General features: G+C 54.8%; 4 protein-coding genes and 1 long non-coding RNA gene across 14 annotated transcripts; 3 read left to right on the top strand and 2 right to left on the bottom strand.

The window, feature by feature from the left end:
• Positions 1-16,701: 16,701 nt before the first annotated feature.
• LOC126040561 (uncharacterized) lies at positions 16,702-40,972 on the top strand. Of its 3 annotated transcripts, none has more exons than XR_007506668.1 (4): positions 16,702-16,857; positions 31,817-31,914; positions 32,327-32,696; positions 34,578-40,972. It is a non-coding gene; the product is annotated as an uncharacterized LOC126040561 (long non-coding RNA). The 3 variants fall into 3 exon arrangements; XR_007506667.1 differs by adding an exon at positions 26,388-26,436 and having other exon boundaries at positions 32,327-40,972; XR_007506666.1 differs by having other exon boundaries at positions 32,327-40,972.
• A 37,308-nt stretch (positions 40,973-78,280) lies between these two features.
• On the bottom strand, positions 78,281-83,100 carry RHBG (Rh family B glycoprotein). Its single transcript, XM_049805149.1, has 10 exons — positions 82,920-83,100; positions 81,288-81,474; positions 80,722-80,872; positions 80,444-80,591; positions 79,961-80,127; positions 79,620-79,757; positions 79,307-79,440; positions 78,980-79,101; positions 78,558-78,631; positions 78,281-78,346 (listed from the first exon to the last, which is right to left on the bottom strand). Exons 1-10 carry the CDS (start codon positions 83,098-83,100, stop codon positions 78,281-78,283), a joined length of 1,368 nt encoding a protein of 455 aa, XP_049661106.1.
• Positions 83,101-85,266: 2,166 nt separating this feature from the next.
• HAPLN2 (hyaluronan and proteoglycan link protein 2) lies at positions 85,267-87,734 on the top strand. 4 transcript variants are annotated; one of them, XM_049805151.1, is made up of 6 exons: positions 85,268-85,606; positions 85,826-85,939; positions 86,216-86,566; positions 86,794-86,910; positions 87,017-87,202; positions 87,340-87,734. In XM_049805151.1, exons 1-6 carry the CDS (start codon positions 85,552-85,554, stop codon positions 87,621-87,623), a joined length of 1,107 nt encoding a protein of 368 aa, XP_049661108.1. In that variant the 5' UTR covers positions 85,268-85,551; the 3' UTR covers positions 87,624-87,734. The 4 variants fall into 4 exon arrangements, with proteins under 4 accessions (XP_049661110.1, XP_049661111.1, XP_049661108.1 ...); XM_049805152.1 differs by having other exon boundaries at positions 85,268-85,613; XM_049805153.1 differs by lacking the exon at positions 85,826-85,939 and having other exon boundaries at positions 85,267-85,606.
• Positions 87,735-88,684: 950 nt separating this feature from the next.
• Positions 88,685-105,466, bottom strand: BCAN (brevican). 5 transcript variants are annotated; one of them, XM_049805114.1, is made up of 15 exons: positions 105,236-105,466; positions 99,888-99,980; positions 99,368-99,760; positions 98,967-99,141; positions 98,746-98,873; positions 97,391-97,684; positions 95,383-95,808; positions 94,565-94,753; positions 93,941-94,393; positions 91,681-91,788; positions 91,322-91,480; positions 90,233-90,315; positions 89,714-89,858; positions 89,303-89,485; positions 88,685-89,210 (listed from the first exon to the last, which is right to left on the bottom strand). In XM_049805114.1, exons 2-15 carry the CDS (start codon positions 99,970-99,972, stop codon positions 89,185-89,187), a joined length of 2,847 nt encoding a protein of 948 aa, XP_049661071.1. In that variant the 5' UTR covers positions 99,973-99,980; positions 105,236-105,466; the 3' UTR covers positions 88,685-89,184. The 5 variants fall into 5 exon arrangements, with proteins under 5 accessions (XP_049661071.1, XP_049661069.1, XP_049661070.1 ...); XM_049805112.1 differs by having other exon boundaries at positions 93,941-94,753; XM_049805113.1 differs by having other exon boundaries at positions 93,941-94,753; positions 95,551-95,808.
• A 4,336-nt stretch (positions 105,467-109,802) lies between these two features.
• On the top strand, positions 109,803-117,416 carry NES (nestin). The gene is made up of 4 exons (XM_049805087.1): positions 109,803-110,697; positions 111,701-111,825; positions 112,417-112,490; positions 113,104-117,416. Exons 1-4 carry the CDS (start codon positions 109,885-109,887, stop codon positions 116,931-116,933), a joined length of 4,842 nt encoding a protein of 1,613 aa, XP_049661044.1. The 5' UTR covers positions 109,803-109,884; the 3' UTR covers positions 116,934-117,416.
• Positions 117,417-119,444: the final 2,028 nt, after the last annotated feature.

Below are 119,444 nucleotides of genomic sequence, written 5' to 3'. Positions count from 1 at the left end.
TCCCTGCAGACTGCGTGTCCTTGGGCTGCTCGCTTGCTTGGCTGGGGATGGACACCCCCAAGACACCCCATGCTATGGCTCCATGGACCCTTGCAGCCTCCTCGTGGGTCAGGCGCCACATTTCCTACCCAAACCCTTTCCCAGTAGGTGTCAGAGCGTCTCCTGATCCCAATGCCTCCTGAGACCCGCATGGGCTTGAAATTCAAACAGGACCTGGAGATGGGAATTCTGTTGAGCTTCCGGCAAGGATACCAAGATAAGTGTGACCGCCTGAAGGCTGCCTTTGGTTTGGGGGGGTTCCCATTGCACTCCCCCCCCCCCCCCCCCGGCTCTCTGCTGGGTATCTTTGGGGTCAGGATATCCTCAGGGATATTGTGGGGCAGGGGGGGCAGCACTGTCTGGTTCCTCTGGGTTGGAACTGGTGGGAGCTGGTGGGAGCAGTGGGTCAGGGTGTGGGGCAGAGCCTGTACCCTGCTGCATCCCTCCACCCCCTGCAGCGGGACTCTGGTTTTTAGGGACTAGCCCGGGGCAGGATTTGGCCCCTTCAGGGCATCCCCCCCCACACACCTCAGCCGCTGATTTCAATTAAACCAGACCAAGAGCCACCTCCCAGCAAAAAATCAAGTTTTCACCCCAAAACTAATGGGGGGGAATCCCTTTTCCACCCCCACCTCCGTCTGCAGCCTCCCCCGGAGGGCGCCGACACCCCCTCCCCTCCCCCCCCCCCCGGCAGAGCCGACGCTTATTTCTTTTAATGCTCAAAATGCAAATTTATTAATTTTTTTCCCAATTAAATGCCCATTTCGGGAAGGGGGGTGACTGGCCCGCACGGTCGCGTTTCGCCCCAACGGCCGCGAGGTGGCGGCAGAGCGCAGCGCGCCGCGGCGCTGATTGACAGCTGTCACTCACCGCGGCTGTTCATGCGCCCAGGGCAGCTGGAAATGAGGGGTTTGAGTGGGTGCGTGGCTGTGGGGCAGCCCGGGGCTGCCAGCGTGGGGTGGTTTTGGGCCCCAGCGTGGTTATTTCCTTGTTACACCATCCCATGCACTGTGCGGCTGGGGAGCTCCTGAATTTGGTGTGAATTCCTTGAAAAGAAATAAAAATACAGGAACACACCTTTGCTGACCTAGCCAGTGTTAGCAGCAAGGTCTATGGGCAGCCTGCAAGACTGACAACCCATGCAGGTGAGGCAACGACCTGGACCATCGCCCTTTGGGCTTGCAAAGCCAGATTTGGAGTTGCCAAGGGGTGCCCAGCGCTCCCAGAGATGAGTTTGGCCATCCCAGGAAGATGGGTTGAAGAGTGGATTCAAAGCTCTCCACCTCTGAGAGGCTTCTCCTTGAAGGGCAGGAGCGTCTGGCTGCTGCTTTGCTACCAAGGCAGTTGGTCAGGGCTGAATGCAGGCAGCTGGCCCCAAAATATCCAACAAACCATTTTCGTTGGAAAATGCCATTTCATCAAATTCGCTTTTTTTACGGGACCAGGCTGTGTGCTGCGAGAGCCAGTCCCTGCCGCACAAAGCTCTCGCTCTTCCCAAGCTGATGGGAACTGGGGATGTAAATATCGAGGATTTATCAAAAGGCACTTCACGAATAGAGCAATAACTGTATTTTTATCGCAGCTCCCTTTTGTGCTGGAGGTGCTTTCTGCACAGGCATGTGCTGGAAAGCATCTCTGCCCTCTGTCAATGAGGCAGCCCAAGGAAGAGAGAGGAAAGAAAGAGAAAATCCTTTGCCCTGAATCATTCAGCTGGCAGCCAGGGAAGGCCGTGGAGTTTTTCTCTCCTGTATTTCTAAGTTTGAGTAAAGGAGGAAGCTGGAAGCTGAAGTTTGGTTCGTCCTTGTGTACTGGGTGACGCTTGGTTAAAGCATCGTCCAGCTCCAGGTCTCAGTTTCCCCACATTAAGATAATCACCCCCTGCAGCCAGAAAATATTCTTTCTACAGTTGAAGAATAGTAAAAGAATAAACCACAAGTTTACCTGTTATTTCTTGATTTTTGAGGTATGGTCTTAGTGCAGGAGAAGGAACCGGAGGTCAGCAGTGTGAGGTAACAGAGGGCATTTAAATCCCTAGTTTGGCTGTATTTGATGTTAGAAGGATGCCTGGGACAGCACCTTTCCAGCAAGCCCGTGCAAAGTTTGTATCCATGAAATTACGTGCCTTTGAACTCATGCATCCGGCACACACACACCCCAAAGACTGTCCACAAGCTCCTTGCTGTTCCTGACTGTTTATTTTACAGACCACCCTTCTCAAACTTTGAAGTAGATTTAAACAACAGCAACAGAATTATATGCCCAGTATAAATCTTTAATCAGAACATGTTTTCCCCCCCTCAGAGCCTGCACTGCTGTGTACAATCAGAACGCAAATCAAAAGAAAGCGGAGTAAATTATTCATTGGGAATCTATTTCTGCTTTCCCTACATGGGAGACTTGGAGGCAGAGTTCGGGGGTGAGCGGCTGTCTCGGGGCTATTAATATTCACTCCAATAAGTTGAGCTGCGGCCACAGTGCCTAGGGATGGGTAAATTGCCGGTAACTTCGGCTTTTGCTTTGTGCTTTACTCAAACTTAGACGTATGGGAGAGAAAAACTCCTGGTTCTCCTCTCCCAGCAGTGTGTCTGGTGGGGGGGGGGAGGGGAGTGGGGGCAAGGGGCTGGGGTGACCCACGGGTGTAAGCTCCACCAGCTCCAGCCCCTCTACGCACGACAGCAGCGCTGGATGCTGGCACATCTCCCACCTAGCCCATGGGAAGATCCTTGTGTGGCTACAGCTCCATCTGCACCAGAAAGCATCTGCGCAGATTTTCACCCGATGGGAATTGGTCCCCTGAGCCAACCCGGCGTGTCTCACCAGCTATTTCCATACCTCCCTCTCCCGAGCGCATTGCACCCACCTACACACGCTATTTATAAAATAGCACTTCTAATATACAACTGACACAAAGCCACACCTGCCTGTGAAGCATCGCATTGTGGGGCCCGGCTCATGTTTTGCAACTAACGCGACACAGAGGCATTGGAAGGATCTAAACATTTAGGCAGAGTTGCCAAAGCTGTTCAGAGAATAGTGCAGATTATGCTTTTGGAGGGGGGGAGTGTTGTTGTTAATATTATTATTATTGTTGTTGTTGTTGTTGTCGTCGTCATTGTCATCATCAGCATTATTATCCAAGGAATGCTTGGGCCTGTATATTGATAAATATCTGACACAGCGCATTGTTCTCAGTCGTTAGTGGAAGCAAACCCCTTTTTCTCGATTGGGTTTCATTGGGTTTTTTTATTATTTTATTTCAGAGTTACACTCCACAGCACAAACTGTAAAAATACATTTTAAAATGGCAAAAAACAGACAGGTCGAGACCTTTCTGTTAACAATCCTCCACCCCATCCTTGAAATCTAAAGTAGTGAAGGATTTTGCAGAAAATAATGGATCATTTTCCCATTTACCCATGATTCAAGGATTAATAACTAATCCCATCAAAGGACATCTGCTTAGATTGTTCCTTGTCAGTGAAAGTAAATAGAGCCTTTTAGTCTTTAGACCTAAACTCCTCTGAGGTTATTATGCTGAGGGAACCTCCTACAAGCGGTTGCTTTCTCTTTCGCTCCTGCTGTGACTAACCCTGGAGGGAGAAAGCAAACTTTGCTAGTCCCTGGACATAAAGGTTATTTGCTAGAATGGAGGAGACTTTTATGAGAGGCCGGGTAAGCTGAGACCCTCACCCTCCCCTAAGGCTTGGCTCTCGCAGGGGGCTGCAGCCTGCCGAGCCCTTTGAGTTGCATTGTCCTGCCTCGACAGAAGATTTCCCCCTTTCAGGTCGGGGATGCTGTCCTCCGGAAAGCTTCTCCCTTATTTACATGGTGCTTTGGATCCGCTCGTTTGGGGTTAAATGGGAAAATGAGAAATTCTTTGGGTTTGGGTCTAAAATCTTCGGGGGTTGGCAGAAAAAGTCTCAGTGGGAGGTGGGTGCGTGGAGGAATGGATGGGGCTGGGGGCTCCATCGGCACACGTGTCCGGCGGAGGTACGGCACACCGCTGCGGCACTGGGGGAAGTGGGTAGGGGGATGCTAGAGGTCTTGAGGGCGAAAGACCTGGGAAATAATGAACTTCTTTTTAAATAATGGGCTGTCATACTATGACTTGAGTTTTCAGCCGTAGGGCTCCCAATGCATCACAAAAAGCTGCTTTTTTTGGGAGATGGAGACTTTCTGAAAGGCCAGGAGGGGCTAAACCAAAACGTGAGCAAATTGCCCGAAATAAGAGGAGCCCTGCCTCTTCCTCTGCCCAGGAGCTACTCTCTGTAAATATTAATGAATGGCCCTTCCCAAGGCAGAAAGAACCCCGAAGGAGATATCCCATGGGGTCACCTGCGGAGAGCCTGGCAGAGGTCGCAGCAGAGCCAAGCTCTTCTTTTCTCTCCCTGTACTGGGGTGGAAATAACCACCAGGTGCCCATGCCAGGCAGTTGGAGGGATGCATGTTGTAAGCATTTCAGAACATCTAAAATTAGACTTTTTTTTTTCTTCCCCCTAGCAGAACACAGCTGAGTGTCTCATCCACGAACACCAGCTGTGGATTTTTTTGCTCTCGCTTTGGAAAAAGCTTCCTCAGAGATACAGACAAAAAAGAAACGCTGCTCCACCCTCTCCCTGACGCACACAAAATACAAGAGTAATTACAAACTGGGGCCTTGGGCCCCAAACCCAGACCCTGCTCTGGGCTATTGAGGGAAATCTTTCAAAATCCGAATGGAAACCAGCCCCATCGGCCTTTTGCCATGTGGAGAAGCCGGTCCTGCTGTGCTCACCCTCCCAGCCCTCCGGACCTGCAGACCCGACGCCTCTGTAATCTAGACTCGGCTTCAAGCTCCGGCTAAGGGAACAATTGCAGGCAAAGCCAGTGGGAGTTCAAAAGGAGCAATACTGAATTAAACGATAGCAATTTCCCTTATTTTCTGCCGCTTAAAGGTGCACGCTGGGAATGTTTAAATATCCTTGTTATCCCCTTCAATACTTAGAGAACATTTTTTTAACGAGCAGGGCTGTAATCAGGCCGCGTTCGTGCCAGGCATCTCTTACTAACAAACGCCATTCTCCAAAAGAGCTGTCCAGATCAAAGCCCTTTGAAGCAGAAGAAAAGGCACCTGCTGGACTGAGTGCTTCGGGCAGCTGTGCAAGCCGGGGTAGGTGCCGGGGGGACACTTTACCCAATTTTACTGAGACAAAACAGAGCTCCACTCCGGTATGGGAAGAGAGAATTTTTGTGTTTGGTTTGGGGCTGGGGTTGGGGTTTTTTTTTGGTTTTTTTTTGCTACTGGTTTGGGGATGAGCTGAAACTGAGGATAACATCGCATCTCAGGCCCAGATGAGCTGATATAAATGAATTTGCTTGTTTTCAGGCTCTGGCCCCCTTCCGCTCAGAAACTCCCAGGTTACGTGGCCGCCTTGGAAGGCATCGAGCTGCGATTTGGTCTTTTGGGTGCTCTATTAAAATCTCCACCTGAGGGAGGAAATACTTGCTGGGGAAAGGCAGGAGGAAGGCATGAGTTTTTCCAACCCAGGAGCTGGCTCAGGGGAGAAGGGTTTGTCTCTCTGCGACTGCACGTGCCCAGTGGGTTTCTTGGTTGAGGATGGAGCAAAGGGTTCGGGCAGGCAGCGGCTGCCTGTACACGGCTGGCACAGCCCTGCGGGCCTGGGGACGGCTCTGGAGCTTCTCTGCTGCTGTCCTTCGGCGCGCAACCGCTTGCTTCAAAATGCATCTTTTGTTGCAAATTTCTTTGTCTGGGGAGTTGGGGGGATGCTGAAGTGGTGGCACTACGCGGCCCAGGCAGCAGCAAAAATGCCCAGCGAGCAGAGTCACTGCAGAAAAGTGCAGTACACGAGGTTGGTGCTTTTTAGCACAGAGACAAAGACATTTAGTTGGAAATCACCCAGCTCCAGACCTCTCTCCTTCCCCCAAATCTACGAGCCACTAACCTGCTCAGGCACCCGTACCACGAATTTTGATGTGACTGGGGCCGCCAGGAGAATTTCAAATAAAAACCTGTATCTGAACATCACCCAGTATCAGCAATACACACTTTTAGGGGCAGCAGTAATTGCGTGGCCATGGTTTATAGAAAATAAGCACATGCAGTTTGTCTAGATAGAGTCACACATGTTTGTGCACATCTCAGTGCAAATACTTAAAAAGCCAAAAATCATTTTGAACCATATGTGGCATTTCTTACAGAGCTCAAACATCTCCTGAATGGAGCCTCTCTGAGCTGGCAGGCAAAAAAACTGAGGGAATTTCCCTTAAAACCCCAGCAGGGAAGGGACAGGCTGTTCCATGCTGGGGCCCTGCGAGGCTCTCCGCACCCTGCAGAGCCGTCACTGCCTCGGAACTGCTTGCTGGTGTCCAGCACCCACTACTGAGTAAAGAGATCACCAAATTTCCCCCCCCCCAAGCAAGGCAAAGGCTGTGGGCAGCGCATTTTTACGGAGGGTGTTTCGCCCTTCCACACGCGCAGGGGCACGGAGAGCATCTCCCTGCAGGTGTCCTGCACGGACGGTGCCGGGAACTCCTTGCGTGGACGGAACCGGTGTGTGCACGTAGGCAGCTGTATGTAAATCAAACCCTGCACACACTCTGCATGCACATTGCACACTCGCAGCCCGTGTGCCCCGCACGCATGGTACGCGCAGTCGGCATGCAAGCATGCTTGCTGCACGCTTGCAAGGAATACATGCATGGGGCGCACACATATAGGGCACGTATGGATAGGGTATATGAACACCCCAAGGGTTTCTGGGCAGTTTGGGGGGGGCTGCTGGTGGTGAATTAGCCCCCTGCTTTTGCAGCAGGCGTCCCTCCTCTTTGTAGCTCCCCGATGTGCGTGGCCTCTCCCGGGTCTGACCTGGGCAGGGGGCTGAGGGTAGGGAAGGGGCTTGGGGTGCTGGGGTGGGGGGGCAGAACCTGGACCCCGCAGGGCTGCAATATCTTGCAAAGACTCATCGAAATAAAATCCGGCGGGGGCTGCGCACCGGCCGTTGGAGAGGGGGGCATACACCTCACACCCCCCCCCCCCCCCGCATGGCGTGTGCCTTGCTGCAAGCAAGCACAGCGACGGGCGCGTTTCTGGGCAGAATTAGGGATTGGGGGTTGGGGGGGTGTTTTGCATTATCTCAACAAGTCTTTTTTAATGGGTGCGGGGCTGTGCGGCTCCGTGCGGGGGTAGGGGGGGGAGCAGGGGGGGAGCACCGCCGCCTGCGGCTCTTCCGCGACCCCCGCGGGGCTGGTGGTGGCACCGGGGGGGTCCTCGCGGGTCCCCTGCCCGCCTGCCTCCCCCACCCCCGGACAGCGAAAATCCCGGTTTTCCAAGGTGAAGAATCCTCCTGGATCATCTGAGACTAACCGCCCCCCCCACCCCACCCCCGACCCCGCGCTGCCGCAGCCCGGCATTTGTCTTCCATCATAAACTTGCTTAAAAAATAAGTTTAAAACGCCTGTTTTCCTTAAAGAACGCCCCTTTCACTGCCCGTACGGCAAATGAGTGACGCTGTAAAAAATAAATGTGAGCTGGGCTGGGTACAAAACTCCTGGGCTGTAGGCAAAGGCTGCGTGCCTTCGGATGGAGGAGCCAGCATTTCCTCAGGGCTTTCAGAGGTAATTCCGAAAAACCTGGGATGAATTTATCTGTCTCTTCCCTCCAACCCCTCCTCTTTAAAGTTCAATGTAAGGGAAAATAAAGCAGAGCTTTGCGACCCGAAAAATGAAGGTGTGGAGCCGGAGCGGCACCCGAGCCTCTTCTGAAGGCAAAAGTCACCACTTTCTTTAATTGCTACTTTGGGGTAAGGAGGGGGGGATAATAATAAATCCATTTTTTTAGCATAATCTGGTGGGCGATGATCGCGGGTGATGCCAGAGCCTCTGGGGTCTGGAGTGAGGATTTTTGCAGGGAAAACGCTTCATCTCGTTGGTCGTCGGTAATTGCGAATTTGCCAAGAGAGGGGGAACCGAAAGGGATTTTTTAATTTATTTTTTTTCCCCCTTTCCGAACAGTGTTCTCTGCATTTCGAAACTCACAGGATATTTGTAGAAACTAGCGGCTTAATTCTCCAAATATAAACAATAACCAAATCAAATTATAAAATGCGATGGAACGGAGATGCCCAGGATAAGGGAAGGTCCCTCAGCCTGTCGTCGTGCAGGTTGTTTTCCATTTGTGGCCATTCACAGTATAGAAATGAATGAAAAAATAAATAATAATAATAAATCCTGGTAGCTCAGGAATTCGTGAGGGATGGGGCAGAGGAATGCAGAGAGCAACGACCCGGACGGGGCTGGGAAAAGCGGTTCAGTTGCCGAGGAGCTGCAAAACCGCTGAAAAGGGCTTTTCCCAATTAAGAAAAAAGAAAAAAGAAAAAAAAAGAAGAAAAAAAAAAAGGGGGGGGAAAGAAAGAAGGACAGAAACCCCTGCAATACCTCTTTCCTCACGTCTGTTGCGCTTGCCTGTGGCTGGCACGGGTGAGGAGCAGGAATAACCCGGGCTCCGGTGCACCGAGCCCTTGGGATGGTTTTGCTCACTTTGGGTATTTTTATATATATTTTTATTATTTAAACCAACCCCCCAAACGTGCTTAGCGGAAGGAATCGATTCTTGATTGCATTTCATTCTCGTTGTTTTGGGGTTTGGGTAGCTGGCGAAATAGAGTAAATGTTATTCATTGGGGAGGAAAAAAAAATTTAAAAAATCCAAAGTAGGGAAGAAAATTAGAGTCCAACTTGAAATGGACATTATTTTTCTTTAATAAGCCGCGATTAGAGTTTGTGGAAAGAGGAAAACAAAGTCATTTCCCAAGTAGAAGGGGGAAAGCACAGAGCCGGGTATAACTTGAGAAAATGCCACGGGGGGGACACGCTGCCAATGTCCCCCCGCTTTTCTCCGACGGCTACCGTGGGGGGAATCCGCTCCCCGCGTTGTTCCTGCAGTGACACCCCCAGCTTTGATCAGCGTTCAGTAAATGCCAGGGCGACTTTGCTCCTAAACTGTGCTTATTAAACAAAAAAACCCAAACCAAAATCCACCCCCCCCCCCCCGACGATGCTTATAAAATCTCAGGTAACTCTTTACTGCAACAAGGGAAGCCTAGAGCGAGCGTGTGTGCCGGAAAATCACCGGTTTATGATGGGTTTGTTCGGTTTTTTGTTGGGGTTTTTTTGTATTATTTCTTTCAAATAAAATGTAAGAAGTCAGTAGTTACCTCTAAAATACTCTTTGCAGCGGGTGTGCACAGCCGGTCCCAGGAGCGGTCCGACCCCCCCCCCCCCCGGCGTTTCCCCTAATTAACAGGTTTTGGGGGGGCTCCTCGGAGGAGCCCGGCTGGGCCGTGCTGTTCACCGGGAGTTTATTTCAAAGGGAGGACATTTTTATTTTTAATTAAGGAACAAATTCGGAGCGGCCACGCGGGACCCGGCCACGCGTGTCTGCGCACCCCGAGCTCTTTGTGCACCCTTTCAACCCCCTCCTCCCCCCCCCCCCCAAATAACCTTTTTTCCCCCTCCCGCCTCACCCCAATTCCCAACCCCAAACCCTGCTGCGGGTTTTCTCGCTCGCCGCCTCTCAGCCCTCCGTTGGCTGCGGGAGAGAGGTTGCCATATTTGCATATATGGTAATGAGCTCCTAATTGCCAGGCTTACTGCGCTTCGCTGATCGATTTCGAGCAATACATAGGTTAAGGAAGCTTGGAAATATCGCGGCTCCCCTCCCCCCCTCCCCCCCCCCTCCGGACCCCCCCCCCCCCCCCTTGCGATGGAGCTGGCCCCGCATTTGCATGGCAACTTTTTAAAAATATACCACGTATACTTTACGTATAGGCTACGTGGAGGCTCCTCGGCCGCTCCTATATATCCTTACGTCGGGCCCGGCCCCCCTCTCCTCCGGCCGCCGCCGCCGCCGAGACCCGCGGATTGCAGAGGTGGGGGCGAACCGGGCTGGGGCTGGGGGCAGGCGGGGGACGGCAGGGCAGGGCAGGGCAGGCAGGGAGGGGAGGGCAGGGCAGGCAGGGCAGGGCAGGCAGGGAGGGGAGGGCAGGGCAGGGCAGGCAGGCGTGCGAGGCGAGCAGGGGAGTGCAGGCAGGGTAAGAGGGCAGGTAGGCAGGGAGGGCAGCGCCGGTAGGTGAGACGGGGCAGGTGGGGATGCAAGGCGATGGAGGGAGGGCAGGGCGGGCGGAGGAGCGGGGCAGGCGGGCAGGGAAAGGGGTGCCGGCAGGTGAGGAGGGTGGCGGGGGGGAGCGCAGGGAGGGAGGGCAGGGCAGGCAGGGCAGGCGGGACCCTCTGGCCTTACGGGCGCACCCCCCCTCCGACAGCCGCCCCGAGGTGGGCCGAAGAAGTCGGGGATAACCCCGGGGGGGAAGAGGGGCGGCCGGGCCGGGCCGGGCCCCCCCGCAAACCGTCGCTGCCCCCGCTCCATCCCCGTCCCCACGGCGGCCGGGCCGGGGCGCGGAGCCCCCGCGGAGCCCCCGTGTACCGCGCTGGGCCGGCCCCGCGGCCGGACAAACAATGTGCGACTTGGCGGAACAAAAGCCGCTCGGCTTGGGTTGCTGAACACGTCTGAGGCCAGACGAGCCGCGCGATTTATTGGACTCGGTGAGAAAATCATAATAAAATAAATAAATAATAAATAAAAAAAAGGGGGGAGGGGGGGGGGGAGCCGGCGGCGGGGGAGGGGGTTGGGGGGCTCCGTCTCTCAAAGCGTCTTTATTAGGGGCTGGGGGTGGCAGCGCTGTGGGGCTGGGTTGGGCTGGGGGGGATGTCCCGGGAGCGGGGGGGCCGGCTCCTGTGCCGGTGCGGGTCCCGTCCCGTCCCGTGTCCCCCCCCCGGGCCGGCTGCGGGCTCGGCGTTTCCCCCAAAGCCCCGGGGGCGGGTGGTAGCCTCCCCGCCCCCCGCCCGCCGGCATCCCTGCAGCTAAGAAAGTTTGGGGACAACCCCCGGACTTCCCTCCCCGCTTCCCGGCCACCCCGGGCCGGGACCGTCATAGAAATGGCCCGGCCTCCCCACTCCCCCCCCCCCCCCCGGGCAGCAGCCAGCTTGCCGCGATCTCGGGGAGTGGAGGGTGCACTGCCCCCCCCCGGGACCGAGTTTTGGGGCGCAGAGGCCTCCCCCGCACGCCCCGCCGCTCCGGGCAGGGGATGGGAACAGTGGGTGGAAAGCCTGGCAGGATACGGCCATTCCCGGTCCTTGCCCCCCCACCCCACGCGCGTCCGTGGGCTCACGGTTACCCCCCCCCCCCGCCAAACCAAACTCCCACCCGTGGGCAGGGAGCAGGTAGCACCGCTGCCCACGGGGACTGTGGGTTCTGCTCGAGGGAATGCTCGTCTTGCGGGGGGGGGGGGGGGGGCAGCTTCCCCAAATCCCCCCTCCTGGAAGCGGCTTCCCCGCGGGAGGGGCGGGGTGGGGGGTTCTGCAAGGGGCCGGGGAGCAGCGTGGAGCGGTGTTGCGTGGGGACACGCACATGGGTGACCGTGGAAGTGGAGGGTGGAGGGGCCGCCCCCTCCCCCCCCAGATCGCGGCCGCTCCACGCTGGGAGGAGAATTATTCTTTTTTTTTGGGGGGGGGTGGGGGGGGAGGTGATGTATGGCAGAGGGGGGGGATTCCCGGATCCGCACCTCGTTATCGAATAAGCAAATCCCGACGGATGGGGTTCAAAATAAATTAAAGCCGCGTTACAATAAACCCAGCGCGGAGGTTACGCGGCTGAGCGCGGCCGGGTGTGGAGTGGAGGGGCAAAGAGGGGGCTTCTCCCCCCTCCTCGCAAATTTCTCATTGCATTTCTTTAATTTCTCCCTCCCCCCGCCCCCAACCAGGACCTCCGCTCAATCCCCCCCCGCCCGGGGATTTCTGCCTTCGGGCGGCCCCGCACCAGGCCGGGAAGGTCACCGAAAAGAAGTGGGGTGTTTTGTTGTGTGGTTTTTTTCTTTAAAAAATTAGTATTTTTTTTTTTTTTAGTAGCTATTCGGGGCCAGATGTGAGCCTTGGAGCTGCAGCTGGCCGTGCCCCGGCCCAGACCCACCTCCCGGGTTGCAGCGGGCCCGGGCACCCGGTGCTGCCACCGGTGGAAAACCCCGCACGGCTTTTTATTTTTTCTTCCTTTTTTTTTTTTTGTTTGTTTTGTTTTTGTTTTTCTGCCTTTAAATTGTCATTTTAATTTTCCCGATTTCTCTTAAAAATACGCATCCCTGTCCTCTGTCCTTAATTCTCCCCATCGGCGCGGGGAAAGGGGAGGAGATTGCACTCAAACGGTGCACGGGAAAAAATAAAATCCTGTATTGGGGTTTATTTTCGGTTTGTGCGTGGATTCTCGTCTCTGCAGAAAAGCACTTGGTACCCGTCGGGTCAGGTCCTGCCCAGCTCAGCTCCGTTTTTAGCCCCGGGCAACCCCCCCTCAAAAAAAAAAAAAAATTAAAAATTAAGTTTTTCTTTATGTAATGGTGTACGTGCAAATTTTAGGGCTGGAAATCTTGAAATCTGCCGTGAATCGGGGGATCCCGCGATCGCGGCAACGGTTCCTCGTATTTATTGGCTTTTTTTGTCTGGCTTCGGTTTGCGTAAAGCGACTTTCTAGAAAAGCAGCAAAGCATGGAGCAGGTTTTTATTCGCTAATGAAACTCAAAACACACCCGAGCATTTGCTGCAAATCGCTCGTGTCCTTCCCTAAATCCTCCCGGATCTGGACGTGTCTAACGCGATGTTAATATATATATATATATATATATATATATATATATATATATAAAATGCACCGTCACTGGGATAATCCCAGGGAGAATATAAGTTTGAAAGCTGAATCCGTGTCTTTGCAGCGTGTCTCGGGATAAATAGCGATATTCGTCGTGTTTCCTCTTTTGGCGGGTTAAAAAAATAACTATAATTTCTGGAGGACCCTAAAATATAAGTTTAGATTTTTATTTTTTTTTACGTGAATTTAATAAAAAGGAGAATGAAAAGAAGGGAAGGCGTGCGGGTCTTACCCCCCCCCCCCCCCAAATCTCCTCTCAGTGAGGGTGGGGAATGGTTCAAGCCGGGCCCGCCGGGACAGCCGCGGGTGGGGGCTGCGTGGGCACCCACCCCCGCGCTGCCTGCTCTTTAACCGTGTCCCCCCACCGTGTCCCCGTGTTCCCCCCCCTCCCCAATTTTTCTCTTCCAGGACAGCCCCGCGGCTCCGGTCGCTGCTTCACTCCCCCCCGCCCCCCCCGCCCCCGCCCACGGGGGAACCCAGGTGGGTCATGGGGAAACGCGGAGGGTGAAATCATGGGGCGGGGGGGGGAATGACGGGTGGGGGGCGACAGCCCCGGGGAGCGACCGACTCCGGGAAGGGGTGGGAAAGGGTCGTTCGCCTAAAAGAGCTGCAGCAGCTTGGAGGTTGCAAATTGGGGGAGGGGGCTGTAGGTGGGGGGTGTCCCTGGGTGCCCCCCGGGGAGCCCCCGATGGGTGCTGCACCATCCCCTCTCCTGCGAGCAGCCAGCAGGATGTTCCTGAAATCTGCGGGTTTTCCCCCCAACCAGGGCTGGAATTGAACGTGGGGGGCTGGAAAAAAGAAAAAGTGCAGTCCCCCCCTTCCCGTCCCCCCCCAACCCCTTCGTGCAGATGGGGCCTCACAGAAAAGCCAGGTAGGAGGCCACGGGGTGGGGGGGCTGCCAGTGAGAAGCGAGAGTCCTGGGGGGCAAAGCCCAATCCTTGGGGGGCAGCGGAGCCAGGACAGTTGCCATTGCCCATAATGCTGAGCTTCTGGGGACCCCCCCGGGCAGGTTTGGGGACCCTCAGGGCTGAGGTAGTCCCTGTTGTCTGGGTGCCCCCCCAGGACCCTCCCTGCTCACCCCGTCAGTGTTGTGTCCCTAACGTCACCTGTCCCCGTTTTCCCCGACTCCCAGCCAGGGCTGTAAGTACTGGGCCTGACAGGAGCCAGACCAGTGGGATCCCATTTTTGCAGTGGGAGCGACTGGGAGATGGGCCCTCCATGGGAAGGACGTGCCACTGGCTGTGCTGGTGGTGGCAGTGGGAGAATCTGGCTCCAGGAAGGAGGCAAAACTCATGAATAACCTCCCGCCCCAAACCCACAGCCCCAGAGCTGTCTGGTTTTACACTAGGAAAAAAAATTGCCAAGGCAAAGAGGAATTTTAAGAGAAAAGGAAAAAAAAAACCCAAACCCGCCCCAAACCCGTTCTTGTTTGAGGAAAAATCATGATATTTGTTCTGATGCTATCGGTATTATAACAGGGAAAATAAAAGAGGAATTAATAGAGAGCTTGTGGGGTTAAAACTACAGAAATAAAATAGCATTTGATTTCCATCCGGGGTCTGCACGGTGCGGCCAGGCCCCAGCATCGGCACGGAGTGCTGGCTGGACACCGGCAGCGATGGGCTGCAGGCGGGGGCTTCCCCTTTGGTGCAAGAGGGGAGCCGGGAGGGGCTGAGCCCCCTGGGAGGCCAGAGAGGTGGAGGAGGGTGGTGACGGTGATGGTGGTCGCGGGTGGTGGTGGAGGTACTTGGTGATGGCGATGGGTGATGGCCGGTGGCGCTGAGGGTGGTGGTGATGGTGGTGGTGGCGATGGGGGTGGTGCTGAGGATGATGGTGGTGCTGAGGGTGGTGGTGGTGCTGAGGATGATGGTGATGATCAGGGTGGTGGTGATGAGGGTGGTGATGGTGGTGGCGATGAGGACGGTGGTGACGATGAGGCTGATGGTGGTGATGAGGATGATGGTGGTACTGAGGGTGCTGGTGCTGAGGGTGCTGGTGGTGGTGATGGGGATGAGGATGATGGTGGTGCTGAAGGCGGTGGTGACGGTGCTGAGGGTGATGGCGGTGGTACCGAGGGCGGTGGTCGTAATGACGGTGCCGGTGGTGGTGCTGGTGCAGACGGGGGTGATGGGTGGCGGTGGTGGTGGGGGGGGTGATGATGGGGAGGACTATGGGGGTGACGGGGATGGGGGTGATGGGCGGCGGCGACGCGCGTGTGCGCGCCTCTCCCGGCCCCTCCCCCGCCCATTGATGAACCGATAGGCGCTGCAGAGGGGTGGGAGTCAGGGCAGGTGACGTCAGGCGGAGCCGAGCCAATGAGAGCCGGCGCCGAGGGCCGGGAGTGTGAAAGCATGAATGAAAAGTGCCGCGCGCCGCTCCCCCCGGCGCAGAGGCTGCGGGCAGCGGCAGGCAGCGGCGGGCAGCAGGTAGGAGCCGTGCCGTGCCGTGCCGTGCCGTGCCGTGCCGTGCCGTGCCGTGCCGTGCCGTGCCGTGCCGTGCCGTGCCGTGCCACCGGGCGGGCCCCGGCTCCGCGCTGCCTGCGCGGTGCTCCGCGGGAGACAGGCGGTGTGTGTGGGAGGAAGGTTCGGAGGTAGCGGGGCTCTGAGGCTCCCCCGGAGGAAGGGGCGGGGGGGGATGCAGGTGAAGGAGGTTTGGAGCGGTGCAGATCCCTTGGGGAGGGATGCGGGAGGGAGGGCTGCGGGGCTCCCGGAGGAAGCAGAGGGCTGCGGGTTCCTCCCCTGAAGGATGGAGGGATGCGGGGTACCCTGAAGGGGAGGGGGGGGGTGATGCAGGTTCCTCCCTGGAGGAAGGAAGGGTCGGGGGAGGCAGGTCACCCCGAGTAAGGAGAGGGATGCAGGCTTGCCCCCCTCCCGGGGGAAGGAAGGAAGGAAGGAAGGAAGGAAGGAAGGACGGAGGGATGCGGAGCCTCCGAAGGAAGGACGGAGGGATGCGGGTTCCCCGCGAAAGAAAAAAGAACGGAGGGATGCGGGGAAAGGAAGGCGAGGGATACGGGGGAAGGAAAGCGAGCGATGCGGGTCCCCACCGGAGGAAAGATGCGGGGGTCGTGTGTCGTCCCCCCCCCGAAGGAAGGGAGGGATGCGGGTCCCTGCCCGAGGTGCGCGGTCCCTGCGCGCAGGGCCGGGGGTCCTGAGCCCCGAGCAGGGGTCGTTCCCTCCCTTCTTTCCTCCCTTCCCTCCCTTTCATCATTTCCTCTGTGTTTTCTGTGTTTATTCATCGCTTCTGTTCCCCCAGATCTTGGCTGAATCCAAAGCATCACAAGTTATTATTTATTTTAACCCGCAGGTTTTTCGCAGTCATTTTGTTTAGCGAGCGTTAAATGCATTTATGGGTGGGGAAATGTCCTTTTGGTGTTTTATGCATATTTTAAGTTGCGGGCGCAAATTATATTTGCTTTGATTATTACCAGTTTGAATGCATTAATTTGATAGTTATTAAAAATAATGCGGGCTTAATTCTCAGCACCTGCAGAATATCATTTGGTTTGCAAATGAAACAAATTTAACCGTGGCAGAAAATAGGCTGCCTCTGTGTGGTTATCCTGTAATTCTGCTCAAAATTGTATTTTCGAGGGGCCTGATCCTGCCTGTCCCACTGATGCTCAGGGAAGCTTTGCCCTGGGCTCACTGGGTTGCAGGAACAGGGCCACTGGTGTAGCTGTGTGCTGATATTATGGATCTCGCTGCTAATATTTGCATCTCTTTTTATTCGTTTTCCTCCCTCCTTCATTCCTTAAAAGCCATGTGGCCCGAAGCCCCTGGAGAAGAAGAGGTTGTCTTTTTCCTGCTAATGCTGTAGACTTCAGGGGTTGGTTGTTATCTTTGGTTATCTAGCTGTATGAGTGGTGTCAATTCTTCATAAAGCTAGATAACCGAAAGTAAAAATAACCCCATTACACGCCTGAGGAGGATGTGGAGAAGAAAGGAAATTCATCAAAAGGAAGAGGAGGAAAAGAAAAAATGAAATGGAAAAAAAGGAAGAGAAAAGAAATGAGAGGCGGAAAAAAAAAACTGGGGAAAAAAGACAACTTTTTGAGACTGGAATTAAAACTCGAGGTAGGATTTTTTTTTTTTTTTAAAAAAAGAACCTATTTGCCTCCTATGATTTTAAGAAAGAGTTTACTGATTTTGTGCATGTGAAGAAAACGTCTGTCTTGAGAAAGACAAGGATGTTGCCGCTCTCTCCTCGGCTGTTAACTGTAATTGAATTAACAAAGTAAAACTTCCAATCAGATTATGAATTAGTTAAGTCCAGGACACAGACTACAGATCAAGGATGAACTTTCATTGCGTAACCAGTCGTATAGCATAAGAGAATCCATAAATCAATACAGATTACTGTGTTGGATTATCTGTTTAATAAAGCAGCAACAGAGCAATGTTTATTAATGGTTGTTTTGCACATATGAGCGCTGGATTCTTTTTTTTTTTTTTTCTTTTCCCCTCCCATTCCCTATCTGTAATATGTTTAATTTTCTTCCCTGACAGATATAACTTGATATCAGGATTAGAAAGAAGGGTATGGTGATTTGGAAAATGGTTTCTTGCAGTTTTCTTTGTTTTTCTTCCCTAGTACCTCTATCCAAACGCTTTCTTTCTTCTTTTAAACCTTTGTCTATGAACATTTCTTTGAATGGACTCAATATTCCAAGAGTGGGGATTTAAAAAAAAAAAAAAAATTTTAACTTGTGTATGAAAATGCGTGAGACTAATTGGGGAACTTGATTTTGTATAATTTGTCCTCTCTGCAAATTCATGCTGGTCCTCACCCCCTTCACTGGATTATATGTCAACCTCTTCCTTATGGAAACTGAGACTTTTTTTTTTTTACCTTCTCTACTGTAGAAGGGATTTTGGGGTCAAAGATGTGAACTGGGTGCTTCCCCCTCATTTTTAATGGTCAGACTGGTTGCCTTAGATGTCCCCTGCAAAAATACAGCAACCTATTTGGAAAGGTGTCTTGATGTTGCTTAGAAGAACACAAAGATCTTGTGATGGATTAAGATATACATTATATATAACCTCAGAATGGTGATTTCAAGGGAAAAAAAAAAGACTTCGTAATAATAAAGAACAAATACGGGTGACAGCACCTGAACTTATTTTGGAAAGGGGCAATTATAGCATTGCAACTTTATGAAAACCCTTTTGGGAGAGATTTAGAGAAAGAACTGACTTTTGACCTGTGCTGGACCCGCTCGTTTCGCTCATGTGCTCATCGGGATTTAAAAAAAAAAAAAAAAAAAAAAAAAAAAAGAGGGGGGAGAGCAGAAGAAACTGTCCCTGGTACCTTGTCTGGGGAAAGGCTGTAGTTCTGGGTGTAATGTGAAAGATTTGTCCTGCTCATATGATTACTTTAAATTAATAAACAAGATATTTCCCCCACCCACCTGCCCATGGCCCTGTAATTCAGAATAATTTAGTGCATGTGTTAACTCCCTATAATGATCTGCTTGGGGGAAAGCATAAGGAAAACCTCCTTTCTGTCTTCCCTTCAAGGTTCATTTAGGTGTTGCTATTGTTCCTGGCACTGTTCCTGCAGCCCACACTGGCGGTGGCAGGGGCGTAGGGAAGTTTTTACAAGCTCTTATTTTATTCCCTGTTCTCTGTTGCCTTTGCTGCTGCTCCTCCCTTGGGTGAGGGCAACGTGCCACTCTCCTGGCCTGGTGGCTTGTCCCCAGCCGGAGGGGGACGTTGCAGAGGACAGGGCAACAGAGAACCAGCTCCAGAAAAAAAATCCGACCCTCGGTCCATGGAAGGGGAGACACCATCCTCCATGGAAGGGGAGAGAGCATCCTCCACAGATGCTCGCACCCCGAGCACCTTATAGGATGACATTGGACACCCTTAGCTTTGGTGGCAGCAGGATGTCACTGCACAGAGCTCTCCTCCTTCATCCCTTTGAGGCAGACTGAGCCAGGAGGAGAATGGTCGCCGGTCGCAGGGGCGCCCGCCCGGCTTGTGGACTGGGATGTCTGCGGGTGGACACCGACGTTGAGCGGTGGCCCGTAAGTCCTCGTGCAAAGGGGTGCAGTGGCTCACGCGGGGGATGAGGGACTTTTATTCCTTGGTGAGCTGCCATGTGCCATCCACCATTGGCCGGTATTTTCGTTCGGGGGGGGAGGGAAGCGTCTTTTGTCCAATCAGGGGTTGGAAGCGATGCTATGTGATCATCTTTTGGTGTTCCTAGGTGACCAATCATGGTCGGTGCGGGGCCAAGGCGGCACTGCCATAGGCTGATGTTTGATGGTGTCACTTGCTTGGGTATAACAAAGGCACGAGAAGGAATGGGAGGATGTGAACTGGGACGAGGGCGAAACTCAGCGGGGAATTTAGCAACCTGGAGCGTAGGGAGCCTGTGCGTGGTGGGCCAGATCCAGGGGCAGGACGTGCCCATGCTGGTTGGTGGACGGAGGGAATGGGTTTAAAGCCCATCGTGCCCGACCTGGCTCTCCGGAGCTTGTGCACTTCATTTTCTGCTGCAAAATGTGCCCTTTAAAATGGTTGTGAACCCCTGCTTCTGCTCGGGGACATGGTGACACTGTGAGGCTAAAGCATCTCCAGGTCTTCACCCATCCCTTTGTGCTCCCAACCTGGCAGGGCGAGTGGGAACCAGTTTCACCCCACTCGCTGCTCTTCAGTGGGTGCAGACCATTGGGTGGGTTCCCTGGGGCTTTTGGTGCCATGAGCTTTGCCACAGCTCCCCCAGGGTCCGGGGCTGCCGTCGGACCGGGTTGCTCTCCGTGTGGGTGGAGATTTCTTTTTAATTTGGATTTTTGTTGTGGTGGGTGACCGTTCCCAGTGGTGGGACTGGCTGTGTGGCTGAGAGCTTGGCTCTCTCGAAGGCCTTTGGGAACATGAACGGGAATAGTCTTGCAAACAGCTGATTTTTTTTTATATTTTTTTTCTCCCTTTTCTCCCTGATTTGCTACCGGAGTACACTAGCAATAAGAAAGCCTGGTGTGTTGGCATGACGTTGATCCAAATTGCAGCTTACATGTGGCCGTTTAAGCTTGCTTGGACACTGTGATTTGACTGGTTAACACTCAGCACTGTCTACTCTGTTCTCTCTTATGACCACATAACTGCTGGAGACGTTAATAGGAGATATGCTTGCATGTTCTGTGTTGAGAGATTAGCTCTCCACATTCTTTTTCATGCTTAGAAGCAGTGTGCTTGGAGGAAAAAAAAAAAGGAGCAAATGTAATACTAATTTTTTCTATGGTTCGGTGAGTCATTGAGAAGAACTAGCCTATACAAATATAATTATTGAAAATTATTCATTTCATTCAATATATCACTATCATCAAGGAAAGAGCTTGCGACTGAGTTGCCTTTAGGTCCCATCTTTAATGCTTGTGCCAAGGATGCAGAAGTGCAGCAGATCAGTATATTGTCGAGTCCAAAGCCCCTTCACACCGCTCTCATCATACAAGCCCTGCGCTGCAGCTGGCACAGCGGGTCAGGGGACAGCCAAACATGCAGAAATACTTGAGCTGGTCAATGCCGCCAGTAGGTATTAACTTTTTCTTTGCGAAGGATAAAACACTTCTATTTTTTATAAATAATATTAGCAAAATCTCAGCCCCAAACTGTGAAAAATAGTTAAAATTTTTTTTTTTAAATCAGGATTTTCTGCTGGCCTTTTACAATTTTAAACTGAAAACAAAAGGAGGCCCTGATGGCTCAAACTCTTTTGTGGCCTCCACGGAGCATGAATTGCCCCTTTTCCTGCCCAACTTCTCCCTCCTACTGTGGTTCCGTGGGCCTTGCGCGCTCCTGCACGCTCCTGCGTGCTGTGGGTTGGGTAGGTGTGGAATGGCACTGCAGCGCAACCACAAAGAAATCATACAGATATGATATAGATATATATGTGTGTATATCTATATATTATTGAAATATATAGATATATTTCCTCCCTCTGAGTGATCACAGCCAGATTTGCGTGGGAGAAGGGATAATTTTTAAAGATGCTCTTGAGGCAGGCGGCGGTGGTGGCTCGCTCCCAGCAGCTGTCCTTGAAGCTCTGCTGCTTTTTTGGGGTGTCGGGTCCGTGCAACGTGCGGTCCGGGACACCTTGTCAGGCTGGGTTTGGGGGTGAGCTCTGGGCCAAGAGAAAGCGTAAGGCTTCCTCCCATCAGTACCTAAAGGGGTAAAAAATGCTTATTGAAGCCTCCAGCCACTGGACCAGGGCTGAGAGGGGAGCACGTCTTTGTGCCGAGAGCAGGGTCTTTCCTCTTCAAACAATCAGGGCTTCAAAACCCCTGAGCGTTTTCAAGGGAACGATTTTTATGTCGGGATTATGATAAACCGGCTGAGTGGGCGCGCTAAGCCGCCATAGGAATCAGATCAGGCCCTGCTTTAATTTCAGCAAGTGGCGGGTGTGTGGGAACGGAGGCTGGGGCAATGCTCTGAATTAACCGCCTGAGCTCTGGGCGCCAGGACCCCCTGTTTCGGTGAACGGACCAGAGGTCCCTGTCCCCGCTGTGGCTTTGCAGATGTGGGTCTGGCTGATGATGCACGGCGCTTTGCAAGGCCTTGCGATGCGATGTCTTTGGGGTGTCCGGTGCCAGTCTCTGTATGGCAGGAGCAAAAGGGAGAGTGGATTTCTCAAATTGCTCCCCCCCCATCCCAGGGTGCAAATGTGCTGGGTGTCCAGCAAATGGAACCGGACGGCTCTCCTGCACCCTGCCCGGGGAAAGTGGGTGGCAATGCCGTGGGGGTGGGGGGGACAGCTGGAAGGAAAATGATGAGCTTTGTGGTCTTCAGGCTGCTCAGAGGAGACGGCTTGCCAGCGGGCAGGTCGCTCAGATGCAGCCGGGGTGATTGGATGTGAAAGCGGAGCTGCGGCATTCGTCGCCCGCGCTGGCAGCTTTGCCTTTCCCCGTCACCCACTGCCTCTGCGGGAGGTTTTGCTAGCCCAGGCTCCTGTGACAGCATTGCCAGCGGGGGGGGGAGGTTGTCCCTAAAAATAGTCCTGGGGCCGCACTGTGGCTTGCCCTGCGGGGTTTTCAGGGACAGAGATAGAAAGGGACGTGTGCGCGTGAGTCCCGACACCTCCCTGCTTGCTGCGTTTCCCCACCGCTGTAAAATGCAGGGGAAAAGGGTGAGAGCCGACAGGCTTTGGAGCAGGCAGGATCTGGCCACCTGCAAAACTGCAGTGGCCGTGGTTAGTTTTGCAAAAAACAGAGCTGGGAATTCTTGGTTCGGGAGCCCCGTGCCAGGCATGGTGAGGGACCCCAGGAATCCTGGGGCTGGGGCAGGGGTATTCTTATGTACTGAAGCCTGCGAGGCTAACGGGGAGGCCTTGGATCGGTGCTCCTGGCTGAATCCATCTCTGGATATCAGTGGATCACAGTCTCGTGCTGCTGTATAACTCCAGGATTTATCCTGCTACAGCTAAGGCCGGACTTGGACCCGGCATCTGTAACTGTAAAGCTAAGCTGTGTAATCCTCACCCAGTGGTGACGGCCGTGGCCTGAGCTCCAGCTTTGACAACCCAGGCTAGGTGTAAAAATCATTTTAATTCCACTTTCAGGGTTTTTAGTATTGCTGGAGCAGGGACAAAGGGAGTAGTGCCAGGATGCTGGTGCAGGAGGAGGAAGTATCTGCCTTGGGTGCATCTGTTGGGTTTAACCGCTTGGTCTCGTGCGATGAATTTTTGCAGGCAGGTGGAGGGCACAAGGTGGAGCTTGCTCTGGGACAGGGAGAAAATGCAGGCTCTTGGCAGGGGCGGGTGTGTGCGGAAAAAGCTGATTAATAAGTGTTGGGAATGAAAAAGACTGGGTATCCATTGGTGTGGTGGGATGGCTTGGGCCTGAGCCCCGCGTGTAGGGGGGGACTGCCGCCTCATCCTCTGGCCTTGCATTGCTTAGGTCGATGTAGGTAAACCAGGTTTAATTTGACCTTCAGCATGTTCCTGCTTGCTGGAAGCTCAAAACTTATCCCTTTAGAGGCAGGGGGGAAAAAACATCTCCCAGATCAGTATGTGAGCTACGGGTAGGGGAAGGGGGTCCCCCAGATCCAGGTTGCCCTTTCAGAGGCACTGGGTCCCCTCTGGAAAGGAGGAAGAATTCTCCCTAAGGAGCCCGCTTTGTTTCATCTGTTCCTCCCCCTCTGGCTTTTAGTAAATACCTACTATTTTAGATAAGAGTGAAATATTCAGCTTTTGCGGTGTTTCATAGGAGTGGATGGTTTTAGGGATTCCCAGGCTGAACCAGGCAGGAATGCATCTGGGCCAAATAACCTTTCTCTGGCATCAGCAGGCACCAGCTGCTTGGGAGGAAAGTGCTTGAAACCCTACAATTATGGGATAATGTATTCTGAGAGAGTTTCTCAGCTTTCTGTCCCTGAGCTGGAGAGTTTATATCCCCTCCCTGATCCTTGTAAAATGTCACTAAACTTGGATGTTCTTGTCATCCGCTCCTCAATGGTGCCGGGAGCGAGGACATCCTGCAGTGGCAAGTTGCAGGGGCTTGGGGCTGAGCAGGAGAAAAAAAAAAAACCAAACCTAAATTTTCTAGTGTTTGCTTTGAATTTGTCTCTGTGCCCCCTGTTTCGAGAGAGGAATCATGCCTTTGAAAAGAGCTGGAAGTGCACCAGCCTCCACAGCCACATATGGAGCCAATGGAAAAGCCGTGGGGAATTAAGAATATAACTTTCTTTATTGTTCAAGGGAATTAGGCACATAATTAACTCGGGAACTTTTGATTAATCCTGCAAGGCACTGTTGGTATCCAGAGGACTTTTCTATCTGCTCGGGCTTGGCCGCAAGGTGCAAGGTTTGACCGCTCTGGCTGTGGGGAGGTTTGGGGGTTTGGGATGCTTCACTGGGGGGGATGGGTACCACGGAGAATGGGTGACCCCAGGCCACTGACCCACCTCGTGATTTTGCAGACAAACCCCATTCTCTGGAGAATTTTCTCCCTTCTTCCCCTTTGTTTTAGCTTTGAACAACAAACCCCACCAAGTCACCCCAGCTTTTTTTTTTTTTTTTTAAATGAAAAAAGTTCCTTTTAATCTTAAACCCACCCAACTCCAGGAGCATCAGCAGGGCTGGGTGGGTTTCTGGAGGGAGAGCTTTGCCACAGAGCTGTGCACCTTCTTGACACTCTTTGCTCAAGATAACCACTTATTTTTGGAGAAGCAGGGAGGGAGAGGACGCCTGCCTCGTCCCACTGCCCATCTCGGCTGAGGCTTTTGCCAGCACCAGGACAAGCCAGTGACGAGGCCGGTGCGAAGGCAAGCTGCGTCCCTCCTCCGGTGCGAGGGATAGCCATGGAGCAGGTTGCCATGGAGAACCGGGATTATTCTGCGTGTGTGTGTGCCAGAGCAGGGGGGGCAATATCGTAATTTTTTTTTTTTTTTAAACATTTTCGATGGAGGGCGATGGCCGTGCTCACCTGACCTTGGGAGCTGCAACCTCCAAACCCCATCCCCATCCCCTCCTCCCCTACTTCTACAGCCCCAGCTTCTGCACCAGCTCCTCCATCGGACTCTTATCTCCAATAATCCCCCCATAAGAGGGCTTTCTGCTTGTTATGACACCCAGTGAAAGCGTGGGAGAAAGATCCTTTCTTCGCCCTTGTCCTCCACAGCCAGCCACTAGCCTGAATGGGAGGCTTTTTTGTGTCTCTGTGTGCCTGACTAATTGAGCTGAAGGACTTGCGTCTGGAAGGGCTTGAAAGGGACTTTTGTTGCCGCTGCAGAGTTTGTGGAAGGCGAATGAGCCCTGCTTTCTTAGGGGACGTGGGTCCTGGGCAAATTTGACTCTCGAGTGCTCACGCCTCCCAGTTCTTTGGGAAAAATTAGAAAAAAGGATGGTGGGCTTGGGGGTTTTGGTTTTGGGGTGTTTTTTTTGTATGGTTTTTTTTGAGGGCTAGCAGCAGCCCCAGGTGCTAGAAAATTGAGTCTGGCAAAAAAATATCTGGCCCTGGAAAGGCTGGTAAGCTGACTTTAAAAAAAAGGCAGGGTGAGATAAGTTAAAACCAGTTAAAAATAACAGTATCAGGAGCCTTTGCCTCCAAAAATAACAGTATCGAGAGCCTTTGCATCCTGCTTTTTTAAGGCCCAATAATCAAACCCCCAGATACCTTCTGTGAGCCCAGGGGAAATTGTTTTGTGGTCTAAGGGCACTTCCACATCCCGTTGCATCCCGAGAGGTGATGACTGTCAACTATCACGAGGTGGTTTGAGTCGTCACTGCAAAAAATTCCTCTTTTCCTCTTGCCCTTGACAGGAGTGGTGAAAAGTCAGGATTCTGCCTGAAAGCGCTTTAATTAGCGCTTGGTGCGGGATTGTCCCCGGCTGACTCCTGGCACCGGTGACCGTGCGAGCGTGCAGGAGGGAAGCCTTCCGCTACCTAGAATAGCCCCAAACCCCGGATCTTTCTTGAAAAAACCCACAAAGATCCTCCTTAGTAGGAAAACCAAGATGTTTGCCACAGCAGTTTGGTACTTTAAACGCTCTTCTCCATTGGGAAGGTTGGTTTGGGTCATCTGGCTGGAGCCCTGGGGGACTTTCACCCCTGATGGTGGCTCCTGCTGCCCCATGTCCCATCCCGAGGACTCAGTGTTTCCACGTGTCTCTGTCCAGGATGTTTTCTTCCTGCTCTTGCTAATTTTTCATGATCTGATGCTGGCTTCATTCAAAGACCAGCAGCGCCTTCTCCCAGCCCGTGTTTTGCCCACGATGGGGCTTTGGAAAAGCCCTGTGCAAAGTCCAGTGCTGAGCATCCCATCTGGAAATCACCCACTCTGGCACGAACGGGAAATGGGGCTTTTGGGCAGAAAACGGCCTGGCTGGGCAGAGTTGCTTGTGGCTTTTGAAATGGCAGGTGGTAGAAATGGGGACGAAAGTGGCTGTAATGGGGAATGCTCGGCTGTCTGGCGCGCTGTTTGCTTTGCTCCCGTTGCACGCTTCTCTTGGGACGTGCAGCCCCTGGGCCTCATCAAGAAGCCGCTTGAAATTATTGTCAAGAAATATGTTTCCTTTGTCATTTTTTCTTTTTTTTTTTTTTTTTCCTTCTTATTTTTCCTTCTTTCCAGCAATATTGCAGAGCCCTCTGCACAAGGAATCGCTGTCAAAGCTGCCAGGCTCCATTCCACCCCCTGTGTGGATAAACACTCCCAGCATGTGTTATTTGGCAGTTGGTTTCTAATGCAAAGTGATTAAAACATTTTGAAAGTTGAATTTTTTGAGGGGGGGGATATAGAGGTTGCAAACGTCCATGGAACCTGTTTTTGCACCCTGTGCCCAAAGGCTGCAGCGTGGTGCCTTCAGGCTGTAAAGATGCTGGAGTTTTCCAGGGCCAAAAAGGTGTATCAAGGATGGGGAAAAAACAGAGCAAATAGGCTCTAAACAGATGTGAATAGTGAAATTTGGTAGAGAAGGGATGTGAAGGAAAAGAGAGGTGAATGAACAAGAGCCCTTTAAAAAGAAAAGAAAAGAAAACAAAAAAACATTTAAAAATCACTTTTGAAAATAGTGCCTAACCCCATTTCACATGGCTCCACAAGGGAGGTTTTAAGAAATCAAGTAATTTCTGTCGGCACCGTGCTAAAAACACAAACTTGGTTTTCTTCCAGCAGCCTGAAGTCCGTCCTGCTGCAGCTCCAGGGATGCCTTTGACACCAGGTATTTGCTAAGTGAATCCTAACTAGTTACCGTCCCAGATAAATGACAATTTACATGCTATTTGTGTGCTCGTAAGAAAGCATTAGAGAAGTTTGCTTTCTCAGCACTGTGATATGATAATGATGTTGCATATTAGTCATTAGCAATAAGTAGCTGTCGGCACGAGCCTTGCTGGCTGGGCACGGGAGTCACAGCCAGGCACACGCTGGTGCACCCACCAGCATCCCTCCAGCCCATTTTTCTGCGCAGCACTTGGCTTTCTCTGCCTCCCTTTATTTTCTTTTTTAAAAATATAAGTTCCAATAATTATTAAAAAAAAAAAATCACCCAATTCCAGTTTTGGAATTGTGCATGAACTTGGAAATGGGGGCTTGGAGTCAAAAGCGGATGAAGGGAGCAGAGGAAGGCTTGCAGGTGTCAAGCTGCCTGCGTGCTGGAGGCCAGAAGACAAATAAAGGAACCCAAATTGCTGGGGGTTTTGTTGTGGGGTTTTTTGGTGTTGTTTTTTTGGGTTTTTTTAATTATTATTTTATGTATTTATTCCCCCCCATCTTTTTTAGTAGGGAAGGGGCTGACTCGCTTTTTTTTTTTTTTTTACATTTAGGGTTTGCCGAAGTGCTGAATATTTTACACTCTGCAGAGGCCTTACCAGACTGGGACCAGATTAATGAAATAAAAGGGTTTATTTTTTTATAACTGGCCAGTAGTCCTGGGCTCATGCATTTCAGAGCACGCCAGACTGCCCATAAAACAATCATTTTTATGGTGTCTCTAACCAAGCCCCTAAAATTTGGGAAATTCTTGCCTGAGCACAGATTATTGCTCCTGCCCCCAACAGCTTCCAGCTTAAACAACAAGAGTTTTTGAGCAGATGGGAAAAAAAAATAATCAAATGTGGTTATTGGAAGGAGCTATAGAAAATAACAGAAAAATCAGGAGTGCAGATGAGGCATAATTCTTAGGCAAACCACAGCAATAACATTAAAATGCACTATTATTGCTAATCAATAACAGCATCACTATAAAATATTTGAATTATGCAATGCATCTATTTCTCTGCTTTACAGCTCATTGTAATATTCATAATTCCTGCAATCCCTACATTTGGTGAGCGCGAGGTTATGCACCCAGGATTTCTCTGTTTTGGTTCCCAGCACTGGGACCTTTGCATTTTTGGGGTCTGGGATGGGGAACTGGGATTTTTCCAGAGATTTTGCAGGAGCGTGGCAGTGGTCCCACAAGTCACGCTCGCTGCTGATGCTGAGCATGTTTCCGATGTTCCTGGAGCATTCCGGGGTGCTGGGGATGCTGGGGAGGCGGATCGGGCCCTGGTGCCACCGTTGCCATCACTCTGCTCCTCCCTCCCTCCCCGGAGGATAACAGCCTCATCCAGCATTTGGGGAAACTGTGTCATTTTCTTATTTTTTTTTCTCAACGCAAAAGCTGAAAAAAATGAAGCATGGGAGTTCGGAGCGTTTTTGTGACTTTTCTTTTCCAGCTGATGAAGAGACGGTGGCTCTGTGCCCGTCCTGGCGAGCGGGTTGGATGTAAAGAGCTGAACCCTTGTGGCTGCCATAACCCTTTGCCGATGCATCGTGGGGAGGGTTTCACCTTCTGCCGAGAGCGGCCTGCTTTTCCGTTCCTTTTCTTTATCTTTCTTTTTTTTAAATTAATATTTTTCTCTTTTTTCTTTTTCTTTTCTTGCTTTTGTTTTCCTTTTTATATTTTTTTTATTCCTTTTTATTTTTTTTTTGTTGTTTTTGTTTTCCTTTTTTTTTTTCCAATTCTGCATTTAAGCCTGCTTTGTCTCGTCTCCTGCTAGTGCGTTTAACGAAGGGGCAGCGGCTCCCACGCCAATGTTTTTTTTTTGTTGTTGTTGTTGGGGGGGGGTTCTGGTGCTTTGTTCCACCCGACGCCCTCCCTGGGGATCACGGGGCGCCTGCGGAGGGGTGCGGGTCAGGGTGCCCGGGGGTGGATGGGGAAACACAAAGCCCCGAGGAAGACACGGGGCTCTTGTTATCCTGGTTGTGTGCGAAAGAGTTAACCCATTAGAAATTCCGAGCCCTTCTTCCGATAGTTAAACCTGATTTGCATGCATTTGCATAATGAATGTCATTTGCATTCTTGGAGGTTGGCTACTTCTGTGGGAAAAGTCAAAGCGGGATTGCGGGGAGGGCGAAGGGGGGTCGGCGAAGAAAGAAGGGAAGATTTTTTTTCCCCACACCCCACGCGCATCCCTGCCCCTCGCCATCCTCACCCAAATGCTCTTTTTTTAATTCATTTTTCCCCTTCTTTCCCCCCATTTTTTCCCCTCTCTTCGATGCCTTCCTGCCTCTCCCTTCCACAGGATGCACAAAAGCCAACGGCGGATAGGCCGTGTGTTGAGACGAAGCGCATCCTTTCCCTCTCCCCCCCTTCGCCTCCTTTAATTTCTCCCTCTAATTCCATCTTGGCTCCTGTTCCCAGTGCCCTCGCGCGCGGGGGGCTGCGGCCCCTCTCCCTCCCCTCCCCGCGGGTGCATGCGTGCTGAAACGGTAGCAGAAAGGGGAAAAAAAAAGGTGGGAGCCACCATTTTAGGCAGCCGATGTGTAAAATGGCCGATTCTCTTCCCCCTTGGTCCTCGCCATGCGGTCTGCTGCATCCCCGCAGCATCCCAGGGATGGGGACCAGGGATGGATCCTGCCCACGGTGCCTCAGGTACCGCGTCCTCGCCGCGGGGCGTTTGGCTCTGTGGGGCATTCGTCCCGGCCTTGGCTGTGGGGATTTTCCTTTTCCCGCCAGCAATAGTCTCGGCACGGGGCGTCGCGGCCACGAAACGCCCCCGGCCACACGCAAAGCACTGACCCACACCCAAAAATTGACCTCCTTTTGTTTCATCTTCAGTTTTTGCAGAGGGAATGGCACCAAAGGCGAGCACACAATCTTTTTTACTGTTTTGTTTTTGGGTTTTTTTTTAAATTATCGTTTAAAATAACCTCCATGCCACATGGAGATATTGTGAGTTTTCAGGCTTGACTGCAGATTTTTTGCCTAGTCGCAATAGATGATATTTGATTCTTTGTGTATTGCAATAGTATTAGGGAAACAGCTGTCTAATTTTTTTTTTCCGCTCCCTTTTTTGGACTAGAAAAATTCAACACACTCATTTTTCTATTGCTGAGACCATTTCATGGCTGTTTAGGAGGGGGAAAAAAACCCTTAATGTGAAACATGAGCAAATTCATCCCCTCTTTGTGTGTGATGGGCAGAGGCGTGAGAGGCTTCACCTGGTCCAGATGATTTGTGGGTACGAAGTTATTGCACTAAGGTTAACAGGAGAGAGGGGAAAAATCACTTTATACAACATACAACCTGGTGGGGTGTGAACCGATTAATTTTACTACAGCACTTGAAATAATTTGGGGTGGTTTTATCTAAAGATCCCATTGCGAGAGGCTTGTGGTTCAGGTGAAAATCTTGGTGTTACACGAGGCTGGGTTTGTTGTTCTTTTCAATTTCTCCCCATCCTTCTGTTGCCATGAGACCTAGAAACTTAAAAGTCTAAATATGCTGAGTGAGTTTAACCCTGGTGTGATGGGAATTTTGAAAGCAGATTAAAAATAACCGGAATTTTATCCATAGAAGAAAAAGAAATCACATTTTTTTGGATGATGGGCTGATGCCGGAGCCCCAAATGTGCCTGGCTAGGGTCGTCCCCATGGGGAAGAGCTGTTCAGCTTGGCTTAATCCCGGTCCCTGGTGCGGTCTGTAAGGTGGGAAGGGACCGGGGAAGTGGTGACCGTCACTGTTGTATCCCTTTTGGTGGCCTCAGCTGCTGCCCCTGGGGACTGCAATGCTTTGAACCTGAAGCAGAGCAGCGTCCCTGTGAGATTGCAGGGTCTCCCTGCCCATGCCGGCAGATCCAGCCCGAGCTGCGAAGGGTGTGCAGCCACGCGCTTCCCTACACCTGACAAACTTGCTTATTCAGGAATGGGAAATACTTTCCTAAAGCTTGCAAAAATGCACTAAGGCTCTTAGCTATTTGGCTAAGCTGCATCTACTTAGTTGATTTCTCACTGCTTTTATTTATAACCTTTGGTCCACACTGGGGGATTTCTTTTTTTTTTTTTCTCTTCCTTTTTCTTGTTCTTACCCTGGGATGGGGCACATTAATCGGTTGGAAGTGGGGCTGGAAGGAGAAGACGGGTCTGGGCATCCCTGCTCTACTCCCACCAGTGCCACTCACTCGCTCTTCATCACTTACTTAATTTCCACAGAATCGGATTGTGTCTCTGATTTCTGTACTGTTATCAATGATTTATGGGACTAATGGGCAGGAGAAAAGGCTTTTTCTCTGGCCCAAGTGCCTTCCTCTATTACACAAGCCAAGTAAATTCTGCACTGGGCATTTAAATCAATGTGTAGCCTGTGAATAGCCATGGAGAAAGCAGAGTTTACATAGATGAAAAATGCATAAAGTGAATACTAATACAATACTAAAATAAAAAATAATTCTGTAAGGATGCTCCAAAGCAATATGGAGCAGTGGCTGGCAGCACGACGGTTGTGACTGCTTGGTTTTGTTATTTTTAGGCAGGGGTGCTGCCGGTGCTGGGACTCTCCCACTTGCTTCCTACTGCATCAGCAAGGGGAAAACCCCGCAGACAGCTGAGGTTAAGGTCACGGGGATGCACCGCGTCAGGCTCCTCACTCTGCATTTGATCCAAGCATCTTCCCTCGATACAGTTCCCACTGGTGATGGATCTCCCCTGGCTTGGCCACAGCAAAAAGCTAGGGGCAGCCCAGCTTTCTCGGTGTCTGGATAAATCCCTCCCTGGTTGCAGGGTGCTGCTGGGTTTGGTTTTGCCTTTCAAGTGCCCTTGGCAGAGCAGCCACTGCCCTGAGCAGGGAGGGAAGCCTGGAGAACATAGCTCCACAGAAGGCAAACAAAAAAATAAAAAAACCAAACAAACAAAGTGGTTTTTTGACTTAGATTTATAGTTTTTGGTCCTCCCTTGTAATTCCTGAATACTTGGTGTTGGCAGGATTGCCACCATGACCACAGCAGGATGCTGGCTGGCACCATGCTTGGCAGGAACAAGGAACGGTGACGGTGCAACAAGAGCTTTCCCCTATTTCAAATTCCCCTGGAGCAGACTCCAGTTCCTCTCGCTCCCTACAGGGCTGAAGACCTGCTGGGGCATCTCCACAGGGCTTGGTTTTGGAAACAGGCACAGTTGCAAGGATGCTGAGAATTTTCCAACTGACTTCTCTTCCTCCTTCCCCTTTTGTGCCAGAAACGTGGCTGTAATCTCCCTCCTGTTCTGGTGTAATCCAGCCAGGGGAGGATGGGGCTGACATTTAACGCATTCCCGTCCTCTTTTCTTTCTCTCTCTGCCAGGGAGGAGCGTGGGTTCACCCTACGAGATGCTCTGCTCATTGTCTGGCTGGCGAATTGCAGTTCTTTGGCCCCAGTGAAAGTTTGCAGGGAATTTCCTGGTAAGTGGATTTTTTTTTTTTTTTTTTTTTTTGAAGGCTTTCCATAAGCTCTTACACTGGGCAGTCTCTAGCGCCAGCACACCACTGGGATGGGCTGTGTCCCTATAGCAAATGCTTGGGGACTGGTGTGAGACCACAGTGACCACATTATGGGGAAAAAGTGGGGCCAAAAGCTCCATGGTCACCAGCATCTTCCTCACCATCCACATGGCCTGAAGTCTTGAGCAACCGTTGATTTTGTTCTGTATTTAACATCTGTTATCGTGGATTTGTTAACTCATAATCCTCAAACCTTGTGAGAGGTGTCTTTCCCACCCACAGAAACAAAGGGCTCATTTGGGGTTCTTTGGGGTTTTTTTTGTCTTTTAAATGGAAAGATAAGGTGTTTCTGTTGCTTTTGTTTTTAACTCAGATGGGCTCACTATAACATGAACCCAGGAGTGGGGGCTATATGGAAAAAACCCCACCCTCCAAAAGCCATGAGACACTGGCCATGCAGAAGCTGCCAGCAGGACATGTCTTGTGGGACCCTCAGCAGAAGCCCCTCACCATCGCTGATCCTGTGTGCACCCTCCTCCTCCTCTTCCTCCTCCTGCCAGCAGACCCTGGCCTGGACATAGATCGTTATTTGCACCAGCATCCACCCAGGCTGCTTGGGGCTGCCGGCCAGCACAGGGCTTCGGCGCGGTGACACCAGCACCGGTTCAGGGACAGATGGGGCGGCGAAGACACCTGGACGTCCCTGTCCCACTGTTGCTCATCACCCCATGGGCAGCTCACTGGTGAGACCGGGGTGGGATGTGGGTACCGCTCCGGCGGGTGTGGGGATGCTGCATCTGTCGAGGGATGGGGACCGCAGGTAGACCCTGGGCCAGTGGGCAGCTGGCCTGAGGTGGAGGTGATAGGCAGGGGGAGAGGGGCTGGGAAGGGACAGTGTGTTTATTAATGAGGCGCAGCTGAAGCAGGTCCTTTGCCAGTGGTCAACTCTGAATCACAAACTCCGCATTGTTTCCGAGTGGATTCAGCACATTTCCCTTCTCCCCCTCCCTTCCCCTTTCCTCTCCTCTCACCCTCGCACAAAGATGTCATTGTGCCGGGGACTTGGTGATGGCAGCGTTGTTATTTGGTCCAAAAAAAAAAAAAAACAACCCCAAGAAAAGAAAGAAGTGGAGAGGGGGGGACCCAACAAGGTGAAGAGGTTTAAATCAGCTTAGCCCAAATGCCAATTAAAATCCAAAGAGGATTAAGCTTGTGATCAGCAGAATAGACAGTCATTGTACCCGTACGAGGGGGTTTCCCTCCCCAGGCCCAACACAATCGTGCCACAGGTCTCGCTGCCGATCATCACTGCTCTCCTCTCACGGCAGGACAGAGCGGTGCAGGGACTGCCCTTGACCCCCGGGTGCTGGGCTGCCTGCACCCATCAGATCTCTTGCCCGTGGCATGGGGCAGCAAAAGCCCCACGGGTTTCCAGTGCAAAGACCTTTTTCTTGCATTTTTTAAGTGTATGCAAGGACTCTTGCCTTGGCTTGAGTTCAGCTGAGCAAGGAGAGATCTTGATCTCTCTGCCAAGGGGAAGGTCTTCCCTGAAATAGGCTCTTGGTCTGAGTGCGTCCCTCAGCCATGAGCTGGTGGAGGGCCCCTGGGGTGAGGTCCTGTCCGTGTGTCTGGGCAGACACTGTCTCCACCTTGCTAGACCTCCATGTGCAGCCCTGCTTCCAGCATGCCCAGGTGCTCGTGCTGGCTGAGAGCTCTCATGAATGGCCAGACAGGGCTGTGGGGGCTGTCAGTCAGACCTCTGCTCCTGAAGCAGCCAGCACATCGCCTTTGGACCCGGGGCAGTGGCGGAGAAATGCCAGGAGCATCACACGGGCTGTCCTCCAGTCAGTGGAGATCCAGAGAAGACTTTCTACTTCTCTGTACTGTGGCCTAGAGATGACATCTTGGTGCCTTCTGTCTGGTTTAGTCCTCCTATGCCATCCACCAGCTCACTGCTTGCATGGTTTGAAGTCTAATGTAGCCAGAAACCGTGGTCCTTGCAGCATCCTCACCTGCGGGAGAGGAACCTGGGATGGGTGAGGTGGGTGTGGGTGCTTGCTTGGACGTCTGCCCGTGTTCAGACTCCCACAGCTCACCCAGCTCTAAGCATCTCTCCCAGTACACCGGTAAACTGGTAAAACCCCAGGAACAGGAAGATGCTCTGTACTGACGTGGCTGCTGTTAACAGAGATCGGAGTCTGCAGCCATGGTGGTTTCATTCCTGACGCTACCAACAGAGCCATGAAGGCAAATCCCCCTGCAGCCAAAATGGCTACACGAGTGTAAAAAGTCTGTAGCCAGACCAGGGGTGTCTTTATACCACACTGGCAACTTTAAAAGGGTCTTTGCTTAGGTAGAAAGTGTAATTATATGCTAACTTTAAGGCTTTTCTGGAAAGGAAAGGTGCCAAGCTTAGGTGGGAGCCAGGAAGACATTTAAGGCATATCAGTGACAAATTCTGGTGGAGCTTCAGCATCTCCATGTCTGGGTCTGGGTGGGTTCAGCCTGAGACCCCCTTGCCTTTTAGCCTGATGCTGTCTGGCAGTTGTGGGTGCAAAAGGACCCCCTGCATGTCTGTCCTGCTTCTTCTTGGGGTCTCTGTGGGGTGAATCCTCTCTGCTAAGGGGGACCATCACCTGGCTGAGGTGGCCCTGGTGCTCAGCGGATCCTGCTGTACTGCTTTGCATGGGAACCCAGAGATGGCAGCGATGTTGCCTGCTCCAGCCCCAGCCATCGCCGGGCAAAAGCTCGTGGGAGAAGCTGAACAAGATGTTGCTGCTGTCGGCTTTAGATGCAAAATGCTCCTGGCCTTGAGCCACAGAGAGGAAAAAGGAGCAAAAGGGCCTTTTCTCTGAAAAGCAGAAGGAGAAGCATCCCACCTCTGGACCAGGAGCCATTTCTCCTCGATCCTGGGCATGGTTAGCATCAGCTGAGGGACCACAGTCATGGTGTGATGGACAACTCCGGTGCCAAGGCGGTGGACGCTCAGGCAGCAAGGCATGGCAGAAAGCAGGGATGCTGCGGAGCGAAGGAGATGTGCTTTGGGGGATGGGGAAAGGGTGAAGTCTCAAGATGTCACGGGCCAGGAGGTGCAATGCCACCACCTCTCCCTTGTGCCGCCACCATCCCTGTGCCCAGGGATGCCCACTGGCACCCAGAAAGCAGGCAGGCTGTGGGAGCAGGGGAGAGGGCAGGATCCGTCCCCCTTTTGTCGCCGCCGTGTAATTTATGATATGAGAGAGGGCCATTGTCTGGACCCATCCTGTATTTTTCCGAGGGCTTTGCCTCTCTTCCCAGACCCCCGCTGTGCTCCTGCTACTGTACCGTTGCTATGGGACGTGCTCCCTGCGCTGCGGCTATGCGGGGCAGTGCCGGGGAGGGCTGCCCGCCGTGGCCGGACCCATCTGGAGCCCCAAGCCCCACTGCCGGCAACCCAGCCGCTCGGCGGCCCCGTTGACGTGCCGAGGGCCTGGGAATGGGGCTTTCAGCCCCTCCAAGTTCACGGCCACCGGAGGCATTCAGCTGCCGGAGGAGGGGGGGGCAGCGGGATCTGGGGCGTTTGGCTCCATTCTCCCTTCCCTTTCAGCGCCAGCAGTGTCCTCGGCGCATACAGATCCCCCGTCCCTTTCTCCTCCTGACAAGTGCGCACATAAATAAATTACCCCACCGGGCGAGTGTGGAACAATCTGTCCCCTAAATTCTATTCATCACCAGACAGGACCCATTATTCCCCCGATTAAAGCCGCTGGAGTAGCTTGCAAGGGTTACAGTTACTCTGTCAAACTGTAAATAAGACACTAAAAATAAAGGGCGCTGGTGAGAGAAGGGGGAAAGGGAAGCCAGACTAATGCCTGCTGCTAGGGAAACCGAATGAATCCCTAATGATGCCTGTGTACAAACTGCAAATAATGAAGGAAAAGTGACAAACAGACCTCGGCCAGGCTGCGGCGAGGTCCTCACTCGACGGCGGTGGTGGGGACCTGCTTGCCCCTTCCTCTGGGGAGAGCCAACAGGGAGCAGGGCCCCTTTCCCAGGCCCCTCCGAGCAGAGCGTTTAAGCCCTTGTGCTTAACTTACAGAAGGGTTTAGGTCTTGCGGATGTGTTTATTTTTCAGGCACAGAAATCGCCTCTGCTTGAGCCTGCATCCCTTTTTGAGGTTGCACAGGGAAAATATCCATTGCCTGCGGCCTCAGGGCAGCGGGCAAAGAAGCAGCGCCCAAAACTTCAGTTTGTATTCTGCTGTTAGGAGCACTGCATGGAGCTCTGATGTAGGACAGGGCTAGAACCAGGGTGGGGGTTTAAGTCTGTCTGTCTGCCCAGACCCCGTCCCCCAGGCAGCAAGGATGCAGCCCGGGCTCCTTCCCACCTGCAGCAGGTCATTGCTCTTGTGGCTGAGACAGAGACCTGGAGCTCAGACCTGGGTCTTCTCCTTCCTCTGCTGCCTGTGATAGATTGCAGGGAAGAATGTCTCCAGCACTAGAAAACCTCCTTGGATAAAATCCAATTCCTTTCTCGCTGCTCTCTTACCAGCCAGCAAAGATGGGGATGTTCACCTCGCAGCAGATCCTTCTTTTCTTCCTTTGATACTTTAGACCTGAAGAGCTAAGGCAAAAAATTATCAGTGATACACTCATCTTGGGTTTTTCTTAGTTCCGGAGGGACTGAGATGTGAGAGTTTTATTTCAGGTCCAGCTCAAACTATTCCCATCACCTGCAAGGGGCTAAATACTGGAATGCTCCCCGTGTTGCTCAGGGAAATATTATTTTAATTCATGTTATGCAAGCAAGTAAAAGATAGAGCAAAGAGAGCTTCGAGCTGTGCCTCTCCAGGTGGATGCTCGCTCTCAAAAGGAGAACCCCAAGCAGAGAAAGTCTTGGTGAAGCCACACAGTATTTGGGCCACAGAGCAGATGCGTCACTGGGCTGGAAACTGAGCTTTCATCCCCCAGGTCTGTGCAGATCCATCCTCCTGCACAGCCCAGCAGCGCCGGGGTGTCTCTGGGACCTTATCTGCAAAAAGCACCAAGGAAGAGCATGAGCCGAGAGCAGGGGGAGCGGTGAGTTGCCAAGCATGGCACTCACCCGTTCTCCCACCGACAGCAACATTGCAAGGGTCCTTGTGCAGCTAGAGGGGTTTTTAGAGATATGCTCTGGCTTGGGGTTTTCACAAAGCTCAGACACCTTGAAAGGGATTTTTCAGGCCGGCTGAACTTGTGTGGAGCCCAGTTGCATTTCCCAGTCAGGTCAAACCTGGGCTTAGCAGATTTCTTCCTTTTCCGTCTTAGGAAAAAAAAAAAAATAATCAAACCTTTTCACCCCCAATTTCTGGCTGTGAAGCCTCATGACTCCACAGCAGCATTCCTGGGGCGTTCCCAACATGGGGAGGTATGTGCAGAATTTCAAACAGCGGCACATAGCTCCACATCTCCTGTGCACTCCCCCAGCTGGACTCAGTTATTTGGGAGAAACTCCAGGACGGAGCAGCAAGATTTATTATTGCTACTAGTAATAGTGATGTCTGCGTAGCACCCATAGACCCAGGCAGGTGTGTGTAGGCGGTGATGAAGGAAGAGGTGTCTCTCCTGTCTCTTCCCTCCAAAATTTACCAACTTAGCTGGAAAAAGAGAGCGATTTGGAAAAAGTCTCCTGACCAGTCAAGGCTGAGCAAGTCAAACCCAAACCTAGGTTGTCCTGGTGCTCCCTGGCCATGGAAATGGGCAGCTCTTCATGAAACCTGCTCTCTGGAGGTTGCCTTTAGAAGAATGATGGGCTTAGAGAGCCTAATCTCATCCTGGAAGAGGGGTTTGGTCCCATGAGCTTCACTCCTTTGGCAGGGATGGCTTTGCCTGAGGACTCGGGTCCTGGGAGCACCTTTGGTGTCAGGGATGCACGGATGCACTCAGGAGTATTCAGCTATTCTTGAGATTGCATCAAGAATGGCAAGATTTAATAAAAATGAACTTACTTGCCTCTTCCTGCCTGAATCTCTTGGGTCGCATTTTTCAAGGTTTCTCTCAACCTGTAAAAATATGATTATTGCTATTTTTTTCTACGGAAAGCTACAATTCCCCTCCATGTTAACCACTTGGCTCCAGAAACATGAGCTTTAGCATGGTGTTTTATGAGACTGGCAGTTGTTGGCTCTTGAGCAAAGCAGGTTTGCCCTACAGCCACCTAGAGAGATGAGGAAAATCAGACAGTCCTCGATATTAAATATCTTTATACCAGTTCTGAGAAGATCCCGTGCCTACTTGTCACTCTTTCTTTTCCTCAAAATACCTCAATATTTTTTTTTTTTCTATCTGTGGATGTAATCTAGATGTGTCCATAAACCGAAAGTTGGCAGCTCGCTCTTCTTTTACTGGGGCATTCAAAGATTCCTCAGCAAGGTCCGAAGGGCTGCTTAAGGGCTTGTGGAGGCCATGTTTCAGTAACACCACTGCCAGTCCCCTTCCCTTTCCGAGGATTAGGATGAGACAAATACCTTCACTTTGGTTTAATTCTAAATACCTGATTTTGAAGGTGTTTGCTGGCACGGCGTGCACACAATGAGCACACGTTTGCAATAATAGCCAGGTAGCTTGCATGGCTAAATCACTCTGGATTTTTTTCTTTCATTATAACCTCCTTTTAAAGCATGTTTAAATGCTTCCCCACAGGCTCATGCGAGGGCTGTTAAGGGCTTCATTTGAATAAATAAGTGCACAGGTACAGGAGGAACATCACCATAACCCCCTGGAAACCCCAGTGCCAGCAACGGCATCAGAGGACTGGTGAGTGGGAGAAGGGGCTTGATGTTATATATTCCATAAAGTAGAGTAATTAAGTATTACTAGTTTTGATGACTTCAAACAGAGTGACTCCAGGAAATAAGCCCCTTCTTTATAATTAGTGGGATTTCCTCTGCATCAAACGGAGAGATTGATTCTTTAATCTGCTCACATGCTTTTGATTTGGTCTTTCAGCTGCTTGTACCAACTGCTTCTACTCCCTGCTCTTGCCGATAAAACCTTGCAAAGGAGATTTTAGGAAGGCATGACCTGAGTTGAGGTCTAGGATTTTCTTTGTGTGTGGCTGTTTTGTGTATTTTTAATTTGCCAGGCATGATGATCTTGATGATAGCAATAATAAAAAATAACAGAGACACAGATTTTTAACATCCATGTATGTTTAGGTCAAATAATTAGGGTTTGGGTTTTTTTTTTTTTTGTTATTGTTTTCTCTTCCCAGCACACTTATTGGCCCTGGTGCATGCTCTTTAAGTCCTGCAAAGATCAATTTGGCTACCTGTCTGCAACAGCCCTGAGCTGTCCCAGGTGGGGCTTACTGCAAAATGTTGCTCTTGTGGGAGAGCACAGACCTAACGCTGGGGTCTGGCCAGGCTTTCGGCATTTCGAGGGCTGAGTTATAATAAGGACTTGATTTCTTAAGGGCTTGGGATGTGCAGAGGAAAGAGGCCCCTTTTCTAGAGTATTTCAAGTGTTTGGTCCTAATTTGGGACTAAACCCAGGACCTTTGGAAGCTCTGTCTGAAATCCCCCCAAACGTTGCTGCTTTCCAAATGAAGAGTTCAGGAGGGAGCAGGAACTTGCTCCCCCTGCAAGTGCAAGAAGCCGATTGTGAGCAACCGTCTCCTTCCTGGGCATGTCTGTGGGGTCAGTGGCACCATATTGGTTGTAGGGGAAATGCAGTCTGGGGAGTGTGCTGGTTCCAGGCACAGACTGAACCTACCCTGTGCTACCCCTGCCTCCAAAATAGCTCAGATCTTCAATCATTCCAGCAATACCCTGGCTGGATTTCTTTCTGGCACAGGAGGTTCTTCTGGGACCGCTGAGGAGGAAAAAAAAGGGGGAAATTTGGGACTATGTTGTTTTCCATCCACTTTTTAGTCCTGTTGGAAATGTGCAGTGTGGACAAGAGAAATGCTCATGGTGCTGTACCTCGACTGCACGCCATCGGGTGAAAATCGGAGGGTGCTGGCTCTGCAGGGAGTTGTTTGGGTAGCCGTAGAGCAGAGACTGGCATCCCAACCACAACCCCCTCCTTTTTGGGACTGGCATCACTCTCGGTGCGTGTCTCACGCACTAATAGGGTGAGGAGGGCAAGCACAGGGCTGTCCCCAGCACGGTTTGGTGGTCACAAGCCTGCAGGGAGGAGCTGTGGGAAGGGGGTCATGCTTCAGCTCACCTGGAGCCAGGATCAGGCCCGGGGGTGCGGGGGATAACTGCAGAGGAGCCGGTTTAGTATGCCCCTTGCAAGCCTCCCCTCGTCTGGAGCAGTGTCGAACACAGATCGTATAATTAGGGACCCAGTGAATACGTAACTGTACAATTATGCAAATAGTGATCAAAATCACTGTTTTCAGCAGAAATGCCTGAAGATCAAGACAGAAGCTTCATGCAACCTTAATTTAATCTGGTCCTGCAGGAGTGGGGAGGTCTGATGGATGACCCAACCTCGTGCCTGCCTGTGTTTAGCAAAGCTGGGGTGGGAGGCGGGGGAGAGGAGTGCCAGAGCATGCTAAGCAAGGGCTCGGCACGGCCAGCGAGAGGGAAAAATGGCACTGGGATCATGTTAACATGTTGGCAAACCAGGAAAAAAATAGCAGAAATGGAAGGGCTGGTGTTTACAGTGATTTTCTTTTTCTTTTGATTTCAGGTGAATAACACAAGGCTGGAAGAAAAAAAAAAAAGAAGAAAAGAGAGAAAAAAAAGACTCCAAATCCAGGAAATCTGTGTTAATTGCTTATGAATGTCTCTGTCTAAAAAATTATCGAATTGATGTTGTCGTGCTTTTTTTTGACAGCCTGTCTGTTACATTTTTTTTAAAATATTCATGCACCGAAATCTAATTACTAGGCAAATTTAATGATAATGAAATGAAGGCACTTTAGCAGAAAGCACAGGGCCTTGTTAATGTTTTCTCAGCCTCTGTCTTGTTCATATTTTTAAAATATTTTTTTTTTACAACTGCCTTTCTTGCATATAAAAAATAAAGGATTGCTGAAAATAAAACTTGGATTGCTGAAAATGTTTGTGGTGGCTCTGTTTATAACGACAGGGAATTTGCAAGGTGATTAAAGGTGTTTTGCAAAAATCAAATGAGCCTAACCTAATCAGATAAGGCAGATGAAATATTATTATTAGAGAGATAACATTAAGAGCATGCCTGGAGGCTTTAACGAAGACGAAGACTCTAGTGCGCTGTGCAGAGCCAACAACACCCTTGCCATCTTCTGGACCTCTCCAGCCCCTTTCCAGGGCATAGGTCTTGTCCATGCCCTCCCTAAGCCACGCCTGGCTGGACAGAGCACACATGCAATGGCTGGAGTGTGGTTGTGATTAATGAAGAATGCATGTGATGGATGGAGCATGCACATGATGGTTGGAGCACGCACGTGATGGTTGGAATGTGCATGTGATGGATGGAGTGTGCTCGTGATGGTTGGAGTGTGCACGTGATGGAGAACGCATGTGATGGACGGAGCGTACATGTGATGGTCAGATCATGCACCAAGCTCCCACCACCGCAGCTCCACCTGCTCTAGGTCCCTCCTGCAGCCCAGCTGGGGAGGCATGAAGTAGAGTGCTAGCAGCTGGGTGGTGGAAACCAGCTGTAGTCCCACCCATGGGCCTGAGGAGATGACACTTGAGACCCATGAGCAATCAGGGCAGGGGCTGGCCTGGGCTCCTGGGGCTGATGCTTTATTTAAAGGAGGGCATGGGAGGATTCTGGTTTCCCTCTAACTTCATCTCAGCTTTGACTTTGCTGCAGGCTGTGATGTGCATCCCTGCTGGCGCTGGTCCTCCTGCATCTCAGCTCTTAGAGTGGTCTCTGTTATTTGTATGTGCTTAAGGGTCTGGCTGTTTTCTTGTTGGTGATGATGTTAAAAGTTTTACTGAGGGTGTTGATGGTCCTGATCATCTTTGTAGGGTCTGCTCTTCTGGAAGACCTTAATGAAATTGCTTTTGCTGTGGTTGGGGTGCCCTAGCGTAGGTGGGAAGGGGTGCACAGCTGGACTTGTTGGCTGCAAGTGGCTGGAGGCCAAGATGGCATGATGGGCCTCATATCCCTCAGGTAGCCCCAGCAGTATTCGCAGAGTGAAATCTTTGTGGTCTTTGTTTCTGTGTGCCCTGTGTACCTTGTAGGAATGAAGTGAGATGGGAATTTGGGAATCTGTAGACCTGGCTGTGAATGTAGGTAGGCAGAACTGGCTTTTTCTCATCAGAAATGTTGCTCTTTGCATCCTGGGACAGCACTAGTGCCAGTCCAGTGGGTTTGCACACCTGTAGCAGGTCCTGAGGGAGCACTGTTAAGGACCAAGACACATTTTGGACCTCTTTTGACTTGCAAACTCCCTGCTCCTTCAATAAAGGCAAGGGTCCCTGCTTGGCCTTCCTTGCCCTGCAGACCAGCTTTCTTCGCTGTGGCAAACCTCTCAAAAGTAGCTCCTGGACCACATTAATCCCCCTAATCCTTCCTGCAGCCATTCCCTGCTGGTGATCAGCAGCTGAAAGGCTTCCTGCCACCATCTCTGAACTCCTATGTTTAACTGGGGAGGGATCAACCTTCCCCAGAGGTGAAGGGAAGACTGTTGACCCCCTTCATGCCTTTGGTTTCCCCACCACCTGCAGGAAAGGCTTGCACACTTGCAGGGCTGAGTGGAGGATGGGGAGAGCTCCCTGCCTGCTCCTGAATCTGCTACCACACAGATTTGGGGTCTGGATTTCAAGGCTTGCAGTGAGGCATGTTCCCTCTGCATTCAAGGTCTTTGCAAAAGCTCTGGCTCCCTTCCCTCCATCCTGCCAGAGGACCCCATCCCCATTGTCACGCTGCCCTCTTGAAATGCTGCGGCAGGAGGAGTTCAGTTGCAGACTGTTGTAGGGGTCTCCAGTTCCAGGACCCCACAAGTGCATTTAGTAAATGCTTTTGCATTCCTTTTCTGTGCTTCTCTGCCTGTGTCTTGTCTCCTGAAGTGCTCCACGTGGTTGTTCCCTGCCCTTCAGCTCATCTCTTGGGGTTTCCATGGGGGAGCACAGCAGTCCCTGGGCTCACTACGTGCAGGGAGCAGTTTGATGCTCAGCTCTGTGCTGAAAAAAACCCTTTCCAAGTGGACTCAGGAACGTTCACAAACTTGCACATTTGCACACATCTATGTTTGTTTTACAGCGCTCTTTGAGCTGCATTTATCCTGCCAAAATGACAGTTTTCTATTAGAGAGCTGCAGCCCGGCATGATGATTATAATTGTCACTAATTTCTTTCTTTTGCAATCAAGTTTGTACCTTGACACACTGGCATAAAATGAGGCAGATTTCCCCCCCCCCCCCCCCCCCCCTTCAGGGCAAGGCTGGCTCTCAAAATGTTTGTAAAGCCCTGATTTCTTTAGAGGAAGCTGGTGCAGCTCTATGGTGTCTCTGCAGAGATGCCCAGTTTTGGCTTATGGTGAGGAAGGGGCAATATTAGCAACACACAGACCATGAGCTAGGGACTGGGAATGTTTCATGCAAACACTGTCTGAAGGGGCAAGCACATTTCACAGCAGAAAAATCCCAAACCCACCCTAGAGAAAGCTGGATGAGGGGATGAAAGGCTCTGCACTGTCTTTGGTTCGGGCTGGAAAGTCCCAGGACTGGGCAGGGCTCTGCACCGAGGTCCTCTTGCACCAATGCACCTTCCCTGTGCACCTAGGGCAGAGGCTGATGCTGGTGTCCTTGGTGAGGGTAACTGCCTGCTTTGTTGGTTGGGCTTTTTCCACTAAAACCCTGTTAAATCACCGTAAATGGAATGTAGCAGGCAGGAAGGCAACTGGTGTGAGGAGGGAAAAGAGGCTGTGGGGCTTGTGAGGGTTCAGAGAGGGGGGTGAGCAGTGCTTCTGAATTGCTCCTGCATTTCTACTGGGGTCAAGAGAGGAGAATTTGGCCCTCTTATTTATTTATTTTTTTAGCTTAAGCCTCTGAAGAGTGTACTGCAGAGATTCCCAGGGGGTATCAGTTGGCAAAAGTCCCATGATACCCTCAAAAATATCCCCCCAAACACAAATAATTCAGTAAAACAAAGCAGTGGATTGTTCAGCCAACTAAAATTACCAGCATGTCAAATAAAATATGTACAGCATTAAAATAAAATTTGCATTGCAATAATGCTTTATTAAGCACATTAGGAGATTAAAAGAATCAACCCATTTGTTCCCATTCACGTTGCGTCAGGATTTGCATTTCTCCCCCCCCCCCCCCCTCCAACTAGCCCCTCTCCCCTTGCTTGTTTGGCGAGTGATTTTCTCAAGGAACCTTGTAAAGATCTCCTCCGAAAGAAGGTGTGTGTGTGTGTATATGCCAAGGGTTTTTTTTTTAAATCAAAGCACTTGACTTGGTTGTGTGTTTGTCTGCATGAGTGTGCAGCAGAGGAGGGGTGGAACAGAGAAGAAAAGATTTGTCTGCTCCCATTTTAGCTAAAATGGTTAATTAAGACAATAGAGGCTATATAACAATTGGGGCCGGGGCTGTGAATGGTTGTCTAGACTCTATAGTTCAGCTGCAACTTCTCCGTCGGAATTTTAACTTGGCCCAGCTCATTTCCCCTCCCCTCTTTCCCCGCCTCTCAGCTCATGTCCATAAGTTCCCTTTTCTCTTTTGTTTGTTTTTTTTTGTCCTTAATCAATCTTTTGAGAGATCGGGCCCGGATTGACAGCTCTGCCTGTCTGAGGGCTTGTGTTTGCCACGGCACTGCCTTCCCAGTGCCTGAACGGGAGATGTTATTGTCAGCGGAGCTGCTCTGCTCCCTGACAGGCCTGATCCTGGCACAGGGAGAGGGGCTGAGATCAGGTCTTGGGGCCCAGTGGAGGGAGACAATGGCATAAATGAGAGAGATTTTTGGGGTTGTTTTTGGTTTTTGTTTGTTTTTGGTTTTTTTTAATGCTGGAAGTCTTGGAAAAGGCTGAGGAGGAACAGGGGGCTGTTGATCAGTGTTTAGGGTTCCTGGCATGGAGGGTGCAATCTGCTCTGGCTCTTGCAATCCAGATTGCTCTGAGCTGGGGCTAATCCTGTGCTTGAGATCTCTGTGGGCAGGTGGATGAGGCTGGACAGTGTGAAGCCAAGTGGTACCAGATGGCTCTGCTGGGCAAGGTGTCCCCTGCCAGCACAGCTGCCTTGCTGCTGCACACCTTGAGCAGGAATTGGGTTTGTGGATGTTGCAAAGAGCTGCTCTGGCCCCAGTAACAACAGTCCCCCACCCCAGTCAGGCTCACAGCTTCAATTTGGGCTGTTAAACCAGCTCTGAGATACCACCTCCAGGCTTTGAGGAGAAGCAACATGAGCAGGGGAGAGGTGGGGAGAGAGCTCAAGTGACACCCAGATTTTCCACTTCCAACATTTTTAACCTGCCCTTTGGGAATTGCTTCAAAAATATCCTCAAAGCACCTAAGAAAGGGCATCCCAGGGCTCCAGCTTGCAGTACAGGGATCTGGTAAAACGCTTGGGCTCCATCTGATATTAACCTAAAATCTTGGTCCCCAGCAGCTCCGCCAAAGCCCAGGGATGCTCCCCATAGCTGAGGTATAGGCACTGCTGTCAGGGTCTTGCAGCTCAGGGTGTCCCCCAGCTGTGCCACATTGGGACTTCTCAGTTTTGTCACATATGGGGCCTCAAACCTCACTTTCTCTTCTATGGGGAGAGTCTCCTGTTGGGCTGGAGAAGCCTGGCTGGTGTCTAGGTGGCTTTAAAGGCAGTCTGAAGTGGCTGCACTATTATAATGGCATGCACAGCGGGAGGGAACCTCTCTGGAGGAGGACGCGGGGATGCAGCCACACGCTTGAAATATGGGTGAAATTATTCCAACTGCATACATGCAAATGAGGCCCGTCTGTAGACAGGAGAGACAAAAGGTCATTAGCTTCCCATGTAGAGCCCTTCGTGCAGGGCCTAATTTACTGTCTTCCTAACTCTTTTCTACAGATCTTGCATTTTTAGACTTAAAATGGTGGTATTTTGGCAGTTTCAATAGGTGTTGAACAACTTGGTGTTTATTAGATATTGTGGGATGTGTAGCGAGTGGGAGGGATGTGCAAGAGTTCAGCTTCTCCTCTAAAGCAGATGTTTGAGACTCATTACATACTGCAGGGCCTCCTGAAATACAAGATCCCCTGGGTTTTCCCCCCAAAGCATGAGCTTCTGCCTGCCTGAAACCTTGCTATCAGCTCTTGCAAACTTTTTTGATCCTCCCATGTGATGCTTGGTGTCTTAGGTAGAGCTAGGGGTCAGTGTGGATTGCATGACCATTCACTGCTGAGCTGGATGTGGCCACTGGACCTGAATGAACTGGGAGCATCCTTGGGGCAAGCACTCTTGTCCCTGCAGCACCCATCCCTCCTTTGGGCGAGTGGCACCGGCTGCCTGCTGTCACAGAAACGCACGGCTGAGCTCCTCAATGGATCCAGAGACATCTGTGGGCTCAGAAAATCCTGTCCCGGGCTGGGAAGAGGTTGTTGCCCTTGCTGCTCTTTTCTTGTGCAATTTGGGAAGAGTCAGATGTTTCGGAGGCTCCTGTAGCCCTTTGTGAACCCTTCTGGGGGCTGAAGGGACCTGGGCTGCATCTGGCCCAGTCTGCTCAAATGGTGCTTACAGTGGGGTTTGGCACTGGGAGCTTCCCTGTCGATGCTTTTGGTGCAGCTCCCCGAGTTTTGGGCACTGAAGTAATGAGGGAGACTGGCAGTATTTCTCTAGGGGGTCCTTAAACTTTTAATTTTGGCTGCTCTGCTCGCCATCAAGGTCCTGTGGGGAGGCAGCAGTGGGGGAAAGGCGTTGGGGTCATCCCCAAGCACCGAGGTGGGATTCGCTGCCACTGGTTCCTTGCACGTGGGGCAGGGCAGTGGGTTATGTGGTCTGGTTTGGCTGGCAGAGGGGTGAGGGTGCTCTGGGTGATGGGATCCCTGCAGCCATCACTGGGCACAGGACGGAGGGTGCTGTCCCCGCGGCTGGGACTGAGCCAGCGTGGCTCCCGCCAGCCCTGCCTCCCCCAGCCTGGGATTGAGAGTTTATTCACGCACTAATCAAAGTGACATGATGGTCGTGGCAGACTAAAGCCATTCAGTCCCCGAGCTGGCGAGGTCGGGAGGTCGCCCAAGTTCGCAAGAATGGGGCTTTTGTGATGCAGATCAGCAGAGAGCGGCCAGACAAGCGTGGCAGGGTCCCCCCACCACCCGTGACGTGGAGTGGGACTGATGCGCTGGCATGGGCCCAAGTGGGGGGCTCCCCCACTCCCCGGGGTGGCAGGGAATACTGGTGGCTGCCCTGTGCTGGTTCATGGGGTAGGTTTGGAGGCTTTGGCTGTGGGTGCTCCTGCAGCACAAGGAGGAGGTTAGCAAACCATTTCGGGTGCGTGCATCCCTGCAGCGAGGCTGTACAGTGCTGCGAGGCCATGGGATGCTCGGTCCTGGTGTGGGGCCACCTTGGAGCAGACACCCAGCTTCCCCTGTCTGCATGTGGGACTGGGAAGGGGATGGCTTTTGGATCGCTCTTTCCAGCACTGTTGCACCCATGTCAGCTTGGTCTGGGCTATGCTTGCAATCCTGGCCCTGCTGCTGGGACCTGGGGAGCTGTGGGGGAGCCAGGTGACACCCCCCTGCCCCAAGACCCCCAGGGTGTCTGTGGGGATCAAGTGAGCTGTTGAGGGTAAGCAAAACCCTGTGCTGTGCTCCTGAGGATCTAACCCATGACCTGCTGCATGTGGCCGGGGAAGGGAAAATGCTGCTGTGCAGGAGGGATAAGGAACGAAGAGCTCATTCCTGAGCTGAGAAAGTGTCTTTCTCCACTGGCCTTTAGGCAATGATATATTCCCTCCACCCATGCTCCCTCTGCTCAGGCAAAGTTAGACTCTGCTTAGCGCACCGCCTGTGTGTGGCCATTTGGTAGCTTTACTGATGCGATGACAATTTTACACTTCTACAGCTTAGCAAACCCCCAACCCAATTTTTATAATTGGCCCTTGACCAAAATGAGAGTTTCTTTGAGGGTGTTTTGAACAAAGCACGCTGATGGCAGGGGCACCCCGAGCCACAAAAGGGCTTGGCTTTGATCCTTTCTGCTTTTATTGTCAATGGAGGTAAAATAAATGGTTTAAAAATTAAATTGGTAAGAGGTTTTTGAAAATTTAAGAAATACTTTCATGGCAGATTTGAGATAGCAGCTGCGTTCAGCTACCTCTGTGGGTGCTGATGTGAGCAATGAGGAGTAAGTTCAGTTTAGATTTGAGGACTAACTGGCTAAAAATAATGGCCAATAAATTTGGGCGAAACTGATCCCTTTTTGCTGAAATGGGAAGCTTTGGGAGGAAATGTCCAACAAAATTAAATCTTCTAGAGTGGAAAAAACTGCAGGAGAATTAGTCACAAACCATGAGCAAATTCTGCAAGCAACAGAGAGGTTTCCCTTTCCTGAAAGTGAAAATGCAGGTTATAACCCCAAAGCACTGGGGGTTTTTGACTAACACAGTTGGACTTTTGACTTGGTGTAAATCTGGAGAGTCCTGGAGCTGCTTGGGTCTTTCCTGTGGTGGCACAAGGGCTTGGCTGTGCAGAGCGGGTTGGAGGTGGATCACGGGTGCTGCTGTGAGACCTCCACTGGCCGCCCTGATAGAGAGATATGTCCAGTGGCAGGGCATGAAATCTGCTTGAATAGGTGACTCCCAGCTTGCACTGTTTGATGCGCCTGAAATGACTAAATTACCTCTTTGCTGCCCCTGAGGTCCATCCAGGGCTGGGGAAGCTGCTCCGCTTAGCACAGGGAGATTTCAGGGCCAGGTCCTTGCTTGTGTTGAGGGGATAAGCTTTCTCAGCAGTTGGGGAAAAATGGGCTTATACCTCTTCAAATCATGCCTTACATATAATTTTATCTGTAACTGAGATGTATTCCATAGCATTTTTGCTGCTGTTCAAGGTGGAAACTTCCTTCTCAACCTGGTTCTGTAAGAAAAGGGATGTGTGTGACCAGATATACCTCTGCCCATTTCTCCCTGCCTCCCAAAAACCCTGTTGGGACCTGTTGGCTGCAACTCTGGATTTAGCCCATGGCTGCCTGCAGTGCTGGGGAAGAATGGGTGCAGAAGAGCAGGATGGGGGAGCAGGGAGGGATTTACCCCCACAGCTTTCTTATATCTGCTTTTTTTTTATTCTAACGAGCCTTTTGGTGCTTCCTTGGTGGTGTTTGGGGAGATGGAGAGAGAAGAGACCAGAAGGTGAGGGCTGGTGGGAGACAGCGGTCCTTCCCAGGGCTGTGCTGCGCTTGGGGAGGGCGGGGGGGATGCAACTGCAAGTACAAAACGAACCAGAGAACGACCATCTCCCTTGGACAGAGAAAGTGAAGGCAGAGACACAAAGGGGTGGGTTTTCTTCTTTTTTTTTTTTTCTTTTTTTTTTTTCTGGGGGAATACAATGTGATGAATTCAGTGCGAGGGCCAGCGCCACCCTTTAATATACTTTCAGCTAAACAGGGGTTTCTATGGCAGCCGGGAGAACCAGGCAAGCCCTGAAAAGATGTTTGTGCAGAGCTTTGCCAATGGCATTTGCAGCAAGGGGCACTGGTGCCAGACGGGTAATGCTGCACAGCCACTCATCATGTGCAGAGAGCCTCCCGGTCCCCCTACCACCACCCCAAGGTTTCTGGGGTTTTAATACCCTCAGACAAAAGGGGCGGCAGCGTTAGCCTGGACGCGGCTGGCATCAGCCTGGCACCATTGCCCGTGCCATTGCGGCGGCTAAAAATCTGCCAGCGAAGCAGCCATGTGCCGGGAGAGAGCAGGAGGCAGCACTACCCCCTAGGCAGGTGCTGGAGGGTGGGATGGAGAGGAGAAGCAGGGGATTGAGTCTGCCAGGACTTGGCCATCCCTCCAGCTCTACCTTATTTTATTTGCTGTGATTGGAAGCGTTTTCCAAAACAAAGACAAACTGAAAGGATTGGTGTGGATTTTTTTCCTCCAGTTGCACTGCTTGTCTCGGGTGCTTGTTTGCCTGGTACCAATTGCATGCAGAATGGTCAGCATGGAGAACCAAGGAGCCTCCCTTGTTCCCATTGCTTTCTCCTGGAAGAAGCTTTGATGTAAGAAGGTGATGATGGTGGCACTTTGCTTGGGAAAGTGAGCCCCAGCTCTGCCCTTGGGGATGCAGCGGTGTAAGTCATAACTGGCTGCAGGGCTCCTGATCACCCATCTTAGTGCAGTTTTGCAGTAGATATCCAACATTTCATGGCATCCTCCCTCTCCTGTCTGGGAGCAGCCACTGCTTGGACACTGCCTGTCCAGCAGCTGCAGGTTGGATTGTTGTTCTGCCTCATCCATGAGCTCTTTGCTGCTATGTTTCTTCTAGATGATTTCTTTTTCTGCATAGAAAGGCTTTGAATTTGCTTTTGTCCAGCAGCAAAGCTGCCTATTCTGGCAGCATCAGCTCCCTGGACTGAAGGTCTGGAGCCTGTGCTCCCTGATGTAGCCAGGGACAGAAGCACCACTGTTGGGATAAATCCTGGGCTGGTTTTGGTGGGGTAAATCACGACTGCTACTGCTGAAACGGCTGCAGGGGAGGCAGTTCAGTGCAACCTCAACATGCTTCATCTGGTGCTGCTCCCTGTGATGTTGCATCGGCTACAAGTAGTTCCAGATGGTCCCTTCCCCCATCCCACAGGACCTTCTCATGCTCATCCTCCCCAAAAGCTCCCTCTCCCCCACCAAAAAAGTGTTCTCCAACTTGCTCCTTTCCCATGGGCATTTCCATTCTGAATCTTTTGTTGTTGTTGAGAAAACATTTCGAATGAGATTTTTCCTGAGCAGGGTTCCTATAGATTCAAGACTGATCTCATTAAGACAGCCGGAAGGGGAACTGGATGTTTTAAATTCATTGGCAATACTTGAGGTTTTTCTTCCCTTCTCCTTCCCCCTTTCTTCCACTTCTGAGGAAGAACAAGAGCTGAAACGTCAATGTTTTTCTCAGAGTGAAATTGCAAAGTAAATTACTTTAGACTCTATAATGTGAAATATTAAAATGAAAAGTGATTTTTTTTAAACAAGCTCAGTGTTCCTTCTTGAAAAGCCCAAAGCAAAATGTGTTGATCTCGTTTCAGTGCTTCTCCCCTCCCAAATTCTCTTTCAAAACAAACTCTTTGTAGAAATGGACTGCATTTATGCGTGACATCTTGCTTTTGATGAATTGTCATTTTCCATCAGAAAAATGTCCAGCCAGCTCCACCCACTAAGCCATGTGTTGCTGATATCCCCAACTGCTTCAGTTTGTGCACAACTAGAGAGAAGAACTCTTCAGCCCCCAGTGAAGGATTGCTTCCACCCCTGTGCCAGTCCAGAGAGTCAAATCCCCCAGCTGACACCAGCAAAAGTCAAGATAACACTGGGGCATATCTTGGGTGCTGAGGTTTGGCCAGGTTTGGGGTGCTTGTGTGCAAACCCAGATATTTTCACCCCTGAACTCCAGGCTGTCCCTTGCCACCTCTCTTCTCTATCTGACAAGACCAGGCTGGGATGCTCAGCTTGTCCCAGGAGTGCAGGATATGGTGTTTCCTCCTGCCTCTAGCAAGGTTTGGGGAAAAGCTGAGCAGCTCCAGGCTTAGGAAAGGTGATTCCTGAAGTTTTTTGTGCTATTGTTCATTCTCTGATGTGTAAATGTTATTACTTCCCAGTAAAGCCACTCTCTTGTGTTCCCACTGTGGCCTGTGAGAGCTTCCCTGGGGTGAGCGATGCCTGCAGGTTTTGGGGTAAAAGGGCTGGGATGAGGCTGCACCCATTTTCTGCCTGTTCTGGCAGCTCTGAACACCCAGGGTGCCAGAGGAGGCTCATTTGCCTGCTCCAGCAAGAGATAGCTTAGTGTGGTGTGTCCTACTCCACCCCCCCTCAAAAAAATCCAAACCAAAACTGAGCATGGAGGAGGTAAAAGCTGCAAATAAATCATACTGGCACCCCCAGAAAACAAACAGCAGCTCTCAGAAGGAAAGCCCTGCACTCTTTGAGCTATTCTTGCCACATACTTGACTCAGCGCAGAGAGAGGGTTATTTTTTAAAAGCATAATTGTTTGCTTTTTCCCAGGAAATCAGGTGAGGACCGATGGGGCTGTGCAACAGCCCTGCCTTCCCCTGTTCTAATATTTGAGCCCTTTAGCTAATTACAAAATGTTTATGAAATGACGAGGGAGAAGAGCAGCAGCAGTGGCTTTGCCCCACTGAGGAGGAAGGTGGTGGATGCTCGCCCTGTGCTAGACATCAGCAAATTTCCCCACCCCACATGAACCCCCCCAGAGCCAAACCCGCTGGTGCATGGGTTAGATCAGAAGCAGAAAGCTGAGCAGGCGGGTGGCCTGATGCTGGACTCCCCAGGAGCCCCTCAGGGACTTTGGGGACTGGGAAGGTGATGGAGCCAGGAGGACTTTGGGGACCAGGAAAGTGATAGAGCAGCCAGGAGCATCAAGCAGGGCTTGAAAGTGGCTCCGAGAGCCTCTACCGGTGCCAGCCCTGGAACTGCAGTGCAGCCCCATGTCCCCAGCACCGCACTGAGAGGAGTCACGGAAAATGCGAGAAAAACCCCAAATGCCAGCCCTGTGTGGCAGTGGGCAAGGCTGGCAGGGACAAAGAGCCCCAGCTTGGATGAGGTGACATGGGGCAGGATGGGCAGCGATGCTCTCAGTGGAGCAATGGGCTGGGGGCCTGATCCTGCCCTTGCTGGGCCTGTTCAGTGCTAACCATCTCCTGGGTTGCAGCAGCGCGCTGCAAGAGAATTTAAAGGGTTACAATTGTGACTATTTTAATGGTTAAAAGCTTGATTAAATGGTTTAAAGCAGGATTTGCCTTTTGGATTGCAGTGCCTGGGTGGGAAACGGGGGTGTGCTGGCATCCCCTGGGCAGGGGCTGGGGGTTGCAAATCTTGTCCCTCCCTGTTCCTGTATTCCCCCAGCTGCTTTTGCAAAAGCAATGAAACCACCCCAAGCTGCTCCTTCCCTCTCATCCCTGGCCAGGGCTGAGAGGGAAGTTTGGAGGGTGGTCAGTGCCACGTGGCTCTGAACCGGCTGAGGGTCCCTGTGGCTGTCAATAAGGACACAAATACTTTTAAAATATATTTATTTGCCTTGTTCTGGCCACATCACTGAGGAGGGAGGACTGTGCTCGGCAGAGACTGGCAATAGCTGTGGGAGGGCTGGTTTTTGTTTCTTGTTGGAATTGCTGAAATCCCTTCCTCTGAGCGGGTTGGGAGATCCCTGCCTTCACCTGCAAAAAAATTTGGCAAAAAAACCCAAAGTGCCGTAGAGGAGAGGGGGGATATCTGTTAATTTTTTTTAATGGAACATGGGAATTATTTTAAACTTTTGTCAAGCAAAAATTAATAGTTTCTTATATTTAAATTGGAGAAAACACTCTTTCAGTAAACCAGATTTTTTTGTCATGAAATACCCATATAGCCGCAGTTAGCATTTGACAAAAATATTGCAAAAGAATCACAAAAAAGTGCAAAAATATGCTACAAATATTTTGATCAGATCTGAATTTAGCCAATTGCTATGCAATTCCCTGTGCTTTAATAGGTAGAATAATTTTTTAAAAAATTAACTTTTAGATATGATGAAATATTAATAAATCATCAAGCTAAGCATCATAGAATTCAGCTGGTCTTGAGGCTTAAAACTGTGGCACAGAGTAGTGATGCCTTGTCGTGATAATTCCGATGCCTGTATCTGCAGTGTGTGCTGCTGCCGTCTGCCATGGCTATAATATCAAATGAATCCCTCATAAATATACTATTGCAGTGTAAATGGGGAAAAACATTTATTAAGGCAAAAATTACCCATCTCCCCTAAATGAAAACAAATCCCTTTTCAACTGTGCTGGCATTTTTAAAAGGGAATATTTGTCAAAGCAGCTCAGCATTGTATTAATGGGGGGGGGGGGGGGGTGGAATGTGGCAGTTCAGCTGTGAAGAGACTGTTTATTTTCCATTTATTTTCTGGACGTTAATAGCAATAAAACACAGGGCACCCCCACTAATGGGCTGGGAGACAAAGGGGCTGTTGTGCGGCACCAGGTACGGCAACTTGGGATAGGAAACGGATCTGAGGCCGTGAACCATCTCGGGCATCACCCTGCAAACGAGCTGGGCTGGAGCCCAGGGTTTTTCGCTTTTTGGGTTTGCAGGGCATTTCCCAATGCTTTTTGGATGTTGCAGCTTGTGCTTGCAACAAGCAGGTGGTGGAAACGCATCCTGGTGCAAATCCCAAATTGGCCCAGAGGGTGCTGGCGACTGCGTGTGGTGCAGGTGAATTGGGTTTGGGAAGGGGCTGATGTGTAGGAAAGACCCCACAGACGCTGCCTCTGTTCAGGGTGAGGTGGGGGAGAGATAAAACCTGATTCCTATAAAGCCCCAGCTGGGTACATCCTTAGATAAAATCATAAATAATGCCCCATGGCCTCCATTCCAGTCTCGCTCGGATCAGCTTAGATGGGAGACTTACACGTATACATTTGGATTCTTTTTTTTTTAAAGTCTTTTTTGTGTGTGTGGCTGTCGTGCATCCTGTGTCTGCTTCTTTCCTCTCTGAAACCTGTTCTGGGTGAGTGCTTTGTTAATTGGAACAATCTTATTTAAAGGAAGATGAATTAAAAAAAAAAAAAAATCAGCAGCCAGCTGCCCCCATCGACCCCCCCCCCAATAAATGTCATTGCTTTGGCGCTGCCTGGCAGCTGCTGCCCTCTTTTCTCTGTCATGTGTGCCAGGGCGTGAGCTTGCTCTTGGCACTGGGAAACACTGGTATGTTTTAAGGGGAAGAAATGGTTTAGCTGGGGTTTCAGGGTGGTGGCTGCACCCATTTCCCCTCTGTTGGGCTTTTAGGGTTTTCATGGGGTAGTTGCCCTGTTGTATGGATGGGACTTGGGGGAGACCTTGCTACAGGGGCATGTGTCCTCGAGGGAAAGAGGATGCAGGGAGGGTCCCTCTGGTGCTCGTCCCCAGGGATGGGGCACTGGCCTGGCTGCAAGGCTGGTTTGGCTCAGGGCTTGGCACAGGATCCTTGGTGCTCCCCTGTCCCTGCCTGGTGGTGGCAGAGCCAAGGTAGGATGGGTGTGGACTGACCCTGGGTTTTGGGGGGTCACCATACAACCCTCCATCCCACCCCATGACCATGACCCTGACCCTGCCTGTGCCCTTTGCTCAGCTGAGTGTAGGGACATCTGTGAGAATTTGCACCCATGGGTAAGGGGGCTCGGTGAGCCAGATTTGGGGCAGATCATCAGGCTGAGCATAGAGGGCTCTTCCAAGCTTAACACACATGTGTGTCATTTTTCCCAAGGATTTGGGGTCATTGCTGTTGTGCATGTCCCCCTCTCCTCGGCCCTGGGCAGCCAATGGCTATTACCCTGCCTGTTTGCAGAAGTTTAATAGGATTAGTGATCTTAGAAGCCCTTGTGTGCTAAATCCCATAACTACTGCTGGAACTGGAGCGCTAAGGAGGGAAAAAAAAAGCCCATGTAGAGAATGCTAAACTGATCCCTATGAAATATCAAGTTAAACACCACCCTGGTCAGAGCTGCGTTCGGTGTAAATTGTCATAGATTTGGCTTTATCCATTACCCAGCCAAGGTTTTGGTGCTGCCTCGCACCAGCGAGCTCCTGCAGGCTGCTGCAGCCAGAGAAATAGGAGAAATCGCAGTCGAGTTCATGGAAACCTCCCTATGATGCCGGAGGGAGTGAGGGTGGGCGCAAGAATCCTGTCTGCCTTGTTGCTTAACTGTGCGTGCACCAAAAAGTGCAGGTTTTGTCCGTGTTACTTGCAGCGATGCAAAGAAAGAAGGATCAGGCCTTGGCTTTTCCTGTGGTGAAAGGCGATGCCTTAGATAAAGGTTGAATAAAAGTTATCAGGATTAGAAAGAAAAGCTGTGACAGTGTTATCAGAAATTGTTTATATATAATTAAAGGATATGTAAGTATGACTTTGTCATCTTCCAAATGATAATATTTTTTTATTTTCTTTCTAATGGGGGATTAGGAAGAAATGGGGTATGGCATACATAAAATGAGTGACAGTGGAAAAATAGTCCTGTCTGCTTTATAAGAGAACAATAACATGTTCTTGGGCTGTTTTTGTGGTTTCAAAGGTAGTAGAGGTTGTCCTGAAATTTTCCTCATTGAACTTGGTGGGTTAAAATACCTCATCTTGGGGTGGGTTTGCGCAGAGCCCAGAAGTGTGGTCCTGCTGCCATTAGCTGCACAGGGGGAATCGTTATTTACCATGAGGTCGAAATGTTTTCCTTGGGATGCAGCATTTTATAGAGTGCAGAAAAAAGGATTCTGGTTGAGCCAGGCAGTGTGCACACTTCAGTCTGGTCTTTTTGAGGTTTGGGGGGGTTTTTTAAGGGGAAAATGTGGGGTCTGCTTTGGGAGGAAGCACACAACCCCCCCACACACGCCCCCAACCTGGCTGACCTCAGCTCAGAGCAATGCTTGGCTTTGAAAGCCACTTTTGGTTTTTATTAGGTTAAAAAAAAGTTTCAACCTCCTGAAGAAAATATTAAAATACAGGTTTAAATTGTTAGAAATTTTGGAGATACATCCTTTCTGGTGCTCCCTTAAGTGACACTTGCTGATTTTTCAGTTCCAGTGCAACCCTCTTATTCTGAAAACAAATACTAAGTGTAATTTATATGGGCTTTAAGACTTTTCTGTTGTAAAATTACCCTGCTGGGAGAGTGGTCTCCCCGTCCTGGTGCTGGGAAACCCCTATCTATCCATTTATTATTCCCCCCCCCCCCCCACTTTAAAATCTGTGTATTAGTGACAACAGAAGCTGGTTTCAGATTGCAGCGGGGAGACAGCAAGTGCTGGGCACAAGGGCAGAGGGGGCAAAAAAACACCTTGCAGGGTTTGCCAGGGCTCCGGGATAGCCAGGTCACACTGGCTGGCAGTGCCAAGGGGTGGTTCCGTGGCAGCAATGCCCATGCTGTAATGTGCCTGGGTAGCACGAGGGGTGCAAGGAGCAAGCCAAGGTGCTGGGAGGCTGCAGGAGGGACGGCTGGCTGTGCAAGGGCACCTCTCGTCACTTCTTGGAGTGGAGGTTTCTGGGGACAAATCTTCACTTTTCACTGTTTGCAAGAGAAGAGTGAAAACAGGAGGGTCCTGGTTCTTGCCTGTGGCTCCTGGGGAAGCAGCAGCAATAATAAGCAGCAATTTATATATTTATGAAGATATTTTCTATCCTGGAATGCCTTGATTTTTGGTTAAAACTCTGAGTTGAAGATGAAAAGTTGTCCACGTTTGGCAAACGGCATGAGTCTGGGATAAATATGAAATACTATAATACCGCTATCTGTGCATGCGCCTGAGTGTGCATGAGCGTATGTCTACACATCCATGAGGCAAATACAATTGCATTCGCTTCAGTGATGGCTTTATGTTGTGGAGGAATAATGTTTCATCAAATTTAAAAATTATTTATATGATATAAAATGTGCTCATTTGTGCCCTGTTTACAATAAATGTAATTAAATAGTGACTGAATATGCCAGCAGGTAAAAAGGACAAATCTGAAGTTTAGAAAAAAAATAATCTAGTTGCAGTGCTTTAACAGAACTGTGCTATAAATTGAAAAAATACAATATTTAATCTCTGTGGCTATAAATACAGGAGCTGTGTTTAGGTATGCAAAAAAAAAATCATTAAAACCAATGAAATTAATATTAGAGGATCAAGTGGAAAGCTTAAACTACATAAATAATTTATTATTTCCCAGGATTTCCAGTACTTCTGTACTGCTATAGCTTGACAAACTGACAGTGCATTCCAAAGCTGAATGCATTTTATTTTATTTTTTGTTTAGACTCCAAGATTTTTCGGGGGTTTGCAAGTGTCAGAATATCTGGGGGCTGGAGTTCGGACACAGCCTCGGTGGGTGATGGATGGACACAGTGCAGAAAGGACCAAGCGCTCGCTCCTGCGGGACCCTTCCGCATCCGCGCAGGCTTTGCTGGCAGCAGCCTCAGCTTGGGGGTCTCCCAGGTTTTCGGGCACTTTTTAAGCTGCCAGTGCTCCTGCACTGTGCTTCCTTTTGCAGTCTTTTCTGCAGAGACCACCTAAAACCACCTAAAATCAGTGGGTTTGTATTTTTTAATTAAAAAGAGAATTATTTGAAAAAACTTACTTGTTTTTCATCCCAGCCATTCAAATCTCTCTTGTTCCATAGTGTGGGGTTTTTTTGCTGTTCTGTCCTCCCCCCCCCCCCCCATCACTTCTCTCCCCAGAAGTGATGGGGAGGCAGACTGCAGGGGGGACCCCAGCTTGGGACTGGGAAGGAGGACACCTGTGGCAGAGGGGGCCCCAACAGGACCCTCCACGCAGGGATTTCTCCGTTCTTTGCAAAGAGGTGCCCCAAACCAGCCCCTTCCCCAGTAAAGCACAATGCAAACCAAACAAAAAAACCCCATGCTCACTTTGGATATTCGCAATTTATTTACGATTAGCCCCAAATTTAACAAAGATGACAGATTGAAGGGGGGAAAGCAATTCAATTAATTTGTAATCTTACATTTCATTAGAAAATGCAAGAATAATGATTGCATCCAGCAGGCGGGGGGGAGGAAAAAAAAAATCATAAACGGAGATTTCCCCCTCCGAAATCAGATTATAAAATAAGCTTTTTTTAATTAAATTAGTTGATGCGCAGTTGATCAGAGTAACCTCAGATTATGAGCGAAGCAAACAGAACTAACAAACAAACAGAGATAACAAAGGACACGAAGTTAACTCCTCTCCCCCCCTTTTTTTTCGGTGCAGCCTCCGGGCTGCCGGGGCGTGGGGTCCCGGGCGGGGGGCAGCCGGCTCGCACCAGGCGACCTGGGGCAACTAATTCGTTTGCAAAGAGGGTTCTGCCGCCAGTTAAAAAATCCGTGTTGAACTCGCAGGCGCTGAGTTGTTTTAACCCGCGTTAAAGCCCCCCAAACTGTAGAAAAAGGTCATTTGGCGAAGAGGGGGGAGCCCAAACGCCTCCCCCGGTTTTAGCACCTCGGACTGAAAGTGCAGATCCCGGATCCCACCGGCTCGTCCCGCTGTCCCTCGTTTTAAAAGATTCATTGGAATTTCTTTTCTTTCCTCCCCCCCCCCTCCCCTTGCCGCCCCCCCCCCCCCCCCCTTCCCCGGAGAAACGCTCCCCGTTTCGTTCGGGGAAGGGGTTTGCTCCCCTCCAGCCTCCCCCGAGCGCTCGCCAGGAGCTGCCACCTGCGGGTGGGGGGCGTGGGAAAGTCCCAAATAGCCCCGAATTTCCCCTGTTCCTGCCCCGCCAAACTTCAGCTTCGTTTTCTGCCATTTCTCCTGACATTTTTCCATCCCAGCAAATCGGCAAAAACCTCTTTAAATTGACTCAATTGATCTTTCTTTCCTCTAAAAATCGTTGAAGTCGAATTATCTCCTTTAAAAGCCAGGAGGGGAGTTTTTGGGGTAATATCGTGTGTTTCTGGGTCTGGTCTCAGCTCTGTGCGGGAGGAAGTGTGAAATCTCGCCTGCCACACGTTCAGACAAAGCCGTCTTGTTACCCGGGATTTGTCGGGTCAAGCAGGATCCCGTTTTAAGCCAGTTACTAAATGTAATTCTCCCACTTTGCCTCTCAATTTAGCAAACGAAAAAATACTTTTCTGCTCAGGGCATAAATCGTAGCGATTGTTTGTCCGCAGAAGTTAAAAAAGAGGATTTTAGCTATATTATTGTTACTACCACTGGAAATAATGTTTGCTCACTTACATAATGAACAATGCTTGAAAAATGTTTGAACACGGTAAAATGTCAGCATTTTATTAGAAATTATTCTGATAAAATATTGTATTTTAAATTACAATTTAAAATGTCCACGTTAAAAAAAAAAAAAAAAAAATCTTAACAAGGCTTTTACAGGGTCCTGAGCTGGTGGGAACCAATTTAGCTCCATTGTGTAACATCATCCCAGGGTATTTCCTATTATTCTTAGGAATTTGGATTGATTCTTTATTGTGAACTAAACATTTTTTTTCAGTGCTCCCTTTTTTTCTCTTGCAAAAAAAAAAAAAAATTAAAAAACTCTAAAGGAAAATGTATCAAAACAAGAGCGTGTGTTTTCAGACATATTCAATGCATACACAGAAATATGAAATCCCTGGTGTGTGGCTGAACACAAGTTTTTAAACTTGGGTCAATCCTGCTCAAAACTAGTTTTGATTGAAAAACAGTCCTTGAGACTATCAGGTATAAAAGCTTAATCAATTATGAAGCTGGTGGAAAATTTTCAGAATATGATTAGAGCAAAAGAATAACAAGTGAGGTGTGTTTTCACTTTTTAAAGATAAATAGTGTCTTTTCACCCTTCCTGTTCGGAGGCATTCAGAGCCAGTGCAGCTTCTGCAGCGAAGCAATTGCTGCTCCAGGACTTCTCTGTCGGAGTGGAGCCGTTTAAATCACAAACACTTTTGTTTCTTGTTAAGACAAGGGGGGAGAAAAAAAAACAACAAAACAACCCAACAAATGGATTTTGAGAAAGCTTCTTAGAAAAATGCAAGTATTCCTGGGGATTCAGCTGGGTCCTTGTCCAGCTGAATTAGCTGCTTAGAACAGGAAAAATACGTGTTTTTTATTACACACCCCAGCACCATGGAGGGACTTTCAAGGGGACAGGTGCCAGTGCCTGCTCCCCCAGGCTGGGCAAAGTGGTGGTCTTGGAGGCTACAGACCCCTCCAGGGTAGAGCTCAGCTGCCCTCTGCTCTATGGGCATTTTAACCAAATTTCAGGCCACTCTTGTGGTGTTTCACAACATGTTGGGTTTTACCATTGCGAAGGGTTAGAAAAGCTTCAGTGGGCTTTGGGCAAAGGATGGTGGCTTCCAGTTGTCTCTGGATAGGTGTTTCACCTGGCACAAAGGGCTCCCATGTTGGCTGCAGCCATGGGACAGCAGCAAACCTATTACTGTCACTGCTGAGGATGAGGATGCTTGTTAAAAACCTCTCTGGCTAGGTGCGAACATTCCTGCTTTGCACAAAAGCAAGGCTGAAGAATTGTTAATGTATTTATTCTTTTTTAAATGTGGATGGCAGAGGTGTCCTTAAAAGCCACTCTGCTCCCCCCTGCCTCCCTCGATCCCCCACCCTTGCACGTGGTACCAGCGACCAGCATTGTGCACCGCTCTCCAGCCCTGCTTGGCCTTTTGTCAGCCCCCTTTTCTGTGTCAATCAGATGGCTTTTGTCAGGTCCCAGACATGTTGTGTCCACACGCACACAAATATCCCCGTGCAGAGTGTGGGGAATGCGGCGCACATTCAGATCATGCGCTGCACCCTCCCGTGCACAAACGCACACATGCGGGGTGTGCGTGCATGCATGCTAAACAGCTGCTGTGGCCTCCCTGAGGTGGTCAGAATTGGGGTTTGGGGGTGGCTGGGGCAGGAAGCAGTGAGGCTGCCTGTTCTCTAGGCGATGCGGTGGGTGTCTGTGTGTCCTCGGGGGCTGTCTGTCCTGCTGGATGGAGCCAAGGGGCTGCTGGCACTTCTCTCCCTCGCTTTGAGGTTTTTTCCCTGTTGCTTTTGTCCATCAGTTGCTTTGAGCCATTTTTCTTCAGTTTTTCCCCATATTTCTCAAGCACGGGGTGATGTTTGAGTCCTCAAGTTGTTCCTAGAAAATATATATTTTACAGTGCATTTTTTGTAAGTTCTTGTGTAAATAGTGATGCCAGGTGATGGAGAAACCACAACTTAGGTTCAGGGTAGGGGGACACCCTGAACACCCATCCCATGTGTCTTCCTCCCACCAGATTCCTGGGCTCCTCTTCACCCTCAGCTGCCCAAGCCCCCAGCCTCACAGTTGCTGTTGGGACCCCAGCTTGCTGCAGCTCAAAGGACAACTTTGGGCTAAAACCCATCCCCTTGGAGACTCTGATAGCCTCTGCAGTGCAGGGCAGGGCTGGGAATGCCCACAGAGAGGTGACAGCTCCATTCCTCGACTGCTGAGATGGGGCCATTTTCCAGTTAGCCCCTCATGGCATGGTCCCTGCTAGCTCCCCAGCTGAGAGGAGTCTTTTGCCCTGTCCCCACGGTGCTGCCATAATGCCAGGCCAGACTAGGCCTGGTATGGCCATAAGGCCAGGCTGCTTGGTCTCCTAGCAACCACTCAGGCCTTGATGGTGCCCACAGGCCTCCGTAGCACCTGCAGGCCCTGATGGCCCCACAGGCCTGGCAGGGAGAGCGAGGGACACAGAGGAGGCAGGACGACAGCACGGCTGCAGGCTCTACATGTCTGGGCATCAACAAAATGGCGGCAGGAGCTCCCAAATGGCGGCGCCTGTCCTGCGGGGCCCAGCGGGGAAGGTGCCGGCTCGGTGCCAGGGCTGCTCCGGAGGGCACAATGACTGGCACATAACGGCCCCTCACCGTGACCGCCCCTGCGCCGCGGTGGTGCCAGCTGTAGCCCCCCTCCCTCCGCCTTGGCACGGGCAGGCGGCCCTGCCATGGTCGCCTCTGAGGAGGATTAAGGCCGCAGTTGTGTCTCCCTCTTTCTTTCCCCCTCAGTGGCTGAGAACAGGAAACGTGAACCTATCTGAGACTAATTGACTTGCAAATTAATCGTTTGTCCCTGTGCCTGATAATTAGTGCTAACGATTTTTACACCCACCCACCCCCCCCTTTTGCTCTCTCCTTCTCTTTATTTTAAAGGGGGCTGTTTTCCCTTTCTTTTTCTCCCCCCTCTCCTTTTTTTATACACACACACACACACACACATACACACACACCCCAGCTCTTCCCTAAGCCTCCCCAGCTGCCCACCGCCGTGGGGTGGGGATGGCACCAGGTTTGGGGGCGAAGGGGCCTGGCAGGGCGGCCGCCTGGCTCCGGCACCCACAGCTGCTTGTTTGCTTCCCATGACTTGGTGCCAGCCTCCATGTCTGCCCCTGAAGGACAATAAACAGGGCTGGGAGAAGAGGGTCAGGAGTTTGGGGGGCTGCGATGGGGCTGGGAGATGGGGGAGCAGGGCTGCCTAGGGATGTGAAATTGCTTTGGAGGTGGCTGCACCCAAACCTGCATTTCCAAACTTCCCAAATGCCCAGGAAAGGGATTTAAAAAAAAAAATATTAAAAATCAGTTCAAAAGGAAGCAAAGGTTGGGGGTTGTTTTCTCCAGCCTTCCCTCTTCCCCTGGCTTTATGCCTGGGATACATCTCATTTTTACAAGTCTGAAGAGGTGTTTCTCCCAAAGGAGGGCAGCTCAACATGGATATTTGAGGCTGGTGATTGAAATCATTAGCATTGGCTGTTGTGGCTTTGTCTAAAAGCCTCACCTGAAACCAGGGTGCTGCAGGGGATGGACAATGCTGCCACTGGAGCATGAGGTTAATGTGGGAGGTGGGGGGGGTGGGAAGCGGGGTTTGTGGTCATTTTTGTGGTCTGGGGCCTCTGGACACAGCCCAAGGGCGCTCGTTTGTTCCTGAGTCTGGGAGCAGCTTAGGGCTGACCGGAGAGGATGTGTTCAGTTCGTGGGTGATGTGTCAATGGGAAAATGCAGTTTTGTTGAAATTGACACATTTTACAGGAAGGTTTCCTTGTGAGTAGCAGAACAACCCTGTAAATACATTATTCTGATGCTTTTATTGAGAGCTGGTAACATAAAAACCATAAAAACATAAAAAACACCATAAAGTACCTTTACTTTGGTTGTTTCATTTCAGTAAACTTTTGCTGTATCTTGTATCTCTGGTGAGACTGTACTATGTAAGTAATTGAAAATTCTGCATGGAATTGTCATGTTTCGATGCAATTTAAAGCAAAACATTTTGATGCTCCTACACTGGAATTCTTGAGAAATTCCATGTGGCAAATTTAATTTTTTTTTTCTTCCCTGTTTGTAAGGAGGAAAAGATGTCATTTGGAGAAGGATGCATTGGGGTGGAGGGGACCCTTTGTGGTCTTGAGCTTTTTCCCTTTTCCCCCTGGCTGGATGGGGTTTGCATCCTTCCAGTGCCAGGCGAGGTGGGAGGTAAAACAGCCCCTCTGTGCCCATGCTCAGGACCCTGACCAGCCCTCGGCCCATGGCAGAGCCAGGGTCTGTCCACCCTCCCTGTTCCTGACCACGAGTCAGGCTGCGGGTGAGAGCCCTGCATCCAGCCGTCCTACTGCTCCCCTCCAGCCACAAGGCGCTTCTTCCTCTGCTGCCCAACCGTTGATAATTAAAGGGATCCTTTTCTTTGCAGCTCTCCTCCCCAAATGCTCCTGGTGCCTGACACAATTTGTCAGCCATACCCCTGCTGTAATCCTATTTTTGCCCCCCTCCCTGTCCTGCTTTTTGTCCAGGGCTCTCCTTGTCTCTTGTTTTGCAGCTCCTGCTGCTCAGGCGTTGCTGGTCCCCATTCCCTCAGAGCTGGGAGTCTATAAACCCTGATGATGCTCTTAGACCACACTCATGAACTCAGTCTGTTTGGTTTGACCAGAGTTAATTGCACACAAACTCGGGCCCGTTGGCACACACGGGCTCTTTGTTCCCGCAGGAATCACTTGCCCTTTGGGGTCGCTGTGGCTGCGACCTGCTGTCCCCGAGGGTCGCCCAGCTGACATGCACTGTCAATTTGATCCCTGCACCGTGGCGGAGGGTGGGACGGTGCAGGTTGCTGTGAGGAGAAAGCTGAAATGAGGAGTGGGATGAGGGGTGGGAGGAGGCATTGGAGGAGCCTTTTGGGTCAGGCTCATTGAAGTAATGTGATGATTAGCAATGATCATTGAGCTTTATGGCTGGGGAGGGGGAGAGAGGGTGAAAGAGATGTTAGGGGTGGATTAACTCCCGTCAGACCTGTACAAGAGGTTTCCCAGATTAAGTACAAGTTCAGTGGTCTGTAAATGTTCCCCTTTCGCCGGGGTGCTTTGCCAGAACGACTCTGGAGTTAATGAAAGCTCTGCAGCTTGTGTTCAGGGACCAGACTTTCAGGGCAACTCAATACCCTGCTTGTGCTCACTGGGTCCACAACCTTTCAAAGGGAGGTCGGGCTTAACTCCCCTGAATTAACATCCCTGTGTCTTTAGAGACCTGAGCCCCCAAGTGCCCGGTTAACCTGGGTACTTGCTTCCTGATAGCTTTCCAAGCTGCTTAGAAGCATCCAGTGAACTTTTATTAGGCTTGTGGTCCCTCCACTGGGCTTTGGGTGATGGTCCCATCTATACAGCACTGGCACCATCAGGGCAGAGGCTGCACCAGACATGCCTGTAATGTGCCTGGCGCTCCATGGCAGCAGAGGCCCTGGGATCCTGGGTGAAATTCGGTGCTGCTCGGAGCCAAATAAATCAGTCAGAGACAAGTCACTTTGCTCTCCTGCCAGCTCAGCTTTGCAGAATGGCAGGGGTATCTGTGATAGTGCGTGCTGGCAGGTACAAGCACAAGGAGTGCTGATCCTGGTGGAGGGCTGGAGACAGCATTGAGGGCTCAGTGGACCCTGGGCAGGACTGAGACCTCCATGAAGACCCTTTCTGACCTGCTCCCCTACCCAGCCATGTCCTGCTCTGCTGCTGCTGAAGGCAATCCCTTTCCTCTTCAGCATCCTTCAGGCTGCCTCCGAGTGAGGCCAAGAGATGAGTTACAACTCGTTTCAGAGTGTGAAGGGGCTGATAGCAGCAGTGGGAACGATGCCCTTCAAAGCTCTCCAGGGTGGCAGAGGGTCCTGGGTGCTGGGCAGTACTGGAGGTGATGTTCCCACTGACCATCTCATCCTTGGCTCCAGCCTGTGGCTTGGGCAGGTGGAAACGGTCCTGGAGGTGGGCAGCCCTGTGCAGACCCCTCTGTGCTGAACGGGGTAGGCTGCTGAGACTGCCTTAAGGCGGTTTCCCAATCCTGCGCACCTGGTACTCTGTCAATGCAGCCACTTGGCTAAATGTGGGTCATTGTAGGAGGGTGCAGCCACTCGAGCAAACAAGCCTCAATTGCCCACTGATTGGGGTGGCTGAGAGCACCATCACTGAAATTTCTGAGGGGGGAGGCATTAATAATCCCCATTCTGTCTCTGCAGCCCTTGCCCCCTTGTTATTTCCCTTTTTGTGTCTTAATTTGGCCCATTATTATTATTTTATAAAAGGGCCTTTTCTCCACCCCCTCCCTCTTGAAGACACTCCTTAGACCGATGGGAAAATGGCAAGGAATAATTACGAAAAACATCAGTGGAGAGAGGGCCATCTGAGAGGGATTAAAGGATTACAATTAAAACTCATTTTAGGGAGGTGATGTGACATTAGCGTTTTCATTCTTCCCCCCCACCCCCCTTCTCCAAACACCCTCCAGGCTATCTGGGTCTAAGTTGATTAAATGACAAACTCCGGCTCAGAGGGAAACAACAACAAATTAAAAACAGAGTAAAATGAAAAACAACCAAAAAATGATTTACAAAATTAAGTGAAAATGAGGTCACTGAGAATTACTGAAAGTCTAGCAGCAGCTGGAAATGGGGTGGACAAAGCACCTGCTGCAAACAGCATGTTTCTGATGGTAGGAGGATCTCCCCTCTGCCTGGTCCAGCAGGCAGGTGAAGATGTCTGACATCTCTCCTCCAGGATATGACTTGGGGTTTAGCTGGACTACAGAGATGTCTGCTTTTGGCAGATTGCATTGCTGGGTAGGTGTTCGCCATTGTGTTTGTCAGCCCTGTGCCCCGCTGAGGCAACACAGGGCTTTGCTTCGGGAGCCCAGTGCAGACCCTATGCTTGCTATGCTCTTCCTCCAACAGCCTAAAGCAGATTTGCAGCGGGAGAGCACACCGTGGGAGATGCACCCATGGAAAACCGGTGCTGGAGCAGCAGAGCCGCGCTAGCCCTTGTTTCTGCCTTGGCGCGTCCCTTTCTGGCATGGCTCTGTGGCCCATTTGCTCAGCTCTTATCGCTGCTCCGACTCACACTTTCCAGCTCCTACTAGCAGCTGGAGCCAGCCAGACCCTGCCTTGCCACTGGGACAGGCTTCGTGCTGTCTGCGGCACAATTCCCGGCGCTGGAGGTATGCTCCGACTCTCCTCACATAAAGCAAAGCAGAGGGTGATGCCTGTGGCGTGGACACCTTTCCTCTCTCCTCCTTGTCCATCAGGATGCACAAAGGTTTCTGCCTGTTCCTCCTCTGGTGCGCAGAATCCCTATGGGGCTCCCAAGGACCGGAGCTGCTTATTGCATCGTTAAAATTCAGTGCCGTTGTAAATCAGGGGCGGTGGGAAAGGCAGCGTCCTTGGAGCGGGCTGCTGTGGAGAGCTGACATTTCCAAATGGAAATGCACACCAAGCCGGGACTTCATTTTGGTAAGGCAAACAAATTCTAGGATGATTGCTGGCCATTTCAGCTAGTGGTTATAAAGCCTGGGCTGGAGGATTTCCCTTTATAAAACAAAAATGTCTGTAAATCAAATTATTCTGATGATGTGGACACCTCAACCCATGCTGACAGCCTCATTTGAAGGGGGGATGATGGGAAGATGTGGAGGCAGAGATGTGCTGCTCAGACTCTGCAATTCACAGTGCTTAGGAAGTTCTGGCTGCCGGTATCTGATCTATAAGGAGCCCCAATAACAACAGTGGCACCGAGTCCACGTCCTGCCCTGAAAGCACAGATCCTACCGCATAAACTAAACCGCAACAGCCTGCAAGCGCACAGCCTGGGAATGCTTTGCCCCCAACATGCGCGTTTTGGCAGTGCAGACAGCTTTGGCCTGCAGGTTGGGAGCAGAGAGGAGCTTCTCTCTCTTCTGCATCCTCCTGTTTCTGCGGCCAAAGGGGTCGGGCTGCGAACCCAGCCTCTTCCCTTTCACCTCCATCCCGCAGCCTGGCATAGCTGGGCATCTCGTCACGTGGCCGTGCACGTGGGCGCAAGCGCTCGTCATGTGAGATGCCACAGAGTGTCTCGTACCGGGAGGCAGGGAGAGCTGCAAAAAGCTTAACGGAAGGGAAACTCCCCCTCCTCCCCCCGCCCTGATCCAGCCTATTTTCTTTCCTCTTCTTTTGTTTCTGGTTTCCGGAACTATGCAGCAAAGCAAAGCGTGGGGAGAAGAAAGAGGCTGAAGAGAGCTGGCATCTGGCAGGGAAAAGAACAAAATAGCAGAGCAGGGCTTTGCTAGGCAGGAGCAGCGAAAGCGGACGGTTCACAGGGCCCTCTGCCTCGTCGGCAGTGACTGCCCAGGACCTGGGCGAGGCCCAGGAAAAGTCAGGGTCTAAACACAGGGCGGGCTCCGTGGCAGGTATAAACTGGCACAGAGCTTGCTGGTTAAGTCCAGTGGAGGGGTCAGCCCAGCGGCTTGAATTTTAGCCTGCTCATGGGCATCTTCCTGGCTCCCCCATTCACGGTATCTATCCCGTGGTCTCCCTCCTGCCGTAAGCTTCATCCACCCGAGCATCCGCAGGCACGCCCATCCCAACGGTTAATTCCCTGAGGACATGCACTGCACCTCCAGCACAGCATCAAGAGGCTGGTGTGCGGTAATACCGCCCCATCCTGTGTTCTGTTTGCAAAAGAGAGGAGGTCGAGGCAGATGCAATTCTCCCGCAGCAGCTTTCTCTGAGGCTGAAGTGATCGGAGCGGTGCACTTCTTTCTGTGATGTCCCTTTTACAGTCGGGGCTGAGAGATGCCTGAATATATTTTATTCCTGGTTTTTTTCCTCTATCCCAGCCAGTACAGAAAGAGGTCTTTGCATACAGACCCAATGAAGATAATGTTAATTAGGTAAATTAATTAGGACCAAGATGCAGTGTTTTCCCCCTGAGGAGGAAATACAGTAAACTCCATTTTTGTGAACTGTTTATTCAGCCAGGGCGGTCGAAGGAGAATAGCAGTGTCAAAGAAGCTGCCATTTTCAAGGTCCTTGTGTCCCTTCTGCACCGCCCTAGAAAGGGAACAAAACTCTGTTGACAGCAAAATCTCAGCAGGAGCCCCTGGGCTGAGGGGCACAGGGAAGCAAAGTGGAAAGGGTGCCAGGTTTCCGAGCGCCTGGAGGGAACAGGCTTTGCTCTCCAGCGTTTCAATGGGCCGGGAAAAGCAAATCAGCCCTTTCAAGGCCAATCATGCTGTTCTCGAAGGCACACACTGGAGACAATGTGCCGCTGGCAGCAGGGCAGGGGAAAAGGGACTGGGTGGCCATGGCAAGGACGAGGGGAGAAGAGCTACCTGGGGCTGAGAGCTGGTGGCCATGCTCCTGCTCCATCTATCCCACCTCCTCAGAGCCCTTTCAGAGATACATCAGGAATAGCCCAAGGAGGCTGTTAGGAGTGGGGGAGATGGGGCACCCATTGGGTGTTTTTCTCTATATTTTGTGTTGTCCTTTGAGATGCACATGGCTTTTCCTTCTCTGCCAGCATGGTCGCAGCTTGCATGGTGAAGGAGGGCTAATGCACCATGCTTGCTCACTGATCCCCTTCCTGCTCCAGCCCGTGGTTTCACAGTTTTTAATTCATTCCACTTGGAAAGCTTGTGACCAAGGGAGACTGATGCCAGCCCACGTGCCCCGTCCAGTGTCTTTCCCAGACACGGTGTGTTTCTGAGCGGGTCAATACCCTCCCTGAGATGAGCTGTGGGACGGATGGGTTCACAGCTGCTGTTGAACATTGGTGGGTTGGGGTATTTTTGTGCTGGGTGCTGCTGTATCTACTCAAGAGGAGCAGGACTGATTTTGCTGACTCTTTTGCAGCCTTTCTCAGCCCAGCGCTCTGCCCATAGCACCATCTCCTGTCGACATCGTTCTGGCTTGCAGGGGCAGTGCATCCTGGGAATTTCCTTCCCTGGTGCCAGAATACCTTCACCCCAAGCCCGATTGTGCAGACGATCTTCCATCGTCATATTTAACCCCCCTTCCCCATCACTGACCAAAGCCAGGATGAAAGCGGTGCGGGTTTTTTCCTCTTTCTTTCTTTTTTTAATGGCGTTTCATTAGCCTCCAAATCAGACAGGCTAAACAATGGTGTTCTGTCAGCGATGGGCTTTCGTGCTGATTTCATCTCCTCTCTCATCCGTATGCAAACCAGCCTCCAGCAGGCTTTGGACATGCCATGGAAACCGAGGTGCAGGCCCGGAATGGGGGTTCTCGGAGTGAGAAATCTCCTGTTCGCTTTTTCCCATTTGCATAATGCAACTTTTCTTCCCCCAGACACTGAGGCGCTTTGTTTATAGAGAGCCAAGAGAAAGGGGGATGCTGGGGACAGAGGAGGACTGCGGGGAGGGGGGAAGCGCCCAGTGGGAGTGGGGAAGAGGAGGGCAGCTCTTGCAAAAGAAGAACATGCAGAGAAAAGCACGGGGCGACTGGAAGGGAATATATATGAGGGCGAGGACTGGGAAATGGGGCTGGGTTAGTTCCCTGCAATCTTGGGACCCGTGTGCTCCTTTGGCCTCTCTGTGCCAGCCGAAGGGTGTCAGAGGGACTTGGCGTGGCTGAGGATCCAGCTGGGAGCCTGGATCTGCACTGAATTAAAGCCGGTTGTCATGATAATGCCCCCCAGAGGAAGCAGGAGCCTTTTCAAGCCCTGCCTGAAATGCCTCAAAGAGTTTTGTGCAAGAAGACCCTAAGAACCTCAACTGGTGGAAACCGAAGGTTGTTTGGAAGAATAGTGACCCGCAGGGTATGCAGGAAGGTGGCTAAGTGACAGCCAGCAGAGCGTAAGGACCTGGTTGTCCTGGGAGGTGGGGAGAGAAACTGCAGGGGATGAAATCATCCTGGATTTATTCACAGGGGGGTGTGAGGTGGGAGGTAAGGAGGTTAAGCAATGCAAAATTGCAGTCTGTTTCTCTCTTTGAAACATAGCAAACTCCAACATTGCACGGGGAGGCAGGAGGATGAAGGGATCAGATAGTCCAGTCCCCACCAGTGCCACTGGTTTATCGGAATCACTGGAGGCAAGTTACCTCCCACCTCATGCCTCTCCTTCTGCAAACTGGCGATCCAGTTCTCTTTTGCAAACCCGTTTGAGATCTACTAATGGAGGGGGCAAGGGGTTGGTCTTGCAAATCTCATCATCTCCAGTGGCTGCACCTCCTCAAAATGAACCTGGTTATTGCTGGCTCTGTCCTAGTTGACAGGATGTTTGATTTATGAATTGGATGGATGCATGTTTAATAGTAATAATGACAATAATAGCAATGAAATGTATTAATCAGTGACAGATGACAGACATGAAACCTGCAGTTAAAAGTATTTTAGGATGTGTAAAAATCCCTGTAAATGATTTGCAAACGAGGTACAAGACACTAAAGCAGGCAGCAACGGGGATATTTTGGGGTTTTACCTCAAAGTGGGGCCACTCCGTTTTTAAGGTGATTTAGTGCAAGTTGGATGTACAGACATCCACTACCGAGTGAAAGTCTCCTTTTGGTACTGTAAAAATGTGATTGATTCTCCAAAGTGTGGGATGCTTCACCAGACATAGCAAAATCCGGTAGGATGGGCTGCAAGGTCAGGGCTGGCAAAACTATGGGCAGGAGCCTTGGTGATGCATGGGCTTTTGCCTGCACGTGGAAATTGCGTGGGTTTAGACTGTAATTTGATCAAGCCCCACTTGTGCTCTTTGCGCTTTGGGGCTTGCTTGCACATGGGACCAGATGTTACTCCATCCCCTTTAAAGAGCATCTGGGATTCATCTTGGTTGATCTATGGAACGTAAAATATTAAATATCTACCTGTGGGCAGGAAAACTCTGCAGTCTAATCTCAGCATCTGATGATTACAGTATTCTGGGACAGGGGTAAAAGTGAAGGGAAAAATATTAGTGCTTTGGAGGATTATGCTGTAGTTCCGCAGAGTCCCTTTAGCCAACAGTAACACCCACCTTGACATCCATCTCAGGTGCAGTGGTACCTTCATCTAGTGCAACTCTACATCACTGATGTACTGCATGGAGCGGCTGGGATGCTGCTAATGCTCTGTAAAAGGGATGGGGATTTTGAGGCAGCTGATTTGGGACTTTTTCTCTTTGTTTTTAGTCTGGTTTCTGCAGAAAATGAGATTTCTGTGATCACAAGGGTGCATCTGTCATTTCTCACCTCTCTCCCAGGAACTTCTGAAATGGGACAACTTCAGCCCCATTTGCCGCAATGTCAGTTTTTGATCCCCAGTCTGTGGGAACTGCTTTGGGGCTTTAGTTATATTTGTTTTTCAGAAGCTCATTTCTACTACTGGCTCCAAAAAAGCAGTCTTTACTTAAAGACAAAAGACTGGTGAAGGGCTGTGACCGTTCCCTTTGGACAGGGAGAGGAGAGGGTTCTGTGTGGTGGGGGTTTGCCATGGTGCAAACTGTAAATGCCTCTGTCCTGGGCTAATGAGCTCTGTGGTTAAGGAAGCATCAGAGCATCTCAGTCCAAGGAGACTTCAGCCCAAACGAGCATTTCTGAAGGAGCCTTGCACATCCACAGGCAGTGCCTGCCTGCTCCTGCCCGCATTGAGCCAGAGCTGCTTGCGGAGCTGGACAGTTGCCTGTCCAAAGCCCATCATGGGAAGAAAGGAAGGAGCAGGTTGTGATTAAAACACTCGACTTGGGCATAAACCGCTTTGCAGGTGGCCCGTGTCAGGACAGGAAGGGGCAGACTGCCCATGGCGGGCAGCAGGTCAGTCTCTGCCAGAGCAGGGAGAGGGCTTCCCGGCATTGCTTCCACACTCGCCCTCCCACCCTCTGGCCCGCTGGTCATGCCAATTTGTCATCAAGCTGGGATTTCAATTAAACCCCAAAAGAAGGGGTCAGGGGTTATGCAAACATGGTGGTAAAGGCCACTCGCCTGGAGGGCTTTCCCGGGGCTGCTGGTGCCGGCCCCTCGCTTTACACAGTCCCAATTGACCCGGGCTGAGGGCCGGCATTGTTCCCCACGCTCCATTCAAGAGGCAGTTTGTCAATAAAATTGACCTCTCAGCTCCCAGGGATGCTGCCACCTCCTCTTCCTCCCTTTCCCGCCGGATCAGCCGGAGTAGAGCTAACAGTCCCTCCACGGTCTTCGCACTGCTGGATGTGCCGAGGGTGAGAGCAGTGATGAGAGCAGAAAAGCCACGTTCTGCAGGATGCAGCAGCGATCATGGCAGCTGCTTCTCCCCATGTTGTTTTTTTTTTCTTTATTAGTAGTCTCTGCCTTTCAGTCTTTTGCATCTGAAGGCAGTTTCCGGCCAGACCACTTGGAAACATCATCGCAAGCAACAGATTCATTCATCCTCTCCAGATCTCATTCTCCTTTTGCGGCCATTAGCTCTCACACTTGCAGCCACTCCCATGGGCATCCCGTGATGGTTTGCTGCTCGTCACTGCTCGGGTAGGGTTGATGCAGGGAGCTGGAGGTCTCCTCCAGCAGATCCAAGCGCCATTGTCCCTCCCCATTACACAACCGACACCGAAGCCCCACGCAGGGCAGCATCTCTCCCCACCGAGCCGCGTGCCCATCGGCACATCCACCCACTCTAGGCACGATCCCGCTTTTCGGGGAGGTGTTAGGCTTCCTGGTGGGTTTGGGCAGTGGGACTGCATTGGCCGCTGCTCCTGCACGCTAATTGTGCCAGGCAGCATTGCAAACAAGCAGTGCTTGAACCTGCAAGCCTGAGGAGGCCATTTCAGCTGCAAGATAAATGGATATCGCGGAGCAAGTGGCAATTAGCGTGGGTAAAGAGCCCCTTAGTGACTGTCCCTTACATAACACCTTTGTTCCAGGCCCTTCACTTCATATTCAGTTTGTAAATAAACTTGACTCCCAGTTTTACTGGGGCCTCTATTCCCTCTTTATTTTATTTTATTATTCTTTTAACCCAGCGAAGAACGAGGCGATTGTTCACCCGTGGGGAGACGTGGCGCTTTGAGGCGCTGCCCAGCCTGGCATTGCCCACTCACCCCGAATCGGGCACTGGCAGCAGTGGATGACAGAGCCACCCACGCAGCCGCCATGCCAGCGATTTTAATTGCTTTGCCCCCACTGATGGTGCCCAGAGGCTCATTACGCTGCTGGAGATGAATGGGGGCCTGAAAATGGGGCTTTGTAATTGCAGTGGGTTGAAGGTGGTGGGGGCTTTCATTGGAAGGGTGGCTTGGCAGAGGGGCTGAGCTCTGCCCCCCAAGTTTGGGGTCAGGGAGGGTCTAGGGGACTGTGGATCAGCCCCAACCCAGGGACCCATCTCTAATTCACACCGTGTCCTCCCTGTCATCGTATAACCCGTGGGTCCTGGGAGGCTTTGTCTGCACCCAAGGGTGGCCTCTGCTAGGCTGGCAGCGAGAGGATGCTCCAAGGCACGGCAGGACGTGCCTCAGTGGATTTGGGGTGCCTGGTCCCAGCCTTTGGGCACACTGCAGGGAGCAGGGCTCAATGACTCTCCTGCCTTTAACCTGCATGCTCAAGCTATGGTTTCCTTGTGCTAGGTCCTTTTCCAAAGGGCAGGGGCTGCTCAGGGTGTTATCAAGATGTTTAGTACCCGAAGCAGTGGCTCTTCCTCCACCACCGGTGCTGCCTGGGCTCTTCCTTTGCTGTGGCACAGCGCTGCCAGTCTTTCAAATGGCCCAGTGCTGGTGATGGTCTGCCGTGATGGGAAGCCATCGGGCGCTGCTCTTTGTTTGGCACAGGGATGGTAGGGTCCCTGCTCCTCTCCTGAGCCTTCCCTCTTCCATATGGTGCCCATTATTAGACGTGTGCATCAGCCTCGTCTGACAAGAAGCTTTACAGGTGTCGCTCGGATAATGATTCACACTCTAACGAAGGTGGGAAAGATGATTAGCTGGCCTTCTATCAAACAGCACACGGCATCAGCTGTTCCTGGTGGTGGGGAGGTGGTGGGGGCTGCGGATGTGTAAGGACATGTATGCCAGGAGCTCAGGGAGCCTGGGCTTTGTCCTGCCTCTAATTCCAATGGACTCTCGGGCATGTCTTTGTGTGCCTTAGTTTCCCCAGCTGTAACAGATAGATGTTGTTATTGCTTTTCCTTGTAAAACATCCTTTGAGCAGCTGATCAAGCTCTTGCATTAGCAAGAGGTGATTTAGGCAGGTCTCTGGGCAGCTGGGCTGCCACAGGAAAGGGCAAGGGAGCTGTCAAAGTCAGGGCTCTCAGGGGACAAGGCTGGTGGCGGTGGTGGGGGGGGACACGGACATGAATTAAATGAACCCCCTGGAAGCAGGGATGTGGTATGGTGCGTCTGGAGTGTGTGCTGCAGGCTGCAAGAGCCGCGCAGTGTGGGGAAGGGGTCCCTGGTGCCATTGTAGCATGGGCAAGGCTTGCTCCACACAGATGTGTCCGTGCCCTCCCCTGCCTGCGTCGTGTCGGCGAGGCCTTGGGCTTTTCCTGCTGATGTATTTTAAATAAAGACATATTTAGCGGGCAGGTCCTACGATCCCTGAGCCTGACACAGGTACAGCATCCACCCAGCCCCTATGAGCTGGCAGAATTTCTTCTCCAGCTCTTTCCACATCTTGAATGTTGTTGGAGGGAGAGGCAAAACGGGAAAATGAGAATAAAATGAGCTTTTCTCAGCCATCCTTTGCTCCTTTGCAGGGAAAGACGTGCTGTCTCGCGGCACATCTCCCCGCGTTAGGCTGCGATCTGAGGGTGAGCCCTGCTTTGAAAAGTGATGGAGCAGAGAGCTCCCTGCAGGACTGGGGAAACTGAGGCACGAGTGGCGTCTGGCACCCAAACCACCCTCGAAGCAGAAGAGGTGTGAAGGTTGGGTGCTCACCTAAACTCCTTATGCCCCACTGGGGTGTGATCATCACCCAGCCACCGCCACGACCCGCCTGTCCCAGGACGAGCCCCCGGAGCTGCGGGCAGAACCAGCGCTGCCTCTCCCCAAGCTAGTGAGGCCAGCGGGATTATCTGCTTAGCTGCACCATCTGTTCGCCAAACTGCCATCATTATGTTCAACTTGGGAAGAAAACGGCCCCTACAGAGAAGCAATTTGTTCGATGACTAAACCTTTCAGGCTCTCGCCGTCCGAACCTACCCTCGCCACTGTACAGGCGAGCTCTCTGCTCGCGCCCGGCTCGCTTAAACAATCTGCAGGGAGAGTGGCGGTGTGCAAGCTGGTCACACTGGTAAATGGGAAAGGGGAGGGCACAGGGCTCCCCTAATCCGATTACAAAACATAACAGCCTTTCAGAGGGGCCGGGGGGCCGGGCGAGGGGAGGAGGAGGGAGGTCCATTTCACACCCGACCCCTACGTCTGGGGGTCTCGCAATGATCTCACTGGAGGGGCTTTTCTTCCAGTCGCAGTGGGTTGCTTTTGAAACGTGCTGCGAAGAGATCAAAAAGGGGAAAGGGGCTGCCTGGGAAAGAGGAGGAGAAAGCTGGGAAGGAGGTGAGGTGGGAGGGGGTGTCGCGGGGCTGGAGGTGAGCTCTGTGCCCCAGACTGGGGGTGATGACTGGAGCCTGACACCCCTTTGGCTGGGGCATCAGCCTTCGTGCCGCTTCTCCTTCTTGCATCCCTCCTCTGCGACGCGGCACTGAAGAATGGTGCGTGCCAAGGGGACGTGGGCATGCGGGACGTGTCCTTCCTTATGTCTTGAGCGTGGAGTGGGGCTGGGGTATCTGCATGGAGCAGGGACAGCAGAAACCCTCCCCAGCACCTGCGGTGGCAGCAGGAACTGAGCCGTGTGGCTCACCTCCCTGTGTTTTGTCATGGAAATTCAGTGGCACCAAAGCATTTAGCAAATGTAGATTTCACCAGGTTTTCTGTAACGAAGACTGAAACTGGAGAAGTTAAAGTGATGGACTGACTTGTATCAAAGCAAGAAGTTTGGAATTTCTGTTGTGGAGCAATGCTTCAGACTCAAAATTTTCTCTAATTTGATTTCATTCCTTTTAGAAAGGATAGAGAATCCTGTTTAAAAGTGATGGTTTATGGTCAGCCTGCAACCAAATTACCTTTAGTATTTTTTTTGCATCTTTGATGCAGTTATTTAAAAAAAAAAATCTATGCATTTCAACAGCAGCAGGTATAAAAACAAGATGTTCCCAAATGTGGCCACTTTGGTTGGGTAGCAAACCTCTTACCCCAGACCTCGCTGCGTTGGCCCTGACCCCCTGTTCCTTCTTGCATGGGATGGGGCTGTGGCTCCCCTCCCTCCCCCGGGGGGGGCATGGTGCTGGCAGCTGGGGACACCTGCACCCACGGGAACCCCACATGGTGAGTGCCAGAGTCTGGCACTGGAGGTGTGAAAGCGTCTGGCAGCTGCCCCTGGGCTCATGGGAGGTGGGTCCCCCCCAGGCCTCCTCCCACTGGGGACCTCCGGCAGAGCCACCATGGCGCCTCCGGGAGCCCTTTGGGGCTGTGCCCCTGCTCCAGGTGCTGCAGGACCCTCCCTTGCCTTCACTTGAGCTGCCACTTTCCCAGGGTGCTGGAACCTGCTCCCAGGCAGGAGGTTTGAGGGCAGCTGCCCACACCTGGAGCAGGCAGGCAGGGTGGGAGCCTCTCTGCAGGGGGCATGTGGAGATGGGGTGCTGGGTGCTGCTGGGGGCCCTGGAAAGCAGGGGGACCTGGGAGATCCATCTCCCAAAGGGGCTGAGTGTTGGGGGGCACTTTCCTGTTTTGAGGAGGGGGGGCTTTTTCTTGGCCCCGGTGCAAGGTGATGAGTGGTACGGGGAAGGCAGGGGTCCCCCCTGTGCTGGGGACCCTGGTGTCACCTTGGACTTGCCCCTGGGTGGTGGCTGCTCTGGGCTATCGCATGTTCTGGTGGCTAAGGCTCTGGTAGGGTACCTTGCTTGGGGGGAGGGGGGGGCGGGCAGCGCAGATGGCGACAGGGCTGGAGCAACCCATGAAACCCACCCCATGGGCATCAGTCTTTAGGGTGCAGAGGGGTCCTGGGGGCTTTGCTTTTCTCCCTGAAAAGAAACCTGAAGGAAACCCAGCCAGCAAAGCTGGGCGGGTGCTGTGTGAACTCACTGGCAAATCCTGAAGCTACAAAGGATCTACGTGTTTTAATTGTTGTGTGCAAAAGTATCCATAGAAAGTCATTGCTGCTTTCTGTGGACCCTGGTACGCCCCTTCCCTGACGCAGCCCTCCTCATTGCCACCTTCTCTTCAGAGAGCAGTAGATGGGGAAATTGAGGCACAGAGCAGAGCGGGGAAGTGGCTGAGCCAAGTCTGGACACGCAGAGGTGTCCCTGGAGCAAGCCGGGTCACTCCCACAGCAAGCACCCATATCACTGCAGCATCTCTTCACCCTCCAAAGGCCTGTGGGCACTCGGCCTGCTCCCAAAACCTTTGGGACCAGGAACTAGCTCCCACATGGGGACAAGCCTGGCTGTCTCCGGAGCAGGTTGCTGGGAAACTCAGGCTGCCAGAAGCTTCCCAACACTGGTGATGCCAGCAGAGGGTTGAGGTAGGCTGGTGCAGGACCTCACCGTGGGATCAGGGTCATTAGACCAAGGTGCTGGTGCCCGGCTCCTTTCTGCTTTCCCTGCGGTCGCATCCTTCCTCAGCCACCTGTGCCAATGCAGAGACACAGAGAGGGGCAGAAGTGGGGCCTGCTCGGAGCAAATCAGGACTGGATAGGGGGGACCTGGGGGGCTTTAATGAAGCTGTCTCCCACCCTAAACGCTGCTGCAGGAGGAGGGAGGGTACCAGCAGCCGGGGGGAAGCGTCCAACCCCTGCAGCTGCCTGAGCCCCGTAACCCCTTATTTTTACCAGCTTTACCTCCCAGAGGACCGTGTTTTCCAGGTACCGCGTGTCCGGGGGAGACCTCAATCCTTTCATTTTCAGGACGGCTCCTGAGGATGCCCAAAACCGGGGGAGGGCGTCTGAGAACGGGGCGGCCGGGCCAGCCCGGCTGCTCTCGCCGGGCTTCCCCTGACATCTAGCGGCAGCGCTGGGCTGGGCTGCACCGAGCCCCGGTCCCGGGGGCAGCAGCTCCGGTCCCAGCCCAGGCCCCGGGGGCAGCTCCGACCCCGGGAGCAGCCCTAGCTCCGACACCGGCCCCGGCCCCGAGGGGGTTTGCACAGCGCCGAGCACCCGCCCCGGCTGATGGGGAGGATCCGTTTTGGGGGTCTTCCTGGCTTTTCCCCAATTCCCCCTGCTCCTCACACCCTCTGTCCCGTCTCACCGGAGGCAAAACTCACCCGTGAGGCTGCCTCCGAGCACGGCGAGGAGCAGGGTGATAGGCAGGGCGCAGAGCTGGCAGAGCGCCTGGTCAGTGGCCGTCCAGCTGCCCTGGGCCACCAGCGGGAACAAGAACTCCAGCCTGCAGGCCAGAGCAGGGATATGGTTTTTGGGGGAGCTTGTTCTCCCAGGAGGGGAAACGGGAGGCTCCGCTCATGGCTCTGGGTGATGTGCTATAAGCAGGCACTGTAACAGAGGGTGCATGGAGCATCTCCAATTTTAGGGGTCATGGCTGCCCCAGCTTGGTGCATGGAGTCACTGGCACCCCTGATTCTGGCTCTTCTCACCTGCCGCCGTAAGCATCCGCAGTGGCCAGTGCCGTCAGCAGCGTCCCCAGCAAGGCGCCCAGGATCCCCGGCAGCCCGTGGACATTGTGAACCCCACATGTGTCCTGGGTTTTCAGCCTGGAGCACAGGACAGGCTGGGGAGAGCGTTTAAGGAAAAGCTGGGGTTCAGATGGGGGATGCTTGCCCAGGGAAGCTGTGCTGCGGCTCTGTGTTTGCAGATTTGGGAGCTGCAGGTTGGCAATGAAGCCTCCCCCAAAGGCAGGTGGTCCCCTGACCTGGGACCGGTGTCCTCAGCTGTCCCAAGGCAACTCACCATGAGGAATCTGAAGCCAAGTGGGGGGATCAGGCCAGCCAGAAACCCCGCGACGAGGGCCCCGAAGGGGGTGACCAGCATCTCCCCAGCCATACCCATCATGGCCACACCAGCCAAGGTGGCATCCTGGATCTGAACCTGATGGAGCAGGACATGGTTAGGGGAATTGGCTCCGTGGAGTTTACCAGCATGGGGCTGGGGGGATTTGGACTTCCTCGGGGATCAAACTGGGTCTTAATGAACCAAAGAAAGCCTAATGGGCATCCCCTCTTGCCCCGGGTGTATTCATGCTCACTGTTCCTGTAGGATGGGACATGGGTTTGTCACAGGAGAGGACCTACCATCCGCAGTGTGCCCTCCTCGTGGAGGACAGGCAAGAGGACCAAGGTGGCCAGTGTGCTCGCCGACAGCGAGAAGTAGGTGTTGAGCACTGCCCAGGGCTCAGCATTTTCACGGACCGTGGTGGCTGAGGTGAAGCTGGGCCAGAAGATCCACAGGTAGATGGTTCCTGCAGGGAAGGGGAACAGGTAGGTTTTGATGTTGGGGTTAATCCCTCATGGGAAAGAAACTTCTTGCTAGTGCCAAGAGATGCAAGTGGCCACAGCTTGCAGTGTGGGAGGTTCAGGTTGGATATGAGGAGAAGGTTTTTCCTGGAGAGGGTAGTACAGCCCCAGGACAGGTCCCCAAGGAGGTACAAGACCTCTGTCCTTGATGGTTTGCGGGACTCTGCTGGTCAAAGCCACAGCCACACTGTCCTAATGTTGGTGATGCTCCTTCCACCACCATGTCTGTGACTCCGGTGTTGTAGAGTTCAAGCTCCGTACCAACCACAGCAAAGACATCTGGCTGGTTCCCCATGTCCTGCTGCTTTTTGTACTTGTCCATATGGGGCTGGTGCAAGATCCGTGAAACCATCAAGCCGAAATAAGCACCAAAGGTGTGGACAGTCAAGGAGCCCCCGCTGTCTCTTACCTGGTGAGTACAGAAAAACACCGTACAGGAAAGGAGGATATGGGATTTGTCTGTACAACAAATTGCCATGAGGAGCTGAAACCCGTAGTCACCCCCTTTCTGGTGGGCCCCTCCCCGATCGGTGACTCACCCCCATGAGACTGAGCAGGATGTATTCATTGAGAGTGAAGAGAATGACTCCCATCAGGGTCAGCAGCAGCATCTGGACAGGGTTTACTCTACCCAGAACAGCTCCGGTGGAGATCAGAATGGCTGCAGTGCAGAAGTCGGCACTGACCATGCTGGGAAGGAGAGGGAAGGTGTGGGGCTGGAGGACAGGAGCTGGGGAGAGCAGGGTTTTGGGGAGATGAGAGCTGAGCCTGCAGCCCAGACCCTGTATCCCACCGCTCCTGCAAGCCAAACGGGCAGCCCAAGCCTTGCAATGTTGGTGACAAAGGAACAGCTAGGCTTGAGGCGGGGGGGGGGGGGGGGGGGGGGGGGCAGCGTGCCCTCCTAAATGCCTGGCTGTAACTTGTTGGCAGTACTTACATGGCCCTTACTAGTGTGGTACTCAAATAACCCAGCAGTCTGGTCCTACTTGCCCTCAATATCCTCCTCCAAAGCAGAGCTGTGAGTTTTACAGAGGGGGGAGCCAGTGTGCCAGGGCTGGACCTGGGATAATCAAGGCCAGGCAGCAGCAGCTCCCTCCTGCCTTACCTCTGAGCTCCCACGTAAATTTTGCCATTCAGGAAGAAGTGTAAAAAACCCTGGATCAGTACGGCCCACTGGATCGCAAAGGCCATGATGAGGATGCTGATGGCCACACTGCCTGGCCCGTAGCGGCTGAGGAAGGCCACCAGGAGCCCAAAGCCAAGGAGAGCTTGGAGGTGGACATCCCGGAAACCTGGAGGAAGAGGGACAGCAGGATGGGTCTGGAGGTGTCGAGGACAGGCAGCCACCCTCCTGCCTGCTGGTCCCCCTGAGGGGGCTCAGACACCCCCTGCTTTAAGAGGTTTTGGGGAGCTGAAGGCTTCAACTGATATAAATCAGCCTTGCTCCACCTACATGTCTCTGGAACTGTGGTGGATCTCCCTTGGAGATCTCCAGCGGAGAGCATGAGCAACCACTTGTGCTTGTGCTAGTGCTTGTGCTAGTGACAGGTAAAGCTGTCCCCGCCTGATGTGGCCCCTGCCACCCTTTGCAGTGGCTCCTGGTCTCCCCGTTTGCAACCACTCTGTGCAGATACTTTGGTACATGCATGTGGTTCAGCCTGCAGCCCAGAAACCTCTTGGGGTGGCCAAGAGCCATCTACATCCATTACACCAGCACGAAGGTGGGTCTGAGATGTCAACCACACCCCGGCACCTCTCTGCTGTCCCTGAAAACATCATGTCCCACTTCATGGGACAAGAGGACCGGAAGGGTGAACAGAAAAATGGGACCAGTCTGGTACTGTTTGGTGGCAAATCAGAGGAGGGGGGACCAGATTCTCACTTGAGCTAAATGCCCTTTGCACACCTCAGCCGTGCCGAGAGCTGTGTCCCATCCTTCCCTGTGTGCCGAAGCCATGAGTCACTGCCTGCGCTGGGTGGGGTTACGTGCGCAGGCGAAACCAGGAAAACCTGCCTGCTGCCTGCTCCCTGATGGGTAGTTCTGCTCGGCTCAGCTCCCCTCCCTTGGCCAGGGTACTCCGGAGGCTCCTTTCTAATCACCTGCCTTGTCCTTGCCTCGGAAAAGCCGGGGTCAGTCCCTTATCCCCCAGCCCAGGATGAGTTTTGCAGCGATGCCCAGCATGCAGGAGTATGCTGCCAGTAGGGCAGACCCACAGGCCCGCATAGGGGGCTGTGGCAGCACCAAGGGAGCCAAGTCCTCTGTGAAAGGGCCTTGGTGCGAATCCCTTGGCACTGCAAAACCCGACAGGTTGGTGGGAAGTTTTGCAGACCCCAAAGTGCCAGGAGCAGCTGCCATGCTCCCCCCCGGCGATGGGAGGACAATCCCAGATTAATCACTGCACCGAGTGATCCCCTCCACACTCCAGCTGCTGAAATGCATGTCCTAGATCCAAATATTCTTGTTTTGGGCCTGGCTTTGTCCAAGAATGTGGGAAATCCTTGCAGCACATCTCCTGTCCGCCCACTGACCCCTCCTTGGTGGCATGCACCGGTACCCCAACCCTGTGGCTTGATGTTCCCCCTCCTCTGTTTTACTCTGGAGTCTGATCCAGAGCTAGATGGTGTGACAGATCTGCAGCCTGGACTGAGCATGGTAACATCTCATGCCACCCCCTCAGGAGCGCCTGGGGACAAGGTAATGCCGCTCCCTGTACCCACCCGGGGTGGGGATACTCACGGGGATGCTGAAAACCCGTGTCCTGGTTTCTCCAGCTGCAGTTCAGTTGCTGGGAGCAGAAGCCGGGGCTGCTCTCTGGGTCGTACCGGACAAAGACAGCGAAGAGGATGATGGTAATGATTTGGAGGAGGAAGCACAGTCCGGAGAGCTGGAACCTCGAGGCGGTGGTGTACTCAGGCATGTTGCTGGGGGCAGGCAAACCCCCTGAAACCGGGTCGACGCTAAGAGAGACGCACTGGGGCTGCAAACTCCGCCTGCCAGGGTGGCTGCCAGGTCCTGCCCTCGCCTCGGTGCTTCCCACAGGTGGAAGAACCGGCCGGGAGCGGGACAGCACTGTTAACACAGAAACCCTGGGCTGGCACACCTTGGCACCTGGTTTTGCCATATCAGGCGGCTCAGGCCACTGTGCCAAGGAAGCACACAGGGCTTTTGGTGTCAGTATCCATCTCAGCTGGGTGCAAGAAGGTCGGGGTGGGATTTGGGGTATGGGGGGAGCCATGGCTGGGGGACATCCAAGGTTTCAGCCTTTCTGGAGGTGCAGCATGGAAGGAAAATGGTGGGTTTGGGGGATTGGGTCAGACAGAGGAGATGGAGGGTGGTGGAGCAAGCACGGTGGGATTGACCCGCTGCAGAGGTGCTGGGCTCCGGCAAGCTCAGAAAAACCAGGTTTAAACTCCCTGGTCAGTAGGAAAAATGGTGGTTCACGGGGGGTTTGGTGAAGAACTTACCTGTGGGGCTGTATGGGGAGGAGGAGAAGCTGAGCCTGGAAAAATAAGGGCGAGAAGCGGTGTCAGAGGCTGCTGTTAGCAACCCATGCCAGGAGCTGGAACGCAAAGGTTTCCTTTGCTTTACTTTGGCTGCTTCTGCTTTTGCAGAGAGGTGTTTGTAATGCACCGAGAGCGGGTACAAATCCCAAAAAGGGAGAGGAAGAGAAAAGGAGCCGAGAAGTAAAACACAGTGTGTGTTTGGGAAGTGACTCGGGTAACTCCTTTCCAAAGCGCCGGGCCAAATTATGATCTCAGATAAGCAGCATCAGGCTGGGGTCATGCCCTGACGCCAGCAGGATGGGGAACGGGAATGAGTCACATTTGGAGGCCCCAGCAAGTGTCCTGCTTCAGGCTGTGGTTTTGTGAGAGCCGAGGGGTGTAGCTGTTGCCTTCACTTGGGAAAAATGCAAGAAACAGCTCAGCTCATTTGTGGTACCACAGAGCTGGGAAACAGCATCCTCCAGCCAAGGAGCCCTGAGCTGCTGCCCAGGGATGGGCATTGCTGGAGGGGATCAGGATCTTCTTTTGCAGCCGTGGGCATGGGAAGTGTGATGGAGGGAGATCACAGGTGCTCTCTGAACAGCCATGGACCCACAAAATAACTGTGGGGAGATGCAGGAGAGGAGCGTGCAGTGCTGCTGTGGTTTAGCCTTTCTCTGCTTGGGGGGAGCAAAGTTCTGGCCACATTTTGCTCATTAAAATGAGCCAAAGCACTTGACCAGTTTGAGCTAGGAGAGCCTCGCAGGCTTCCAGTCCAGCCTGCTGGCATCAGTGTTAGGGCAGGTTATTGCATTAACCCCTCTGTACAAGCAGCCAAATTTGAACAGGGGCTGGGAGCCGTGGGAAGCGGGCTGGGTGCAAGGGGCTGGGGAGACAGCGTGCGCCCTGGTGCCACTTCCCCCCAGGGAGGTTTGTTTTCTGTGCTGTGCGTGCCACGGTGAAGCCAGGATCACTGTGTCCCTTGGTGCCGGGGACAGATGCTGCTTGTCTTGTGTTTCCTTTGAGAAAAGCTTCCTCCACCCTTGGAGATGGACCCTGGGGGAGGGAGAAGATAAGGGAGCCCAGAACACAGCCCCATTGTGTGGCCCTGTTTTGTTCCCAGCAGCATCCCGGCCCCAAAGTGACGATGGGGAAGCCTTTCCGATGTCTTTTCGCAGTGTAGGATAAGGCCGGTGGGATACAAGACCGCCCTTGCACAACCCACAGGAGCCCCAAAGGATGGGAACAGCATCCCCGCATCAGAGACTTGAGGTGGAGGGGGCATAAAATTAACCATTGTCCTGATGTCTGCGGGAGCAGTGAGCACCACCCCAGCACTGGGGGCCAATGACAAGGGGAGGCCTTGCTGGTCCAAGGGGCTGCCGGAGCCCTGTGCGGTGCTGGCATCTTCCCTGAATTCCCCAATGCCGTGGCCTGCAAATAAAGGGATGTTTGTTAGCTGGGCACGCTGTGTTTTGCCGAGCAGAACAATAAAGAGAAAGATGCTCACAATGGGAAATTGTGCTTCCTCCTCCCTGTGCGTTCCTCGGGGAGGTGTTGAGGGGGGGAAAAAAAAAAAGAGAAGAAAGCAGGAAGAGACGGCAACAGGGCAGGGAGCGAGGGCACGGCCAGCTCTCGCCACTCCTGCGCACCATGGGAGCAGGCGCCAAGGCACCGTGGGGCCGTGGGGCTGCCGCGACGCTGCCGGCCCTGGGATGGTGACAGGGAAGGGGCTGGCTGGGAGCACCCACTCGCTGCCTCCCATGTCCTTGTGTCCCCTCTTCCCGGCAGCACTGTGACACAGATTTGACCTTTCCGGAGCCCTCAACCCTGCGATGGGGAAGCTGTGACGGAGAGAGGACGCAGCGGGCACCGGGGCAGGACGCATGCTGGAGGTGTTGGATGGGACCGGCAGCTCCCCAAAGGACGCAGCTGGGGACGGTAAGAGGTGTGTGGCACTGGGGAGGAGGGTTGGCACATTCTGTTGGCTCGATGTCCTGCGAGGGGATGTCCCCTTTGCACAGTAAATGTCAGTGAGCCCCCAGCTGAGCAGGGCCATCCATCGGCCCCATGGCATCCCCAGCAGCAAGCACTGCAGATGCCCCCAGCCATTGGGGTACATCCCACTGCACGTCCCTGACCCCTGCGCCCCCCTCCCAGGCACCGCCCTGCCCCCAGCTCTAAGGATGCACCGGCTTCTACTGCTCAGCTCCCTCTGGCTCTTGGCAGCACCCCCAGCATCGAGCATCTTCCAGCGGCCGACGGGGAGCCCGGGTAGGGAGCAGGGCCCAGGAGGAGGATGGGGTGCTGCTGTTTGGGGTTGGTGCTGGAGGAGGGAGGTGGTGCTGGGGGGATCCAGCCAGGGCAGGGGCTGAGCTGTGTGTTCCTGGGGTTGTAGGAGAGGGGAAAAGAAGCCAGGATGGGTGATGGAAACCAGGCTTAAGATGCCGATGAGGGTTGAGGGGTGTCGGGGGAGGCATTGAAGAGGTGATGGAGCCACAGCAGTGTTCTGTGGTGAGGCAATGCTGAGGCTGCCCGGGTATGCCGCAGCCCCCCCCCACCTGCAGTACCTGCTGGAGCCCCTTCACACCACGGTGCACACGCAGCGGGGTGCCACGGCCACCCTGCCCTGTGTCCTGCGCGCCCTGCCCCGCAACTACCGGGTGAAGTGGAGCAAGTTGGAGCCGGCCAACTATCGGGAGAGCATCATCCTCATCACCAACGGGCTGTACCACAAGAACTATGGACCACTGAGCCCACGGGTGCGCCTGAGGCACAGCCACCGCTACGATGCCTCGCTCACCATCACTGACGTGGCTCTGGAGGACGAGGGACGCTACCGCTGCCAGCTTGTTAATGGGCTGGAGGACGAGAGCGTCTCGCTCACGCTGCACCTCGAAGGTGAGGCTAGGGTACCTCCTGCTGCATCCCCCAGGGATGTGGGAGAGAGTGGAGAGGGGACCCCGGACTGGGACTGGGGGTCCATGGCTGGGTGCTTCCTCCCCTTGTGTCCCCTGTTGCAACCCCCCAAGCCCTGGCCTTATCTTCAGCACTGAATCCCCAGGGATGATAAGCCAAAGCCTCCTCGGGGAGAACATCTCCTTCACCCTCTGTCCCCGTTCCCTCAGGTGTCGTCTTCCCCTACCAGCCCAGCAACGGACGCTACAAATTCAACTACCATGAAGCCAAGCGAGCCTGCGAGCAGCAGGACTCCCGCCTCGCCACCTACCAGCAGCTCTACAAAGGTGAGGCATCCAAAAAAACCCCCTCATCCACCTCAAAATGTGCCTTGCTGGGTGCAGGAGTGGGGAGGGGGGAAGCACTGGTGCCAACCCTCCTCTTGCCCTGCAGCCTGGACGGAGGGTCTGGACTGGTGCAATGCCGGCTGGATCCTCGATGGGACCGTCCACTACCCCATCATCAACTCCCGGGAGCCGTGTGGTGGCCGCCTCCTCCTGCCGGGCGTTCGGACCTATGGGGCCAGGGACAAGCAGAAGGACCGATTCGATGCTTTCTGCTTCACCTCTGCTCTTCAAGGTAGTGCTGGCATCCCCTCTCCCTCCCACAGTGGCACTGAACCCCGATGCCCACCTGTATTCGCATCAGGGCTGGGGTTGTTCCCAGGAAGCCATCCATGGCGGGTGCTTACCTGCCATGTCCCCATTCATCCCCAGGCCAGGTCTACTTCATCCGGGCCCACCTGAACTTCAAGGAGGCCGGACAAGCATGCCGCAACCACGGGGCTGCCATCGCCAAAGTGGGGCAACTCTACTCCGCCTGGAAGTTTTCCCAGTTGGATCGCTGTGACGGGGGGTGGCTGGCGGACGGCAGTGTGCGGTACCCCATTACCACACCCCGCGAGCACTGCGGGGGGCTGCCAGACCCCGGTGTCCGCAGCTTCGGCTTTCCCAGCAAGGAGCTGCGGACCTATGGCACCTACTGCTTCGTGGGGAAGTAGGAACGCCAGAAGGAGAGGTGGGCTGAGCGAAGGGTACCGTGGTAGGACGCCGGCCCTTGTCACCCAGGTGGAGAGCTTGAGGTGGGGTATTAGGGGAGGTCTCTCAGTGATTTCGAGTGGCTCATGCATCCTCTGATGGAGCGATAGAGCTGGGTTTGGGTGCTCGGTGTATCCTCTGATGGAGCTGCTCCCCACGCCCCAGCCTGCTTTGGGGCTTGTTGGGTGTTCGGGGCTTGCTGGAGAAGCCAGACCCATTGCTGGGCCAGGAAGGGGGTCTAATCCAGACCCCCCAGCCAGCACCACAGGCCCCCCCTTCCCCAACCCCGGTGCGTCCCTTGGCCCATCCTTGCTCCCCGCAGCCACAAGGACTCTGGCTGGTGCAAGCGCACTGGAGGGCTGGGCATTAACGAGCGTGACTAATGGAGTTTCGCCTTCTCAATTAATAAAGCGACGGTAAAGCTGCACGGCAAAGCCACGCTCTTGCCTGGCCTCTGCCCCCTGGGACTGTCTGGCCTCTCAAAGAGGGGAATTTGACAAAGACTTTCCGTCTCAAGCAGGGGGACAGCCAGTGCGGGCCCCCCCCCCAGCCGCCCTGTCCCAGGGGTTATCAGTGTTCCTGGCACTGCACACGAGGGGTTTCTGAGTTTTGCTGTTCGACAGTCAGGGAGAGCTATAAAAAGCACTGGAGCTGGCACAGTGCAGGGGGAAAAACAGTGTGGGGAGATGCCAGCATCCCCTGGCACCTACAATGTGCCCCCCAAGTCCCATGTGTTTGCCAGGAGCAGCATCCCAGCCTGATCCCTGACTGGTCCCCAATGCCACTGGGATGTGGGGGCACTTTGGGCGGTGCCTCCCTGTTTCTGTGGTCTCTGGGGATGTTGCTGTGCCCAGGCTGTGCCAGGGGCTCTCCAGCTTAATGGTGCTGGTGGGTGCTGCCACGCTCCCCATTTTGGGGCTGTGCAGCTCTCCCTTTCCCACCTCTGTGCCAGGGCTGCCCCAAATGACCAGGCCACTGCTCCATGCCATCTGTTTACTGGTTTTAATACCCACAGAAGCACAGAGAGGGGGTTTGGGCGACACATACCCACTCCAAGCCTGAGGCAGTAGCTTCTGCCTTTCCTGGGAAGTGCAAAAGCCCTCCTGCTCCCCAGAACGGGTGCTGAGCTGCAGCACAGCAGCACAGCTTGGATGTCCCTGTGTCATGCCCCACCAGCGTGTCTCAGGATGAGGATCCTTGGGCCAGAAGTGGGAGAAAGTGGCTGGAGGTGATGCTGGCACATCAGTGCCATCACCTGCCTGCGGTCCCCCTTTGATTTCGACTCTGTTGTGACTCCAGGAACAAAACACCCCTTGTGCTATATTTTGGGTCACTGTCGGTTCCTTTTGAGAGGATCTTTAGTTATTAGGATTTCTTTGTACAGATATAAAACAAACAAGGGGGCAGACACCCAACAGTAAGGTGTTGTGCCATGCCGGGATCCGTGCTGGTGTCCCAGTGCCGTCCCCATCCGCACCGGCTCCAGGGCCCGGGGAGGTGGTGGCTTCTGCCCCAGGGACTCGCTCAGTCGTCGGGGGGCTGAGCCAGGCCTGGGGGGGACACAAGAAGCCCCAGGTGAAGGGAAAGCCCCAAAGGCAGATGCTGAGGGGACTGGGGGAGTCAAGGGGAGCCCTGCACTCACCGGGGCGGCAGGCCAGCTGGGGTGGCTCCCACATCCCATCCTCCTGGCACCGGATGATGGGTGAGCGGCGTGGGACGAAGCCATGGCGGCACTGGTACCGTGTGATGGAGCCGATCTCATAGCGCTGCTTTGGTTTGCCGAAGGGGTGGGCGTTGCTGATGGCGGGGGGTGGCCCGCACTGCACTGCAGGGGGGGAAGGGGTCATTGCAGTCAGTCGTGGATGGGGAGCCCCAAACTGGAGCAAACCACTCCCCAGTAAACCCCAAACAAGCTGAGGGTCCCATACACAGGACATGTTTCCCCACTGCGGGGATGGTGGGAAACCTCTAATTTGGGGTCGGGGTCACAGAGGGGTGCAGTCCCAGCCCCTCAGCACAACCCCTGCCCAGGGCAGGGATGGTCACAGCTTACCCAGCCCCATTTTGCAGGTGTAGGAGAGGTGGTAATTGCAAGGCACGTCGCTCCACTGGCCCCCATCATGCCACACGATGACCACGCAGTTCTCCCCAGAGAGAAAATAGCTGTCGGGCTGCCCAGGGTGCCAGTTCTCGTAAAGCTGGGGGGACAGGCGGGACAGGGTGCATGGGGCACCCCAGCACACACTTTAAGCTGGGGGGGCGCACCAGCACACACCCATCTGCAGCCTCCTGGCTGTGACACCCCCATTGGGAATGAGGTCCCATCTCCATGCATCTTGGCATGGCTTTGGGACCCCAAATCCTGGGGTCTGGCTCACCCATGGCACCCCTGAGGATGCTCAGCCTGGCCGAGGCAAGTGGCTCTTGGCAGGGGGGGCTTCAACGCCTGGTCCCAGGGTTGGACCCATCCCGCAGGCACATTCCCAAGCGATGGAGAAGGATGACGAGGTGCCTGGGGAGGGAGGGGGTAGCTTCTCCCGGGGGGCACGCAAGGGCTGGCAGCCTGACTTACCAAAGGGCTCCCATCGGACCACTGGAAATCCCCCTCGATGGTCCGGTCGTTCAAGCCAATCCACTGGTATTCCCTGTACTGGTCTGAGGGGGCAGGGGGAGTGTTGGTGGGGGTGGGGGGGCACAGCCAGGCCCCCCAGCACCCCCTGTCAGGAGGGGGCTCAAGGGATCTGGAGGCTGAATTTGGGGAAAATTGCGGTCTGGGGGTGAGTGCGGGGGTGTCCCCAGCCCTGCGGGGTTGGGCTGGGGGCGGGGAGGTTTGGGATTTGGGGACAAGGGGAGCCCCGAAGGGGACACAGCGGGACCCCGCACCCCCGCGGGAGCGGCGGGACGGGGCTAGCCGGGAGAGGGCGGCAGAGCTCTGGGTCCCCACGGTCCCGCCTGTTCCTGCCTGGCCCTGCAGGTCTCTGCCTGGCCCTGTCAGTCCTTGCCTGCCCTTTTCTGGTCCAACCGGTCCCTGCCTGTCCCTGTAGGTCCCTGCCTGTCCCTGCCTGTCGCTGCAACTCCCTGCCAGGTCTCTCCCTGTCCCTTCCTGCTTCACCCTCACATCGCTTCAGGCCTCTTTGCTCTCTGCCCCGTCCCCACTGCTGTTGTCCCCTGCTCTGCCTTCCTCTGCATTTGCCCCCCCCCCCTCCCTCCATGTCTGCTTTCAGGCAAGTTATTGCTTTGCCTTCAAATTTACTTGCACACGTCCAATGCTCTGCTGGTCTGTCCACCCGTCACACATCTATCTCTCTGGTCCCATGTCTATCCATGTATGTATCTATCTGTCCATCCGTCATCAGCCCAGCAGCAACCCTGCTGTCTGTCGCTATTCTCCTACCACTCACTAGTCAAGAGGCCGGTGAGCAGCTAACCGCACTCTGGTCAATCCATCATATCGGCTATTTCCTTTACTCTTTATTTTCTTTGACTTCCCTAGACTGTGTCTGCCTCTTCCTCAGCACAGCAGGATAGGGCTCTGCCTTGGCTCTCGGCCACTTTTTGGCTTAAGGTTTAAAACTTGAAGCCCAGCGCTGAGGGATGCTGAGAGTCCCGTGGTCAGAGGTCTGGGGGAGGATGCAGCGGAGTCCGGGGCAGCACCACGTACCATTGATGAAGTCCTGCTCTTCGGGGGTCAGGATGGTGGCCAGGTGTCCCCCATAATGCCTGCACTGGGTCTCCGCATCCTCCCAGCTCCTCCGGGTGGAGAAGTGCTTGTAGCAGGCTCCCTGGAAGCTGTCCCAGCCGGGGCTGCACTTCTCCAGCACTGAGCCATGGTAAGGGGGTAAGGGGGGAGAGAGGAGAGGGTCAGGGTGATGGAGCCCAGCTCACCAGCAAGCAAAAAACCCCCAAAACCTGATTTCCCCACATTTATGTCTCCTGGGCCACTGCTTCAGCAGCTGAGGCTGCAGCGAGAGCTTGGCGGGGGCCAGCCAGCACGGCCATGGTGGGACCTGGGGGACTCACGTCTTTCACAGCTGCTGCCTCCATAGCCCGGCAGGCACAGGCAGGCGAGGCGGGCGCTGTCCTCCATGCAGGTCCCTCCGTTCAGGCAGGGGTTGGGGACGCAGCCACCTGCAAGGCACATGCAGCCTTCCTCACCGCGGGAGCTCGAGGACCTCGTTAGTGCCCAGCATCGTTAAAGCCTCATCTCTGCAGTGAGTAGCCCCACAGCAATCAGGTCCCTGATCTGGTCACTGAGGGCACCAAGTCTGGGGCAGGAGAAGGACTTGGGCACACAGTGACATGCCTGCAGCCACCCTCTCTGCCCATGCTGCCCTTGGTCCATGGTCCACCCGGCTCAGCTGCCCCAGTCCAGAGTTGGCCGGACTTGGGGCTTTGGCCTCCCCCCAGGGCACAGGGACGTGAGCTGGATGCTCTTGTCCTCTGCATCAGTGGGCTTGCTGCTGTGCCAGCCCCTGGCCTGCTTCTGTCGCCCAGGGACAGCCCCTGCTTTCCCCTGGAGTGATGCAGCAAATGTGTTTTGGGAGGGGAACATGTAAAGGGTAAAACCTTCTGCATGCCCAAGCCGCACGTCCTCAGCCTGGCGGCAAGGTGAGCCTTGCGCCTGTCCCTCTGTTGTCACCTTCAGCCTGGCAGGGGCTGATAACTCAGCCAGCACTGTCCCCAACCCGCATGTCCCCACCAGCCTGTTACGGTCATTAAGGCGCCCAGAGCACATCGTGTGCTCCCAGTCCTGGCTCAAGAGCATGATTAAGGGCTGCCGCCAGCGCCGGCGGAGCAGAGCCTGAAAGTCCTCGACACCCTTCAGCCTAATGATTCCCATTTAATGGTCCTTGGCTCAGTGGAGCCATGCCGAGGACAATGCTGCCACCCTCTCCCATCCCCAGGCACCATCACCTCCCAGCAAGGTGCCAACAGTTCAGTCGGGACACCCAGCTCATCCCCAGCAGACCAAGGCACGGAGCGGGATGAGCTATTTAGAGCCCTAACACCACACGACCGGCTCTTTCTGAGCATCTGTCCTTGCCAGAGCAAAGGCAGCCATCCCACGAGGCCTGGCCACCCACCACGGAGCATCCTCTGTGCTACAGGACTTGGCAGGGCACTGCCAGACTGGGGGGACAGGGAACCTGCACCATCCCCTCAGCTGCAGCCACCCTTGCAGGGAGCCAGGAGGGCGGAGGGGGCAGGGGCTTGGCTGCTGTAAGCGGCATCAGAGCTGGGAGCATCCCTGCATGGTAGCTGGAGGGTGGGTCTGGGTGGGTGACAACCGCCCGTGGCAGTTCATGCACCCACTGCTTGCCCATCTCAGCCCCCATGTAGGGGGAGCAGGGCTTGGTGGGGTGGGGGGATCTGTGCTCCCCGGGCGGACTTCAGGGACTTTGGGGCGCTTGGCCATCGAGGTCTGCACAAGGTAGGGTGCTTTAGGTGGGGCTCTGCACCCCATAACCCATCGGTGCCCCCCATGGCTCCAGGGGTAGGAAGACCCCCTGTGCTAATGTCATGCAGCTTCCAGCCCTTGTTCCTCCTACCAGGGCAGCACGGGGTGAGCCAGCCCCAGTGGGGGGACCGCACGGAGGGTGCAAAACAGCCGTACCCCACTCCCCCACCTCACACGGGGTCCCATCACCCTGTTCCCCTGGGACTCGCAGGTACAGGGCGGGCCGGGGGATTAGTTCGTCAGTGGGAGAGGCGCGCAGGCAGTGAGCGAGGCAGCACGCGCAAGGACGAAGGGAAGAGCTAGCCGAGATGCTTGTTCTAGAAAGCTTTTAATTCCCTTTATTAGTATCACTGTTAGTCAGAATAGGGTCTGGGGCCTTCTTTTGATTTTTTTTTTTTCATGGAAACAGTCATTAAAACACTTCACAGAAGTAGAAGAGATTTAAGTGCATGCAGAGCTCGGACCAATTTGTTTGACAAATATGTGCTTCTCCAGACCTGTAACCTTCCCTTACCCAGCTGAGGAGGAGAGAGAGAGGAGAGAGACAGACGGACAGACGGACAGAGGGAAGCACAGCATGAAGGAAAGGTGTTGGCTTTCTCTAGTGCCAGACAGCAGCCAGGAGGGCTGCCCCCAGGGCGAGGGTGGCACAGCGGGGACCCCCGGCCGAGCGGGTGCCCGCCCCGATGCTGGCCCGCTCAGTGGGGTGGGCGGGCAGGGGGGTAGCTGTGCTGGGGGCCAGGTCCCCCAGTGGGGTCCCCACCGGGACCACCCCAGAACTGTCAGTATGGGGAGAGGTGAGGCCATCCCTGCGGGTCCCACCTGGTTCTCCGGGAACGGCTACAAGGAAACCCTCCACGGTAGCAACAGAGGGAGCGGGTTGGTCTTCCTCCTCTTCCTCCTCCTCTTCCTCTTCCAAAGATGCAGCAGGCATCCCATGGTCAGTGCTCGGGGGTCGCGGCACAGCCTCCTCACCTCCCGTGGCCGGCAAGCTGATGCTGACAGGCACCTCCGTGTGCCACGGTGTGACCGCCGTCACCTCCACCGTGGGGACAGTGCTCCTGTCCCCCAGGGTCGTGGGCGAGGGGAGCCACAGGGCCCCCGACTGCTCTTCTCCCTCCTCCTGTGGCTGCGAGGGCGCGGGGGGCAGCGGGGACGCCCCGGGGCTTTCCACCACGTCTCCTGAGATCTCAGCATCTTCAGCGGCGGGGATGGGGGTACTCACCCCGCTGGACTTGTGGCCACGTGGGGACATCCCACCAGAATCTCGGCTATCTGATGAGGCGGCAGAAGTGGCACTGGTTGGCAACGTCACCCGGTGCCCAGGTGCCCCAGGGCTGGCAGTGTGGGCTGGCCGCCCCATGGCATCCCACGGGCGGTCGGGGTGGCGTGTGGAGGAGGTGGGACTGGGTGGCCGGGGAAACCCCTCAGGAGGCTCCATGTCACCTTCTGTGGGCCCCACCGGGGATGGGGTACCGGTGAGTTCCTCTGTGCCCACCCGTGGGGCCATGGAGAGAATCTCCGTGCTGGCAGCTTCATCTGGCTCCATAGGCTGGCTGCGGTCTTGCCCTCTGTCCAGGCCCTCTGCCGATATGCTGCCAGGGTCCCTGCCCAGCGCTGCTCCCTGTTCCTCCTCTGCAAAGGGCAAGGCACAAAGGCAGTGAGACACCGGCACCGGGGAGCCAGCCAAATCTCAGGGCCACAGGCACCAGCATTGCCCACCAGCACCGCAGATCCTGCCCACAGCAGGCAGAACTGGGGAATGGACAACACCAGCACAAAGATGCACAGGGAGATGGAAATGGCCCCGCGCCCGTGTGACATTGTCCCCTCTGAACCAGCACAGCAGACCAAGCTCTGGCTCGGCCACTGCCAAGCCCAGCCCCGGCACAGGCTTCCCTGTGGCAGGGGCCATGCTCAGCCCCTCAACTGCTGTGCCTGGCCTCCTCTCCCTCCGGCTGCCAGCACCCTTCTCCAGCTCTTTGCGCTGCTAAACTGCAGTCCGGCACCAACCTTGCACACAGGACCCTGGCCAAGGGAGGGACAGACAGATGTCCCCACACCAGTGACTTGTGCACAGCCCTACACCAAGACACTGGTGTCCCGGCCATGGGTGCCCCCTCTGCAGAAGGGATGGGGACAGCTGGGGCGACCTGGGCACCCAGTGGTGCCTCTGACCTCTCCTTGCAATCCCAGCACCTCCATCCCTGCGGCTCCTCTCTGCACCCCAGACCTGGCACCGCCACAGCGGCTGCTCGACCTACCCGTGCCGGACGGCTCATGCCCGGCCGCTGTGCACTGCCCAACTGTCCCTGTTGTCCCATCCTCCTCCGCAGGGGATGAGCTCCCCGGTTTTGCACCACAACTAAGCGGGATGCCTGCCTCGGGAATGGCCGGGGCCATGGGGAAAGGGGTGGCAGAGGTTGGGTGACCTGAGGACACGGAGGTATCTAGCGGGGGGTGCCGGGCCCCTGGCCCAGGTGCGTCTTCGGGGGACAGGCTCGGCTTTTCCAGCTCAGCGTCCTTAAAGAAAGGGACGGCGTATATAGCCCCTCGTGACTCAATCTCCACTTGCGCTTTGGGCAGCTGCAGCTCCTCCAGCTTTTCTGCCACTGTAACAATCTCCTGGAAGCCCTCGGGCTCTCTGGCTTGGTATTTTCCTGCAGCCTCAGGGAAAGAGTTTGTCCCTTCTGTGGGCAGAAAGAAAGTGGGATATTACTGCCCTGTCCTGGCCCCACAGCAGGCAGAGATGCCCTTGCCCTGGCATGGGGCTGGAGCCCTGGGACAGCCTGGCACCCCGGTGGGGACCCAGCTCTCCTCGACCTCCCCTTGTCCCTCTACATAGGGTCAGCGTGGGGCAGGATCAGGCCCTCTCCACATGATGCTGGAGCCAGCAGAGCCAAAAGCCCCAGCAGAAGCTGTGGGGCTTGGCAGCACGCAGTGAGGCCAGATCCCGAGCCCTGTTTCCCCGAGGCGATGCTGATTTACACCACCTGTGCTGGCCCCAGAGCCATGTGCCAGCCCGGCTGCCCCTGCCGCCATCCGGCCGAGGCTCGTGGCTTCGGCAGGCATCCAGGCACCGCCAAATTTTACACTCGCAGCATTTTCTGCTTGTCCCTGCCCTTCCCGACAGCGCCTCTCCCCCCTTCTCCTCCTCCCCCTCCAGCAAACTCTAATCCTTGATGCATGCTGGCACCCCCAGCCACGGGGAGGGGTCCTTCTCCACGCCCCCATCCCCATCCCAGGGAGCGCAGAGGTGCATGGGGAGTTAGTGGGTTACAGGGATCGCGGATTCATAGGACGGGTCCATCCTGCCTAACCCATGGGTTTCCCTGCCAAGAGATGGGGAAACTGAGGCACGGAGATGTTCAGCATCCAGTTGATCCGGGGGAGAGCATCCCCATCCCACAAGCTCCCATGGCCCTGAGGGGATGCACAGAGATGTGGTACTGGGAAGGAGGAGCAGACAGGTGGCTCTTTCTCCCTCTGTGCCTGTTATGTCTGCTAGCCTCCATCCTTGCTCATCCCCTCCTGGCTTACTGCCCACGTCAGCCAGTGCACAGACCATCCCTGGCAGCACAGGCAGCTCAGTGCCACTGCCTGCACGTCCTGCTTCCTATTCACCACAGTCAGATATTGCCCAAAATCAGCCTTGCAGGCTGTGTCCAGCAGCCCACAGGGACCCGGCAATGCCCCCACCTCAGCTGGCAGCCGCTGGGGGATGAACCATCCCGGAGCCATGCCCACGCAGCTCACACAGACCAATCGTGCCACACAGGACATCCCTGTTCTGTTGCGATATAGTGGCGTGCAGTATTGAGGACATGCAGGGTATCCCTACTTTGTCGTGATATATCAGCATGTACTACTGAGACCATGCAGAGCATCCCTCCTCTATCATGACGTATTGGCATGCAGTATCGGGACCATGCAAGTTATCCCTCCCCTGTCACAATATATTGGCATGCAACATGGAGGTGGTGCAAGGCATCCCTATCCTACCATGGTAGGTTGATATGCACGACTGAGACGGTACAAAACACCCCTGCACTATTGCAGTATTGCAGCATGGAGAGCACGCAGGGATCCCAATGCGATCCCAACCCTGCAGGAAATCCTAGCATTGCTGCACCCAGCGCTCAGCACGTGGGTGGGCTGGAGCCAGCACCCCGCACCCACCAGGCACCTGTGCCGCTGCCCGGAGGCTTCCCGAAACCTCACACTGGTCCCTGCCCAGGAGCATCTGCAGGCCGGCGGGGTGCCCCTCTTTACCTCGAAAGCAGTACGCATCGTATCTGCTCTGGGCATCAGGGAATCCTGTCTGGTTGCGGAAGAGGAAGATGGTTTTGACACCCGGCAGGGCCCCGCCGCAGCGTTCTCGGGGGGTGACGATGGGGTAGCGGACACTGCCGTCGGCCAGCCAGCCAGGACTACAGGCATCCAGCCCTGCGCTCCAAGCTGCGTAGAGCTGCCCCGTGCTTGCCAGCTCTGCACCCAGCGCCCGGCAACGTGCCGCCGCCTCCTCCAGTGTGAATTTGTCTGGGGCTGTCTCCAAAAAGATCTCCCCTGCAAAGAGAGGAAGGAGACGAGCGTCAGAACCGGGGAGGGGGGCATGGGCTGCGGGAGCCCCCTCACCTCCTCCGTGCTCTGCACGACCCCAGGAGCAGGCTTGGAGATGAGGACCTCCAGCGTGGTCCCCGCGAGGAGGAGCACCAGGAGGTGAAGGGTCCTGCCTGCCTCCCTGCCTGCCTCACTGCCTGTGTCTGGTCTTCCCGCACATGCACAGGACAAGCGCAGCACAGGCATGGCTGGAGCTCTCATGCCATGCGGGATAGCTGCCCTCGCAAACAGAGCTGAGACTTTAAAGCATCCATGAAAAGGACTGCAGAGGAGCAAGTCCACGCCCTGCACGGTGCAACCCACGTATGGATCATTTCTAAGGGGACCTGCAAGCCCAGTGGATGCTGTGGTGGGGCTTCATGCTCAGAAGGGCCGGAGATCGCTGCCCTAAGGCACGCCGCGTGCCAGCCCCCACGACCGCACCGGTCTCCCCCTCCCAGCGCATCGCACCTCACACACCAGTGACCTGCACTGCATCCCTGCCACCTGCCTGGCATCACCCTGACCAACCCTGCCACAGCCACTGGCGGGGAGCCCCATTGGGGTCCGAAGGAGGGACCGGCCACCCCCACACACACACAGCTGGGAGGGATGTGCCTGAGCTGCAGGAGATGCAGCACCCCAGTGCATGCAAAGCACGGCGCGAGCTTGCCCAAACCCCAAAACACCACACAGCGCTATAGCCACGACATGCTGCCAACCCAGGGCAGATCACCCTTGGCATCCGTCAGCCCTGAGGCCAGAGATGGGCACCGGCTGCTATGAGGGAGAGAGCCTCACACCCCGCAAAACCAAACCAGAAGCACTTCTTTGGGAAGCAGCACAGAAGGTCCCTGTGCTTGCGTGCATCAAAGTGCCCAAAGCTTTGCAGAGCTCAGAGGTTCCGGAGCCAGCAACTGTGGTTCAGGATGGCTTTTTCATTTGGGTTTACAACGGGTTATGGGGGCGAGTTAGCACAGCCGCAAAAGCAGGGGAGGGCAGGATGGGGCTGGTGGCACCACAGGCACCTGGGAGGTCCTCGGCGTAGCAGTACACGTCGTACATGTCCTCTGGATCCACCACCCCGTAGTTCCTCACCCCGGGGAAGCCGTTCATGTCTCCATAGCAGGCCTCGCGGGGCGTGTGGATGGGGTACCTGGGGCAGGAAAGCACAGGGCGGGGCTGGCGACTCGTGGAGGGGTGAAGGGGGAGGCGATGGGCGCGATACCCGGGCGGCAGTGGTGCCCACCTGACGGTCTGGTCAGCAATCCAGCCGGCATCGCACTGCTCGTAGCCGCCGAGGTAGGCAGCATACAGCTGCTCGGGGGTGGCGATGCGGGCACCGATCCTGGCGCAAGCTTCCAGCGCCTCGGCGAAGGTGTAGGCATAGCGCATGGAGCCCTCCCGGTAGTGAAACACCACTCCTGCGGGGGAGTGGACATGGGCATGAGCAAGGGGCTTTGTGACAGCTCCCACCTGCATGGCTGCATCTGCACCCAGGTGCCCCTCTGCAGCAGCCCCCCTACCCAGAGGGGTGCATCTGCACCTGGGTGCAGGAGGGGTTTGCTGAGCCAGGAAAGGGCATCTGGGTAGGGTGGACTTCTATCCCCCCCACCGCCCCAAATCCCACCACTCCCCACCTTGAGGTACCTTTGACTTTGACATCAAGGATATCGTGGCCGTCCTCGATGCCGTGCTGCACGTCGCAGCGGTAGATCCCCGAGTCGTTGGGCCGCAGCTCAGTGAGCAGCAGAGAGGCATTGGTGTAGCGCTGGTGGAAGATGGGCAGGGAGGCACGGAGGCGATAGTCCTCGCTCACCTTCACCCTGTCCCCCCGGGCTACCAAGATCTCCACCTCCCTGCCCTCAGAGATGAAGGTCCACTTGACCCGGGGGGTTCCCAGGACTGCCCGGCGGCCGGCCGTGCCAGCGGTGGGCTGGGGGCCGAGGTAGGTGATGAGGCAGGGAATGGTGATGTCGCCTGCCAGCACGGCATCGAGAGCTGGGTGGCGTGGGATGGAGACCTGCAGAGCCTTGAGGTCCTCTGGGTGGGAGAAGAGAGGAGCCGTGAGCAGGACTGGCATGGGGTGTCCCACCCCCACCCCAAGACCCCCACCACAGGGCACCGATGGGGCAGGGAGCAGCACACGTGGCCCATGATGCCGAGTTACCTGTACCATCTCCGGGGCCAAACACCTCCGGGACCACCGGGGGGGCAAACACCCAGAGCAGCAGCAGCAGGAGGGCTGAGGCCATACTCTGCCCTGCAAGGGGGAAGGAAAAAACACCAGCTGTGCTTAAAATCCAAAGAAGCATCAAAAATATCCCTTCTCTGCACAAGGGGGAGAGTCACGGAGAGACCCCAGCTCATGTATGTGGGGATGGGATGATGCATGCCGCATCAGGGCACAGAGGGAGAGGCCAGCACCAGCACGGCCACGGGGTAACATGGACCTTGGATGGTGAAGAGAAGGAAATGTGCCCTGTTTAACAGGAGGAAGGAGACAGCGCGAGCAACTGGGACCATTGGCTGGGTGCCACTGGGTCCCATCCAGCCCCACCAGCCTTCCCAGGGAGCCGGGTCCCCTGGGGACAGCAAAGCCCAACCTGACCCCAATGGCACGGAAAATCTGAGCCCAAACCCTGGCCTTGGCAGGCAGGGAGACGATGCCAGAGCTGGGGCTGTGTGTTCGTAGGCGCCACAGTGAAAAACCTCAGAAGGGTTTTTTTTTAATAGCTGGTGTTGAGCAGGAAAGAGGCAGCAAGCCCCAGCCAGGGAGGTGAGTGTGCAAGCAAAGCATGCACATGTGCGCTTGTGCTTCTGCACGCATGTCGCAGCGTGCACACATGCGGGTGCGCACATGCATGTGCATGTGCTCGTGCACGTGTGCGCTGCAGGGAGGGGGTTGAGGTCAGTGAGCTGCCAGGGAGCGGAGGGGACACAGCCGAGGGCACACAAAGCACGGGGTGGAGGGGGAGGGAAGGAGCAGGAGGGCTTCTTTTTGGCATTCAGCTCACGCCGGAGGTTCCCCACGCGCAGGCTGGGAAAACCGGGGCCGACCAAAGCAGCCATTATGTCCCAGGCCTCTCTCAAGGCCACCTGGCACAAAGGGCTCTCCCCGGCAGGCTGGGGATCGGTGGCTGAAAGGAGAACCCAGTGGCTAGCACTCCCACCACTGGCCCACAACCCTCCCCGGGGAAAAGCATAGGGGACGGCTGGGGACGCCGGACATGTCGTGGAGGGGCTCTGGCTACCCACGGCCTCTTGCAGCCATCTGGAGAGGTGACCGATGCTGGGGATGCGGGGAGATGCCCCTGCATGGTGTAGGGGAGCACAGCCCCAGTAGCCCCTCACCCCTCTGCAGAGGCTTCTCAGGGGCCCGGGGGTTTCCTCAGCCCCCCCCCCCCCCCCCCCATCCCAGGGATGCACCATGGGGTTCCCCAGCACAGAAGCATAGCAGCCCTGAGACTCAAAGCAGCTTTTTAATTTATGAACTCTTTGTGCTGCATTGATTTCAGCAGCCACAGAAGCGGATTTGGCACCTCCACAGCACTCTCTGGGCCAGGTCACCAGCTGCCAGGGCCAGCCTGACGGGAGGCTGTCCTCATCACCTGCATCCCTCTGCGAACAGTGCTATCTGAGTTTACCCATGGGACCAATGCAGCAGGGTGAGGGTGTGAATACAGCCCCGGCACCACGCACCATGCACGCACAGCCCCTGGCACCAAGCTCAATGGACATGCAGCCCCTGGTACCATGCACCATGAATGTACAGCCTGTAGCACCAAGCAGCGTGGACATACAGCCCCTACCACCATGGACAATGAATGTACAGCCTGTAGCACCATGCACCATGGACACAGAGCCCCTGGCACCACGCACCATGGACACACGGCCCCTGGCACCATGCACCATGGACATACAGCCTCTAGCACCATGCACCATCAATGTACAGCCCCTAGAACCATGGATGTACAGCCTCTGGCACCGTGCACCAGGGACATACAGTCCCTGGCAGCAAGCACCATGCATGTATAGCCCCTAGCACCATGGACCATGCATGTACAGCCCCTGGCACCACGCACCATGGACATACAGCCCCTAGCACCAAGCACCGTGGATGTTGACTATCATGTGCCAAATGATAGACCACAAACCACCGCCCCCCTTCCCAGCAGGAGCTCGGCACGGGCAGCCAAAACCCGATTGCCCGGGACCTGGCTGGTGGTGCCAGAGCCAAGCTGGGGGCTTTCTGTGCTCCGGCCAGGTCATTTGAATTCAGCCCCACAGCTCTGGAGTGAGGGACAAAACCCTCCTGCTCAGCAGCCATGGCCAGGCTCCAGCGCGGGGGCTGGCTGCCGTCCCCCCGGGCGGCCAAGCAAGGAAGGCTTTTGTCGCGGGTGCCTTTTCTTCCCGTTCCCAAGGCGCCGAGGTGGCGTGAGCAGTGGCCAGCAGCAGCGGCCATGAAGACCCAGAGAGGAAATTCAAGTGATAAAACTCTGCAGGAACAGGGCAAGCTGGGGTGAGCGTGTGTCTGCTCCCTTCCCATGTGCATCCCTGGCTGGGACCAGGGTGCCGGCACCAGGAATGGGATGTGGAGAGGGTTAAACCTAGTTTCACCCTGCCCATGGGCGATGCCCCAAGGCCCTGGAAGAAACTGTCAGACATCACATTTGGGGTTTGGGGTTGGATTTTTGGGTGGGTTTTTTTTTCCTATTTGCCACAAATGGAAAATTTTTCAGCCCACATGTCCGGACAGAAAAGCTGGGAGCAGGACTAGGGAAAGGCAGCCAAAAAGCTCAGAGAGGGGGGGATGGTGGCGGTTTGAGGGGCTCAATTGTCTCCAAGACCTCAGAGCTCAGGAGCCGCTGGGGACGGACTGAGACATAGGCACGCACGCAAGTGGCGGGGCTGGCTAACCTCCATTTCTGTGGGAAACCAGGTGGAAAATGGAGCTGAAGTCTATTTTGGGACAGGAGTGATCTTTCGTTCTCCCCTGAGCTCAGCCCTGCTTTCAGAGGTGGTTCCTTGAACACGGGGCCGGTGCGATTTGGAACTACAGCACCCAGTCCAGGGTGAAAGGCAGGAGATGCTGCGAGGGGATGGCTGAGGGCCGGATTCCTTCCCATCTCCAGAGAGGGTCTTTCTCCACCCTGGCCCCCTTGTCCCCTCCATGTGACAGTTACTCATCCAGGCTCACAAGGTGCCCTGCCAGCCCGCAGCGAGCCGGGGGGAGGGCAGGCAGTGGAGTGCTGGCTTTCCAGGGATGCTCAGCTGCAGAATGAGTCAGCAGCCACGGGCAGAGTCTGGCCCCGCTCCAGGCACAAGCGGGCAGCCCCATCCACACCGGCAAAGGGCTTCGGACACCCCACTGCCGCCCCAGCCAGCCGGCCACACCGATGTCCCCATCCACACACACATCCATCCCGGCACACACGTGGCTGCCTCCGCATCAGTTTCGCCCTCCTTGCTGCAAACTGGCCCTTCATCCAGGATCCGTCCCCATCACTGGATGTGCATGGGGTGCAGCCGTGCTTGGTGGGAGTCCCCGGAGCAGGGCAGTGCCAGGGGACACACCGGCTCCCCTGAGAGGAGGCTGGGGTGGGAGGGCCACACTCTGCACAGGGGATGCAGTGGGAAGCACCTGGCAATCTCTTGGCAGCAGCGGCTGGCAGAGCTTAAAAGGCCGGAAGCAGCTGGGGAGAATGGGGGGTCCCTCCGGCTGCCAGAACCACTCAGCCCCCCCTATTCCAGCAGGGAGAAAGAGGCTCCTTGTTGCAGGGCTGGGATGCAGGGATGTGCCCCCCCCCATAGTAGGGGGACCAGGGCAGCCCAGTGAGGGCCCCTGGGGAGATACAGTCCCGCACGGAAGGGTGGGGGTGAGAGCAGACCCCATAGGAACCCGCAGGGACATGTGAGGCTGGGTGAGCAAGTCACACGCACACGTGAAGGTTTGCACACCCATCCCTGCCTTTCCTGGCTGTGGGGCTCTGGTGGGGAAACTGAGGCACAAGATGGGACAGGAGAAGTGTGGGATGGAGGATGGGGAGGTCCCAGATTTTGGCACTGCTGCTCAGATGCGTCCTGCTAAGCCGGGGCTCCCCAGCCCCTCTGCGTGCTCACCAGCAGATTTGCAGCTCCTCGCTCCCAGCACAAGATCACCTGGTCTCCCAGTTTCCCCAGTCTAAACCCATTCCCCAAAGAGCAGCCCTAAAGCATCCTGATCACCCTCACACTGCCATGCAAACTCCCAGCAGCTGGAAAAGGCTCCAGACTGGGGCAGAGGGAGTTTTTCCCACCCCTCCAGCAACCAAAAGGAAGAGCAACAGGTTCTGGGTTGAATTGAGACGGGAGAAGTCAGCACGATGAGAACGGAGGAGGCTTCGGCCAAAAGCGGTCCTCGGAGGGGATGCTCAAGGGCAGCCCCTTCATCCCGGGGATGAAATGCTCTGGCTGTGAGAGGGGAAGGGGATTGCAGCAAACTACCCCAGCCAGGGGCACCCCACAGGGGACCTGGGCTTCACGCTAGGGCTGCTTGCTGGAGAAAAGCCATGAAAATCCCGCAAAATGTTTCTATTTTCCCCCAGCCCCTCCCGTCCCCAACACTGGGACACTGGCAGAGCCCGGGGATGGAGCTGAGAAAGCCGGGGGAGGACGGGGAGATCCAGTGGTGCCCTGCAGCCACCCCAAACCCTAGGCTCTACCCTAGCCCATCTGGGACAAGGCAGCTTGCCCCTGAAAACGTCCCCATGGAGAGCAGCAATGCAACCAGGCAGGAGAGGGGGGAGCTGGACCCCTGGATCTCTGTGGAAACCCCTGACCAGCTCCGTGCCTCAGTTTCCCTTTCCCACTGCTACCCTGACTGCAGCATCCTTGGGACAAGGACCTGTACAGAGGTTCTGCAGGACAGATGGGGAGGGCTTCCCCATGATGGGACACCCCAGACCCATGCCAGACCCCAGCAGCTCTCCCAAAACAAGAGTCCCATGCGAGCACCTGCTGAAACAGCCCCAAAAATCCCCCTTATCCCCAGTGCCAGCTGGGCAGCAGGACGGGCTGGGTTCCAGGCTGTGGCGGCCAGGCAGCACCAAAGTCCTTTTTCCAAGAAACCCCCCTTCAGCCCCCACTCTGCCTCCAGTGCTGCAGAGCCAGCACTGGTACAAGCTGATCCATTAAAAAAAAGAACTTGCAGAGTGATGCTGTCCTCCCGGGGGGTCGGTGACAAGGACAAACCTCTCCAAAGTGGGACCATGGGGACCACCAGCTTTGAGCATCCTCTGCTGCAGGGCAGGATGATGCCTTGTCCCCTCTGTGCCTGCATCCCATGGGGAAAAGCACAGGGAAAGCTCTCGGCATCCCCACACCGGATCAGCTCTCCGCTTACTTTCCACCAGCGCAGAGGTGAAATGAGATATTGAAATTAATAGCGCAGTACGGCAGCAGGCAGCTGCCCGGTCGGACCATGCATCACCCCGTGGTTGACCGTCGGCCAAGCCCAACGCTTTCCCCGCATCCCACCTTGCTCGGTGCGCGGTGGCAACCCCGCGGCGGCCCTTTTTCGCGGTGGGGGGAACGGCAGCACTGGGGGGGGCTCCCCTTCCCCAGGGCCCCGGTGCGGGGCTGAGCTGCGGCTTCTCCGGGGCAGTGCAGGCAGCAGTCGGCAGCAGGTTGGCAGGACGGCTGGGAACGAGCTCCACCAGGCATAAGTGCAGGCACCGAGAAAAGAGGAGTCTTCTGTGTGTGTCCGTGTCCTCGTCTCTTTTTTTTTTTTCCTTCCCCTTTCCCTCCTCCTTTTATATTTATTCCTTCCCCTAATTAAGGAAAAAAAAAAATTATTACCGTGTTGGCAGGCGCTTCGTCCCTCCCCTTCCCTCCCTCCTGGCAGCTGGCAAACCCAGCACGAGATGCCGAGCGTGGGGAGAGGAGGATGCTCAACCCAGGCACGTTATTTAACCCAATGCAGCAGAAGTGGAAGAGCAGCCAGACCTGGCTCTCCCAGACCCAGCTGGAGAAGGGGGTCCACCTGCCATGGCCCCCCACCACGGTACGGGAATGCCCTTTGGATGGTTATTTCTAATATTTGGCAGCTTCAGCTGGATGGGGAGGAGGCCACGGATAGGGGTCCCGGTAGCCAGCGGACGCTTTGTCATGCAAAACCTCCACCATGTGGGTGGAGGCACCGTCCAGGGGCTGGAGGGACCCAGGGGCTTTGCCAACCCCAAAAAGGTGATGGGAGCAGCCAGACCCAACCTCCCAGCATGGCACTCACAGCCGAGCTTGGTCCCACAGAGAGCACGTGCCGTGCCTCAGTTTACCTACCTGCATCCATGTCACGGTGACCAAGGATAATGAATGCATCTTTACATTTGATGGCTTGCAGATTGCTCCTGGAGGGACATGTTGGGACCTCGGTGCCCTAGGCACCCAGTGGGATCCAGGGTGCAGCTGGGGACCCTCCTTTGCAGACCCCAGCCCCGCAGGAGCACGGCAGCACCCATGAGCCAGCGTTGGGGCTTTTTTTTAACCAGATCTCGCTCAAACTTTCTCTGGCATGGAGCATCCTCTGCCCAGGGGGGCTGGCATGGAGCCTGCCAGACAATTGCTCGGGTGAGTTTGCAGAAAGCCACAGCTCCTGAGCAGAATTAATCATTCGTCGCCCTGGGAAATAATTACAGGCGGTGGAGACGGTCTTTTAGCAGTACAGTTCACTGGGTGATGCACGACGCAACGCTCTGCCCTGGAGGCAGACACATCAGGGTGCGGGGCCGGGATGGACGCTGGGACAGACACTGGGATGGACGCTGGGACAGACACTCTGACGGTCACCAGGACGGGCAGGGGTGAAATCCATGGGCTGCCCCAGTCTCTGCCCCCTCCATACCCAACCCATGAGGTCACATCCTGCACCCGGCACTTTTGTGGCAAAAGGCTCAGGGCTGGGGGAAATGCAGAGTGCCTGCTCAGCGAGGAGCGTCCTCCATCCTAATTGGGAACAAATGTTCCCAGCCTGGCTGGGGTTTCCTTGCTGGCTCAGAGCAAATCTTCCAGAGCTGCCGCTCTGCCTGCCCCTTCCCAGGGCAGCTCCTGGTCCCTCCTGGACAGCAGCATCTGTGGGTCAAAGCCCTTGGGATATCCAGCTCCTGGAAGGGGCAGCAGAGCAGGGAGAGGAGCAAGGGGGCAGCAGGGCACAACCCTTATTAGACATCAGAGAATCCCCATCCCTGCCAGCAGCCCCTGAGATGTCAGGGACCTGCCAGCCCTTCCCATTGCCCCAGGTCCAGCCCCAGCAGCCGAGGGCATGAGAAGGGGTCCAGCCCCATGGTGAGCCCATCCAGCAACCACAGCCCCTGGCCACAGGCAGTCCCCAGCTGCATCCAGGCTGGAAGAGCCCCGATGCCCAGCTGTGCTTCCTCCTCCTCCTTCCCCCTCCAGCCCTGCTCGAAGTCACGTAGCAGTGCCTGCCGCGCAACCCGTGCCAGGCTCGCCAGCACCCTGCCGGACCCCCGCCCCGGGGTGTCACGCACCACTGAGGGCTGCAGGGCTGCGGCACCCTCAAACCTGCCGTCCCCACAAACTTCTGCTGCTGCCAAATGACAACGGGGCTAGGGGGGCACAGACATCCCCATCTCAGGGGATCCTGACCCTGAGCATCCCCCAGGGACACAGACATCCCCATACTGAGAGGCTCCTGACCCCAAGCATCCTTCAGGGACATGGATGTCCCCACCCTGGGTGGATCCTGACCTTAAATATCCCCCAGGAACACGGACATCCCTGTCCTGAGAGGCTCCTGACCCCAAGCATCCTCCAGGGACATGGATGTCCCTGGCCCAAGTGACTCGGTTGGATCCTGACCCCAAGCATCCCCCAGGGACACAGATGTACCTATCCCAAGTGACTCCCAAACCTGAGGACGCTGCAGAAGGAAGGGATACACAGGCATCCCCATTGCAGGGTGCCCCCCCCCCCCCCAGCTCTGTCCCCAGCTTCCCCCAGGCAGGGAAGTGCAGGGATCCCTCTACATCCCTGGGGATCCCGAGTCCTCCCTGGGCTTCAGGATTTGGGCTGTCCCACCAAGCCCTGGTGCTGGCTGAGGGAGAGGAGACGAGGCACAGTGAGGAAAGCCAAAGCAAAGGCATGAGGAGGAAGAAGGGAGAGAGGCCAGGGAGGAAGGAAACTCTCCCTCCCTGGGCACTTCCCGGCACAGCTGCAGGCACCGAGGGCCGCCTTGTGGCAGACACCAATATTGGGTGCCAGTCCTGGGACACCCAGCCCCCCACGGGCATCCAAAGGGAGAAGAAAACTGGGAGGTGGTGAAAAAGCGGAGCAGCCAGGCAGTGGGGACAGCTGGCTCTGGAGCAGATGTGCTAGGGAAACAAAGAGGAAGAGGAGGATGAAGGCACATGGCAAGGCTCCATCACCCTGCTGCCCGGAGCTCTGGGGACCCGGAGATGAATTACCTGACCTCAACGCTCCCTGTGCTGCTTAATGGCATTTCAATCCTGGCTGCAAGAGGCAAACCAGAGCTGGGGCCAGGGAGCCAGACAGGATGTCTGGCCGGAGATGAGCCTGGAAGCCGATGCCTTCGGGGACCCCCAAGCCAGGGCATCCCCCCTCCCCACCCACCAGGCACTTGAGATGGGATGCAGCAGCACCCAGGGGATACCCCACTCCCTGCCATGCGAAGTGGGGGCTGGGACCCCTGTTATTGCTGCTCCCAGATGTGGGGGACGTGGGGGACTTGGGGGCCCCACCAGCTCTTGGATGGTGCAAGGCTGGAAGGAGCTTGGGGACAGATCTGGGTGGCTCTGGGTGGCCTTTGCCAGCAGAGGGGACTGTTGCTTGTCTGTCCGGAGGCTTGCCTGGAGCCTGCCCAGTGGGACAGCTTGGGAGGGGACATTTACTCTTTTCCTCCTTGCTCTGGCCAGAACAGAGCAAGGACCCTCCCGTGGGAAAACCGCCGTCTCTCCAGGAGAGAGAGGACCGGGAGGGAAAGCTGGCAACAAGTCTCTCCCCAAATGATGTTTTCCTGCCTCTTTTGTTCACAGAAACCTCCCGAGTTTGAATTTTTAAACCTCCTCCCCTTGCCAGCCCGCTGCCCCCCCCCCCCATAAATCAGCTGGGGGGAAAGAAAGAGAAAATAAAAAATAATAATCCCCAAACACTTCCCGCAAAGCAATTCATAACCCCACCATGACGGCTCGGACGTATGGGTGAAAGCTGTGAATGAAACCAAATGTTGAGTCGGCGCTTGCCAAGTTTCAGAGGCTGCCGGCGAAACCGGCGGCCAGTCGCAGCCGCGAGTCCCCATTGGGCTCCCAGCTCTGCTTGGCGCCTCCTGCCACGCACATCTGGAAAGAAAGAAGATTGTAGCTGGACGCAGCTGGATGCAGCACCCCAAGGGGGGGTGGCCAGGATGATGCCCTATGCCCCATGCCCCCTGCCACTCGCCCTGCGGAGGTTTTTCATGTCTAAAGGGATGCCCGTATGACTGGATCCAGGTCACCACTCAGCTGTGATTTGTGCCAAGCCTAAAACTGCCCCGGCCACCGAGCAGCACCGGTGTCCCCAGTGCAGCCATCCCATCCCCGGGACTGTGAGACCCTCAACGGGCTCCATTTGGGCACCCTTGGGCCCAAGTTTCAGACCAGCATGGGGCTGGCGAGCCTCCACAGAGTGATGCCTGCTGCCTCAAAGATGGGCATCTACCAACCCACCCTTGGACATCTCCCAACCTCCATGCTGAGCCCCACAGCAGCCCTCCAGCACCCCGGCACGGCTTTCAGGCTTTGGGGGGACGATTTTCCCAGCCAAGCCATCCCGGGGAGGTAGGGGGGAGATCCAACCCCTCAAGCCACCCTCCCAAAGTGCAAAGAAACACCTTGCCTGTCCCGAGGGCTGGGAAATCACAGTGGTGGTTGCTGGAGCAGGGCTCAGCCCTCCTGCAGCTGGCGTCGAGCCCACGTGGGCTGGAGCTGGCCTGGCTGCGGAAGAGTTAAGCCCCGCTGCTTGCCTGGGTCTCAGGGGCCTCCCACTCGACCGGCGTGGAGTATGAATAGCTGCGCTCCCCTCCACTCCCAGCCACTCGCTTCCCTCCCTGCCTTCCCTCTCCTCCAGAGCCCCGGCATCCTCTCCGGCATCCTCTCCGGCATCCTCTGGCAGCGCCGATGCTAAGCACGGAAAGTTTTGCGGGGGCGAGAGCCCTCGGTGAGGAGTCGCTGCAGATGTGGGACCTCAACAAGCGGCTGGAGGCATACCTGGCGCGCGTGAAATTCCTGGAGGAAGAAAACGAGGTGCTGCGAGCCGAAATCCAGAGTGCCAAGGGTAGCCCAGCTGGGGACTCGTGGCGGGCAAAGTACGAGGAGGAATTGCGAGCCCTGCGGGATGCACTGGATCATGCCTTCAGGGAGAAGTGCACGGCTGAGCTGGCCAGGGACAACCTCTATGAGGAGGTTCAGCAGGTGAAAAGCAGGTGCCAGAAGGAGCAGGCAGCCCGAGAAGAAGCCAAGAAGCAGCTGTCCTTGAGCAGGAAGGAGCTGGAGGAGGAAAGGAGAGCACAGATCTGGCTGAAGGAGAGAGCCGTGCAGCTGGAGAAGGAGGTGGAAGCCTTGCTGGAGGTGCACGAGGAGGAGAAAGCGGGGCTAGACCAGGAGATCGCAAGCTTCTCACAGAGCCTGGAGAGCTTCCGCTGTGCACCGGTGGCTTTCCAGCCAGTGGAGGTGGAGGACTACTCCAAGAGGCTCTCAGAAATCTGGAAAGGGGCGGTGGAGACCTACAAGACGGAGGTGTCGCAGCTGGAGACTTCCCTCTGCCAAGCCAAGGACAACCTCTGGAAAGCAGTGGAGGACAACCAGCAGAGCCAGCTGCAGCTGCAACACCTGGAGAAGGACCTGGCGGGGCTCAAAGCACGGAAGGAGATGCTGGAGGAGAGCCTGGCCCGGCAGTGGCAGGAACAGCGTGGGGAGGCAGAGAAGTTCCAGGTGGGTGAAGGCGGTGGGGAAGCGCCGGTCCCCTGGGGAGGAGGAGAACGGGGTGCTGCGGGTGCCTGGGGGGTGCTCAGGGCACCCACCCTCTGCAAAGGAATGGGGGAGTTGGAGAGAAGGAGGCAAGATGGGGGGAGCAAACCCCAGGGCAGGGATGGATGGTGGCCCTGGGTGAGCTACAGATGGACAGGAAGCTTGGGGGGTGGGGGGGTGGAAGAAGGGCAGAGCAGCTCAGGGGCATCTTTGTCCCCACCACAACAGGGATCCGGGGGGCCCCTGCTGCAAGGCACCAGCACCCAGACACTGGGTCCTCCCCCACCACCCTGCCTGGGGCTGCTGCTCCACATCCTGCTGGGCTCCAGAGCCAGGGTCCCAGAGGAACGGCACCCCCTGCCCACTGCCCCCCCCGCCCCCCCCCCAGTGCTGGGTGCAGACAGCGGGGTGCAGGCAGCGGGGGGGCTGTGGGGAAGATAAACTCTGACCGACTTTGCTGCAGCTGCAACCCAACAGCTGCAAAAGTAATTGAGCAGAGGGAGGTGGCGGGGGAGGGGGGGGTGGAACGGGACTGGAAATGCCAGGGGCAGCGTGGACACCGCCCGGGAAAGGGTCCCTCTTTGTTTCAGGTCTGGGGACTGGGCATGGGTGCCATGGAGCAGAGGGTGCCGCCACCTCGGTCGCTTGCCCGAAAGATGCTTTTTTCCCACGCTGGCGTCCTGCAGTCCTGATTCCCCCCGGCCTTTCCTCCCACCTCCGGCAGCTGCCTCCCCCTCACTTTTCAGCCCTGGTCCTCTCCTCACCCCCCTCCCTCCCCATCCTCAGCCCCCCCTCCCCGTGCTAAAATCGAGCACCCAGGACCCCTCTCCCTCCAGCATCCCAAGGGGTGCTGGGTGGAAACGAGAGCCACCCACATGGTCCCACATCTGGCAGGGTTCAGGCAGGGTTCAGGCAGGGCTGAGGTGTCCCTGACACCCCCCCTCCCCCCCCCCCGTGCTGCCCGCAGCTGGCGATGGAGGCCCTGGAGCAGGAGAAGCAGACCCTGCGGGTGCAGATTGCCCAAGTGCTGGAGGACAGGCAGCAGCTCATGCACCTCAAGATGTCCCTCAGCCTGGAAGTGGCAACCTACAGGTGAGGTCCCCGATGGGGACAGGGCTGGGGAGCAGCCACTTCTCCCCCAACATACCCATGTGCAGGGTGCTGGGGCCAAACCCTGCACCGTGGTGGGCACGGGGAGGGTCTCGGGCACAGGAGGAGTCTCGGGTACAAGGGGGGACTTGGGCACAAGGGGGGTCTTGCAAAGGGGCAGGCCCGCGCCCCTCTTCCAGCCTTTCCAGATGGCCCCAGACAAAGGCAGGCTGCCAGGGGACTGGGGGGACAATTAGCATGAGAATAGGGCCTGTCCCCGGCTGAGCCGAGGGGCCTCCCCGGCAGAGCATGATGTCACCCAGCACGGACACTAATCCTGGGGATGGGGGGATGGGAGGGGAGATAGGAGCAAGGGGGGTTGCTCCGGCCCACCCCCCAACCCCAGTACTTCCGCCAAGCAAAACCATCCATAACCCCTTTGTGCCTCAGTTTACCTGCAAAGCAGCCGCCGTAGCCGAGTGGGGGGTGCTGGAGTGCACAGGGAGCAGCTCGGCTCTCACCGTGGTGCAGACACACACACCCCCACCCCGCAGCACCCACCCAGTAGCACCCACCCCACTCCTCTCCTTGCAGGACACTGCTGGAAGCAGAGAGCACCCGCCTGCAAATGCCAGCTGGGGAATACAAGATGGCCAATGGCTTCCGAGGTAAGGGAGCACCACCGGCACCAGCCTCGGCACCGCTGCGGCGTCACCCCGGGGGGAGTTGGGGGGGATGAGGGGATGAGGCTGAATATAGACACAAGCATTCTCCTGGCAGCGATTGCTCGGCCACGATAGGAAGGTGCAAACAGCGGCCGGGGGGCTCCTGGCACAGGGCTTGCAGCCGCCGTGGTGCAGATAAGGGCTTATCTGCTTCTTTGCCTCTTTTTTTCATTCCTGCCCCGCACGGGGAGGGCAGGAGCAGATCCACATGCCCAGCGGGACTGCGGGCTGTTGTAACAAGCTGAGCAATTTTTTTTTTCCTCCAAAAAAATAACAAGGAAAGCCTGTCAACTGCACACTCCCCCCCAGCAGCAGGAGATTACTGCGGCTGCAGCGGGGCAGAGCATTACTGTCCCTGCACGATGCCAAATCCCCTGGGAGCATCGGCATCAGCTGCACTCAAGGGAGGAATTTCCCACTTTCCGTGAAGGGGCTGTTTAAAAATAGGACAGGGGGCAATGGGTAGCAAGAGGCACCCAGGCAGCAAAGGAGGGATGGGGAAGCCACACGAGCAGGTTTTCAGCACGCTCATTGCGCACCCCCTCGCTCTTTGCAGATCTCAAGCTGGAGGTGAGCAGCGGCGGCAAGCTGGCACCGGTGAGCACTGAGGCCAGGCGGCTGCTGCCCCGGGACCACCGTGCCAGCCCCTCTGTCTTCCCCAGGGCAGAGGGGAGGGGGCAGCCAGCAAAAGCCCAAAGTGACACCTTGACACCCAAAAGCCAGAGCCCTGGTGCCAGGGAGCTCCAGAAAATCAGCTCAGTCCTCCATGCCACAGCACTGCAGGCTGCCGGCACGGCCAGAGAGCCAGGTACCTCTGGCTGCCCCGTGCCAAGCCCCTTGCAGCCTGGCAAAGCTGCCCCTCCTCTCTCCCCAGAGCCCCCCAGCCCCATGCCACCAGAGCCGGGGAGCCCGGGGGGAGAGGGTCCTGCCTGGCCGGGGGGAGACAGTGGTGAGATGAGCCAAGGGAAAGGGCATCCTCCACCTGGAGCCGTGGCAGAGGCCCACGATGCCAGCATCGAGCCCCCGGGAACGGCACCTGCCCACGGCCTGCAGTACCCAGCCCAGCTGGTCAGCGAGGCGCTGGAGGATGCTCTCAAGGAAATGCAAGATGATGCTCAGCCCAAAGAAGAACCCATGCTCAGCGCCGTGTGGGCGCCCCAGGATGTCCGTGTCCCTAGCCCCGTTCCACCCATAGAGGCTTGTGGAGGGTCTGTTGCAGAGGGGGCCGGGGAAAGGCAAGACCCCTCCGAGGGTGCCAGGGATGGTGAAGCCCCCGAAGCGGAGGAGAGGGCTGGGGAAGCCGTGCTCCAGGGGCTGGGTGTGGAGACCAGTGCCCTGTGGGACAGAGCCGCATCCCCACCAGGACTGCATCCCTGTGGCATGGCTTCTTCCTTAAGTGCAGCAGCGAGCCAGGAAGAGATGGGACCATGGGAGGAGGAGATGCCTACTGTGCTGAGCCCAAGGGAACCAGAAGCGGTGGCCCAAGAAGAGAATGCAAGTGGCCCTGGCCAGATGGGGAGCAGCTGGGAAGAGCCAGAGCGAGGGGAGGATGAGGCGGAGGTCCCAAGCACAGAGGCATCGCACCCCTCAGAGGACAAGGGGGAGACGGGATCCCACAGCCCCTGCGGGGAGGATGGTGATTTCCAGGTCAAAGGAATGGATGCACAAGGAGGGGAGTCCCTGCAAATGGAAGTCAAAGCTGCTCGTGCTGTCCTCATGGAAAGCCACCCAATTTTGCCCATGGAAAGTCACCTGGAAGAGGACCTTGTTGATGGAGACCAGGAAAAGTTTGAGCATCAGGAAATGCCTGTGTATGAGACAGCTCTCGCTGCAGAGGAGGAAAGTGGGCAGGAGGCCTGCCCAGAGCAGGAGCCCTCAAGCATCCACGAGGCCATCCCAGCAGAAGAGGCTTCACTGGGGGCTGAAGAAGATGCCATGGGAGGGGAGGACCCAGACAGAGCAAAAGATGGTGAGGGAGAAAAGGGAGAGGCTGGTGGGGAGGCTCTGGGAGGAGAAGACCCCTGGGCAGGAGAGGCTGTGGGACCTGAAACCCTGGGGCAGGAGAGCGGAGACCAGGAGGAGCCTGGGGACCTGCAGGAAAATGGCTTTGCAGAAGAGGTGCGGGAGCGGGAGGAGCTGGAGCCGGAGCTGGAGCCAGAGCCGGAGCCAGAAGAGGAGCCCTGGGGCAGTGGGGATGATGGCAGTGGCCAAAAGGCCCATCCAGAGGACTGGGAGGTGACAGCAGAGGACACAGAGGGGGCTCTGGGGACAGAAAAGCCAGCATGGACAGATGACAGCCCGACAAGCGCAGGAGGGCTGGAAAGTGAGGAGACAGACAGCACGTCACCGGCAGAGCTGGAGGAAACCCAGGAAGATGATGAAGATGCCGAGAGCCAGGGTATGAGCCAGCAGCAGCCACCGCCGGAGGCTGAGCCAGCCCCGGAGCTGGCAAGGGATGAGCAGGAGGGCACTGCAGGGCAACCTGCCCAGCCATCTGCAGATGTCCCTGGTCAAGGGGACAGCCAGGAGCTGGCCGAGGCTCCGGAGGAGCCATGGGAGGTGCAGGATGAAGATGCTGATGATGAGATCGGCTCAGAGCTGGGACAGCCAGAAAGCAGCAGCACTGGCCCTATGGCACTTCAGCAGGCACCAGGTGACAGCGCGGAGACCGGTGAGTCGGTGGAGGAGGATGGTGGGCGATTGGGAGAGCTGGAGCAGGCACTGGGGACAGGCAGGAGGGTGGAGCTGGAGGACACACTGCCGGACAGCACGCCCTTGCACCTCTATGAAGGAGAGATGCTGGCTGTGGTTGCATCCAGCCAAAACCCACCAGAGACTGAGGAGACCACAGAGGCAGCCTCTGCATCTGAAATAGCTCCAGAGGATGAAGGATGGCTGGAAGGGAGGCACAAGCCACCAACTCCCACCATGCCAGAGAGCTGTGAAGAGGAGGCAGGGATGGAGGTAGCCCCTGCGGCAGAGGGTGCCAAGGAGGAGGAAGGCTATTTCATGGTCTCTGCTCCCAGCCAAGAGGTGTCCAGCTCAGAGGAACCTGACATCTCTGAGGACTTTGAAGAAATTAAAGTTGAAGCAACCGAAGCCAGCAAAGATGATCTGGAAGCTCCTGGAGAAGCGTCTCCGGTGCCAGAGGACGAAGGGCACTTTGAGGCATTTGTTGGTGAAGCAGATGAAGACGTGAAGATGCCCATAGAAGAACCTGAGATGCCAAAGGATGAGGATGAGGACGATGCTGGGGGTTTTACTGCCAAGCTGGAGGAAGACCCAGCTGTGCCTGAAGCAGATCTTGGCTCGCCTGGGGACATGGGGCTGTTAGCAGGAGGCAGTGATGAGCCAGCCCAGGGTGCCACAGGCTCTGGTGTGCATGAGGAACCAGGGCTCTTGGAGGGTTTGGCTGCTGAATCAGATGGGGAGCTCGATGGCACGGTGGAGCTGGAGAGCAATGCTGGCAGAGCTGAAACGCTCCCAGGCTGCAACCTGGGGCTGGTGGGGCAGGAGGAGGAGGAGGAGGAGGATGAGCCCAGCATGGCTCACCATGATACAGCCGAGCCCATCCCTCCGGCAGGGCTCCAGGCCCAGGCAATACCAGTTTCTCCGCTGCCTGACCAAGCGGAGCAGACATCAGATGAGCAACCATCGATGGAGGAAGAAGCATGGGACGGTGACAACCTTCCCCTGGCTGGGGACGAGGAGCCTCCCGAGGCCAATCCACCTCAGCTGGGCTCCGCACCGGAGCAGGAAGGTTTTCCAGAGATGATTAAAGAAAGCCCAGGTGCAGCTGATCTCTCTGCAAAGGTGCCAGCGGACATCATGAAAGACTCCGATATTTTGGAAATAGTCGAGCAAGCCCTGGAGTTCAATCAGGAGCTGGTGATGGGGGTGAGGGCGGCTGAGGGTGGGCAGCAGGATCCTGGTGGGACTGAGCTCCCCCAGGATGCAGGGGAAGAATCCTCACCTGCCTTGTCCAGCGAGGAGGAGCTGACAGTGCAGGAGGCACCAGCAGATGTGGCACCGGGGATGGAGGGTCTGGTTCGGGCCGAGAATGGGCTGCACCGAGAGGCCAGCCTGGAGGACCTGGCCGAATTCACAGAGGAGATACTGAACGGCATCACCAGCGTGCCGCCGACACAGGAGTTCCCCACAGAGACCGCAGACCCCACTGCAGTGATGCCACCACAGCCCCCTGCTCCTGGAGATGCCACTGCTGCCAGGCTGGCTGATGCCACCCCGCATAGCAAGCACAGCGGAGCTGACACCATCCCCATACCGTCCACTTTGGGGGACAACATCTTGTGCCTCACACCCGACCAGCCACCGGCGTGCCGGCTGAGAGCCGAGCAGGAACCCTGGTCCTTGGCAGACGAGTGACGGTGACAGTGGGGGACCCCTCTGGTAACCCCCTCCCTGCCAAAACCCAGCACCCTCACTTTGCCCACCCACCCACCTAACGCTTCTCCATCTTCTTATGATTTTTAACACCTTTGTGTGGATTTTTTGCATCCCTTTTCAGAGTGAAGAACCACCAAGCTCAGTTCCCCTCCCTAGCCCTCCAAATTCGCATGCTTGCTCCGGGAGCCCAGCCTCATTTTGTGCCCCCTCTGGGTGGGTTGCCGTGGCTGTATTTAATTTAAACCCCGTTTCCCCCTTCCCTGTGATCTCCCCCCTTCAATCCCCCCAGTGCATCCACCCCAGGAAGCCCAGCTGGAGGCTGGGGACCCCTACATACTGCACCCCAGGGCCCAGCGCCTTGGGGCGAGGGCACCCTGGGGTCCCCAGCCCCAACCCCCCGATGCTCGCGGGGCTGACCCACGCTGGATGTATTCACTGCCTTGACGTTAATTTAATAAAGCCTTGTCCTCTTGCTCGGACCCGCTGCAGCCCGGCTCTCATTCCTGTGGCCGGGTGGCTCTGGGGGGATGGGAGGGAAGGGGGCAGCAGCCCCAGGGCAGGGCTGGGGGGGCAGGGAAGGGCACGGCTTGGGGAGGTTGCACTTCCAGGCTGCTTTCCACCAGGAAAGTGTGCCTAGGGCTGTCCGTCAGCACGGGTTGGGGACAGTGTCCCCAGGGCAATGATCACCCATCCCTGGGGCAATGCATCCCTCTGCAGCGATGCTGCTCCATCCCCGGGGCAATGTGTCCGTCCGTCCGTCCCCCTGTCCTGTCGTCCCCCCCCCCCACGCAATGCTTCCCAATCCCCAAAGTGATGCTCCCCCATCCCCAGGGTGATGCTCCCCCATCCCCAGAGCCCCACAAATGCCACTCAGGGCTCGCTGCTGGCCAGGCACTTCCCCAACCTCCGCCTGAGCTGGCCAGCATGACCGGGATGGGATGCCAGCCCCCCATCCCCATGCCAGTGCCTTCAGCGATGAGCCAGCAAAACCAGCTGCTATTCCTGCCTGGATCGGGCAGGCTGCCCACGGGGCAGCGTGTGGCTGCCCAGCCCCGGGAGCTGCCGGGTACCCCGATCATCACAGCGGGGACCCCGTCACCCTGGCAGATGTGGCTTTGCCCCTTCTCCCAAAGGGTACTGGGCTTCAGGGGGGGCTATGAGGAGCTGGGGGGGGGGGGTGTCAATCTCCCTGTTGTGTGGCTGGGCGTGGGGATGGCATGGGAAGAGCCGCATAAATTAGCCTCCGGCCAGAGAATGGGCTCCTTTATGCCAGGCAAAGGGCTGAGTCACTCTGGGCAAGGGGACGAGGGGACCCGGGCAGCCACGGCATCCCTGGGGACCGACAGCCTTGCACCCACGGGTGCGCTCAGCATCGCTCCTTGGGTACTTGAGGACGGGCCGCCCGCCTGGCTGGCCCTGCTGCTCGCCCACGCACCGGATTTAGCCCAGCCGTCCCTGTGCCAGCGCCTGGGGATGCTCAGAGCCAGGGACCGATAAGGACCCGACATTTATCTGCCTTCCTCCATGCAAAGCCCCTGGCCCCCTCCCCTGCCTGAAGGCGATGGTTTCCTTTTAAGGCTAAACTCCAACGGATCCAAACACCGTAATAAAAAAAAAATAACCCCTCCGATTAGTTTAATCAGGCGCTGAGCCTGCGTTCAATCAGCCCTTGGCCCGAACACACCCCTCCAGTGAGGCCTGGGCAGCATCAGCCCGTTGGCGGCCGATGGCAGCTCCAGTAACATCCCCCCCCAAGACCCCCAATGTCCCCCCCCGAGTGCTCCCCCAAAAGCAGGGCTGCCCAGACCCTGGGCTCCCCTGGCGAGGAGGGGCAGTGGCAGGATGCTGCGGAGGAGATGACGGCAGGCAAGGAGCCTCGCAAGGCGGGGGGTGACATTCCTCCCGAAATTAATCCACATTCCAGCCAGTGTTGACAAAGCGATGAGGGGGGACAGATGGCAGGGTGGGGAGGGGGAGCCCCTTCCTTGCCCTGAGGAGGATGGGATGAGGCTGCCGAGGGCTGGGGGTCACCCGGTGGGGTGGGGATGACTGCTGGGTACTTTGCAAACCTCAGGAGCTGCAGCCTGGAGAGCAAAACCCTGGCGATGCTTGTCTGCAGGCTGCAAGAAATGCACAAGCAAGTGTGCATCAACGGGACCGAGCATGTCCCCGATAGGACCAAGTGTGTCCCCAGTGGGACCGAGCGTGCCCCTACGGCACCAAGTGTGACACCGATGGGACCAAGCGTGCCCCTGATGGGACCGAGCATGTCCCCGATAGGACCGTGTGTGTCCCCGATGGGACTGAGCATGTCCCCAGCGGGACCAAGTGTGCTCAGTGGGACTGTGCATGCCTGGGTCCCCCCATTCCCGTCCCCAGCGTAGGGCTGCAGCTCGGACCCCCACCAGGTACACTCCCCCCAGACCAAAAGCCACCAGACTGAACTGGAGGCTGCTGGACCCCTCGGGCAGCACCCACCGGTTCCACCCC

This window comes from Accipiter gentilis, chromosome 7 (genome assembly GCF_929443795.1).
Source record: "Accipiter gentilis chromosome 7, bAccGen1.1, whole genome shotgun sequence".
Lineage (NCBI taxonomy): Eukaryota > Metazoa > Chordata > Aves > Accipitriformes > Accipitridae > Astur > Astur gentilis.
The sequence above is the reverse complement of the archived record's forward strand: the minus strand, read 5'-3'. Positions and strand labels throughout refer to the sequence as shown.

Bases quoted from the DNA above. Each gene is read 5' to 3' on its own strand.
- RHBG (XM_049805149.1), bottom strand. From the start codon at position 83,100: ATGCCTGAGTACACCACCGCCTCGAGGTTCCAGCTCTCCGGACTGTGC. The intron at 78,632-78,979 runs GTGAGTTTTGCC...GGGCATCCTCAG, and splicing joins GCTCGGAGGCAGCCTCACGG to GAGCCGTCCTGAAAATGAAA. The intron at 78,347-78,557 runs GTAAAGCTGGTA...GCATTGGCACAG, and splicing joins AAAACACGGTCCTCTGGGAG to GTGGCTGAGGAAGGATGCGA.
- HAPLN2 (XM_049805151.1), top strand. From the start codon at position 85,552: ATGCTGGAGGTGTTGGATGGGACCGGCAGCTCCCCAAAGGACGCAGCT. The intron at 85,940-86,215 runs GTAGGGAGCAGG...GGTATGCCGCAG, and splicing joins GCGGCCGACGGGGAGCCCGG to CCCCCCCCCACCTGCAGTAC. The intron at 86,911-87,016 runs GTGAGGCATCCA...CTTGCCCTGCAG, and splicing joins CTACCAGCAGCTCTACAAAG to CCTGGACGGAGGGTCTGGAC.
- BCAN (XM_049805112.1), bottom strand. From the start codon at position 99,972: ATGGCCTCAGCCCTCCTGCTGCTGCTGCTCTGGGTGTTTGCCCCCCCG. The intron at 94,754-95,382 runs GTAGGTCGAGCA...TGCCCTTTGCAG, and splicing joins GCATGAGCCGTCCGGCACGG to AGGAGGAACAGGGAGCAGCG. The intron at 89,211-89,302 runs GTGAGTGCAGGG...TGTCCCCCCCAG, and splicing joins CCAGCTGGCCTGCCGCCCCG to GCCTGGCTCAGCCCCCCGAC.
- NES (XM_049805087.1), top strand. From the start codon at position 109,885: ATGCTAAGCACGGAAAGTTTTGCGGGGGCGAGAGCCCTCGGTGAGGAG. The intron at 111,826-112,416 runs GTGAGGTCCCCG...CTCTCCTTGCAG, and splicing joins CTGGAAGTGGCAACCTACAG to GACACTGCTGGAAGCAGAGA. The intron at 112,491-113,103 runs GTAAGGGAGCAC...CGCTCTTTGCAG, and splicing joins GATGGCCAATGGCTTCCGAG to ATCTCAAGCTGGAGGTGAGC.